Here is a 144179-nt window from a genome sequence, read left to right as displayed (position 1 = left end):
ATGCACCCTTCACCTACCTATAAATGATGAAGTTTATCTGAAAGCAGCCCTGTTCAGGAAAGTTCTTAATGTCTGATCTTTTATCGTGTTTTTAGTATTCTGTTGGGAGCCGCCCAGAGTAGCTGGGGAAACCAGCCAGATGGGCGGGGTATAAATAAATTATTATTATTATTATTTATTATTATTATTGCAGTGGTGAAGGTTAGAATTATTTTATAGATTATAGTAAATATCCACCCCTGTGGACTATCCAAAAGCTCCAAAGATGCATCAGGAATTTGACAACTACCTAAAAAGAGGGAGGGCTTCTGTTAGTCACAATAAATCTTCCAGTTATTCAGCATCAGCGTGTGAATGCCCACAGTCATCAAATGTTGGATCTTTACTGATACTTTTTTTCTTATTTGACATGTTCCAGAACACATTCCTGGTGCTAGAAATCCCTCTGGGGCTCTACCATGGATAAAGAGAGCTCAGTGTGGTGTAATAGTTAAAGTGTAGGACTAGGACCTGAGAGACCAGGGTTCGAATCCCCCCTCAGCCCTGAAGCTCACTAGGTGACCTTGGGCCAGTCATCGTCTCTCAGCCTGACCTACCTCACAGGGTTGTTGTGAGGATGAACTGGGGAGGCAGGCAGCCAAGTGCATCACGTTGAGCTTCTTGGGGGAATGGTTGATATAGAAATGTAATAAATAAGTATTGGACAAGCACATAACATGCAGACGTCCTCCTTCATTCAGTACACAAGAGTGTGTGAGTTGCGGAACAGGGGCAGCGTACATTTTCAGCAGAGTCAAAAATGCCTTTCCTGGCATTTTCTGGTGCTTGCAGAAATGTTTCCCTGATAATTAACATTGCTGTATTTTACTTTCTCTCAGTTCCTGTGCCCACAGCAACAACATTTGTAGTTTAATGGTGAATTTTGGATATAATAGAGATGTAAAAGATTTGGATTATTATAAAAGATGTAGGAAGAAATTACAGTCATACCTCGGGTTGCGAACGCTGTGGGTTGTGCGTTTTCAGGTTACGGACCACGCCAAACCTGGAAGAACCGGAATGGGTTACTTCTGGGTTTCGGCGCTCGCACATGCGCAGAAACACCAAATCGCATCACATGCATGTGCAGACGCAGGGCTGCGGGTTGTGAACACTGTGGGTTGCGAACGTGCCTCGTGCACAGATCACGTTCGCAACCCGAGGTTCCACTGTACTAACAATAGGACCCACAAAGGGGAGGGTGTAAGTCCAGGAAATTCTATGGAATCTTGTCTTCATGTTCATGTTGTATGTTGGATATGCAACTGTAAAACTGTAATTTGAAAAACATAATAATAATAATAATAATAATAATAATAATAATATGCCCACAGCAAGCGGCATCATTCTTTTCACTATGTGCTTCTTGATAGGCTGGGATTTCCAACATGATGAAGTCAGAAAGGAGAAAAAGGTGGTATCTTGCGGGGGAGATAGGTTTGTGCCACTCCTGCAGCAACATTCATGATAATAATAATAAATAATAAATTTTATTTATATCCCGCCCCCCCCGGCCGAAGCCGGGCTCAGGGCGGCTAACAACACTAAAACAGTGCAACATTATAAAAACATTATAAAAATTAATTAAAATCAAAATTGATGGCAACCATAAACTAAAGTTTTGTAAAGATTGCCAAAGGAGGGAGTCAGGCTGCGCCCTGACCAAAGGCCTGGTGGAACAGCTCTGTCTTGCAGGCCCTGCGGAAAGATGTCAAGTCCTGCAGGGCCCTTGTCTCTTGTGACAGAGCGTTCCACCAGGTTGGAGCCGCAGCTGAAAAAGCCCTGGCTCTATTTGAGGCCAGCCTAACCTCTCTGTGGCCTGGGACCTTCAAGATGTTTTTATTTGAAGTTCCTCTGTGGGGCATACCAGGAGAGGCGGTCCCATAGGTACGAGGGTCCTAGGCCGTATAGGGCTTTGAAGGTTAAAACCAGCACCTTAAACCTGATCCTGTACTCCACCGGGAGCCAGTGCAGCTGGTATAGCACCAGATGAATGTGATCTCGCAGCGAAGACCCCATAAGGAGTCTCGCTGCGGCATTCTGCACCTGCTGGAGTTTCTGGGTCAGTCTTAAGGGCAGCCCCACGTAGAGCGACTTACAATAATCCAGTCTGGAGGTGACCGTCGCATGAATCACAGTGGCTAGGTCATGGCGAGAGAGGTAAGGAGCCAACTGCTTAGCTTGGTGGAGATGAAAAAAATGCCGCCTTTGTTATAGCTGCAATCTGCGCCTCCATGGAGAGGGAGGTATCAGAGATTACACCCAAACTCTTAACGGACGGTGCTGGCACTAATTGCACCCCCGCAAGAGATGGGAGTTGCCCCCTCAATCCCATATCGTCCCGTCCCAGCCAGAGGACCTCTGTCTTCGAAGGATTTAACTTCAACCGGCTCCCACGTAACCATCCAGCCACAGCTTCCAAGCATCTGATCAGTGTGTCTGGGGCCGAGTCAGGATGGCCATCCATCAACAGATAGAGTTGGGTGTCATCAGCATACTGATGGCAGCTCAGCCCAAAACTCTGGACAAGCTGGGCAAGGGGGCACATAAAGATGTTAAAAAGCATCAGGGAGAGTATCGCACCCTGGGGCACTCCACACACCAAGGAGTGGCGGGATGACAATTCCCCCCCCCCAAGCGCCACCCTCTGTCCCCGACCAGAGAGAAATGAGCTCAGCCATTGAAGGACTGTGCCCTGGATCCCCACGTCAGCAAGGCGGTGGTCCAGGAGTTCGTGATCGACCATGTTGAAGGCTGCTGACAGGTCTAGAAGAATCAGCAGCCCTTTTGTCAAGAATGTATAACTTGCTGTTGAAATGGAATACTCAGGATAAAATGGTGAAATCTGATATGATTAAATGGGCACAAGATGTTGGACATAACATAATGATGGCTGACTGGGAACAGTTATGGACCACAGGTATGAAATTTACGGCATGTAATGCCCTAAGAGAAAACTTAATGAAAATGATTTATAGGTGGTACATGACACCAGTCAAGCTTGCAAAAATTTACCATTTGCCCGATAATAAATGTTGGAAATGTAATGAGATTGAAGGTACATTTTTTCACCTTTGGTGGACATGCCCAAGGGTTAAGACATTCTGGGAGATGATTTATAATGAAATGAAAAAGGTATTTAAATATACCTTCCTGAAGAAACCAGAGGCCTTTCTCCTGGGCATGGTCGGCCAATTGGTGCCAAAGAAGGATAGAACATTTTTCATGTATGCAACAACAGCAGCAAGAATACTTATCGCGAAGCATTGGAAGACACAAGATTTACCCACCCGGGAAGAATGGCAGATGAAGTTGATGGACTATATGGAACTGGCAGAAGTGACTGGCAGAATCCGAGACCAGGGAGAAGAGTCGGTGGAAGAAGACTGGAAAAAGTTTAAAGATTATTTACGGAAATATTGTAAAATTAATGAATGCTAAAAAAATGTTGGAATGAAGTTATATGGCTTTAGTAGAAATGTTAAATAGATTAATAGAGTATTAAAGGGAAAATAAGGTTAGAATGTGTTAAGATAATTATAGGATTGAAAACAGAGGAAGATGGAAAGGAATTGCTGAAAAAATTAACAGAAGTGGAATACAAAAAGGGAGGTGTGAGGAGGTCGCGGAAATAAGTGAATGAAAGATAAGGTATTGAAATTATTTGATGTGTTTTAAATTGTGTTTGTTTTGTTTTGTTAGTTTAATGTGTTAGTGTTATGTAGTGTTTTTGTATTGTATTGTATTGTATTGTATTTCTTTTTTGTAGTGTTTAAATTGTTGGAAAAAGTAATAAATATTATTTTAAAAAAAATAATAGAAGAATCAGCAGCCCCGACTCGCCTCAATCCAGCTGCCTGCGAAGATCATCTGTTAGGGCGACCAGAGCCGTCTCGGTCCCATGACCAGTGCGGAAGCTGGACTGGAATGGATCCAGAGCTGATGTTTCATCCAGAAACCTACCAAGCTGTTCAGCAACCGCTCTCTCAATCACCTTACCCAGGAATGGAAGATTCAAAACCGGGCGGTAATTGGATAGATCTAAGGGATCTAATGATGTTTTCTTTAAAAGCGGGCGCACCACTGCCTCCTTCCGTTCCCCTGGGAATGTCCCGGTGCCAAGGGACAAATTGATGATATCCCCCAGGGGGGCCCACACCTCGTCTGGACACGCTCTAATCAGCCAGGACGGGCATGGGTCGAGAGGACAAGTGGTGGGCTTTCCAGCTCAGAGGAGTCTGTCCACATCGGCTGGAGATATCCGGTTAAAGTGGTCCAATACTGGACCCGAGGACAGTCAAGGGGCCTCCAGTTCCTTTATTGTATCCAAATTGGCAGGGAGGTCATGGCGGAGCAACAGGACCCTCTCCGCAAAAAAGCTTGCAAATGCCTCACAGCTGTGTGTCAAATTGTTATTTAAATTTGGCTGTCCTTCAAGGGACATTAAAGACCGAATTATACTAAATAATTGCACCGGGCGAGAGCTAGCGGATGCAATGGAGGCCGAGAAGTAGGACTTCTTAGCGGCCTTCACTGCCATCTCGTAGGTTTTCATAAAAACCCTATAAGATGTTCTTGAAGCTCCGTCACGGGCACACCGCCATACTCGCTCTAGCCGTCTGAGGTCCCGCTTCATTTTCCGGAGCTCCTCGGTAAACCAGGGAGCCTGGTTTCTGCGGGGTCGCAGAGGGCGCTTAGGTGCGATCTCATTGATGGCTGCCAGGAGATGGGTATTCCAGCCTTCAACAAGCTCAGTCAATGAGTCACCATGGGGGAGAAAGGTCCCGCAAGGCTAGACGGAATCTATCAGGGTCCATCAGCCTCTGCGGGCGAGCCCAAATCGGCTCGCCACCTAAGCAGGGTGGGGGTGGAATGTCAATCCTGGCTTTCAGAGCGTGGTGATCAGACCATGGCACCTTCATCGAAGGAAACATGATCACATCTATACCGACGCCAAAGATTAAATCCAGCGTGTGGCCTGCTTGATGTGTGGGGCCTGAAACAAACTGGGAGAGCCCTAGTGTCGCCATGAAAGACACCAGGTCCAGAGCCTGTGAGGAGGGAGTGGCATCAGCATGGATGTTGAAGTCCCCCAATACCAATAGGTTAGGGAACTCCAAGGCCCAGCCGGCCACCGCATCCAGCAGGCATGACAGGGTGGCTGCTGGTGCGCTAGGTGGCCAGTACACCAGACAGACAGCCAAGCTCACCTCGGAGCCCCACACTAGGCCAACACATTCAATGCCGGGGATCGATGGCAATGGTAGAGCCCTGAAAGAACAATCTTCCCGGATTAATAATGCCACCCCTCCCCCCCGGCCCACAGTCCGCGACTGGTGGAGGATGGAGAAACCCAGGGGCGCCATCTCTCGTAAGGTAACAGTATCCCCTTCGCACACCCAGGTCTCCGTCACGCAAGCCAGGTCGACCCCCTGCGAGATGACGAAATCTCGCAGGGTGGCGGTTTTGTTGCCTATAGACCTGGCATTGCACAACACCAGTGACGGAGGTGAGTAATCCTTGCTCATCCTACCCTCGTCTCTTGGGATGGGGCGCAGAGTGGAAGGGGTACGAGCATATCCGTATCTCGATCCCCTTCGCCTATGACATCTGCCCCCACCGCCATTCCTCCCTCGCCCCTCCACAGTAGGAATCCCAAGCCTCATACTCGCCTCCATTTACAAAATATAAAAGCAAACAAACAAAAAACAATTACACCAAAACAAAACCAATCCCCACCCCACTCAACAACCATCCCACCCCAACCCAAAATAAAACAAAACAAAACAAAAATACATGGATAAAAACCACCGTTTATGGTGGTACAACAAAGTAAAAAGTAAAAACACTTTTAAAACACTTTAAAATATATAAAAACATTTTAAACATTTGCTGCAGCAGCACCAGTGTCCTTAAAGTTGTGAAATATTTAGGGGTTAATATGACTGCCAAAAATGTGAATTTATTTAAGGATAATTATGAAAAATGTTGGATTGAAGTGAAAAAGAATTTAGAAATATGGACAAATTTGAAGTTATCATTGTTAGGCCGAATTGCTGTGATAAAAATGAATGTGCTGCCAAGGATGTTGTTTTTGTTTCAAACATTGCAAATTTTGGATAAGATGGATTGTTTCAAGGTCTGGACAAAATATAAAGACTTATTGGAAAACAAAACTCCAAGGTGGCTATCACCTCTGGAAGCTAAGGCCCGAAAAAGACCCAATATGGAGGCCAAATGGCCAAAGTATTGGGAAATTTTAGAAAAAGATGGAGACAATTGGAAATTGCAGAGTTTGGAGAAAATGAAGGATAAAGTGCGAGACTGGTTACACTACGCTCAGATTAAAGAAGTTTTCAAAAATGACAAAAAGTTAGGGTTCCAGGTAGAGAAATCGAAATTGGAATCAGAACTGCTAGAACCTAAGACTAAGGTACTTTCAAGAATGTATAACTTGCTGTTAAAATGGAACACACAAGATGAAATGGTTAAATTGGCTATGATAAAGTGGGCACAGGACATTGGGTATAATATCATGTTCGAGGACTGGGAAAGGTTGTGGACCACTGGGTTGAACTTCACTGCATGTAATGCTTTGAAGGAAAATGTAATGAAAATGATATATAGATGGTACATGACCCCAGTTAAACTTGCCAAAATATACCATTTGTCTGATAACAAATGCTGGAAATGTAAATGGAATGAAGGAACATTCTTTCACCTCTGGTGGACATGCCCTAGAGTGAAGGCCTTCTGGGAAATGATATATAATGAGTTGAAAAAGGTATTTAAGTATACTTTCCCCAAGAAACCAGAGGCCTTTCTCCTGGGTATTGTCGGCCAGAGGGTGATAAAGAAGGACAGAACTTTTTTCCTGTATGCAACAACAGCAGCAAGGATACTCATTGCCAAGCACTGGAAAACTCGAGATCTACCCACACTGGAAGAATGGCAGATGCAACTGATAGACTATATGGAATTGGCTGAGATGACCGGCAGAATCCGAGACCTGGGAGAGGAGAGGGTTGAAGAAGACTGGAATAAATTTAGGATTTATTTACAAAAATACTGTAATTTGGTTGAATGTTAAGAAGGATGCCAGACCATAAATAATTGAGCACCACTAAATTAGACGTAATTTGGATGATAAGTGAGATTGAGGAAAATATAAACCTTTTGGAGAATTATTAGATTAAATTAAATGAATGAGATTTAAGAATGTAAACAAGATGATAAATTGCTGGAAAAAGTTTTACAATGATGTAAGTGGGAGCGGGAGACGTGAGGGAGTCCAAAGAAGCTTTGAAAATATGTTTTGATACATGTCATATCGTTTATTATTTTTGCATTTTGTATTTAAAAAACCTCAATAAATATTTATATATATATAAAAAGATGGATTGTTTCAAGAAGTGGCAGAAAGATATTTCCAGATTTGTTTGGCAGGGCAAGAAGCCTCGAATAAAATTTAAGATATTAACTGATGCTAAAGAAAGAGGTGGATTTGCCCTGCCAGACCATAAACTGTATTATGAATCAGCTGCTTTTTGCTGGCTGAGAGAATGGCTGCTTCTTGAAAACACTGACGTGTTGGATTTAGAAGGTTTTAATAATGTATTTGGTTGGCATGCATATTTGTGGTATGATAAGGTAAAAGCACACAAAGCGTTTAAAAATCATATTGTTAGAAAAGCATTGTTTAATGTTTGGATAAGATATAAGAATTTGTTAGAAAAGAAAACCCCAAGATGGTTGTCGCCAATGGAAGCAAAGGCACAGAAAAAACTCAATATGGAGGCCAAATGGCCGAAATATTGGGAAATTTTGGAACGAGATGGTGACAGAATAAAATTGCAGAGCTTTGAAAAATTGAAAAATAAAGTATGAGATTGGCTCCATTATTACCAAATAATGGAGGCATACAATTTGGACAAAAAAGCTGGCTTCCAGGTGGAAAAATCAAAATTGGAAACAGAATTGTTAGTATTTGTCAAGAATGTATAACTTGTTGCTGAAATGGAACACTCAGGATGAAATGGTGAAATCAGCTATGATTAAATCGGCACAAGATGTTGGACATAACATAATGATGGCTGACTGGGAACAGTTATGGACCACAGGTATGAAATTTACGGCATGTAATGCCTTAAGAGAAAACTTAATGAAAATGATCTATAGGTGGTACATGACACCAGTCAAGCTTGCAAAAATTTACCATCTGCCCGATAATAAATGTTGGAAATGTAATGAGATTGAAGGTACATTCTTTCACCTTTGTTAGTTTAATGTTAGTGTTTTGTTAGTGTAGTGTAGTGTTTTTTGTACTGTATTGTATGGTTTTTCTTTTTTGTAGTGTTTGTAGTGTTTAAATTGTAGAAAAAGGCAATAAATATATTTTTTTAAAAAAATAAAGTTGTGGCGGTGGTGAGTGTGGGCCCCGCCCCCTGGCCTGGTGGAGAATGGGCTTGCAGGCGGAAGAGCCCTCCCCACAAACTCACGGCAGAGCAGCAGCAGCAATGTCCCGAGGCCTCCTTGGAGCCTTATATGCTGAGGTGGAGTATGGGGCCCGCCCCCAGGCCCAAGGTGGAGAATGGGCTTGCAGGGGGAGCGGTCCTCCCCACAAACTCACGGCAGAAAAAAAAATGTTGGGGGGAAACATAATCATAATAGTTCTCAGGAAATATTTTCCCCTTTCCAACTCACCCCCCTCCTAAGATGATTATTATCAGCTGAACTTGAAGAGGGATATAATTTAGCACGGCTCCATGGTCTTTAGTGCGACGGAGCTGAGCACACAGTGATGCAATTGTACCTGACATCGCCTTCAAACTATGTCACCACCATGGATACATTTCTGCCCTGCAGCAATCCTGGTCTGTGATATACAGAAGCAGAATAGCGTGAGCTGGGATCATATGCGGAAAGGGTGGGACTTCAGGAATCTTTTGTGTTTGTGACATCTGACTTTAACAGCTGTTAATCCCCAGCATCTGGGGGTGGAAGTGACAATGGGTGAAGTCAAGGCAAGGGATGAGCCTGGGTGGAGGACAAGAAGCAGCAGAGTGTAGGAGGACATGGGGACAAAGGGGAAACAGAGTCACATGGGAGCATCCTCTTGGCAGCTTGGCGTGCAAAGAGATTGCCAGACAGACCCCCAGGATAACATTGATATCAGTATAAACTGTATGCTGGCACCCGTCTTTGCTTAAGAGTATTGTGCCCCTGTAGCAACCAGGAGGTAGAATCTATAGTGGTGGTTCCCAAACTTTTGTAGGGCAATTCCCCCAGTTGTGGTGGTGGTGGTGGTGGTTGTTGTTATTTTATTTCTATACTGCCCTATACCGGAAGGTCTCATTCTCAGTGCCCCCTACCCAACCATATAAAAAGCAATCTTCAGAACAGCGGTTTGTACAACCCACTAAAGAAGATAGTGACACAATACCTTGCACAACAGTAACAATCAGTTGCACATTTATCGAAAATCCAATTAAAATTATTTGGTTTAATTCATTCATTCATCAAAACTGATACCACTGGCCTATAGCATATGTCCTCCTGTTCTCCAGTTTCTATGCTGGAGTTCTGTGGCTGACACTTATTGACCAAACTACCAGGAAGGTCAGTTCAGTTTTATGTTAAATATCACTGATGGAAGATAAAAACCCAAGAATCTCACTGACAGTGGCTGAGAGCACAAGAGAACAGCTCACCACCTGAAAATGGGATGAGTATCATCACAGACTAACCTAATGTTATTGTAGTGTTAATATGTTGGCTCTGACATTGCGCTTCACATTCTGTTTTGCTCTCAGATTCTTGCATACTGCGTGCTGCTGATTTTTGGTCTATTGGCTGATTGGTTGGTTGGCTCCAGGCTCCACACCAGCTTTAGAACGTGCAAAATCCCCCCTTCTTTGACCCAGAAAGCACATACAGATGACAAGCAAGGCAAGTTGCATGTGAGGAAGCCTCCCAGCTGGCCATTGCAAGGAACAGGCTAGCAGGCCTGCCCAGGACTAAGGCCACAGGCCAGCAAACTGGGAAGCATCTTTGCAAGCTTTTGGGAGCAAGAAAAGGTTCAGTTGGGGTGACCAAAAAAGAAGACACCAAACTGCAGAAACTTTGTATATGTGATTTATATGATAAAGGCATTGCTATGATTTAAATAGAATTACAATACAACAGAAAACGTTTTTGTTATTTTTGACAACCATCTGTCTTGGGAGACAATGGAGGAACATGCTTTTGAAGTCAAACTGTTGGAGAGTTACAGCACTTGCTGTGGCTGTAGGCTGTAGGTGTCTATGGGAGAGACATGTTTTGTTGCAGCTGGGGCAAAGAAAGGTGTCCTGTTGTGTTGCTGCAGATGCACCATGGCGTTTCTACCCTCTGCACTCCTCCCAGTGGTCATTCCTCCTCTGGTCACTGCTGTGGATGCACAACTTGACTGTCTCCAGGCACTGCGGTCATCTGCAAGGGATAGCCACAGGGTGGGGTTGATGTTGCCATCCTCCATGTCTCCTTTACAAACATCTTTGCAATGTAGAGTTGGTCTGCCAACTGGCCTGGTGCCTGAAGCCAGCTCCCCATAGAGCACATCCTTGGGGATCCTGCCATCTTCCATTCTGTGTACATGACCAAGCCAACATACAACGTCGCTGAGACAGGAGTGCAAACATACTGGAATGTGGCTTGGTAGAGCACACCTTTGCTTGTGACTGTGTCCTGCCATGTGACACCCAAAATCCAAGTCCTGCTTAAGGAACCCTAAGAAGGGAGAGCAAGGGCCTTGAAGCCACACATCAACCATTAGCACCTGGGCCTGGCTGCTTATGCATCACAAATAAATAAACCCCAAAATCCATTGGCCACCATCTACCATAAGCATGTCTCAAACAAGCCGTGTTGAAAGGAAGGTGACAACATCCATGCACAGCACATGCCATGGGGGAAGTGAGGGCACTCTGGCTAAAGAGTGGCTGTTTTCCAAAGCTCAGCATTACATACAGCCATTTTGAAGGCCTTCAAGTCAATGTTGCAAGTCAACTGCAAAAGAGTTGCAGCACTCTTGTGTCATCCACTTTCATATATCATCAACAGTGTTCCCAAATGTCAGCATTCATTTTGCTGACAATACAGCAAAATGCTAAATATGGCTCTCTTGGGTGAGCGGGTTGCCATTCAGACTCAGTCAGGTTTTTGTCGCTCCTGCTGCCTTTCCTGCTATCGGTGAATAAGTTGGTGCTTTCACAAAGTCTAGGGAACATATTTCAATTCCCTAGCATCTTTCAATTCAGCCTCTTTCTGTAAGCAATGCTCAGGGTGCCCTTTGAGCTCCATTGCAGCCTTAACTGTAATGTGGGTGATCATGCAACAGAGGCTCAGTTGGAAACTGGTGGGCAGACCAGGGCAGAGCTGGTTTTACTGCTGTAGCAATTTCTGGGTGCCTGCCTTTGCTCATCTGTGGAGTGCAATCAAGAGCATTGAGAAAGAGTACTCTCCCTCATTCCAGATTAGCATCAAAAGGAAATTGCTCTATTAATAAAAGAGAAAGAAGAGGAGAATGAAAGAGCATAAATGGATGGATTCACCAGGGTCTGGCCCACTCATCAAGTGGGGGCAAGCTGCACCAGCACTGGCATCAATTTTGGGAGGAATCTCACGTGTGTGATCTTACTGGAAATCGCTCCTTATGCCAGCGCTGCTTCTGTGCCAGCAGAGAGACGGCACAGGCGGAGCTGTCACAGGTGAGTGGCATGGTGGCTTGTCCAACTGTGGGGGTAGGTGGTGCAGCATAGCATAGCAACATTTCCCTTTTTGCCTCAAGCGATGCCCCTGTGGTTCACATGCAAGGTATGATGGGAAGCATCTAGGACAGCATGCAGATCAGAACAATATGATAACATGTATTGGAGTCCTCAAGTGAGAGTAAAATAAGCCACACCTGAGCCAGTTATAGGGCATGTAGCAATATCACATGAATGGAATCCTGTAATGTATAGATAATTGTATATTACCACTTGTTTGAGTTTTATCCATCTGAGGCAACAGGTTGCATCTAGACCAGGGGTTGTCAACCTGGTCCTTACCGCCCACCAGTGGGTGTTTCAGGATTTTAGGTGGGCGGTTAGGGGGCTGTACAGCACAATCTGAATCCTCCTTCCATTGAGCACTGGGGGGCTCTAAGGAAATTTTACCATCAAGAAAGATGCATTAGTGGGCGGTAGGTATAAAAAGGTTGACTACCCCTGATCTAGACGAAAGCTTTATCAGGCTGTCTGCATAGCAAGTTCTGCAGGAAAAATCCTTTTCATAGGCAAGGCTTCTCTTTCAGTGAGCTGGAACAGGGCTTTTTCCATGGTGGCACCTTAGCTATGGAATCCCCTCCCTCCTGAGATACAATGATGTCATCACTGGCCAGCTTTGAACACTGATTAAAAACATTTTTACTCCCCCGGGCTTTTAGAAGGGACTGACTTGGTGCTGAGTTAACAGATTGTACACATCAGTTAATAATAGACGATGCCACAAGAGCACGGCAAACGTTGTCTTCCTGCCTGAATCCATTTCATGAGCTATTGTTGCTTGTAGGCGATGGGAACGCTCAGGGGAAGACTTTGGTAATCTTTGGTAACATGGTGCACTGAGTGAAGCCAAAATTTGGTGGCCCCAAATGGATCGTTTCCATTATGGATCTTGTTAATTTTGAGCCCCCACGGCTTGGTGGAGGGAAACACATCTTTTTAGTGTGGCAGCCCTGATTGTCTGCAGCGAATAGCAGGCAGGCACTTTCACTGTGTGGTTTTTGACACCTGCTAAAAACTTCAGGCAAGCCAACCCAGTCATATAATTTTGTGTGTGTATACATACACACACAGACACACACAGAGACACACACACACCCAAAGCGGTTTATTTTATCTATATTTTGAGCATTTTATTACGTCTATAATGTCTGTTTTTATTGCTATTTCTAATGAATATTTTACACCATTTTATGTAAACCGCTTGGCTATATTTTTCAAGTGGTACATAAATCTAGCTAAATAAATAGCACTCCCAGCATCCATAGCATGGCATGCTGTCATTCTTTGAAAGCACAGAAGCAGCACAGAATTGAACTTCTTGGAAATATCCACTGTTTCTTTCCTTTTCTTTTCTTTCGTTTCTTAAAGTAAGTTACTAGCTTTTGGTTGTGTGGGTGGCAGGTGCTGAAATCTCAGAAGCCAGGAAGGTGGGTGGAAGAGATTCCCGGAGTTTTCTAGCAACTATTGGCAGACTCCAGTGCCTTCTGCCTCTCTAGAAATAACAAAAATTATGCAAAGGAGTGAAAATGGTAAGACACATGAAGTAAACAATGCAGATGTGTTCAATTCGCATGATGAATATACACTGTGGAATCCAGCTTTTCTTGGCGCTGAATTTGGATTACCGTATCCAGGAACACTGCTTTTATTTAAATTTAATTAATACACAGTAAACACAGATGCCGCCGCCACATGGGCAGTTTTTTGGCCTTGCCGATGTCTTACCCTTCCAAATGTCCTTTCAAGAGCTTAGGTTAATTGGAAAGTGCCTAGTATCCTTATTAGATGTATGAATATGCTGATTTGTGCACCAAAATGAGTGGCCCTCAGTGAAAGGTCTAGTCATGGCCACTCAGATGCCCCCTAAATTGTCCCCTCATCTCTTACTGTTAAGTTGTGGGTGAACATATCAGACGACACAGCAATTCTTCAAACAGCTCTTGTTTATTCACAGGCCAGAACAGAACTGAACTGAAGGGTTCAGCCAGCCTGCTTATATAGAGCTCCACTACAACGCAACAGTAACCACTTTCTGTAACTATCCAATCACTGAACGTCACTTTCAATCCCTTATTTGCGTATGCGGACCTGAGTGAAAACTATTTACAGTATCCCCCTGCTGGCCCAGGTGAGAACTTCAGTACATAACACTTACCATTTTTGTGGGCTGAGCATTTTTTCTTGTTGCTTCCCCATCTTGCAAGCTCTGAATTTGGACACAACATGGAGAATTTGAGTTTTTGGTGGGTGAGGGGAGGAGAAGGGCATATTAGAGGGTCACTGACAACGGTGTAGCAATCCAGGGTTGTGGTGGAGGGTCAAAGACCCATTACTATTTTTACAGCACAGTCTCAGCATGATCTCTGTCTCCAGCATCCTGATTTGCCCAATCAGCATGAAATGAGAGGGGTGCCATATTGTATTTTACCTCAGGCCTGAGGTTCTGAGTAAGCAAGATTCATTTCTACCATTTTGTTTTTTGCCAGGCAAAAAGTACATCCATGTTCCTCCCAGATTCAGATAACATTTTGACCTCTATCTATTGACTGCTCAGAAGAGGCAAAAAGAGAGAGGAGGAGGGGCAGCATTTAAAGCACAACCTTTATTGTCTGGTGCAGTGCAGACAGTCTGAAAAGTCAACAAAAGAGGGTGTGTGAAGTGCACAAACGGTTTTGTCATCATAATTGCCCCATTATTTAAAATTATTGAATAATTATTGCACAGCCCTGCTGCAAACACCTCCTCTCTTGCTGAAGCCAAAGATTTTGACTCAGAGGACCGATCCTGTCAGTGCTCAGGACCAAATACAGAACTGGTTCTGTTTCAAAGTGCTACTTTGACAGCCTGCACAATTATGGGTGGGTTTTGTGTGTGTGTGTTTTTAAAAAAAGACATTTTAGGCCTTTGTCATGAAATTTTACTTCAAAGCAGGGTAGCAGAACCTTTTTTCTACTACAAACCCATATGGATAATCTGCTGCGGGGTCCACAGACTGGGGGTGGTGGGTGAAGTTAGGGGATAAATTCAACACAGTTTGCATTTAACGGCAAAGCTATCAAATTCAAAGTTTATTAAGCAAAATGAGAACTGCAATACAGCCACTCTTTCAAAATTTGCATTTATCTGGATTTTGCAATGCAGTTTATTATTAACTTATTTGGTGCATTTAAAATCCCCTGGAAATGTTGTTTTAGATTGAAACACATTAAAAAGTGCTTATCTCCTTCACTGGAGGTTTTTAAGCAGAGATTGGATGGCTATCTGACATGAATGCTTGAGATTCCCACATGCAGGGGGTTGGACTAAATGACCATTGGTGTCCCAACTCTAAGATTCTATGGTTATTTTATTTTATTTTATTTTATTTTATTTTATTTATTATTACTACTACTACTACTACTACTACTACTACTACATTTGTATACCACCCTTCATCTGTAGATCTCAGGTGGTTCACAACATAAAAAGGCAGTTCTCAACAAATCTATGAAAATGTTGTGCTCAATTGTTTGTTTTAAGGCATAGTGTATAGTTACAGAAGGTATCGGAAATCACATTACTGGAACATTTGCCTCACTACCACAGAGTTGTCTGAGGTTTGGCTAAACAAGATTGTTTTGACAAAGCATGGTTCCCATTCTTGTCTTTTGTAACCAAAAATAGTGTATTACGCAAGAGTCCAATTACTCTTACCTCACTATAGAGTGGGTACATGACTTCCCCTTGATGGATTCTCCTCTTGCCTGTTTCAAACAACCTCAGCCAATTAATTTTCTTGTTGATGGCTCCTGATCTGATTTCACTCTCACCCATCACTCCATATTTATTTCTTAATATTAAATACGTTACAAAAAACCTCTGTGCTTCACTCAGTCACAGAGTTATGGTTTCTTACTCTCTTTTTATTGATCTGTATATCTTATTTACTTTTTAGAGCTGTATGTTCAAAAATCAATAAACATATGTTAAAACAATAAATGCAGATTGATGTGGAATTGGGATGGGGCAGATTAATGAATTAGCACATGGAAGACTGGCATGGAGTGGAAATAGACCCACTACCTGCATCCCTTTTCCATAATACTTATACCTTATAAGGCACCATGGTGTTTCCGGGCAGGCTCGGGGCGACCTTTAATGCTCTATAAGTTTGGGTTTTCCACTTGTACCATCACTTTCCCTCTAAGAAGTTCAGCATGTTGTTGCGATGGGAGAGAAATTCTTTGGAATACACACACACACACACACACACACACACAGCTTATTTATTTACAATTAAGTGGTACAGAAATTCTGTGGGAAGGGGAAATGATTCAGTTTGCATTTAAAGATGACTCTATCTAATCTGCACTTTCTGAAACAATACATGAAACAAAATACCTTGCTGTCTTGAAATTCACACGTCACCCAATTTTTCAGTGCTATTCTCCAGCCTAGTAATGTGTACAAAAATGGACATACTGGAATAAAGTGTCCATAAAATGCATATATTGAAAATAACATACAAAAATGCATTATTTACCTTGTAAATAAATGCGCCTGTTAGGCAAAATACCCTACAAACAGTGGCAGAGCTTCATGCTCCAGCACCGGGGGATGGAGAGCAGACGGGGGCGGGACTGGCATGCATCCCGGGGGCGCCCAGCGTGGGCAGGGGAGTAGCCATGTTGGCACCCTAGGTATCGCTCTACCACTCCCCCCACACTCCTCTTCCTCCGCCAGTGCCTACAAGCATACGTTTTTTAGGAGCAATTTACGTTAAAATGCTGATGAATCATAATCCTGAGGACTTTTAAAGAAAAAAATGGCAAACTCTCATGAAAATGAGGACAACTGAACCTAAGAGTGGGAAAGTTAGACACTCAGAGAAGCACAAAATGGACAGCTCTGCCAATCCCTAACCCGGTGTAACCTTATACTCTCAGTGACCCTGTGAGCTAAGTTAGGGAGTTAGGGAGGGAGAAGTTGACCCAAGCTCACTGGGTGAGTTTTATGGCTGGGTGAGTATTTGAACCCACATCTCTTGTGTCCATTGCACCACACTCGCACACATAGTGCCTGTTGTGCACTCAGCTTTATAAAATCCTAATGCAACACTGTGACGCATTTTTAGTGGTTAGTAATTTTAGTGGTTAGTAAAGCCATCCTTGAATGGTAATCTCAAATGGATAATTTTATTTTTAAGGGTGTGGATTTTATGATGTCCCATAGCTTTTACTTGAGTACATAGCTCAGGTTTGAATTCAGAGCAGTGAGTCATCTGGTTAATGAGGAGGAGAAGCAGAAACAGCTTTGAGCACCCAGAGAAGCCTCTGAGGCCTTTTTCTCAGGCTTCAGATAAGTATCTGGAGAGCAGTGCTAGTGGAAATGGAGTGGGTTTGCTCAGAAGATTGGGCCACATGATAAAAAGTTTCTACAGGTGGTTTTATGAAGCTATTGCCTCCAAAGCTGGCTGAAAACATGTTGGCACCCAGGTTCCTTTGTGATGTTTTGGGTGAAGCTATCATGCAGAGTCAAAAAGCCTGGTCCATCAAGTCAAGCATAGAGTCTTATTTAGCAATCTGGCAGCAGCTTTCCAGGGTCTGAGGAAGATGGTGCTGTTCTCAAGGGCACCTGTAACACAAGAGACAAATATCTGCTTGGCCAACGCATTGCTAAACCTCCTGTGTACAATTACAGCACAGTTTGGGAAGGAGGAGAAATGCAACCTAGGTCACATTTAAGGGCAAACTTACCTAATTTGCAGTTTCCAAAGCAACACACAAACCAAACCACAACCATCCCTGGAAAGCAGCACTTCTCTGAATTTTGCAATGCAGCTCTCCAGGCAAGTAATGTTCCCAGAAATGCATGTCCTAGGGTACAGTGTACATAAAAATGCACAGATCAGTGGAAATAGCACCAAAATGTGTTATTATAGGGGCAACAGCTTTGAAGAAATGTGTATATCAAGCAAGACTGCCTACAAACATGTGTGCATGTTGAGAAATTTGCATTTCAATGCTGGTGGGTTTCCATGAGGACCTTTGAAGGGATAATTCACAAACTGGTGTGGAGAAGTGAACTTAAGATTGGGAAAATAATAATGGAAGATAGGCACATCCCTAGGCACAGTTCACTTCCTAATAAATAATCTTCTTCCTGTAGGTGGTCCTGGATGCCCCCCTGCCACCACTGCTTACCTGGAGGCACCAGAGACTGAGCCTGTGACATTTTTTTGCACCTAAAGCATGTGGTCTACTACTAAGCAGTGGCACCTTCACTTTCCTTGGAACACAAATGCATATCCAGACACAGGTGTTTTAAAGTGTACATTTCTTTGGCCCAGTGAAACTTGAGGACACGGGTTCTGGGAGAGGGGCTTGTGCTCTTTGACAAAATTATCTGCATTCTCCCCAGGTCAAGGGAGCAGAAAAGGCTGTAGCATCTTTGGTATCCTACTCCTGCAGCCTTACCTATACCACTGCTAGTTCACCCTCACTGGTCCTGCTCCACATCTGAGCGTTTCCACCTGCATGAAATGCATAATTGAACTCTGATCATGCCTTTTGCTTGCGTGGATAGAGGACAGAGAGGGTGTAGAAGCCTTTCCACTGTGGGAAGGTAACATTGACAGCCATTGCTCTGCCCACTGTTGCCTCTGACTTTGCTCACCACCCCAGGCAGGTGGCCCCCAGAAGAATGCTCAGAGGAGAATGTGGCCCTTGCAGTTGCTGCAGGATGCACAGGCTGAAGCACTCATGCAGCCCTGACCACCTCTGATTGGGGCCCTGAAGTTCCCCCTGTTCCTCCATCCCATCCAAGTTCTTTCCTTCCAGTTCGTTTCCTCCTTACTTTTCCTGTCTTTTAAATATGTTTCTTCCTCTTTTGATGTAGCTTTAAAAACATTTGGAAGGGGCAATATTTAAAACAAATTGAAGTCTGTTTGTTTTTTACTTCTTTTCCTGGGGGTAAGTAAGTCCCCCCTCCCAACCGCACCCTGCCAGCTGTCTGAAAACAAATTGCAGGCTTTCTGTCTTCTGTATGTGCATAGCACATAGAAGTCAGAATATAATTGATTTTGCTTGTTTTCCAAAACAGGAGCTGTGTTGGTCTTCTGTCCTAAAAACATTACTATGTACATAGTTGAGAACATTCCCATCAAACTCTGCGTAGGGCTGGCTTACAAAGTAGAGAGGTGTATATGAGAATTCTAATAAGTGGTAGCTATGCTGGATGTGGGTGGCGCTGTGGTCTAAACCACAGAGCCTAGGGCTTGCCAATCAGAAGGTCAGCGGTTTGAATCCTCACGATGGGGTGAGCTCCCGTTGATCAGTCCCTGCTACTGCCAACCTAGCAGTTCGAAAGCACATCAAGTGCAAGTAGATAAATAGGTACCGCTCCGGTGGGAAGGTAAATGGTGTTCTGTGCGCTGCTCTGGTTCGCCAGAAGTGACTTACTCATGCTGGCCACATGACCTGGAAGCTGTACGCTGGCTCCCTCGGCCAATAAAGCGAGATGAGCGCAGCAACCCCAAAGTTGTCCACAACTGGACCTAACAGTCAGGGGGCCCTTTACCTTTATGCTGGAAATGGAAGCAGAGCAGTCTTTATCCCAGGTTAGTTAATTCAAAAAAGAAATGATTGCCTCTGTCCATCAGCAACAGTGGACCACTCATTGCCAGCATATAACCCCTGGAGGAATGGAGCTCAGGTAAAGTGTCCAGATCCATGGAAGTAATAGTCCTGCTCTCTTTTGCCTTGGTCAGACCCCACCTGGAGCCCTGTGTCCAGTTCTGGGCACCACAGTTTAAGAAGGATATTGACAAGCTGGAAAATGTACAAAGGAGGGTGACCAAGATGATAAAGGGTCTGGAAACCAAGCCTTATGAGAAATGGCTGAGGGATTTGTGTATGTTTAGCCTGTAGAAGCAGAAACTGAGAGGTGATATGAAACCCATCTTCAAACATCTAAAGGCCTGTGACATGGAAGATGAAGGCAGCTTGTTTTCTGCTGCTCTGGAGGATAGAACCCAAGCCAATGACAAGAAAGGACAGTCTGACCATACATTAGGAATAACTTTCTGATGGAAAGAGTTGTTCGACAGAAGAAGAAGAAGAAGAAGAAGAAGCAGCAGCAGCAGCGGCGGCGGAGTTTGGATTTGATATCCTGCTTTATCACTACCCGAAGGAGTCTCAAAGCGGCTAACATTCTCCTTTCCCTTCCTCCCCTAAAACAAACACTCTGTGAGGTGAGTGGGGCTGAGAGACTTCAGAGAAGTGTGACTGGCCCAAGATCACCCAGCAGCTGCATGTGGAGAAGCAGAGACACGAACCCGGTTCACCAGATTAAGAGTCCACCGCTCTTAACCACTACACCACACTGGCTCTCAGTAGACTGGATTATCTCAATAGATGGGGGACTGTCCTTCCTTGGAGGTTTTTTAATAGTGGTTTAATGGCCACCTGTTTTTTAGCTGTGATTCCTGCACTGCAGGGGGTTGGACTAGATTACCCTCAGGATCCCTTCCAACTCTACAGTTCTATGAGTCTATGATTTTTTAAAATTCTAGGTTTCCCACCCCAGCACATAATGAATTACAGGGCTCTGATATACACACAGTTCTTTTTGTTGGTGTTGGGGTCAGGAAACCTTCCATGGGATCGCAGAAGCCTCACACACAGAAAAGCAACTGGCAGGGTTACTTGCAGGAACCATGTGTTGTGTGTATCGGATCCCTGCATCCTCCCTCTGCACAAGACACACACACGCTGCCAGGCCTTTGAGCTTCTTCCTAGCTCTTCAGCAATGCCCCTTGGCCCCAGTGCCATTGCAGATTCCAGCAGGGCCCCACTTCTGAAGACTTCTTGCCCTGGTATCAAGGAGAACATTTGCAACACTCGATCTGCATACAAGAAGATGTTGCTAAGAATTTGGATTTACATGGTAATGTAACAAGAACCTGTTTCGGAGGCTGTGTTCTAAGACATGCCGAGTAATTGATAGATGATATCAATCTCAGGCAAGGCACATCAGGGCTTCCAGCAATGTGGTCTAGGGTGGAGAAGGCAGATGATTAGGATTCTTCTAATCTGGAATCAGCCCTAATGAAAACAGCTCCCAGTTGCCTAAATGTCAGCCGTGTCCTGAGATACCCTCAGGATAGCCAACCCTTGCGGGTTCCTCCACTTACAAACTCACTTTGAATGATAAAATGGACAGAAAGTCAGATCTGGATTCACACTAGAGTCCCTTGAAAGGACATTAGGTGGAGAAGCCTTAGACCATTATTAACTTGCCTCTAGGGTGGAAACAGTGTTTCCGTGCGCTGCTCTGGTTCGCCAGAAGCGGTTTCGTCATGCTGGCCACATGACCCGGAAGCTGTACACCGGCTCCCTCAGCCAGTAAAGCGAAATGAGCGCCGCAACCCCAGAGTCGGCCACGACTGGACGCAATGGTCAGGGGTCCCTTTACCTTTACTATGGTGGCCAATTACACAGCAAATTCTCTCCACCCCCCAAAAAAAATTGTCAAAAGAGAATACCAGTTTGCATAAAATTTGGATATACTGTAGGTGCCAATTAACAAATGAGTTGTTGTTTAGTCGTTTAGTCGTGTCCGACTCTTCGTGACCCCATGGACCAGAGAACGCCAGGCACTCCTGTCCTCCACTGCCACCTGCAGCTTGGTCAGACTCATGCTGGTAACCTCGAAAACACTATCCAACCATCTCGTCCTCTGTCGCCCCCTTCTCCTTGTGCCCTCCATCTTTCCCAACATCAGGGTCTTCTCCAGGGAGTCTTCTCTTCTCATGAGGTGGCCAAAGTACTGGAGCCTCAGCTTCACGATCTGTCCTTCCAGTGAGCACTCAGGGCTGATTTCCTTCAGAATGGAGAGGTTTGATCTTCTTGCAGTCCATGGGACTCTCAAGAGTCTCCTCCAGCACCATAATTCAAAAGCATCAATTCTTCGGCGATCAGCCTTCTTTATGGTCCAGCTCTCACTTCCATACATCACTACTGGGAAAACCGTAGCTTTAACTATATGGACCTTTGTTGGCAAGGTGATGTCTCTGCTTTTTAAGATGCTGTCTAGGTTTGTCGTTGCTTTTATCCCAAGAAGCAGGCATCTTTAATTTCGTGACTGCTGTCACCATCTGCAGTGATCATCGAATAAGTATCATATATTAAAAAACATGAATACAATACATCTCCCCATAATTGGGAGGACTGCAACCATAGAATCATAGAATCGTAGAGTTGGAAGGGACACCAAGGGTCATCTAGTCCAACGCCCTGCAATGCAGGAATCTCAGCTGAAGCATCCATGACAGATGAACGTCCAATCTCTGCTTAAATAACCAAGTGACTTGTGTGCAGGGTCTAAACTTGTTTATGGGCCCTTCTGCTTGTGTGCTGCCTGCTCAGCGCATTGTGCAGGTGACACTGAAGGATGAGTCAAGGTCCCTGCATTTCTCCCTTGTGATGGCTCTTTATCTTTCAAATGGATCTTGGGCCTAACAGCCCTTCACTCAGAGGGCTGTTCTCTCACTGCCTTTGAGATGGAGGACTGTTCTCTGTCAAGAAGGGCACTTGGGCCCTGGGCAATGGATATAGGATATAACATTGAAATGGCAGCATGGGAAAGATTGTGGAATGTAGATTTGAAATTTACAGCATGTTATGTGATAAATGAAAAAGATTTTTAAATGATGTATCTGGCTCCTAGTAAACTTGCAAGAATATATGAGTCAGAATCAGATAGCTGCTGGAAATATAAAGAAAAAGAAGGTACTTTTCTCCATATATAGTGGTCATGTAAGACAGCAAAAGCTTTCTGGGAAATTATTTATAATGAGTTGGGGGAAAATTACTTTTGTGAAAAACCAGAAGCTTTTCTTTTATGTATAATTGGTGGGGAAGTACCTACTGACCACAAAAAATAATAATTGTTTATGTATGCTACCAGGGCTACTTGAATGATTTATGCCCAAGGATGGAAGGAAGAAACAGTTCCAACTAAGGAAGACTGGAAATTATAATTAATGGAATGTGCTGAAATGGCAAAACTCACCAGAAGAATAAGAAATCAAGAAGTGAGACTTTTTATTGAAAATTCATTGAATATTTGAGGACATATTGTAAACAAATTAAAACATTAGCAGGATTGATATAAACACGTGCAGTAAGAGATAATTAAGGTTGGGAAAGGGGAAAATCATAAATATATTTGAATTGGATATGCAGTAATAAAAATATATGAAATAAGTAACCACAGAAAGGAGGGGAGGGAAGTCGAGGGGAATGTAAATTGGATTTGTAAAGACTTTGGGGGGGGATTGGCTAAAATTATTGTAAAAGTTGAAAATGAAAAAGAAGATTATAAAAAAGAAGGGCACGTGGTCCATCTCCTTCCTTCAGAGCTACTGTCTTGCCCTTCGAGATCAGTGTTCAATGTTGTGTTAGAATTAGCAATAGATGAAGTTAATATTTTCTTTTTCAGTGTGTATGTATGGTGTATGGAGTGTTAATTACTGGATTGCCTTTTGTTGATTGATGCATATTGCTTTGTTTTGTTTTGTATTTGTTTTGTTATGTTTTTAAAATTAATAAAGCATTGAGAGAGAGAGAGAGAGAGAGAGAGAGAGAGAGAGAGAGAGAGAGAGAGAGGGATATCAGTGTTCAATAGAAGCCTGCTCTGGGCATAGTGCTGATCAGTTGAAGCACTCAGGTGCATCCATCTGCCAAAGGCAAGGGCTCTAGCACCATGCAAGGGCAGGAATGAAGAAAGAGAATCGCCCTGCATGCTGGAACTTGCCAGCCCTGCTCTCACTAAATCCTGCCTCTGGCTTTGGTGGGAAGCCAAACCCCATGGCAATTCACATGCACATCACATACAAATCACGTGCAAATCACGTGCAAACAATTGTAATAATTTGTCTCATTAATTTGTCTCAACAGAACGTGAGGGAAAGAACAAAAGCCACCTTCGCCAACCTGGTACGCTCCAAATGTTTTGGACTACAATTCCCATCAGCCCCAGCACCATACCTTCATGCTGGGGTCTGGAGGGCGCCAGCTTAGCCAAGGCTGAATAAAAGAAACTAAGCAAAATGGGGAGAGGAGGCACCCAAAGAAGAGTCTGCTAACTCCTTTGCAGCCAGATTTCATTCCTTCTGAGTGGTCAGTTACAAATGGAGGTGATCAGGGATGGGGGAGATGTTTGATTCTCTAGGTATTTACAGCCAAAGCCATCAATTTTGCTTTTTCTGAAACAATACAGTGGTACCTCGGGTTATATACGCTTCAAGTTACATATGCTTCAGGTTACAGACTCCACTAACCCAGAAATAGTGTGCCATAGTCAAAACAAAATAAAAAAATTCCTTCCAGTAGCACCTTAAAGACCAACTAAGTTAGTTCTAGGTATGAGCTTAGTTCTAGGTATGAGCTTAGGGTGTATCTGAAGAAGTGTGCATGCACACGAAAGCTCATACCTAGAACTAACTTAGTTGGTCTTTAAGGTGCTACTGGAAGGAATTTTTTTATTTTGTTTTCCAGAAATAGTGCTTCAGGTTAAGAACTTTGCTTCAGGATAAGAACAGAAATCAGGCTCTGGCGGCGCAGCGGCAGCAGGAGGCCCCATTAGCTAGAGTGGTGCTTCAGGTTAAGAACAGTTTCAGGTTAAGAATGGACCTCCGGAACAAATTAAGTACTTAACCCGAGGTACCACTGTATGCTGACTGAAACACCTCCTTCAAAATGCACACTTATCTGAATTTTCCACTGCAGTTCCCCAAACTATATTTGCAAAAATTCACATCTTAGAGGAAAGTGTGCATAAAAAATGAAGATATTTGTAAAAAAATAACACAGAGAAATGCATTGTATCAGAGGACACAGCTTGCAAAAAAAAAACAAAAAAAAACCTGTACGTTAGTCAACACTGCATACAGAAATGTGTTGATTAGGAGTAATTCACATGAAAATGCTGTTGAAATTTCATGAGGGAGAAAACCCCTCCAAATTGATCCAGAAATGAGAAACTGGGAAAACTGAAATGCACAGATCCTTGAAGTGCCTGGGAAGCTGTAGAGGCAGTGCTGAAATAGAGCACCTGACCCCTGGGCTGCTCTGCCTCTTTCCTCAAGCCTTGTTCTCACTGAAGGGGCCAAGCAATGTCTGTGCTGAACCTGCCCAGACTGTAGGTGGGGACCCCCGTAGGATTTCCCCCACTGGAATAACTAAAAGTTGGTCCTATACCTAGAGACTTAACATGTCAGGGGAAAGAAAGCTGGTCTGGAAGCAAAGCGAAGGGGGAGGAGGATTCAGAAGTGCGGCCCTGACACCTGAAACAGTCCTGTGCAAGTATCCACAGATTTCTCACATCTGTGAGACGGGACCACAGCACATTAGCTCAGAAAACAAGTGCGTGTAAGTTATGACTCATCTCTCCTGAGATCCTCAAGCACCAGACCCTGCTGTAAAGGAATCTTTATGAGAAATTCCTGTTCTATTAATGCTGCTAACAATATTGATTGTCAGCTCTACCCTGTTTCTGTTTGTGGTTTAGCGGCTTGTTCTAGGTGGACTATGTAATTAAAGCTGATATAATCTGTGTTTGCTGCTCAGTGTTATTAAGGCTGGGTATTCATGACAATGTACTGGCAGGATTCCACCAGGTTGTTCTTCCACAGCTGATTAATTGGCTCTCGCTAAGGAGGGTTTCATTTGAGCAATCGGCTGAGCTGTGTTGCACAGTCAATGCTAGCAGTCCAGTTACAGCCACCAGTGGGGAGCAACAGCTCAAGGCAAATTGCACAACCCTCCAGGTGTACAAGAACTGTTGTCTACCAGTTGTTGGAGTCATTATGCAATAGTTTCCCACAGGAAAAGCATCACAGACGTAAATTGGACGCAAGAAGACTGGGTCTGTGCCACTGCTGCCGTCCATGTTTGTTTAGAGCAACTGGCACAATGAGTCCTAACAAACCTCAGATGACCACAGCCTGTATTGTTTGGGATCATCCTGTTCACATAAGGAGAACCTGCTGAATCAGGCCAATGTGCTGCCTAGTCCAGCACTCTGTTCCCACAGTGGATTCCAGATGCCCTAAAGAAACCTCAAGCAGGATCCAAGTAAAAAGAACCCTCTCCCCTCTAGCAACTGGTATTCAGAAGCATTAATGCTTCCAACCTTGAGGGAAGCGGTTGGCGCTGTGGTCTAAACCACTGAGCCTCTTGGGCTTGCTGATCAGAAGGTTGGAGGTTCAAATCCCCATGATGGTGTGAGTTCCCGGCTCCTGCCACCCTAGCAGTTCAAAAGCATGCCAGTGCAAGTAGATAAATAGGTACCGCTGTGGCGGGAAGGTAAACAGCATTTCCATGCGCTCCAGCTTCCATCACGGTGTTCTGTTGCACCAGAGGTGGTTTCGTCATGCTGGCTACATGACCCGGAAAGCTGAAGTGAGGTCAACACAACCCCCCATAGTCGCTTTGACTGGACTTAGCTGTCCAGGAGCCTTTACCTTTACCTAATGTTTCCAGCTGTGGAGGCAGAGCACAGACCTCCTGGCTAGTAGCTCTCAATAACTTTCTCCTCTCTGAATTTGTCTCAACCTCTTCTAAAGCCATCCATATCAGTAACCATCCCTACTGTTCTCCATACAGAAGATCCAGCGGCCTCACCACACATCCAGACAGCAGCAAGGCATTTGTTGCAGCTGGTCAGGATGGTCTCTTCTTGACATTGTGCTTCTCTTGCAGGGCAACCATGTTTTTGCAGCACTCAGACTGCAGAATGTTGTGATTCAAAAGCGTAGAACAGCGAAAGCAGCCCGAGGGGAGGGGGGGCATTTTTAGGGGCCCAGTGGTACTCCGTGAGATATAAGAGATGCACACCAAAAGCCTCGCGAAGAGATGAGGGGTGGTTCTGTGTAGGTCAGCCTTCCCCAACATAGGGCCCTCTGGACGACTCCCATCCTTCCTAGCCAGCACAGTCATGCTAGCTGGGGCTGTAGGCTCCTTCGCTATGAGCTGCTGCCACTTTGGGTCATCATCAATAGTCTCAGGACAACTCCCCTTACTCCAGATTGACATCTTGACTGCCACATCACAACTGACATCTGGACTGCCATGCACGCTTACTGATTCCAATCCATCTACAACAGTAATGCCCAAACTTTGTGATATGACAGGAAAGAATATATGTTGTGGAAAATCAAATCATTAAATATAAATGATCAGCCCAAAAGGAGGAAGCTGCCCACAATGTCTCTGCATCTTTTCCTACTCCTTTCAGTCAGTTTTGAGGTGAGGAAGGTAATTCTGTTGCAGCTCTACATTAACTGTGATTGGGTTTTTCAGTTATTCCCAGTGCAGAGATACGCCAGAATCACCTGCGCCCAGAGGGAGCTGCCTGTTGCACCCCTGCATGCATCACCACTCTGGACTTGCCTCCCTCCAGGGATGGGCCAAACCCTGCACAAACATCCATATATAAACATGTATCTATTTTGTAACAAGATTTGTATTCATAAACATGTTTATCTAAAGGTATGCATTTCATCCTAAAATATGGCACTTTGTGAATCAAAATTCTCAAAGGGGTAGGTCATATGTCACGCCTATCTCTACTGACGCCATAGAATAATTCTAAAAAGAAATAAAAAGCAACTGTATTTCCCAGACAGACCACAGGATTAACTCCAAAATATAATCATGATAAGGAGAACATTCAATCCAAATCCAGTTCCCAATTCATAAAACCATAATTGCAGGCATAAATTCTCAAGAAGCATTAAAAAAAAAAATATCCATCTGGTTATGAATGTTCAGCTCTTATTCTTGATTCCCTTAGGCTAAGCCAATGAGGTTATCTGCTTTGTGGTTTCTTCCCCACTAGTAGTTTAATTTCAAATTGCCATCACTTTTTCACTCACTTTTTATGGAGAATCCAGGCAAAGTTGTCAGCAACCTGTGTTGCATCCTAATGTTTTCAGCATTGTTCTCATGTGTACTTTTCCCCTGAGATCTGATTTGTGGTGTTTTCTAACATTTAAAAGGTAATTGTGTCTGTCATGGAATTCTACTCAATATTGATCCAGAGCAGAACTCCAACGTATAGTTAGCGTAGTAAAAACTTAAACATGTTGCAGGATTCAAAAAAAATAGACCAGAAGCAATTACATTTCATGCAGCAGAGCTTTACTGATACTGAAGGCAAATGAGCATAATGGTCACAAGTCCAATACATTCAGGGTTGGTATTGTCCATAAGAAATCTAGTTGTAGCCGATGTAACTTTAACTTACAATAACTTAGGTAAAGGTAAAGGTACCCCTGCCCGTACGGGCCAGTCTTGACAGACTCTGGGGTTGTGCGCCCATCTCACTTAAGAGGCCAGGGGCCAGCGCTGTCCGGAGACACTTCCGGGTCACGTGGCCAGCGTGACATCGCTGCTCTGGCGAGCCAGAGCCGCACACGGAAATGCCGTTTACCTTCCCGCTGGTAAGCGGTCCCTATTTATCTACTTGCACCCGGAGGTGCTTTCGAACTGCTAGGTTGGCAGGCGCTGGGACCGAGCAGCGGGAGCGCACCCCGCCGCAGGGATTCGAACCGCCGACCTTTCGATCGGCAAGCCCTAGGCGCTGAGGCTTTAACCCACAGCGCCACCTGCGTCCCTTATTACAATAACTTACAATAAGACTAAACTTTAACCCTATATACAGAACACCACACCAGAAGGAAGAGAGATATAAAGAGAAAGAGAAACACAGGCTCCTTCTGGTCTTACTTTTATAGCCAGCATGAACTTGACAGAAGAGATAAGAGAACCAGTTGTACTCAGCTTTTCTGAAGGTATAACCCAAACATCATAAACCTTCTGCTTGTTTCTTTCACACAGAGAAGTTTCCAGAACCCTCTTGATTTAAGTAGAATAGGAAAGATCTCTACACAACAGATCAATACTTTCTGTACTAAGAAATGCAAACGGACAGTGTCAACCACTGTGTTCATGGGCAATGCACTATTGAGGCTTTTCAGAGCTCTTGTGCCTTTAATTAAAAGTCTACTGTTTGCTAATTCTGCCCCATTTATTGCTTCTGGTCAAATGTAGCAGAGAAATTACTGGAGGAAAGCCTGTTAATTGCCCCTTCTTATCACTTCCTGTTCCTGGTTTGTGCTCTCTCATTTCTTTTTATTTATTATTACATTAATATCCCTCCCACCTTCCCAAAGCAGTCCAGGGTGGCAAACAACAAAAAACATATGTAAAACATCTTATTTCCTTTCACTGGGTTTTCTGTTTTTCTTGTATAGCAAACTTTTAGTTTTCATTATAAAAAGAAAAAAGAAAAAAGAATGAATAAAAACACCCCAGTAATTAAAGGCTCCCACTGTGTGGGAAGAGGAACTGACAATAAGGGGCAATTAAGAGAGGCTACTGAGGGAGAACATGGCAAGCTATTCATCCCCTGCAATCCTGTCATGCTCATCATGAAGCAATAAAAAAGCAGAGCTGCTTAAGGGGAAGCATTTAATTAATGTTGGCAAGGGGCCTTGCATTCAACATCTTATGCCCCTTCTCAAATTTCTGTAGCTCTTCATATACTTTACACATCTCTTCAATCTTGTCTGATACACCATGGATACAATGAATGTTGGGTTGGCCACAGTTTTCCTAGAAACTCAGACACAGACCTGGCCCAGGAACTAACAGCAGCAGCAGAGAAAACATGTTCCCCTCTTTACTTTCAACTTTCTTGGGCACATGAAACTAATTATAATTATCTTGAATTTCTGCTTATCCCCCAAGAAAGAAGGGCATTTTAGCTGGCCAGATTTAATTCAAACCCATCAAACCACCTAGATCAACTCTGCATCCCTAAATAGAAACCAGAGTTGGAGGTCATACATTTTCTATTATTGGGGAATGATCAGGAGCTCACCAAGTTATTGGCTAAATATCTTTATTTGGTTTTTTGTCACAGAAACACATTGCAGACGTCTGCTCTCCCTGGAGACCTAGAGTTGTAATGTTAGACTTTTTTGCCTGCTTTCATTTGACAAATGTTCTGTGACATTGGGGAGGTGGTAACTCTGTATTGATTTACTATGGATGTTTGTATGTGATGCCAATAAAAGGTTTGATGATGATGATGATAGACCTGGCCTGGCTCTCCATCCTATTTTCTTTTTAAAAAATTAGTAGCACTTCCTTTCATAAATTATCTGCTTTGAGGCATTTATAATGGCAAAGTGTTTTAAGTGCTAGGGTTTCTGTTATGATTTAATCTTTGAACTGAGTATCTCTCCAAAGATTTAGCAAGATCTTAGATAGCCCTGAGAACTATTTCTGCTTTTGTAACTGCATGTTAAAAAAAAAAAAATTAGGGTCATAAAAATCATATCTATATAGAGCAGCTCTATGAGGGAAGCCAAATGTGTGGGATTGCTGACTTAGAAACTACCGAACATCTGCTAAACTTAAATGATCTTGTTCCTAATTCAGACATTTTAGACAAAAGAGCGAACTAAGCTCCACTTCCTGCTGTTTAATACACAATTGCTTTGAATTTTCCTCTTAAATTGAATTCCTCTTCTATAAAGTCTACCATATGGTGTGGGATTGATCAAAGGGCTTGGGTCCTTCCCAGTTCCTACTCTGCTACAGGGAGAAGTTCAGCTTAAAAGAAAATAAGCTTCCAGGTGAGAGGTCGCTGACTTGATCCACTTCCCCCGCCCATCGGCCCTGGCCAGCAGGACCAGGTGGTGAAAGCAAACTTCTGGGATTTGTCCTTCAAGATTCTTGGGTGAATGCCTCACAGACTGAAGACAAATTGAAAGAATTCAGGATGTCAGAACCCCTTTTAAATTTTATGAAGTGCTGTGAATGCTTGCAAAAGCAAAACATTTTGGATAGTCTGTCTGTCTATCTATCTTCTATCATCTATCTATCTATCATCTATTTGATTTTCTTGATTTACAAAAGAGTGTGCATTGTCTCTTTCTTCAAGTTGTAGGGTCTTTTTTTACTTTTAAAGTGAGACATTATTGCTGTATACAGAATAAGGTGATGTTCAGGCCACTAGAATCTGAGCAAGCGTCTGAAACAACGCCTAACATAAAATGCTGAGGAGTCTCCAAACTGCAGCGTTAGAGTGCCATCTGCTGAACTAGCAGAGAATGGCACTGGACTTCAGCATTAGACAGGCACTGCACATGAACCTACCAGGATGCTCTCAGAATGGAAATGTAATGCTGACACACACACCCCATCGCTTATAATAGGCAATAGATCATCTCGCTTTCAGGCCGAGGGAGCTGGTGTTTGTCCACAGACAGCTTTCCAGGTTATGTGGCCAGCATGACTAAACCACTTCTGGAGCAACGGAACACTGTGATGGAAACCAAAGTGCACGGAAGTGCTGTTTACCTTCCCACCACAGCAGTACCTATTTATCTACTTGCGCTGGTGTGGTTTCGAACTGCTAGGTTGGCAGAAGCTGGAACAGAGCAACGGGAGCTCACCCCATCATGCTGATTCAAACAGTCGACCTTCTGATCAGCAGGCCCAAGAGACTCAGTGGTTTAGACCACAGTGCCACCTGTGTCCCAGTGAGATGAGCGCTGCTCCCCATAGTCCAGGGGTCATTTATCTTTTACCAATAGACAATAGAACGAAAGAACAATATCCCCATCTCTCTCCCCTCCCGCAACTGCAAGATGTCTATGACAAAAGTGTCTCTCACCAAATGTAAACGCACTGTGAAAAAGACTATGAATTGAAAGTGGAGACAATAGATGTACCATTCCCTGTTTATCTGTTTGCTTTGTAGTACACAAAAAAACTTAATAAAAACTATTTTTAAAAAAATGGAGATAAGGATGGAGCAAGATTGCTTTCTGCTCTTCCAGAGGGTAAGACCCAAAGCAATGGATTCAAATTACAAGAAAGAAGCTCTCAACTAAACATTAGGAAGAACTTTCAACAGTGGGACAGACCCTTAGGATGGGTGACCATCTGTCAGGTATTCTTTAGCTGTGATGCCGGCATTGCAGGGAGTTGAACTAGATGGGCCTTTGGGGCCATCACTTCCAGCCTTACAATTCTATGATTCTGCGATTGGAGCCAGCAACTGTAGAACTGGGCAATGTAAACAGCTAATCAGAGGTTAGCAGCAGTTCCCGACCAGCCAGCCAGCCTTGGAAAGGCCTCTGAATGCTGCTGAGACATCACCTCTCCTTCATAAGTTCCAGCCAGCCCCTCCCACTGGGACCTGTCCAGGGTCCTGACTGACTGTGCTTTGCTTGGCCTGCTGTGATCCCATATACAATCAATCTTGACTCTGCCCTATCAGGCATAACTCGGCTCTCAGGGCATGACCCTGCTGCACACGCAGGCATACCCACCAATTCATTTTGGCTCTGTGGTATGTGTCGATCTCCAAGGAAATGACAAAAGAGTCACCATCTCTCTGGAGGTCACAGATGTGGAAGGGAAACTGGACCTTGGCTGGAACTTTCAGAGCAAGGTAGTTGTGGGAAGATCCACCAGCACCTTCATATGTCAAATGTTGAATTATCTAAGAAATAGATTCCTGCAAGGATCTGGACTGGCTTTTTAACCTGCTCTCTAAAAAAGAATGAGATGGCTAGGTGGTCTCTGGGGGCAGGAAGTTGCACAAGGAGAGTCCTGTCACCCAGAAGTTATCTTTTTCCTTTGGCTCCTTAGACTCTGGCATCCATGTCAGGGCCTTGGCTAATGGTTTCTAGGGGCAGGGGCAAGATCTCACAAGTCATCCTCTTAAGTACCCTGTATCATGAATTCCCCTAGGTGAGCATCAGAGGGCACAGCAAGAGTCATCTGGTGAACTTGCAGCCCAGGAACAGAGTTGAGGTTCCAGAACTCAGTAGGCAAGTTCCAAGATTCCCTGGGATGCTTTCCAGAAGGTCCCTGAACTCCTGAGTCAACATTGCCCTCAAGGGAGACACCACAAAACAGCCAGGTTCCCCAAAATCATTGAGCTCCGAGGGCCACTGAGTCGGTGGCTGACTTCTGCATTCTGCTCTGCCACCTTGCACTTGGCAGGAGCACTCATCCTCCTTGGGTTTTCCATGGAGAGAAGGAATTTCTGTGTTTCAGTACAAAAAGTCCAAGGATTGCATTCCAGTCTGGCTCTCCAGAGGCACAGCAGGGGGCAATGCCCAGATTGGCCTGATTTCCATGGAGGCTGCAGAGGCCAGAGCAGAAGTAAGGCACTCCCTGCAAGAGATACTTCAGGGTGAAAGCAGATGTAAAATTCAGAGAAGGGCTGCTCATTCGGAAGCACTGGATAAGTTTCTAATATTTAATGCTTCTGAACACTGGTATAATCCAGATTCACATCACTTCCAGACAACCCGTTTCTACAACACTGCATCAAGCAATTGTTACCCCACATATTCCAGTGCATTTCCCCATCATTTTCCTTACCCCCCTCCCCCCAAAAAGTCTGTTTGTTTTTATAAGTGGCTTTGTTGTCCAAGAGCGCCAAATCCACTTCAATTGAGTCAAGCAGGACAACTTGAGTCTTGCTTCTATGAGACTGTCACTAATTTGTGGGTGAGATTCAATCTGTTTTGACACACCCCAAATATCCCCGTCCTAAATCTTCTCCTTTGCCTTGAACAAATCCTGCAGCGTAATGACTGCCCTTTTTCATAGAAATGATATTTACACTTGCTGGGAAGCTGAATACGAGAGCTGTGAAAAGGGCTCTGGATGCTTTAGCCTGTGAACAAACACTGACCTTACTGTATTGCGGGCTCCCTTCAAAACGTTCGTTTATAGCATTTCTCCCCCAAGCTGCTGAAAATGTCTGTGCTGTGTCCCAGGATCTTGAAACTAGAATTTGGGTCATGCTTGCATTGGAGAATGTAGGGCTTTGCTTTTACATAACCCTGCTGGAGGCTGAAACTCTGAAAACAAATACAGGATGAAGATAAATATTGCATTCTTCACTGTGGTCACAGTGGATTCCTCAACCTCAGCATGAACCTGGCTTCCCAACTTTCCTTGCACATGTACAGGCCAGCAAGCTCAATACTGGATCAAGAATCAGGGTTCCCCTTCTCCTATCCGTTCAGGCTGGTTGACTGATATGTTGTTTTTAATTGGTATATATAAACATACATGCACATACATTTATCCCTCTCCTTACCCTAGCTACACTTATTTTTTTAAACAGTTGCACAGCTACTCTGGGATTGTGAGAAAAGGATATTGGTTGGTGATCCCACAGACCATAGTCAAAAAGATGCTCATCTGCTGTGGCACAATGGGTCATTGGGTCTGGCTGTTAACCAGAAGGTTGGTGGTTCGAGCCCACCCAGGGATGACTGTGGCCAGGATTCCTGCATTGAAGGGGGGGTGGACTGGATGACTCTTAGGGTGCCTTCCAACTCTACTGTTCTATCATTCTACCACAGCTGGCTCTGCCCCAGTATTCTGGAATCTTGCAGGCTCACATTTTTGCTTGTTTGAGGCTTTGTTCTTTCAGAATTTGCTCCAAAATGCTGAAATATTCTAGAACAGGGAAAGAAAGTACTTTTAACCTGATTCCTTCACACTTACATGTTTTCAACCACAGCCTTCTGCAGTTTTTTCTCCATTTCATTTACACAAAGAGGAAAAGAAATGGGCACTCTTAGCACAGAAAGAGAGATTTTCTTTAATGACATGAAGAGGCTCTTCTGTAAACAGACTGCTCATGTTGCAAGTGAAGTCAAGGCACAAACCTCACCTCTGACTTGGAAGAAACATCAAGTGCAGATGCCTCTCCCATAGTGGTCATCCGCAGCTGAAGCAAACTAGTAATGGGCAGGGATGGACTTGTGGAAGCCCCACTGTCTGCCAGCAGAGGACAGTGAGGAAGCCAGAGTGGAAACAGAGTGACCACAGCCACTGCTTCGGATGTAATGTGAACCCAATTTCTCTCTCTTTTTCCCACAGCAGACACACACCCTGTGCTGTGTAACATGCCAAAGTGTGCAGAAATTGGTGCAAGGGAAGAATCAGGAGGACACCTGCAAGATCTGACCTCCAGATCAAACTCTGGTTCATAAAATTATGCATGATGCAGGGTTTCTTTTCCCCATTGCAGCACTTGTCATGCTAAACGTCACTTTCAGCAAACCTCGGCCTTATTCAGAAGATCCAACATATCTATAGACCCAAAGTATGGTGCATCCTCCTCCAGCACATGGCCCAAGTGGACCTGGTATGTGAAGAGATTTAAGCTCTCCGCCTTGCTTGAGGGGGCAAGGCTTGCTCAGTGCGGCAGCTCTGGGACGCTTGTGTGTGATTTTGCAGAGCCATCCAAGTCCCCACTTTGGACACGGCAATTTTAAAAAGGATGCGTCTCCCGAGAGTAATTTAGGCTGGATCAAGACCATCATACACAGAGAACCAGCTTTGTTTTCAATAACCATTGTGGTTCATTCCCTTCCATCTCCACAGATATTAATGGTACCTCAGGTTACAGACGCTTCAGGTTACAGACACTTCAAGTTACAGACACTTCAGGTTACAGACTCCGCTAACCCAGAAATAGTACCTCAGGTTAAGAACTTTGCTTCAGGATGATAACAGAAATCATGCTCTTGTGGCACAGCAGCAGCGAGAGGCCCCATTAGCTAAAGTGGTACCTCAGGTTAAGAACAGATTCAGGTTAAGAACGGACCTCTAGAAAGAATTAAGTTCTTAACCTGAGGTACCACTCTATATCTATTTATTTAACAAGGTTTACATATTGCTTGTTACCCCACAGGGATCCCCTCCTTTCCCCCTATATTATGTAACCTTGCCTTGGAGGCCATGAGAGATAAATGGAATTCAAACTGGTAAACAAGGGATTACGCAGGCTCTGTCTGCATAGAATGCTCTGCTTGCTTGCTCTCTCCCCCAGAACGCCTGTACCTCATTTGATGGTGTTTGTTAAATGTTTCAGAAACCTCGCCATACTGGGAGTAGTGGTGTGGAAATTAAGCCATCTCTACGGGTGCTGTTCCTCTGGTTCTTTCCCCATTCAGCTGGCTGGCTCACAGGAACCCCTCTTCCTTCAGATATTTGAAGATTAGTTCCCTTCAGAATGCGCCAAGAAGATTAAATTCCTTATTGCCTCAAACTGAGACAGGGCAAATGCGGAGACAGAATACCACCCTCAAAATTGCACTCCATTAGAATGTTTTCCAGAAACTAAGATACTTTAGTTTGTGTGCATACATCAGTTTTTGAAAGACCTTTCGTGGTGGTTGTGAGTTAATCACAGACAATTTGTTTACATGCCTGGTTTTCCACATATACATTTCTGCTCAAAGCACTTCACAGAAAATACATTGTCTACAATAACAGTTCATATAATCGTAATGATATCACTGCACATTAATTCTAACAATTAACAATTTCATAGAATCAAAGAATTGTAGGGTTGGTGGGGACCCAAGCATCATCTAGTCCAACCCTGCAATGCAACGCAGGAATCAAACTAGAGAATCCTGGACAGATGGCAATCCAACTTCTGCTTTAAAACCTCCAATGAAGGACAGTCCACCATCTTCCAAGGGATTCCATTCCACTATCAAATGGCTGCTAACCTCAGAAGGTTCATCCTAATGTTTAGTCGGAATCTCCTTTCGTGTAATTTGAATGCTTTCTTGTAATTTGTCCTCCCCTCTGGAGCAAGAGAAAACAAGCCTGCTCCATCTTCCATGTGACAGCTCTTTATATATTTGAAGGTGGGCTTACTCTGACTATGACCAACACCAGATACAACTCTCTGGGTTTATCTGCATTATTGGTGCAAAACTTGTTTAGCATCCTGTTTTGTCTCCTCAGGGAACTTTGCAAATTGGTATTTTGAGGTGATGGTGGGGAGCTGGGTTCTTCTTAGGGCCCCTACCGAATTCCAAATTGTGGGAATGTTTAGGTCAGGCCATGACAGCTGACCCAGAATAAACCTGGCATGACTTCCTCATGGTCTTTCCCTCAGGAATCAAGGCACCAGTGTAGCCGGTTGCAGAGGGAGGACAATTCCTTCCACGCCTGGGCTCCATAGTTTCATTGTCCATATCAATAGTTGGGTGATGTGGTTTGGGCAGAGGGGTGTGTGTGTGTGTGTGTGTCCCAAAAAAGTGTGAAGACCAGACAGCAAATCCACATAGGACCTACAAGTCCAGTGGTACCTCGGGTTAAGTACTTAATTCGCTCCGGAGGTCCATACTTAACCTGAAACTGTTCTTAACCTGAAGCACCACTTTAGCTAATGGGGCCTCCTGCTGCTGCCCCGTCACCAGAGCGCGATTTCTGTTCTCATCCTGAAGCAAAGTTCTTAACCTGAAGCACTATTTCTGGGTTAGCAGAGTCTGTAACCTGAAGCATCTGTAACCTGAAGCGTATGTAACCCGAGGTACCACTGTATATACTCTTATACTTGTATCTTTGCAGAAATGGGCTGCCCCAACAGAACAGCGGCTTGCCTGTCCCACCCCTGAAGGCCCCCTGCCTCCCCGCTTTATGCATATTAATGCAGAGTGTCAGCAAACAATCCAACTGCACCCCACATTTCTTGAGGTTCCCATCTTGGTTTTGCTGCATCTTGGGTTCTAAGCAAGCCCCCACAGAGCTTGTCTGGGGCCCAGGGAAGGAGTCTTGTTCTTGGCATGAAAGCGCAAGTCCAACAGGCCGCTGGTGCCCCCCCCCCAGTAGTTTGGCCCTCTGGAGCCGGGGACAATTGTTCCCGGCTGTCCTCTGCTCTGCATGGGCCTGATTCTAGCTGTGTAAGTGGCAGAGGAGAGAAACTCTCAAAGAATGCCATGCCCAAAAGGTATACTCTGACTTCAGCATTCTGGGACTAATTTTAGCAAGCTTATAATTTTGTTCTCTGTGCCTGGCGTTTTATAGCACAATGCAGCCACTAGTAATTTGATTACTTGGGTTCTTCTCTTTGTTGTTTCGTTTCGTATTTGATGTATTTGTGCAAAGTTTCTTTTATTCAATACCAGCCACTGACAGTGATAAAGCAATGGCTTGATTAGATGGAGCAATCTGATCACAGATCTCCCTCTCTTAGAGGCTGGGCTCTGCTCTTTCAGCATATAGACCTGCCTGTGTGTGTGCATGCATTTCTGGCATAACCACCTCTCAAGCAGATATAGATCTTTCCTGCTGGTCTTGGAAGCTCCCTACTTGCACTGCAGCCCCCTGTAATTTCCGAGTATATTTCTGGGAACTTGTTCCTGAGGAAACAGTGCCGCTTTCTAGCTGTGGTTTCTCCCGACCCAGCCTGGCGGAAAGGGTGGGCAAAGAGGCTCCGCTTTCCTCGCACCAGCCTGCATTCCATGGGGCTCCTTTGCTTTTGCAGCTGGCTTGCTCCAGCCCCTACTGGCCCTTTCCTTGCTTTCCAGGATGTTCCACTGATTCGATCAGTTGCAAACCTGAGCCAAGCTGATCGTTTCTTTGCTTCTCAGCCCATGCTCCAAGGCTGCAAAGGTTCATTTAGAACTAAAATTCTATTAAAAAAAAGCAGGTAGCAATTGTCTACAGTAAATTGGCAGCTGTTCTCCAGGGTATCAGGGGTCTCTCCCAGTCCCAGCCCTACCTGGAGGTGCTGCTGGGGATTATTATTATTATATTTATCATAAGATGCATCCAAGGGAACAAGGGAGCCTAGGTATGACTCTGTCCAGGTGTCTCTCTCAGCCCTGCATGAAGACACTGGGGATTGAATCTGGGACATTCTGCATGGCTTATCCCTTCAACAATCTTATTTCTTCCTGCTCACCACTGCAGCATGTTTATCAAACTCCAACACATTCAAAGGCTTTCCTGCAAAGCCTGGTTGTCAGGAAGCCTTGGCTGTCTGCACTTCCCAGGGGAAGGTACATAAGCACAGGGGCTCCTTGAGGTTTCATGCTTGATCCCTGCCCAAAGCCCCAGCAGATCGAGAGCATCTGAGTTTGCTTCAAAATTGCCTCATGCACAGACTTTTCACCTAGTTGTCAGAGTGCCTTTATCAGCTGCAGTTCCTGGAGAAGCAGGAGAAACAGCCCTGGGTACCACTTTTTATTTCTACACAAGAGCCTCAACTTAGTTTCTGTGCCCAATTCAAAGTGCCATCTTTGCCCTAAAAGCCTTATGTGGCTCAGGAACCCAGTGCCTCAAAGGCCACCTCTCCCCACATGAACCGAATCATCTGAAGCCCTTCTCCAAAGGAAGTGTGGAGAAGGGCAGCACAAGACCAGGCCTTTTCAGTGGTGGCTCCCCATTTGTGGAATGCTATCCTGGACCCCTGGACTACCTGGCAGCAAGTCAGTATGCCAAGTCCCCAGTCCAGGGTCACTCCACATGTCCAAGGTCCAAAATTGAAGCACAGTCCTGCAGAGATCTTGCTGCATCCAAGCTGAGGTCCATCGACATGGGCAGTTGAGCAGACACATCCCCTCAGCTCTGCTGCCCTTTAATACTTTTCATGCTGATTGCAGCATCTGGGCTTGATCTGGCCTCACCTGTCCTGTGCCTACTCCAGCTAAGTAATCACACACCTGCTTCCAGAGCTAGTAAGCCCCACCTGGCCTAGTGAGCAGGGCTGTGGGCCCTTGCCTGACTCAGCCTCCTGGAGTGTCCTCTACTCCTCAAAGCCTGGTGTGTTCTTGGAGACAGGGGCCCCTCTTGCTCTGGGGTTGGGTCCTGCTGTTCTGGTTCCTATGCACTGACCCCAGCCCCTTGTCCTCCTCTGTCACCCCGTGAGTATTTCCTACACCAACATCTCCTTCCCCACCCCCAGCTTGCCCTGGTGTGTCCCAGTTCCGGCTCAATGGGATCCTCTTCCTCCTCCCTGTTGCCCTGCCAGTTCATGGCATCTGCTTTCCCTGGGGAGGCACACCTGGCAACATCACCATCTGTTTTTATGCAGCAGGCAAAAATGGTTTTATTAACCCAGGACGTAGGACTTTCTACATATTTTAGAGCGGAGTTTATTATTGTTGTTTACTTATTTCATTTACACCCCACCTTTTCCTCCAAGGAGCTCAAAGTGGCACATAACTCTGTGAAGAGGGTTAGTCCCAGAGGCAGTGATCAGCCCCAGTGAGCTTCATGGTCCATCAAGGACCATCTCCCAAAGCCTTAACCACTACACGGCACTAGCTCTCACACAGGGTGGATCTGTGCATGTTGTGGTGAGAATTTTAGGTTGTGTTGCTTCTTGGTTTTCTATCTGCTTTTAAGGTTTGGTTTTGTAAGGCACTTTGCGTTTTGGGGAAAGCAACCAAAAAATATTTATTGTAATAACAGCAACACCCCGTGTGGAGTCCACCTAGACCATGGGTAGGCAAACTAAGGCTTGGGGCCAAATCCAGCCCAATCCCTTTCTAAACCTGGCCCGTGGACGGTCCAGGAATCAGCGTGTTTCTACATGAGTAGAATGTGTGATTTTACTTAAAATGCATCTCTGGGTTATTTGCGTGGCATAGGAATTCGTTCATTTTTATTTTATTTTTCAAAATATAGTCTGGCCCCCCACAAGATCTGAGGGACAGTGGGCCGGCCCCCTGCTGAAAAAGTTTGCTGACCCCTGACCTAGACGCTCTGGGAGAGAAAGGAGCGCCCCAGCTGAGGTCACTCACTCAATCCGCTTCCCATAGGTGCCAACTCCCTGGGGCCCTGGGTGCCCGAGCACCCACAAAATCCCCCATGAATTTCGGTGCCAGGACCATGCACGCTGCATGGCACCCACGGCCCCGAGCACCCACAGTCGCGGGGCCTAGTTGGCACTCCTGCCGCTTTCTCCCGCCGAGGGGGAAGGGGAGGCGGCCGCGGGCATCTTCTGGGCACGCGGCTGACCCGCTCAGGCTCCCCTCGCCAGCCCTCTACCGCCGCCGCCGCCGCCCAATCCGGGCCGCGCGGGGCCTCCGGCGTGCCCGTTGAGCTGGTGCCAACGAGGCCAACCTCTCGCCCCGCCTCGGCCAGGGCGGGCAAGAGAGACCCGCTCCCAGTCTGCAAGGCGCCGAGGGGCTGCTCTCTTGCGCGCACCCGGGGAGGCTCCATCTGCTGCTGCTGCTGCTGCTGCTGCTCCGACGGCCGCGCCTTCCAGGGAAGCCGCCCCGCAGGTCGGCGCAACTTTTTCTCGAGGTGCCTTTAGGGAGAGAGACGCGTGGGGAGGCAGGCTTGGAGGGGGGGGGGTCTCGGTTCCTGGGGAGGGTCTGCCTGGTCCCACGTGCTGCAAGCAAAGGCGGCAGCGGCCTCTCCACCTCCCCCCCCCCCGAAGCGGGCTGGCTCGGCTGCTGCTTTTCGCGGGACTCCGGGCGCCCAGAGGGCCGGGCGAGGGGCGCGCGTCTGTGCCAGCAAAGCGGCTCGGCGCCGAGACTTCCAGCCTCCCTGAAGTGGGGGTGGGGAAAAGCGCCTTCCTCCCTACCTTTCAGCTTGGAGAAAGGCTGGGGCGCAGTGGAGGGATATCTGCTTTGCACGCAGAACGTCCCTGGTCCAGCGGCATCGTCTCCAGGGAAGGCTGGGTATACCGCTGCCGATCAGTGTAGGCAATACTGAGCTGCTAGGTGGACCAGTTGCCTCACTTAGTAGAAGGCATGGGCGTCCCGGATGCGCTTTGGGGTTAGGATTGTAGCCAAGGGATGGAGCAGAAGGTCCCGGGTTCTATCCGTGGGCTGGGAATGTCTGAAGAGCTGCTGCCGGTCAGTGTTGGCAATACTGAGTTAGGCGGTCCGTTGGTCTGCCTCAGTGCAAAGCAGTTTCCTAGTGCCTAGCTAGGCTTTTGTGAGCGTTGCAGGCTTGAAAAGAGATTCACGAGTTATGCTGTCCCCTCAAGGAAGTCTGAACACTGTATCCCTGAAGGGGTTAACTCGCAAGGATTCTAGCAGAGCAGCCTTCCCCAACCTGGTGCCCTCCAGAGGTGTCGGCTGACATGGTCCTATGTTGCTGGGGCTGAAGGGGGTTACAGTCTGAAACGTCTGCTGGGCACCAGGATGGCTAAGCCTTTTCTCACCATCCACTTCCTCGGGGTGCTGGTGGGGCCGAGTCAATGGCTTTCCGCTCTAGGGTTGCTACCTTTAAGGATGTTTGATCTTCCTTGTTTCGTTCAAAGTGTTTTCTTACCCCTCTCTTCAGCGAGAAGGGGGACAAGAAAAGGGCTCCCAGCGCAGCTTATCAAGGCAAACCAAACAAAAGAGCCCCTGTCCTTCGGCTTACCGTCTCAGAGACACAAGAAACAAAATAGATTTGGGGGGGGGTAGGGAAACAAACCAAAGCACCCATTCTTAAAGCTAGATAATTCAGATAAGGACCAGCTGAGATGGGAACAGTTCAATCAGAAGAGGAGACAAAAGAGTTGGTCTCATGTTAGAGCCGATGGAGTATCCTGCTTCCTGCCTCTCCCTCTGCTGAAGCCGGATGGAACGGCTCCTGCGGGGAGACAGATGAAGGAAAGAGCCAAGGGCATACACACCTTGCATTTAAAGCACCTTTGACAGACTACAGTTCCCAGTTTTCTCCGGGGAAAGCCTTGTCTTTTAAATGTCTGTTGCCCTGCATCCCTTCTCTCCCTTGGCTTTCTCACCTGATGGAATGGCTGCTGTCTGTTGACATCAGCCCTGCTTTCCTCTTCTTCCTTCTCTCTGCAGCCTGATGGAATGACTGCTGTTGGTGATAGTTTTTAGATAGCAGCAGGTGACTCTGCTTTTTTTGCTGTGCCAATTAAGGTACAGGAGCAGACCAGGCTCTTAAATCTTGGTCAGTTGGCAATCTCCGTTTGCACTGCTGCCAGAATGTCTTTGTGGAGTGGAGCCGGGTGGCTCACAGTTTGGGAATGGGAATACTGAGGTTTGCGGTGATCTGAGAATACCTCTCACCTCCTTCCTTGCAAAGATACCTGGAAGGCCTGCCTTATGCGGGTGGAACACTAGCTGCCCTCTCACAGACTCCCCTTCCTTCTTTTTTCTGATCAAGGACAACTGTGGAAGCTTTGCAGAGAATCCACTGAACCTGCTCCAACACTGGAAAGATGCTGCTGCCCCAGATAATGGCTGTGGTGGTCCTGGGTATCCTACAGTTGCCTCATAGCAACTCCCAGGTAAGATAAATGATGCTGAATCCTGAACCTGGGAGGGCTGGTGGTATGGAACCAGTAGGAGGCAGGGGATGGTGCCTGTAGGTTTGGGTGCAGAGCCCAGGTGTGCTTGGTCCATAGGAGTGGACCCTGATAAACAAAAGAGTGGAGTTCAAAGCTAAAGCTCTTGTCTAGCCAGGCAACCACTTGTTGTGATGACAAAATGGATAAGAGAAGTATGTAGGCTACCTCAAGCTTCCTGGAGGGATATAAAGGTGGGATATAAATGTAATGGATGGGTAGATGGATGGGTGGGTGAAATCCCTCCCTGATTTCCCAGCCTGGTGCCCACCAGATGTTTGGGGCTCTAATTCCCATCACCCCCATCCAGCATGGCTTAAGCTTGTAAGCAGAACATTTTCTCACCACCCTCAACTTAGACAGGCTGGTGTATGAAACTTCAGCAATGGGCAGTGTGGGGACTTAGAACAGGAATGTCATAGAAGTGTTTTTCTGGGCCAAATTGAATGCCTTGGATGCAGAGGCCTGATCTTGCCTATAGTGTGCATTGTGGGCCTGGAGGCACCATCTAGACCTGTGGTGGCCAAACTTGCCCCTCTAGCTGTTTTTGGACTACAACTCCCATCATCCCTAGTTAACAGGACCAATGGTCAGGAATGATGGGAATTGTAGTCCCAAAACAGCTGGAGGGGCAAGTTTGGCCACCACAGATCTAAACATTCTATACTCACCTCCAAAAGGACATTGTGGAAGTGAAAAGGGTTCAGAAAAGGGCAGCCAAAATGAACAAGGGATGGAGCCTCTGCAGCGGTGGTGGGTGGGTGTTTGTGGGTGTGCGCGCAGCATCAGTTACAATTTGCCACGAGCCTTTGTGGGTGATACCTGTGGGCTGTTCCTTCCACTTCCCTGCCAAAGCTACTTTGTACCTTCTCACCCCCTGCAGGGCTGCCTAAGTGACCAGCAAGTTTCCAGTGCCATCCGGCAGATGCAGAAGCTGCTGTCTTCGCATGAGGCTGCCCAGCTGCAGAGCCTGCGCAACTTCAAGAAGCAGCTGGCCGTTTTGCAAGGCAGTCTCCACCAGCAGGCAGCCAAGCACAATGGTAAAAGGAGAGAGAAGCACAGAGTGCAGAAGCAGAAAGGTGTCTGTGTGTGCACATGATGTGTGCAGGACACAGGGCAACCCTGAGGCTGTTTTGTTTTGTTTTTTAAATGTCTAGGGAATGGCTTTTCGCTGCATCTAATCAACTCTTTAAAAATGAGGACTGGAAAGGGGGAATTGTTTCCAGTGGTAGCTCTACTCATAGTAGACCCATTGAATTTAATAGACATGATTAATTTGGGTTCATTAACTTCAGTGGGTGCACTGTAAGTAGAATCAAGTTGATACTTTGTTGTGTTTTTATATATGTTGTAAGAGGCCCAGAGTGGCTGGGGAAACCTATCAGGATGGGTGGGATATAAATTTCAAAATTATTATTATTATTAAGTTGCATACAACTCAGGGTTTTTAAAAACTCATCTATTACTATTATTTTTATATTTATTTATATCCCATCCTGGACCAGACTCAGCTTACACAAAGTAAAGCAACCCAGATAAAAAGCAAAAAGCTAAAAACATATAAAGATAATGTTGTAATGCCACACCCAGTGCTGATGCCAGACTATTTTGCACCCTGGGCAAAGCTAACTACTTGCACACAACCCCCTCCCCCCTGCCAATTTCAGTTTTCAAAAACAGATGTTTTGAAGAAAAAAATGAAAAGCACAAAACTTGAAACTGCTGAATTTATTTTTAATTGAAAGAATAAGTAATGCAACGATCTTTGATGATCTTTTTCAAATACTAAAGTTGGAATTTATTGTGAATTGTGATGTTAAGTCTCTTAAAAGTTTCAATTTCAGGCACATCAAAATCTCACTTTTCACTGTGTGTGTGACCTCCACTCAACTGTGGTCTATTTCATATCTACATGAAAAACAATTCTAATGTATGACTTACTTCAGAAACGATAAAACTCTTCACAATATAAAATAAAAGCAAAATATTATCAGAAATGTATAAGATATAATAAAAACAGATCTGTATAAAACTGTGCCCCTCAGAGGTCAGTACTGAGCTCCTCTGAGGTCTGTGCCCTGGGCAGCTGCCTGGTTTGCCTCATGAGAGCCCCAGCCTTGGCTATAACACTATTTCATTTAAGCAGTATTTTGCTACTTAATGTATACAAGAAAGCAACAGCCACAGGCTAGGATAGGAAAAGAGCCTGGGGAAAGGAGCCATGGGGAGACTCACTTTCCCGTCTTTTCTGATCCCCCAACAGAGAGCTGCACCCCCCTGCCAGCACCCTTGAATGGCCGGAGGCTGGGAAAGAGGACGTCCGTGGGTCACGAGGTGCATTTTGTCTGTGATGCTGGTTTCCTCCTGGTGGGTGCTGAGACACGGGTGTGTCAGGAGAACCACAAGTGGAGCGGACAGCAGCCTGTCTGCAAAGGTGAGTGTGTCTGGCTGGTAGAAGGAATAGCTTGAGGTTGCCGGGTATCATAAAAATGGGGACCTCCTAACAGCCCCCACTCCTGCTGATAGACCTACAGGTTGATCTCTGGCCAATTTTCCCAACTGGGCCTGCAATTTTGTTGTAACCATAACATGGCTTTCCAAGTGAAGGAACCAACAAGGAATTGGTGTTTACATGGAAAGACTGTGAGCTCTGCTCCATTCTTGTACTGAAAACCAATTCCAATGAGCAGCATGGACTCAGAGGTTCTGCATTTCCCCTCCGCTGGTCCAAAATGACGGCTGTTTGAGTGTAATTCAGTTTTCCCCTTCCCTCAACTCAGGCATCAACGAGTGTGCCAGCAACCCCTGTGCCAATGGCGGGACCTGCGTGGATGGTATCCACCGCTACAGCTGCTTGTGCCCCAGTGGTTGGTCAGGCAGCACCTGCCAAGCCCCACTGTACTCCTGTAAGTAGCAGGGGGCTGCGGTACCCCTGTCCTCATGACAGAAAAGACCCTGGGGACTGGGAAAGGGAGAGGTGGGTGTCTGGAGATGTTTCCACATTGGCTTGGTTAGGCTGAGCACGGGGGGTTCATAAGAGGCCTGCGCTGTGTGACTCGGCTGGGGGTCTCTGTCCCCTGCTCCTTTACTCTGTTGGGCATTGGTGCAAAGAACTGACAGCTGCCTCTTGACCACAGATTGGGCGACACTCAGCAACTCGTCCTTTAGCCGACAGCCCCGTTGTGCTGAGAATTACCTGGGCTCACGCCAGTGCAGTTGCGACCCTGGCTTCCAGATGCAGGCAGGAGGCCTCTGCCAAGGTAAGGGGGAAGCGGGCTTGGCAGGTCGACAGAGCTGGTGTCTCATGCTTCCCAGAAACAGAGGGATTTCCTCCCCTCGCCATCTTCCCACACGCAAGCCAGGGATCTTCCGACTTTCTTACTTCAGGGAATCTTTTGTATATATACCTGTCCTGGGCTGAATGCCACATAGTACTGGGGACAAACCCACCTGTTGCCTGCATGCCTGGCTCCTTGTGGACTTCCTGGAGACTATCCCAGGGAAGATAGGAAGCCTTATACCAAGTTAGACCCTTGGTCCATCTAGCTCAGTGACCAGCCACTGCTCTCCAAGATTTCAGGCACCGCTGCCTGGAGACGCTGCTGGAAATTGAACCTGGGAAGGCAGATGCTCTGCCAGTGAGCTATAGGCTGGTCTAGATCAGGATGCTGCTCTAAATGGATCTCTTCCCCAGCCTGATGCCCTCCAGATGTTTGCTGGGCTGGGCTGGGTTGGTGGGAACTGAAGTCCAAAGCTTCTGGAAGGCAGCAGCTTGGGGGGAAGGCAGAACAAGATGGAGCCCCTTAATCTGATCCAGTGGGGGCTCCTTTTTACCTTTTACATTCTCACCTTGGGAGTTTTCTGCCTGGATTGCACCATCCTCATGATTCAGGCACTAGCCCAATTACTCTGCATTACCAAAATGCCCATTGTTATGACCAGCAGGCAGTACTCTGGGCAAGGGCAGCTATGGCCAAGTTATTTTGTAGCTTTTTAGTGCCTGAACACTTTCCCTTACTGTAGCTATAGAGCATAGGCCAAAAACTTGACTTAAAAATGGGGTGGAGGGGGCTGTCATCTCCCGGTAATGCAATCAGACCCTTTTTTGCCTCCCCTGATGGGAAGCAAATAATGTGGCAGGAGAGCAGAAAAGGAGGAGGCTAATAGCCTCCAAGCCTTGCTGGTGGGTTTCCTGAAAGCATCTAACATGGCCACTGTGGATGCAGGATGCTGGCCTAGCAGGCCTTTGGCCTGATCCAGCTTCAGGGCTCTGCTTAGATTCCAAGCACTGTATCAGATTCCCAGGAAGCAACAGTCACAAGATCATGCCTCAATTTAGCTCTGCCCCAATAGAGTGTCTTTTCTCCAGTTCAGTGGACCTCAGTGGACATCCCACATTGCAGCTTGTGCTGGTGTGCAGAGGGGCAATTTGTGCTCATGGGGTCTGATCCTTGAAGCAAACAACTCCAGGTACCTCTCAGCCAAACTGCCCCCCCCCCCCAGTCATCATTGGTTGTAGCCCTTCCTTGCTGGTGAGTTTGCCTTGCCTGGGCATTGATCTCTAGAAGTGCTGAGCAGGGGCTGGAAGTCCCATTTTGCTCTACCCTTGGAGGGGGTAGGGTCACTCAGCAGACTTCTTGCTGCCTCCCCTCCAGATATTGATGAGTGCCAGCTCTTCCAGACCAGCCGCCACACCCGCATCTGCCTCCACAAATGTGTGAACCTGCCCGGAGCCTATCGGTGCACTTGTCCCCATGGCTACCAGCTCCAGGGTGACACCAATTCATGCAACGGTGAGTGCCTTTGCGGGGGATGGGGTGAGAGAGAATAATTGGGGGTCAGCCGGGAGAGGAACCGCCCTGAGCTGTGTGTTCTAGGAGGCTGAAGGAGGGCATGGCAGCAAACAAACTCTCCCTGTTGTGTTTGCAAGATGTGGACGAGTGCGCAGAGAACCAGCACAACTGCAGCCAGCGACAGACCTGCATCAACGTCTTTGGGGGCTTCCGCTGTGTGCGGCCCGAATGCCCCACGGCCCAACTCAATATCAGCTACGTCAAGACTTCAGCCATGTAAGTACAAGCGCTAAAGTTCACTCAGGATGGAAGCAGCAGCCTTTGCCAGCAACTGCTCCACTCCTTGTCTGCAGCGCTGGGCAGAAGCACTTCGTAGCCTCCCAGAGCCTTCACCCCAATGCCCCCTAGAGCTTCCCTTTGCTCTTCTACCCCTTGAGCCAGAACAGAGATGGTGGCCATCCCACTTTGCATGCTGTATGGATTGAGATGCTGTGGGAATCGGCTGACGAGGGACTGTTTTCAGCTGATGTGAGCACATTGTTGTATCGTACATAGTTAAACTGTGGAACTCACTCCCACAGGAGGCAGTGATGGCCAACAACCTAGACATCTTTAAGAGAGGGTTAGACAAATTAATGGGGAATAAGGCTATCAGCCAGGGTGGCTATAAAGCTTCTGAATACCAGTTGCTGGAAGCTCTGGTGTGGAGGAGTGTTTTTGTGCTGGGGCCCCTGTGTTGGGCCCCTGAGAGCAGGGGCCATTGGACTGGTCCTGCAGGCTTGCCTTATGCTCTTATACAGTCTCCCAACAATCTCCCAACGCTTTCTTCCCTTCTCTCTCTCTCTCTCTCTCTCTCTCTCCTGCCCAAACGAAAAACAAGAGTCTGGAATAGCTCAGTCGGCAGAGCACGAGACGCTTAATCTCAGAGTCATGGGGTTGTGCCCCATGCTGGTCAAAGGATTCTTGCATTGCCCAGGGTTGGACTAGATGACCCTCGTGGTCCCTTCCAACTCTATAGTTCTACAATTCTACGAGCCCCGGCATAGCATTGAGCCTTATGGAGGAAGGGGGGGACTTGCACTGGCACCGCTGGAAGTTCCCTCCTCCCCCGCAAGCCTCATTGCCACATTTGAAAGGATGAGGAATATATTCCGGAGGCACAGTGTAGCGGATGGGGGCTGGAGTCTAAAGATGCCCCCTCCTATTTTCTATTTACAGAACCACTTATTAAGCCAATCAGAGTCTCCACAAAGCCAGCAGGACTCGGCTATTTCCATCTCACTGTGTGCAAGCACCCCAATTTGTTATTTAGACTGGCATCCGTTAAAGATAGGATTGTAGAGTTGGGAGGTGCACCCAGTCCAACCCGCTACAATGCAGGGATCACAGCTGAAGAATCCCTGACAGATGGCCATCCAACCTCTGCTTAAAATGTTAGATTGGCTTAAACCAGAGCCAGGGCCTTTTCAACTCTGGCTCCGGCCTGGTGGAACGCTCTGCCTCATGAGACCAGGGCCCTGCAGGATCTGATTTCTTTCCGCAGGGCCTGTAAAACAGAGTTGTTCCGCCTGGCCTTTGGCTTGCAGCCAATTTGATTCCCTCCCTCCCTCCCTCCCTCTCTCTCTCTCTCTCTTTTCCTTCTCCTGCGATTTCTTTTTTCTTTTCCTTCTCCTCCTGCGATGAGGCTACATTTTAATATTTTAATGTTCCATTATTTTAATGTTGTATTTTAATTTTGTTTTTAAGTTTGTAATCATTCATCTTGTTTTTATTATTGCTTGTAAGCTGCTCTGAGCCCGGCCTTGGCTGGGGAGGGCGGGGTATAAATAAAAAAATATTATTATTATTATTATTATTATTATTATTATTATTATTATTATTATTATTAAAAGCCTCCAGGGAAGGAGAGTTTACCATTTCCCACAACAGTCCATTCCACTGTCAACAGCTCTTGCATCAAAGTTATTCCCAATGTTTGGTCCACTCATCCCTGTAGCTTAGTGGGTCAGGCTATGACTTTGCACGCAGAAGGTCCCAGGTTTAGTCCTTAGCATCTCCTGTAGCAGAGCAGGTCAGGATGGGCTGCCACCAGTCTCAGGACACAGTACCAGGCTAGATGAATCAAAGGTCTGGCTCTGTGCAATAAAGCTGTTTCTGGGTATAGGGAATGTTGGGGACCCCCTCCAGGCCTGCTTGGATGGGGCACAATGTCTCCAACTGGCCCTGCCTGAGTGCCTCTTCTATGTCCTCTCCTAGGCAATGCGAGCGCAGCCCTTGTCCCATGGAGAACAACGCCTGTCGGAGGGCGGCCAACTCCATCTCGTTCCATTACTTGCCTCTCCCGTCCAACCGCACTGTGCCCAGGATCCTCTTCAAGATGTCCACCAGCCGCTTTGTGGGAGACAGCCTGCGCTTCAGCATCTTAGGGGGCAACAGCCAGGGGAAGCTGGTTGTGCAGCGCTTGGACCAGCACACAGGGGAGCTGGTGCTCACCCGGCCAGTTGTGGGGCCGACGACACTGGAGGTGGAGCTGGAGATGAGCGAGTTTGCCCGGAAGACCCTCCTGGGGAAACACATCTTCAAGATCACAGTCTTCGTTTCCCAGTACGAATTCTGAGCCCCATCCTCACCAGCCCCATAGAAGAGCATCAGCAGCTGTGGAGGATGCAAGTTGGCCTCCTCCAAAATGCACTAGTCTGCTGCAAAAGGGGCCGAAAAGCCACCCTGCTGGGTGTATCCTCCCCTCTGTGCCCCTTGGAGGAAGACTCCATGCTGGACTGGTCCCCTCTCCCACCTCTGTCACTATATGGGCAGTGCCCCCATCTTGGGGGGACAGAGCAAGGAAGGCACAACACAGTTCCCAGATACAGCTGGCAGAAGCTGGGCATCTGTGCTTGAAAGTGCAGCCCTGTTGTTCAGTCCTGACTGGGCAAAGGGATCAAACCCACCAATATTAACGGGGTGCCCCATGGCCGCAACAAGAACGCCTTCCCACCATTGCAGGAGCCAGTTATGGAAAAAACAGAGGGGGTTCCTCCAGTTTTACCAAAAAGAGTCGCGGAAGAGGCTCTGTCCCTAGAAATCAAAAGGCAAATAACCAAAGTCTGAAGAATGGCACCAGCACAGAAGCATCCTTTGCAATGCTAGGGAAGAACTGTAGGCAAGAGATGCCTGGACTCGAGAGACGGACCTGGGTGCTTTGCAAGATGTAGTTCTTAGCCTGTGCCTTCCAGCATTACAAAGCATTTCTAGTTCTTTGCGGTTGTCTCTTTCTTACGTTTTAAAACACAAGTAAGTACAAGCCAGACTAAGCCCAGAAGAGTTGGGAGGGGGACAGTGACCAGGCAAAAACATTCAAGGAGGGTACCGTGGGTGGGGGGGTTTCCAAGGGACAGATAAATAGGCATGGTCCCATGTTGGGAGTTACCTGTTGATGGAAGCTTTTGGAAGTTTTTTTGCTTGTTTGACTAGTAAGTCACCTGGTTTTTAAGAAATCAGGTTGGAAATCTAAAAATTACACAAAAGCAAAGGTCAGCATTAACCCCAGGATGGTTGGGGGGAAGGGGCAGGATGCCTAGAGCCCCTGCTGCCCAATTTCTAAACAAAGACCAAATCCCCCTCTTCTCCAGTCCTGTCCCTGTAGGGGAAAGAGAGGTTCACAGAATGAGAGTATTGCCTTTCTTAAATAACCATTAAATGGCCCTCCAAGTGGCTTGCATTGTGCACTGCAGATGTATTGGGACACCACTGGTTTACAAGGCACACCCAGTGCCAACCCTCTGAAGTCTCTCTGCCCTCACACACCCACCGCAAATGGCTGTGACCTGAAGATGTTTCATGAACTGAAATGCTTCCAAGTACCAGTTGCTGGAAACCACAGGAGGTGAGAGGGCTCTTGTGCTTGGATCCTGCTTGCAGCTTTCCCACAGGCATCTGGTTGGTCATTGTGAAAACAGGGTGCTGGGCAAGATGAGCCACTGGCCTCATCCAGTAGGCTCTTCTTGTGCTCTTGTTTTCAGTTACAAGCGTCAATATAGAGTTCACTGAAGGAGCACCTACTTTAAACATCAGTTCCGGATGCCACACATGCAATCTGAGTCACATGCAGACAAAGCTGCTGTGAAGTGCAGATTCCTCGAGTGGTTTGGCAACCCCTTGCTACATCATGTGTGGCTGGAGCAAAAGTTAAAACAAAGGGTGGCCCATGTGAGGGTGTAAGGATGGGCACCAATGTTACTAAAGGGATATTAAGTCCCTCTGGGCTGAGGTCAAGAGGGACTGGCTTGCTAAAGGTCTGGTGAAGTTATAGCCCAGGCAAGAGTCAAAGTGGAGGCCCCCTAAACTCCACTTCTCATTGTCCCACACGCTAGTTAGCCAGTAATCCCCAATAAAAGCTGCTGAACTGTGGTTGGGGGCATCAGAACAGCCTTCCCATCACTGGGGTTGATGGGAGCCATAGTCCAAAAAGCCTGGAGGGTACTAGGTTGGGGTTGCTGCATTAGACCAGGCTCAGAAATCTCTCAGACACAGACAGCAAACTGAGAAAGGCTGGGGAGTTCAAGTTCAGAACTCAGCCAGCCTCCTGGATGGGCCTGGGTAACAAGTCACAGACTCTGCAGCAACAGTAGTTAAAACAACTCTTTATTGATATACAAACCAGGTAGCATCGAAAACCAAAGTGGGTCAGGAAATATATCTGCAGAAATGCTGCATGATGAAGATGCAGGCTTCCCGGTTGGACAGGAAAGGAAGCTGCTCCCCGGCCTTTGTGCGCTTTGGACCAGGAGTCCTTGGGAACTTCCACTGGAAGAGGAGCAGGGCATCTCCCAACGTCCTGGTTTTCCAGTCCAGACAGATATACACTCTCTGCAGAGGTGCAGGCGCAGCAACAGCAGTCGATGCCAGCGACACTCAGAGAGGGTCAGAAGGCTCCAGAGCATCCCAAGAATCCTGCCATGGTGGCCTGCTGCAGCCAAGCAGCAGAGTTTTTGATACAGGATGGAGCTGAGGCATGACTCTGCTCCCTCCGTTAGGTAACATTCATGAGGCGTAAGGCACTCCAGAGTGAAGGGGAAGGTTCGCTCAGCTTCCAGATCTCCGGTGCCTGTTCCACAGAAGAGATGCTGGCAAGTGCTCTTAATTTAATAATGATGCTTAAAAAAAACAAAAAAACACCTCTGCTAGTTTTGGAGTTGATTCCATGAAGGAATGATCACAGAGGGCTGGCAATCAAGGTCAAAATGAACAAATGTGTTTAAAGTGCATCTGAGAATGAAAAGGGAGTATTGAAGGAGTGATTCTAGGAGCAGGGAGGGAAGAACCAGGAGTGTGTGCGAGAGAGAGACTGTTAGATAAGGAATCCCTCAAAACATTATTTTAGAAAAGGCAGAAGACCCAAACTCTGCAGGATTGTGGAGGCTTCTCTGGGTAGGACCTTGCAGGTATCACAAGGATGGCCTTCATGCACAGGATCAAATGCTCAAGGACCTCTGCTCTGCCTTCCTGCCTTGCCTGCCTGCTATGAATTCCACCCACAAAACTTTTGTCTTTGGTGCAAAGGTAGCTGGAGGTAAGGAGGCCCCTGTACCATTTACTTGCATCTGGCCAGAAATTTAGCAACAAAACCAACCCTGCTGTTTACGAGAGTTGACAGTGATGTGGGAGGGACTTTAAAACTTATGCATGTTTGGGAAACAGCATGGGGAGGGGAGCCTTGAGAAGCTCCCAGAAGCCCAAGTGGGATGGTCATACATACAGCAAGCAGCAAGTCCTTTTAAGCTCACTGTAAAAGCCCCCCATCCATTTATGGAAAATAAATGGGAAGCAACACAATTAGAAGGGGGAGAGCAAAGGGACCGTCTGGTCTTTGGTCCAGCTGGCTTCAGCTGCATCTCACACACTTCCTGGGGCAGATGCTGAGGAAGCCTCGCTATCTGTTCTGCTGTTTTGGGGGGTCTTGCCTGAGAGTCTTGGTAATACAGTCTCTCAGTCTCCTCTCCCAGCAGCTGAGGCCTGCTGTGGGAAATGTTCAGTTCTGCCTCTCCTGGTGTGAGGAGCTATTTCTGATGGGCCTAAGGCCTCAGGATCAGTGCTACAAGGAACTCTATTCAAGAGATATCTACACAGAAGACCCTATCTAGATTTTTTTTTGCTGACTGGCAACCTTGGAGTATGGGAGCAGGGACCTCAGGCATTTGCCCTCGGAAAGGGCAGCAGAACTGAAAAATATTGCATGGGTAATGGTCAGCAACATTACGATACGTCAAGCAACTCAGACAGGAGGAGAGAAGAGTTGCCTGGCGTGTAGAAAAAAGGGAGGAAGGGAAAGACACAAAGCGGCCACAGGGAGCCAGTCTAAAGGATTTTTCAAAGGGAACTGTGGCAGCATGAAATCCCACCGATCTGTATTGCTGGGAGAATTTGCAAGGCACAGATGCTCCGCCACTTTCCTCAAGATCAGTTTCCTTTTTCTTGTTTGCAGTGACAGCTAACTGGACTGCTGCAAGTGGCCAGAGGTCACACTCTTCGGCATGGCATGCCTGCCTTTCAGGGCATATTCCCCTGGCTTAAAGAAACCCCAGCCTCAAATCATTTCCATGACAGTGCGAAGGCTGAGGCTCTTCCCTCCACCCAACACAAACACTCCCTAAAGCCTGAAATGGGACAGCCCTCCTTGTGAAAGATGGAATGCAAGATTCTGTTCTCAGCAGCTGCAGAGGAGGCGAGTGCTGGGAAGGAGGAGAGCCATTCTGCGGCCAAGCAAAGGTGACCAACCACTTACCCACAGGACTTGGATGGGGGGGAGGTGCCAACACAAAGCCAAGACACAACCCATGGCTCAGCCATTGTTAAGATGGTGCAGCTTACACCCACAGCCCTCAGCCCCAACCTCTAAGCAACTAGAGGCCTGTTGACTAAAGGCTTGTCAGCCCCTAAGTGGCACAGGTGAGGGTTTTGAACATCATATATTGCACAACCATCCAACCAATCCAAGACTGAACACAAAAAACAACAAAGCAGAAGGGAAGGAGGATTCTGTAACACAGCAAACCCAGAAGCAAGCACCCTCAGCCACACAATCCATAGACACTGAGGAGTCACCCAGGCAGCTCCATTCCAGGGATGCCAAATTTTCTGTAGGATGCTGACCCTGTGTGGTGCAGCTCATGGATTGCTCACACCCATTCCTAACATGGAGAAAAACTCACTGTTTCCTTACACTGCCTGCTGACCTCTCCGACAGGCAGCACAAGGAAGAAAACTGCAAAGGACAAGGGCTGGCCACTGGGTGTTGGTGCACAGGTGCCTGGTGGGCCCTGGGGTGATGTGGCACGTTGCAAGAGAGGAGAGATCCCAAGGGCCCGAGGCTGCTTCCAAGTGCAAGAGGTCCCACCAGGCCCATGTTCTCAGGGCACAGGAGTCCTTTCTGATTGGACAAGCGGAGGCTGGAGCCCAGGACACAACAGAGCCCTTTTGGCCTCAGGGGCTTCAGCCAATGTTGGAAAACAACCAGGATGCGCAGAAAATAAGAGATATGTATGGAAGGAGAGGAGAGGAAAAGGGAAAAAAAGTGTTATGATATACAAAATGTAACAGACCAGAGGGGCTATACAAAGTCCCAACGAGCAGCAGCGTTAAAAAGTCTGAAAGATGAAGCACTGAGTTATTTCCCTTGGAAGCCACTGAACTCCATCTCATCCTTGCGCCGGCGGGTCGTGAAGAGGGAGCTGAAGGGATAAAGCTTGGCCTTGGCCTGGAAGCGCTGCCCTGCGATATCAATCTCGTATTCGCCCTGGTTGACGAAGTCGGGTGTCACCGGCTGCTCCTCACCAGTCTCTGGGTCCACGTTCAGGACAAAACCCAGGCAGACGTGCCGCTCCAGTGTGTAGCTATAGGCACTGCTGGTGGTCTTGCCGGCGTACTGGCCATTCCGGTAGATGGGCTCCCCCCACCAGGGCCACAGGTCCAAATCTGTATCGTGGTCTTCAAGGACGAACATGATGAAGCGCTTGTAGACCCCTTCCTGCTTCTGCTGCATCAGCGCCTCCCGCCCTATGAAGTCAGTGCCCTGCAGAGAGAGAGCGGGGGGGGGGGGGCATCAGTCAGGGCTGGACAAAAGGGCAGCTCCTGCTTTATATTCTATGGGGAACTTATCTACAAGGGACCAAGAGATTCCTGCATTGCACGGGCTTGGACTAGATGACCCTTGGGGTACCTTCCACCTCTTACGTTGCTGTTGCAGCTTAACAGAAGAGAAGCTGAAGCCCACAAATTAGTGACTTGCCCTGTGCCACCCAGGAAACTGATGGCTAGGATGGGGTCTGAATCCACTTCCCCCAGCCCCAAGGCAAACATGATGCCCACACTGCAGGGAGGTTGTGTTGCACTCGTTTCAAGGCAGCTTGCCTTTTCTGTGCCACACACAAACACACACACCCCATGGCCCAGCTCTCTTTCACACCTTCTCCAGTTTAACCCGGAACTCGCGCCCACATTCCAGCGGCGTGGTGAAAGCATCCAGATCTTGGCCCCAGAAGGCAAAGAACTTCTCAATGCGCAAGCTGCGGAGGGCGTAGTAGCCAGAATTCCGGATCCCGTACTTCTGCCCCACACTCATCACCTCGTTGTACACGTGCAAAGCATACTGCAAGGGGAGGGTTTGGAAAAATAGTACAGAGGCATTTGAATGCAACATTTGGCATCTGCAACTCTAGAGAGTGAAAAACGGCAGCAGTCCTTGGACAGCTGCAGAAAGCTGCGGATGACAACATCCCACCAACCAAGCCCAGCAAACTGCATTGAATAGCCTGGTTTGCACATAACGCTTGACCGTGGTTTATTAAACTATGGCTTATCAAACCATGATTTGTTTGCTCATCCAAACTTTGCCCAGCAGCTTCAGCTTCCACATTTTGCTGTCACCAAACTACAAACTGAAGCCATGTTGCCTTACAAAAAGCGGCTTGTTGTAACTATGTCCTAGGAGAAAGAGACTGCTCAGCACTCTAGGTCAGGCATAGGCAAACTCCAGCCCTGCAGATGTTTTGGAACTACAATTCCCATCATTCCTAGCAAAGAGGACCAGTGGTCAGGGATGATGGAAATTGTGGTCTCAAAACATCTGGCGGGCCAGAGTTTGCCTATGCCTGCTCTAGGTAGTTGTTTAGTGTAAGAATCTGATTGCATTTTCCCTGTGGCCAATTCCAAAAGCTGCCTGTAGTGGCTTTTGCAGGCAGAATTTAATGCCAAGTTATGCCCCTTTTGGGGATTTTTTAAAAAAGGGTTTCTTCCTTACAAAATAAGTGGTAGCAATGCCTCCCCCAACCTGGTGCCTTCCAGATGCTTTGATTTAGATCTTCCAGCAGACCCAGCCAGCTCACAGTTGCCTTGGTCTGATAGTGCAAGGCACACTTCACAGATTATTCGCTATTAGCTACTCTCTGTTAATTTGTCTATCAATGGATAAAAACAACAATTTGACAAACTGAATGGAGCCTTTCTAATTAAGAGGCAGAGTACTCTGACACTGTTTGATGCTGAAGGCAAACATTTCCTACCTATAAGCTGAGTATATTTAGGTGGCTTGGTTTAGTTGGACCTTTTGCCCGTTCTAGCAAAGTGCAACTCATATGGGCCTATTTTGACTGGATTCTTTCCTGCTCACAATGTGGTCTGAAAGCGAGGAAAGTTAGGCCCCAACAGGTAGATCTCCTTTTTGAGACACACAGTAGGACAAACTGGTGAGCTTGAGAAGACAGAATGGACATTTTTATCTTGTACTTCTAAGCCAAGTCTTTTACTCTGGATCTTTATATACCATCCCGTGGAAAAAGGGAGAAGAGGTTCTCCTCAGTCCTGCAAATCAAAGTTTTGAAGACAACAAAGCACCTCTCACCTCAATGGGGATGTAGAGCATGAATCCCGGTTCTCCGGTGTGCGTCATGCTCATGACACGGATGCCGTTGGCGTAGCCCACGCTCATCTCCTGTAGGAAACAGGAAGCAAAGGAAGAAAATGAAAGATGGCAAAAGCACATGGGCAGCCCTGGACAAGAAGAGAGGGAGCAGTCGTTCGCTCTCTCCACTGAGAGGAAGGAGACAATCAAGAAGCTTAAGCACCAGAGAAGCAAGCAGAGATGACACGGTAGAATAAACATTATACACTCTTTAAAAAAAAACACTTCTGCAATGAGCACAAGCAGCTGGGAGCTTGCAAGAAAAGACTCCTCAAGTGCCTGGCTTCTGGTTCCTGGGTGACTTATATTTATTTTGTTGCATTTATATCCCACCTTTTTCTGCAAGGAGCTGAAGGTAGTTTAAATGGTTCTCGTTCCGTCCCCCCGGTTCTCGTTCCGTCCCCCCTCGTTTAATCATCACTGCCCACAATCAGATTGATCATTTGATGAGCAGAAAGGAGGTGATGACTGCCCCCTACAGCTGATTAGCATGGATCAGTCCAGAAGTGGGGGCTGTATGTGTGCATGCAACCCCTCAAATGGCAAATGTGACCCTCATGCTAAAAAAAACGGTTAGCTACCCCTGCATTTGGAGATTCATTTTTGAGGGTGGGGTTCAGAGGTCAGGCCCATTTCCACGATAACATTCTCCATTCACAAGGATTGGACACAAGATTCTCTGTCTGGGGACAGAAGGTTCGTGTATATGCTGGAGAGAGGAGAGGAATACTTAAAAAAAATAAAACTTGAAAAAATAAATTCCCAAGCTTTACATGCTGGACAGAACGACTCGGGGCATTCCAAACCACTCCCTGTTTCTGCAGTGTACAAAAGCGTCTCTTACAATTTGTTTGTGGGCAGCCAGTTTGTGATCACCAGGGTGTAATTAGAAGGATATATCCTCACTGGCTCATTGATATTGAGAGCATCAGAGGTCCCACTGTAGGTTTTCCAACCAGCCTTACAGAATGAACATTCCTTCTGGTGCTGGAAGGAGGGTCGTGTTTTGAAGCATGAAACGAGCCACTGTAGCAAGTAAGACTGTTCATGTAGCACGGCGGATAAAAGAAAAGAGAGCTACATATCAGGGAAGGCCTAGTTGAAATCTCACCTTGGCTATAAAAACTGAGTTGGCCTTATGCCAGCTGCTCTCTCTCAGCTTCAACTGCCCTCTCCCTGCCTTATTTGCAATAACAAAGAGTTTCCTATAGGCCTGTTGTATTACCAAGAATGTAAAGCACTTTGAATGATGTAGGAGAAAGGTAGCTAGGATGTCCTCCAGATGTTATTGCACCAGCACAGAGAATAACTGAGGCACCCTTCATAAATGCATCCACTCCTGTCCTCAACCCACAGATATTCTCTGATCTGAGAACTGCTACAGAACAGGCAAGAAACACCCTGCAATGTAATCATTGCAATATTCAGCAAGACGAAGACATGGCAGGACACTTTGCCTGGTAAACGCACAACCTGTGCCCTGCAAACTGGCCAAAAATTGAACTCTGTATGAGCCCTGCCACAAAGGCATCAGTCTACAAAGTGTCCTATCTTTAAGGAGCCTTCTTCCAACTTTGAGTGAAGCCCTGCCCCCATGTTTGCACCACAGATTGTATGCTGAATTCAATGACATAGTCTCAGCTTGCACAAGGCACTGTCTAGAACTGCTTGGACTCACCACCACCCCACACAAACCAAGGGTATGCCCAGCAGCAATCTTATTATTGTATTTTAATGTTGTAACCCGACCTGGGACCTTAGGGAGAAGGGCAGGCAATGAACAACAACAAAAAACTTGGCTACACATCACAAATCCATAAAAAGCTGGAAGAAAGCCAGGCTTCTCCAGGACAGTTTGAAAACCAGAGCATCACATAAAGCCACTTTGAGACACAACATTAACATGACCCCAGCCATTCTGCCTTATGCGTGGTCTTAGGTGACAAACCTGAGGATAGAGGCATTCAGTGTGTGAATGATGCCCAGCAGCTAGAGTCATTGTTTGTTGTTGGCTTGTGAACCTTGGTTTGTTTTAACTACAGCTTGGTATTAACATGCTAATCCAGCACCTTTCCTCTACTGTAGTTTGAATGGCCACTCTGACCCAAACTAACAAAGGCACAATGCAGGAGAAGTCTGAAAACAAACAAAGCTTTAACAAGCCATGGTTTTGTTGGATTGTGGGACAACTCCTGGCTAACTCATGTTAAACAAACCACACCTTAGTACAGTGTGTGAACCAGGCCATTGTGTGAACCGGTTCCTTTGCATGAGGAGTAAGCAGATTTCTAAAACAAACTGAAAAACATGTGACATACCTTGCAAAAGAGGGATGGAAAGTGCTCTGGGGTCATTGGAGCATAGGACAGCTCTGACAGGACGTCCACAGCACGTGGGCCAATCAGATTCAATGCTAGGTAGAGAAAAGCACAAGGGTTTCTACCTCTGAGCAATCTGCAGAATGAAAGGGAAGGTCCCACCCAAGTCAACTCCACCCCTCAGTTTTCCTTGGCGCAGCTCAGGGCCATAATTGCCAGAGGAGGCATATGGTTTGGAAATAACAGTAGGCATGAAATCAAATTCTGCTGCAGAAAGAAGAGCCCATCATCCAAGTCCAATGGTCAGGGATGATGGGAGCTGGGCTCCAACAACATCTGTGGATCCGAGGAACAAGCAAGGATTTACGTTTGACTCATTTAAAGCAGGGAGGCTCATTAACACTAGCACTAAAGCACGCCCATCTGGTGACCACAAACCTAGCTTTGCTACCAGAGGAATTGCATGCTAATCTTGACATGGCACTGCAACTGAAGATGGAAACCCCATACCAAGTTCAACCACAGCCACCCTCCCCTCTCTTCAGGCACCCTTGCCATGACATAACTGTGGTGTGCCCGGGCAGCCAATGATAGGAGAAACATGGGGCTGCCTTTTTTTGATGGTGGCATCATGCGAGAGCATAGTTCCACCCTCAGTAGTGAAAGCAAGGGGTAAATCATCTTCTAAGAGGTAAAGGATTCTAAGAAAAGATGTGAAATGGGAGCCTATATTCAAAATGAACTTCGCATATAAGTCCAGGGAGAGTTTCCCACACTACATAGCACCAAGCTTGGATCTGTCACTGATCAGATGCCTATAGGGAGCCACAACCAAACCTGCATTGCCTGTGAGAATACCTGGATAATACATTTGCAAAAACCTATTTGCCACATTCATATTTTTACAGCAACTTTCCCCAACCAGCTGCCCTCCCTTTGTTTTGGATTGCAGCCAGCATGGGGCTCCAGAGCAACTGAAAACACGACTTCTTGCTGAAGCAGCATCTGCAGCCACTCCAGCTGTTCCAGCACCTGCAGGCACAATGTTCCCTCCTGCCTCACCTGTGTACTTCCAGGTTACGTCTTCCAAGAACAGGTTGCTGTCAACAGGCATGTGCTTCTTCAACCAGGACCAGCAATGGACTTGCTGGTCTGTGGGGGAAATCATGAAGAAGCTGGAATGCAAAGTACAATGGAGAAGGTTAAGCACAAGGCAGGAGCCAGGTAGTGGGGAGGTATCGTGGCATGGGGGACCCGTCCACATCCACAGAGGGCTTGAAGCAAAGCCTGTTGGGATTTGCGACTTTCCTGAGGTGGATAATCACTGAGTCCAGGCTCTCAGGTTCTTGCAATTGCATTCACCCTGGGAGGCATTCCATCCTCCAACATGGCCCTGAAAGGTGCCCCTTGAAGCGTACAAAGCTGTACCTGAGCTGCAGAGGCACTGGAGCACAAAGTATTCCCATAACTAATGTGAAACAACAATTCACATCCTATAATCCAAATGGTTTTCCTGCAACTTTGAGGGCCCTGTCTTGTACTCTCTTGGCGTGAAGAATGAGACCACCGGCCTCCCAGGCAGTGAAATTTGGCATCAGAAGCTTCCCTGAATGCAGGCCAAGTATTTACCAAACTCAAAGGCAAGCCTGTAGCACTTTGCTCAATTCAGCCCTTCATTTGAGAAGCAAATTAAAGCCTAGAACCAAGTACACCACTTTGAGCTTCTTGAAGGTGGGATATAGAAACATTAAAAATAATAATCTGTGGAATATAGACTCTAGAGTAGGGACGGGCAGCCTTTGGGCTTCCACCTGTTACTGGACTACAATTTCAATTATCCCTGACCAATGGCCAGGCTGGTTGGGGGCCAATGGGACTTCCACAAAAATAGATATTGAAAATAAACAAAGGCTCTAGGTGGTGAACGTAACACTTCAAGAAGGGGGGGGGAAGCATATAAAGGAGCAATTTCTTTTGTCTGTCATGAAACTGATTCACTGTATATTCAGGACAGAATAAAGGAAGCCCTCCTTCACAAAACACAATGTATCCCCCCTCCAAATCAAATCTGGGAAGATCTGCTCTTCTTGTATCCTCTTCTTTGAGGCACAGCACTAACAGAGGCATTGCGCAATGTGGAAGGTGAGTCTTCAAAGCAGAAGCAAGAGTAGGCAAAAGAATGAGTCCGAATAAGCTTACCTGCGCTTGTTTAGGCGGACGATGCTGCAGTCGTTCTCGTATCCTCCGTTGTGATTGAGCATCCCGGTGTGCACTATGTGCCCCACAGGCACATCCAGGTCATTGGAGAAGAGATACTGCAAGACGTCCAGGGCCTGGTCCCCTGTGGACTGCAGCATGGAGAGGAGGGAAAGGAGAAAGAAATCAGAGACAGCAGCAGAAGCAGGATTTGTCCATCCCTTTTTGAAATGGCTTTCAGCTCCTGACACAAGTAAGCCCGCATTCCTCAGTGTATGCATTTCTTACTGTATTTACCCTAAATTACACATTTTCTTAGCCACTTTGCTACTTTAGTTAATGCCTTGCCACAAAACTCACCTTCCTAAAAACACACAAAAAGGCAAGTTTCCAGGCCTTAATAGCTGTGAACATTACACGGGCAACCCTTTGCTTCCTTACAGCCCGGGCCCTCTCCAAACCAAGGTGCATTTCTCTCCGTAAGATTCATTCCAGCTGCCTGGAGAGATACAGCTTGAATCATAAAGGCTTAGAAGCTCAGAAGACTTGAGGAAAGGCTCAGTGCCAAAGTTCACAAAATGTCCATCTTGCAAGTTTTGGCTGATACATGGAGGAAGACCTTTCTCCATGGCAGCACCCAACCTCTGGAATGGTCCTATCAGGGGTCTCTCTTAGTGCCTCTACACAATACTTTTATTTATTCCCGTGAGCCTTTTAAGGCAGGGCTGGGTTAACTGTGGTCCTCCAGATGTGGCTGGACTCCAACTCCCATCTGCATTGCCAGTGGTCAGAAAGATGATTATGGGAGTTATAGGCCATAAATATCTGGAGGGCCACAGCTGCCCCATTCTTGCCTTAAAGGCTTTGGTCTGCCCAAGAGTGTTTAATTGCTGTTGCCATTTTCATCTGTATGGTTCAGCCAAAAGTCGCTTTTTATAAAGTAACGACAGCTCTGTATCAACTGAACAAACTTAGAGGGTTTCTAGACACCCAAGCAAGCTACAGAAGCAGATGCCAGGCCCACAGTGCTGGTCCACATCTCTCTCACAACTACACTTACACTTATTTCAAACTTGGTGAACGAGGACATGTCAATGACGCAGACAGCCTCCTTGCAGCACTTGACCTCTGCCCCCACAATGTCAAACCAGTCTGGCTTGTAGAAGGTCTTGCTCTGATCCAGGGCCAGCAAGTCTGAAGATGAGGAAGCACAGGACTTGGGTCAAAACAACAAGATGCTGGCACCCCGTGCTCCAAGTGCTGCGTACGGAAGGACAGCGCTCTCACCTTTCCCAGGCGGCACAAAGTACTTGGCCCTCTCAAAGCCGTGCTTCTCCATCCACCTGGCTCCTTGTGCGTCCAGCCGGTCATAGAGGGGTGACGTGCGCAGCTGTCTGCCGGTCTGGAAATCCCAGCGGGGAACTTTCAGGTCATAAATCAGGGCTGGAGGGGCCACAGAATCACAGAATCAAAGCGCTGGAAGGGACACAAATCCATCACCTTCCTAGTCCAGAAAGAACACCCTACACAGCCCTGATTTAACGTGGGGCACGAGCAAGTCCAGCCGCAGGCTACTTACGCATCACTTCCATGACGCGGTGGCGGAGGAAGGTGCGGCTGCTCTGCAGAGCCCCAAAGCGCTTCAGGTCCAGGGGCCACACGTTGTCAGAGGGGTAGCCGTTCACCATCCATTCAGCCATGTACCTGGCCAAGGAGGGAAACAAGCAGGCCCAGAAGGTTAAATAGTGCAGGAGATCAGACAGTTAACAGACTGTGCTTTGGCAGGGGGCGGGGCGGTAATTACACCCAGAGATAATACAGTAGGAGACAGAGCTACAGTGGGGACACATTATTGCTTGCAATCCCTCCTTGCTCAAGTGAGAGCAAAACATAAAATCCCTCTGCCCAAACCAGAAAGGTCACAGCAACTCTGGATGTCGCAAGGAACATCCATTAGCTCAAGGATTGGGAACCTCAAGCCTGGGAGCCAAATGCAGCCCTCAAAATCTCCCTATCTGGCCCCCAAGTCTCCTCCCCGACCATATCCCATTACCAGCTACAGCCCTTACTGCACCTGCTTTGCACCTCCTTGAATCTTTTTGCCTGGTTTGAGATGTGCCCTTGAACTCTGATAATGCCTTGCAGTTGCCCAGATGGAGGACAGAGAGGGATGTGCCAGCATGTGCAGAAACTAGCAGCAGACAAGGAGAAGCTGAGCAGCCCCTTCTGCTAGAAACTGCAGGGCCCTGGCATAGCTTTGCCTTAGAGAAGCAGCACACAGACTTTAAATGCACCTACAGGAAGCTGGTGCATATAGAGTTCTACAAGCGGCGCTCTCATCCCTGGCCCTCTGCCTCTCCCATGCAGAGAGGGGTGAGCCACTTACTTGCCTGCTCCTCCACCAAAAGACGTGCCAGCTGAGTTCATCCCTGCCAGGACAAAGTAGCCCTGCACATTGGGCGACTCTCCCATGATGCACCGCATGTCTGGAGTGAAGGATTCTGGGCAATTCACCAGCTGCACAATCTCCAGAGCCTCCAGATCTGGCATCCTCCGCAGAAGGGCACTCAGAAGTGGCTCTACTCCCCAAGATGAGACAGAACAATCACTATTTGGAGGGATGGGCAAGCATACCCAAACCCTCATTGCCCCCACCCCATCACCATCAAGAAAGTTCCAAGTTTACAAACACAGTAGCCCACAGATGTTGACTCTGTTGCTTGTAGCACTTGTTGAGAGCCCAGAATAAAGCTTTCTGCTCACAGCACCAATCAACAATGTGCCCAGAGTGGGCCAGCCAAGGCAGGGAAAGGGAGGAGAACTTTATAAACTAACTCTAAAAGCAAAGAGGAAGTGCAGGTGTCACTCACCAAGCCATGCACTCACTCACTCACACAATGCTTTGCTCAAGCCAACATGTCTCATACTAGGAAAGGTGCATCTGGAGGACTTGGGGACACCCCCCCTTTCCTGGTCCACCCAACGTACCAAAGTGATCCCAGTCCTCTTGCAGGTTCTGTATCTCCAGCTGATTCCGGCCCTCCGTGAAGATTGGCTTGGGGTTCTTCTCAAAGCCGCCGGAAAGAATGCCCCCCTGCCAGCTGCGGATGTAGATCCTCCCATCAGGGTCCACAATAGCTATGGGGAGTGGGGGTAACAGGAAGGGAAAGAAGTGATTGTTTGCATGTGGGCAGAAGGCTCCCTGCAAGCTCAGTCAGGGAAGAAAGCTAGAGACCCTACCTGCTTTGGGGAGGCACAGTCGACCTTGCACTGATTCTTGGGCTTTTATAAATACAGTGGTACCTCGGGTTACACACACTTCAGGTTACATATGCTTCAGGTTACAGACTCCGCTAACCCAGAAATAGTACCTCAGGTTAAGAACTTTCCTTCAGGATGAGAATAGAAATCGTGCTCTGGTGGTGCAGCGGCAGCGGGATGCCCCATTAGCTAAAGCGGTGCTTCAGGTTAAGAACAGTTTCAGGTTAAGAACGGACCTCCAGAATGAATTAAGTATTTAACCCGAGGTACCACTGTATGACCAAAAGTCTTTCCTCTGGTGTAGCAGCTGAACAAGGCAGGCTGTTTGCAAGGGGCTATCAAAACCGATGCTTTAGCTGAATGTGGCATCCCAACCAGCCCCGAAAACTTCCTCCCCTTTCTTCTGTAGCTACCGAGCTGTGTGCTATCCTGGCCAACATGCGCCCTTTAACTACCACAGCATCTCTGATTTGCCTGGATGGTGTGTGTCTGGCCACGCCCACTCTTGCCACACCCACCACTCTGTATGCAGCTCCCAGAAGGTCGTCCAGAAGGAAAGTGGCTCTCAGGCTAAAAATGTTCCCCACCCCTGATTTACAAAAGCTGCTTAAGAGCCACTGGGCAAGCAAAGGCAACCCCACATGCCACAGCTGCCCAGAGAGAAGTACAAAGCACAACTTTTGAACCCAATGCCTCCTTGTTCATTTCCTCCCCAATTCCTTAAAAGCAGCCATGGGTCTTCCAGACCCAATACAGCCCACTGGCTGGCTGACGTGGGCTGTCTTCTGTCTCAGCCAAAGGCCTTTCCCAGACCACCACCCCCACCCCCCGTCCTGAGTCCAGAATTTGTGCACTGCAACTGAGCAATGACCATGAGTGCCTGCGTGAAAGGCAAAAGGGTCTATGAGAGGGTGCAGAGGGAGGGTCCTTACTTGGCGTGCTGCTCTCTAGCGGCGTCTTCAAGGGCCGGGTCAGAAGGTAGAAGTGCTCACAGGCGTGCAGAGGGATGCTGACTGGTTCCTCGTTGGAAAGGCCCAGCTCGTAAGCCCACTGAAACGAAGGCAGGGAAGTTAGCGCTCAAGCAGAAGGCAGGTTGCACGACCGTGTAGCTTAATGGGATCACATGCCAGGTAACACTGCAGGGAAGGGGGTAGGGAAGCGAGACAGAAAAAGTGCCAGATGAGAGCGGGCAAGGAGATCCTGCGCAAACATCTGGAGGGCACCCACTTGGCAAAGGCTGGCACTAGTGCCTTAGAGCTTCTTGCCCTTCTCTACGACTAGAGGCAAAATAAATTATTCACCATTAACTAAACTAGCTGATTCTGCAGCTCACAATTCCAATGGTAAGCACTGACTACGTATAGCCCAGACTAAAATACCCAACTTGGAAGTGCAGGATCCTTCCCTCCCACCAATCCCACAGCCATGCAGTCAGCATAGGAAGCCAGGTTTGCCCTGACTCAGTTCACACCAGACATGTGGTGCAGCATGGAAGGAAAAACCCAACAAGAACCATTTTCTAGGTTGAACACAAAGCCCTGCAAGCCCTGAGGGTGTCTGGGTGTGGGTGTGGGTGTGGGTGTGTGTGCGCCAGCACAAAAGGCTTGCCTTTTTGAGAGAACAACCTTTTGCTAATTTGGAAAATATTCCCTAGAACCTCTTGAAAAAGAAGCATCAGAAGAAATCTGAGTTCATTCACAGCAGTTGTTGAGTCAATGCACACACATGCCGGCAACAGCAGCCACACAATACAATTGGCACCTGACCTGCCCAGCACAGTTAACAAAATACTGGCACTCGATCATCCCTCTGTCAGTCTCCACTCCAGCCACACAACCCTTTTGGCACAAGACGTGGATAACACTCGTCCGCTCATGGATCTGGGCACCTGGGTGGAGAAAGCGGAAAAGGGAGCCAGAAATTAGAATCGTAGAACTGTAGAGTTGGAAGAGACTTAAAGTCCAACCCCCTCCAATTGCTCCCCACTCCAAAGAAAAGCTGCTTGCAGAGTAGATCCATTGGACCTGTCACCTCTCTTGCCCCTTGCCTGGCCCTGGCCAAAGTGGAATCGCTACAGGAAGCACAAATCAAGAGTGTCAATTAAGCCAGCATGCTCACAGATGAGCTGAGAGATTAAGCAGCAGACTGCTGTAGCCCAGAAGCAATCAGCGTAACATAGACGGCACTAAAGCAGGGGGTGGGCAGAAGGCAGAGCAGGGTGCCAACACTGGACCACTGGTCAATTTCTGGGAGGATTCCTATAAAAAACACTGGATTTGGTTGACGTTGCTCTGACTCAAAAAAAGCCAACTTCATATGTCCTTAGAGGAGGAGGGTTTTTAAACTTGCCCCTAGCTCAAGCACTTGCTTTGTTTGCACATTCAATCTCTGGCATGTTCAAAAGGACCCCAGTTGGCTAGGGAGCTGCTATAGGTCAGAGCAGACATGGGGCAGGCAACCTGGTGCAATGCAGAGGTGCTGGGAGTACAGCTCCCAGCAGTCCCAGACAGCATGGCCAACTACTTCAAGGGGAAGGCCAAGGGAAGCTTCTGGCCTTTTGGACTTGTGGTATAAAGGACTGGGAGATGGGGGTTGCTAGGTACTAACCAGCAACTTTGGGGCAACTTTTGGATGTGAAATTATTGGTTATTTCTACTTGACCTACTGGTGAGATTTATGTTCACTTAAATGTTGAAATATGTTAAATGAACTGGTAATTGATGGGAGGGTTGTGCTACATTTGTAGTGGTAATATATTTTTTATAAGGTATCATTATTGTACTACTATACTTAGATTTTTTAAAAAAAATGTGAACCACACGCATTTGTGGAAAACACACTGTATAAATTGTAGTCCAACACTTTAAGAGGGCACGAGGTTGTGCCTTCCTATGGCAAGAAATGATCCTATGTGGCACAGAGCAATGGCCCAAATTGACATAAGGCAGCTTCGTGGGTATGTTCCAAGGTTAACAGACAGCGGGTTAATCACGCCTCCACTGTGGAAGAGCTCCGAAGGATACAACTTTGCTTTGCACATTTAACATGTTCCAGTGGACCATGAGGATTCTAGCGGGACGGAAGAGTAGACCATGCAAGAGCATTCACACAAGCTGAAAGTAAATGTAGCATAGTGGGTGGGAAAGAGGACTCTGCCACACTCTCGCTGTGTGGCTAGTGGCAAGTCACTCTTTCTTGCAAACAATTCCTATGTGTTTACACAGCAGCCCTGTTGAATTCAGTGAGACTTGCACACCAGGCAAGGGTTGTGTAGGATGGCAGTCGTAAAGCTGAGATACGTGCTACAAAGAGCAGAGTGATATGACCCAAAGGACCAGTCCCATGTTGAGCTCTCCCCTCGGCCTCTGCACTGTGTAGCTCAACTTGAGCTGATGTCGTTATGAAGGCCCGTTTTCCAGGAACACAAGAAGCTTCCTTTACACTGGCAGGCAGCGGCTTTCCAGGATTTCCCAGTCCTCCTGAAAATGTCAGGGATTGAACCTGGACCTTCTGCATGCAAAACATGGGCTCTGCTTCTGAACTGCAGCCCCTCCTCTTGAGATGTGAGAGGGAGGACCCTGACGTGAAGCTGCAGCAGCCGAAGTTCTTGGTTACATGTAGTTCGGCCCTCAGTCTCAATTCTCCCTTCAGAAAAATGGGAGCAGAGACCTACTTCACACAGCACTTTCCCCCAAACCTGCTGCCCTCCAGTGGTTTTGGACTACAACTCATATCCGTTATAGCCAGCATGGCTGCTCCAAAACATGTGAGGAGCACCAGGTCGGGGAAGGCTTCCATACAGGATGCCTGCAAGGGAATACACACTAAAGCTCCAGTCACTAGCCAATTGCCCTCCAAATATTTTGTACTACAACTCCCATCAGCTGTAGTCCAAAATATCTGGAGTTGGGGAAGGATGCGCTAAAGGCTGTAATCTACTTTGCAGATTAGAAATGTAAGCAGCAGACAATTCAGCAATGTCTCTCCCAATGAGGTTCGTACTCAAGTGGTATTGCCGACAAAAGGTCATGGCCGGGCCGTACCATTCAAAGAGGCAGCGCTGGCCAAGGCGAGGCTCACATCGGCTGATGAAACGACAGCATCCTCTGGGAGGTACATGGCCCCCACCAAGTCGTGGATGTTGAGAAGCGGGTGGAGCTGTGTCACTCTCTTGGGCGGGATGAGCTCACATGGGATCCCCATGACCCTGTTGGAGAAAACACACAGCAAAGGCCAGTTACTATTATTTATATTTATTGAATTTACATCCCACTCTTCCTCCCCCAAGGAGCCCAGGGTGGCAAAGAAAGCAAATATTTTAAAGACAATTACCATTAAAAACACTGAAAATCAGTTACAGTTAAAAAAAAAAAACATTCTAAAAGCAGTTAAAAACATTCCTTCATCCAATGATATGAGGTGCCTGAACAGCGTTCTTCAGCTACCAGAAGCCTTGGGAAACAGGAATGTTTTCAAATTCCTCCTTAAAGTTAATAATGACAGAGGAGGAGCACCTTTGCTAGGGGAAGGCATTCCACAACCAGGGAACCACCACTGAAAAGGCCCTGTCACACAGACCAGCACCAACTGGCCAGGCCCTGATTACAAGTTACTCCAGAAAGGCTGGCACATGCCTGGTGCTCCTCCTCCTCCTCCTCGTTCCTCTTACACTTACTTGAGCCGTGAGGCTATGCGCTTCAGGGAGATCAGCCGGTCTTGCGTCTGAGCTAGAGAGATAGAGCCAGTCCTCACGTAACCTGGAACAAGTACAGGAACGCCCCAGAAAGGGTTCATTTCAGATGGGTGCAAATGGTGGCTAATATCTGCAACCCTTCTGGAGAATGCCAGGATGGCGAATTGCTTAATGTTTGACTCCCCCACCCCCTGCTCAGCCACAAAGCTCAGTGAGGTGACCCCTCCTTACCCGTTTTTACCCCAGTCTCTTGCTCGAGTTGCTGATACAGCTTGTTGGAGTAGTCAGCCATCTTCAGCTCGATGGACAGGTGCCGCGCTGTGCTTACGATGCCCGCACAAAATCTCGTGGAACCAGCAGCTAGCCTGAAAGAGGGAAACCCAGGAGGGTCTGTGGGGACTCTGGAAGCTTGTTTGGCCCAAGAGGAGAGGTCATGAGTCAGTGGCAGAGGGCTCCCTAAGAAAGTATGGAGCTGCCATACCCAGAGTCAGGCCAATTGGCTCACCAGCTAAGTGTGGTTGGCCCAGGGAGTCATTTCCTATGGAATCAGGCAGGGAAGAGGAGGAGCAGGCAAGGCTTTCCACCAATTAAAGAGTGGGGCCTTTTGCACCTTTGCCTGTACTTCCTAAGACTCTGTGGGTACACCCAGAAGGCAGTTTCTTGAGCCCACAGTCAGGAAACTTGTAGCACTTAGTGGGGATTATGGGCAGTATCCTGGAGAAAGGAAAAATATTTCCCCCCAAGGAGACCTCCCCACTTTGCAACCAGCAAGTGTTACAAAGGTGGCATGGCCTGTACACTGGGATCACAGACCACCGAGGCCAGTAGAAGCTACTTCCTGCCTGGAACCAGATAGATTACATAACCATACCAGCGACTATGAGCCTGATATTTCTACTCCTCTTCTTTTGGGGACCTGGACTGGATGAAATCACTGCCAGGGGCTAGAAGAAAGGCAACTGAAAGGCTCTGTTTCTTTGGGCTGGTTTCTATTGGAAAACCTGTCACAATTATTCACTTTTAGGAAGGCACCATGCTTTACAAGCTCTGCATTTGGATGGATCCTCAAGCCCCATCCTCTTTATTTAGTTATTATTTTTACATCCCACCCTTCCTCCAAAAGGGGCCCAGTGTGGCAAATACATCAGTGATAAAACAATACAATACAATTTTAAAAATGTATGTAAGACGTTTAAAAAACAATTAGAAGTATCAAAAAACAATCACATACTCTCACAGCACACAGTTTCAAGATTGCCAGGAACACCTCATCTTTACTTAGATGGTCAGTCATAAAACAGGAGCTTCTTTTTAAATTCCATATGAAGTGCTAAGTTTGTATGAAGTGAAATAAAGTGTCATTAAGTAGATCCCAATCTCATTTTCCTTGCTTTCCTCCATGCTCTTCCCAGCACACAACAAAATCAAAATGCGCTCCTCTGAAGAAGTGAGGCACAGTCAGCAAATGTGTGTTGGTTTTACAAAGGATGGAGTTTGTGAAACCCAATTTGGGTGCTGAGCATGCAAAGCCCAAGTGTGCCACTAAGATATGGCAGGGGATATTTTTAGCTGTGTGTTGACAAGAGGCACGCTTTGCCTTCCATTCCAGATTTCACAAGGAGAGCCCAAGTGCAAGGAGGCAATTTCTGCCACCAGAGCCAAAGGAAGGGCAAACATTTGCTCTTGCATGCCACTGACAGGGCAATACCAGCACACAGGGTCAGGACAGCATTCCTTGGCAAAGGAAACGTAAAGGAACCGGATGGTTTCTGGCAGGGCTTCTTTCAGTCTTAAAGACTAACTCAGACAACATACACAATGCTGATCTCTAATGCCAAACTAGCAGCTAACACTACTGATGATACTTTAAAGACATGGGACATTCATAGAAGAAAGGGTTATTGAAGGCTACTAGTCATGATGGCTATGCTCTGCCTCCATGGTCGGGGACAGTAATGCTCCTGAATACCAGTTGCTGGAAACCACCAGAGAGGAGAGTACTGTTATGCTCCAGCCCTGCTTGCAGGCATCTCAATGGCATCTGGATCGCCACTGTGAAAACAGGATGCTGGACTAGATGGGTCATTGGCCTGATCAAGCAGGCTCTTTTTATGTTCTTATGACAAGCATTTCATTCCGATCACCCTTGTGTACCCTGTTGTCACACAGGTGAGATCACACCAATGTACTAAAAGTTAATTAATCTGGAATAACAACCATGCCAGGAATCCATACACCAAATCAGCAGAAATCAGAGCTTCAAAGGCAATCTTAAGTATGCACTGAAATAATGGGGGGGAATTCACTCCTTTAGAATATTTTTACTACCCTGATTACAAGTGTAAGAAGACAGCTTGATAACCATGAGTCTACACCCTATGATTTTAATAAGCATGCAGAAATTCTACAGAAACTTTGACTCTGTGCTGGTAGCAATGAAGCCTGTTATACCAGTATTAGCAGGTGCAACTGTATTTAATTTTATAAGCATTCCAACTGCTCAGGAACAAAACCCCCAGACTGTCAGCATTCCTGTAGCCTCCCCCCGCCCCATCCCAACACATGGGTAGGTTTATGTGAGAACTGGTGCTGTCTCAGGTACACAGGTCCCAAGCCACGACAGGCTTTTAAAGAAAGCTCCAAGCCACCAGCTGAAAACATTCCCAACTTTTGGTCCCAGTTAGTAGCCCAGCAGCTGTATTTTCAACCAGCCAGACAGTCTTTAAAGATACCCCCATTGCAGGGAGAAGCACAAGTAAAGGAAACGAAACAAGGTATGAGATGCTGAGTCAAACAGAAGCAAGGAAAACAGAAAAGGTAGGTTTTAACCCTCCAGATGTTGCTGGGACTGCAGCTCCCATCACCCTAACTATTGGCCATGCTTCCTAGGACTGATGCAAGTTGGAGTCCAACAACAACTGAAGGAACACCAATTCCTCATCCCCATGAAAGACAGAGACAAATCAATTTGAAACAAATTCCAAAGATAAGATGCTGCATAAGAAAGCTATCAGATGTAGGGAAGATATTACTGAACAAGGACCGCTACCTGTGGAAAAGAAGAATGTCAGAGAAGGGTTCTAGCTGAGTCCAGTCATCTCCCCACCATGCTGGGTTTCTACATGCAAGGAGAGGTTCTGTTCCTGTTTTGTTTTTTAAGTGAGGAGAACATCTGAATATTGGTCCTAACCTGAAGCAGTACAGTTCCAGAAAATACAAATGCTTTTTCTGAAGATGTAGATAAACTCTCAGCTTGAATCTTACAGTTAGCTAACAGGTGTGTGTACACTTTACTTTTGCTACAAGACCTTCCCAGTTCCACCACACAGCATTACTTGCTGCTTCAAACACCTATTTTCTTTTGCAAAGGGGGAAAAAAACTACTTACCTGCCCTGCTCCAGTAAGACGATGTCCTTCCACCCGAGTTTGGAGAGGTGATATGCCACTGATGTGCCCATGATTCCACCCCCACAAATAACCACCTGTGCATGTGATGGCAAAGGGGTCAGGTGAGGTTCTGCTCCAGTTGTGCTACTGTGCCGGGAGCTGGTCATGCTTCTCCATCCTGGGCTAGCTCTTTGCCACCGGACATCAGACAAGAGCCGGAGGAACATCTTGATGAGGGTCCTTTAGCCCTTTCTGAGCCCCACAGATAAATCCCGAGAGTTGCTATTTCTGGAAAACATAACATTATTATGCAAAATCAATCTGCAAAACTGTATCATGGCTTAAAACGACATCAGCCAGCATCACAATCTCCTTGACTTATACAGAGGTAACTGACATGGAGCAAAAGTTCCCTCAGCCAGGTTCTGTAAACCCAGGCAGACAATAGCCACCCATAGCCTTAGGCAGAGGTGATTTCAGGTCCTGCTGCAAAAGATGATCATTGCAAAGGACACACTGTCACAAACTGAACATCACTGAAAAATATGTGAGAGAAAGCCAATGATGCATGGATTTTTTATTTTATTTTGCGTAACAACACTTGCAGAATTATAGCAATTCCCTAATTAATTAATAAATAAAAACCAGGCAGGAAGTCCAACTCTGTTCAAATGCTGAATTGCTTGACATAAAATACTGAATTTGTATTTAGCATCAACAGACTGCAAACAAAAGGTCTTTTTTTGGCTGGGTGGGGAACTGTGTTGCCATGGTCCATTAATTAAATTGGTTACAGCACATACAGAACAAATGCTTTTTAATACTGAACATACCGAACCACTGTTACCTAGTACTCCAATAGTAGAGCATAACAAGGAAATGATAAAAAATAAAGTTATGTTTTTAATTTTTACATTCTTGCTTTTGTTCAGTTAAAATTTAAGCAGGCTATCAGGAAATCATACACTGAGATTTGAAAGGCAAAAATGCTGTTTTTAAAAAGGCAATGGGGAAGAACTAGTTACAGAAAAGCTGTATCTGCCAAAGTCAAGAACACAAAGACAGGAGACTGCAGCCCGTTAAATGCCGCCCCACAAGCAACATCTAGAAAACCCAGTACTATCTTTCTCAACCCAACCCTTTCCGCCCCACGTGAGATATTATACACTTCACATACCACATCAAAGGCACAGGCAAAGGAGAACCATTGTGCTCCGACACAATTTCATGTCAAGTTATGTCACTGAGAAAAGAATATTCCAGGGCTTGGGTGAAATAAATAAACATACCCCACTTTTCAGCACTGATACGACCACATCTGGAGCACGAAGAAGATTGCTGACCACCTGGAAAAGATACAGAGCAGCCGGAAATAATAAAAGACTATCAACAAGCTAGAACATTGGGGAGGGGCATGGAACAAAAATGTTCAGAGCCCTATGAAGAAGGCTGCAAGAGTTGTGTATTTTTTTTAGCACTGAGACTACTAAGGGGCAATATGATAGCAATCTTCAAATGTTTGAACAGCTGCTACAGAGGTGAAGGAGCAAATTTATTCTAATTTGTTCTAGAGGGAAAGATCTGACTCACAAGTTCAAATTGCAGGAATGGCAATTTCACCTAAACATGAGGAAGTATTTCCTGGCTGTACAAGCTGTCCAACAGTGGAACAGATTGTCTCAGAAATTGGTGGCCTTTTCCACAAGAGATTTTTTAACAGAGGCTGGGTGGCCACCAAACAGGGATGCTGAAATAACGGGTTCCCTGCAACAGCGGGATTTTTGATCCTTCCATCTCCAGGATCCTATAACTGGAGGACAAACACTCCAAGCCAGCTACTGATTATTACACTCACGTTCCACCTTTCCTCAGAAGAGCTCAAGGCGGCAATGTGTGGCTCTCCTCCTCTTTTGTCCTCACAACAAACCCTGCGAGGTAGGTGAGGCTGGGAGTTTGTGAGTGCTCCAAGGTCACCCAGGGAGCTTCGTGGCAGGAGGGATTCAAACCAGGGTCGTCTTCATCAGTCTCAGTCCAACACTCTCCTCACCCTGAAGTATCTAACAATCAAAACAACAACAACTTAACATTCGAAGAGGAATTTATCAATCATTCAAGAACTCCAGAGTTATGGCCAGCAACAACCACCTTGCAAAGTAGGCCTAGATTTCTGTAGGTGGGGAGAGGGCAAGACTGCTCTGCCCCAGCAGCAAAGGGCACACCTGCCGCAACCCACCAGCCCACCCTGGGGCCACATTTGCATGCAACGGCCCCGCCTCCACAGCCTTCGTTTGCATGCGCCGGCCCCGCCCACGCAGGGCTTATTAGCATGCCACGCCCAACATGGCTCAGGGGAAAGGGAGGCAGGCGAGGCCTGGGCCGACTCAAGGGCCGCCTCACTTACGCCGGCTTCCCCTCCGGAGCGCGACCTTCTCCCTTCCCTTCCTTGATTTCCCGCCTGCGCTTTACGGCCGGACCGCGCGACAGCAGCGCACCTGGTGCCGTACATCAGCCGCGCGGCGGCCAATCAGAATCGGGGGGCGGGGTTACGGAGTCCGCGCAAGCGCACTCCGCTATCTTTGAGTGCTAGTCCGAGACAGAGAGGCGGGGATGCGGGGGGGGAAGAAAAGCTTCTGCGACGCGCAGGCGCAGTGTGCAGTTCCTAAGCTGCGGCGGCGTTAATGCTGCTCTGCACATCCTGGACGCAGTTTTTTGGATAGTGGGAGTTTTGTGCGCGCTGCTCGCCAAGGAACTGCCAGTGCTACGGGGGGCGGGGCGCATATTCTCGAGGCAGCTTCCCGCTACTTTATTAAAAATAATACTTTAAGCTTGCATTAATTTTTGCATACCTGAAAGTGCAAAATAAATCTTAAAAACCTTTTGGGAAGCAACGAGGGACCGATCGAGTCGCTGTTGTTGGCGGGATCGTTCGTAAGGCTTCTGCCGAAGTGGTGGAACCGTTGCACATGGTGAACTCCGCTGACCTATGAAGCTGCTCCGTGGTGGGTCTCTCACCCCAGCCTATTACGGAGAAGAAAATGGGGAGGAGTGCCGGCACCGTGCCCCCTAGCAACTTGCAGGAAAGGAAATATGTTAATGTAATAAATGAACGAAAGCTCGACTTCGGTTGTCACTGACTGTTCACATTTTTTAAAAAAGTAAGTAATGTGATTGTTGTCCGCTGTAATGTTGCCATCCGTTTTTGTAAACTCGTAGGCTCCAAAAATGGCGTAAAGTTGCGGGCAATCTGTAAAGCACAGCAGGGTCGCCATCCTCAGCTGGATAAGAGGCTCCTGGTTCCTCCAGAGCGGAGAAAGCCCCCCCCCCCCGTCCCTAAAGTTGCCTGCATCTTGGGACAGTATTCAGATGAAATGTCGGGGGGGGGTGGAGAACAAAGGAGACTCCAGTCTATTGTGCGCTGAAGCAAGTTTTAGGCTGCACCTCCTACTGCTGGGACAAAGAAGCATGCAATGGTTGACCACTGCTCCATCCCCATTTTAAAAAATGCATCCATCTGTACGCCGTTGTATCTTTTTAGGTGAAACACAGAGAGTCCTTAGGTGCAAGACCAAGAGAAGCTCAGCAGTTTTCATATGAAGAAAGTTGAAGATTAATTTTTAGTGGTGCACTAGGTTAAAAACCAAAAAGCCAAATTGGGAAGCTTTGCATGATTAAGTTGGAGGGAATGTATTTTCATAAAGCCCCAACTTCACATAGAACAAGATCCTCTTCCTCCAGTTTAGGAACTCACCATTGAACAGCTAAGCCCTATATTTTCCCAACTGCACAAAAAACAAAGAAGAAAAATACATCTTCTCCATCCTGGGCTAGCTCTTTGCCACAGACAGGCATCCCAGTTTTGAAGCACTCTGCTTTTATTGGGTTACCACTGTTCCAGTGTCCCCTCCCCCTTCCCCAACACTTGAGCCTACTGTTGATACAGATCCAATCCAAATGTATCTTCCCCTCATCATGTAATATTTCAACAAAGCCAAGTATGCCTACCCCACACTGCATCAGTGAGACACAGTGGCTTGTGGCATCATTCTTAGAGATACCATCACTTTGGGAAACAGGGAATTCCCATCTGGGTCAGGGCTGGTTCATGAAAACTGACATAAGGCAGACCAAGAAGTGTGGTGGCTGACAGGCATCATGAACTTTGCTCCAAAGTAAGATTTGTTTGCACCTACAGAAGAAGTGGGGAACCTTTTTCAGCCTGAACTACACCATCTTCTGGGCAACCTTTTGAGGGCCACATGTCAGTGGTGGGTAGGGCCAGATCCCCACCCTGGGTCAGCCACTATATCCCAGTCTCACCTACCTCATATAGTTATTATGAAGATAAAATAGGGGAAGGAGCAACCATGTCTGCTGCCTTGAGCTCCTTGGTGGAAAGGGAGGCTAAAAATGCAAGATGGTAAATGTAATTTAAATGTGACACCCAGAACTGAAACAGTACTCCAGATGTGGCTTGACCAGCAATCAGAGCAGAACTTTTACTCCCCATGTTGTGGACACCATGCTTGTGTTAATTTAAGCTGAAGATTGTGTTTGCTTATATATCAGCAAAACGGCACTGTAGGTCCATGTTTAGCTTGTGATTGACTAAGAAACCTAAATTCTCACATGCCCAACTGCCAAGCTAGGTCCCCACCCCAACCTAAATCTGGCTCTTTTTTGGTACCTAAATGCAGGATTTGATGTTTATCTCAGTTGAATTTCACTTATTTGTAACCTAGTGTTCCAGCCTCTCAAGATCATTTTGAATTTTGATTCTATCTTTTAAAGTGAGAGCTATAATTAGTCTCAGTCTCATGCCATCTGCAAATCTTGATAAACACCCCCTGAATCAAAGTAGTTTATAAAGGTGTTTAACAGCCCAGGAACACAGCCCTGACAATTGAGACCTCTTTCTTGGTAGATAGAGCCATCAATGAACACCCGTTGGATATGGTTGCTCAACCAGCGGTGGATCCATTCAACAATTATAATCCAGCCCACATTTTACCATCTTGTCAACAAAGGTACCACATGAGTTTCTGTCAAAAGTTTTTCTGGATTAAAAAGAAAAGGAGATAGTTTGTCTGGCATGACTTGGGGAGGGAGATTCCCTTTTTATTCACAGTTGATGGAGACACAAGCAAAACAAGTAAAAACCTGCAGACTCTTTTTTATTAAATTCTCCCATTTCATCTGTACAGAAAAAAATGCACATTATGTTCAGAATCTCCGTTAACAATTCAAAATTACACAGCATGAACATGTAAAAAGAAAGAACAGCCAAGATTTTGTACATAGAAAGGAAAAACAATTTACAAAAAAAACCTTTGTTAATGTTACATTTTTTAAAAGGACTAAGGGTCAGCCAACATTAGCTGTATCATCTACCAATTTACTGTCTCTCCAAAGGGCTGGTTTTGCAAGCTGCAGGAGGGGCACTGAATACGAACCCTTTTATGCCACCCTGAGTTGTTCTGTGCACCTGCGTTTTGCTTCTCTCAAACACCTATTCTTCAATCAAACACCACTTATATTGAGTTCCAAAGCATACCTGAAGGGAAATTGCAGCCTGCCTCTGATGCATTTCCAAGAACCTTGAGATAAGTCATTTAATTCTCTGCGCCAGCTAGGGAGCCTCTGGATGGAGGAGTCTGCAAGTGTCGGATGGAGAAGCGGCGCACCTGATGCTCAGAATCTACACAGAAATGGAACCAATTATCATGCTGGTCACAGCTGTCCAGAAGGACTAGCAATATGAGAACAGGTGTCAGCACAAGCCGGGGGCCAGGACAAACTATGAAGCGGAAAAGGATGTGTGATCCTTCAGTTTTCCAATTCAACAAGTTCCTTAGCTTACTTTGGGACAAGAGAATACCCTAGGCTACATCTAAGAGCCACCACTAAAAGCCTAGAAATCCCTGCTCCTTAGGCTCTACCAGGGCTTTTCTGCAGGTACTCTAATCCTGTTATGCATAGAGCAGTGCCCAACCCGCGTACTTCCATCTCCAATGCATCAAAACAGGGGACCTTCCTTGAGATGAGAGCCAAGAGAACAGCATCAGCACAGCTTTAGATGAGACACAAGGAAGGAGAAGCAGCAGCAGCACAGGGTCCAGAAGCTGGAGGAGCTCGTGTTACAAGACAGTCGAGGCCACAGTGGTGAAGACAGCAAGTACTACAAGTTCAAACAGGGAACCTTATAGGGAAGAAGCAGAAAAACAAGCTCCCAATTCCTAAGTACTTTTCAAACATTCAAACTGCAGCACAGCCCCTTCCATCTTCCTCAAGCAGTTGCACGTATTCTGAGAAGGAAATGACAAGCACAACACTTGCAATACAATGCCACTTTAGATGAAGGATCATTTTTGTAAACAGTTGTCCCTCAAATAAGCCTCAAAGCAGGAATACTTAGCTGTCAGACTGAAACTGACAGGGTCTGAGGAGACTGCATGGAGGCTTAGGTGATGCTGAGACATAGACCTGCAGAGCTTGGAACTCAAGAGGCAGCTTCTCGTCTCTTTAAAACAATGGCTCATTCAAGGTCACTGAGAGAGTGGAGTGAGTGACTGGCTGGCTGTAATGGCTTCGGCATTCTGTCTCTTCCCAGGCAACTAGCCCCCTTACGTGCTTCTCGCACAAGCTCCTCCTCTTCGGTAGCATCACTATATGCCTGCAAAAACCACTGCTGCTGATTATGGGAAGAGCATTTTTCTTTCATTAACCAATGGGGCACTCCCACTAGGATCGAGGGAAGGCAATTGTAGTTGGCTGAAGGGAAGCAATGTAAGAATAATACGTTGTGCATCTTATCTGAATGCATGTGCTAGCCAGGATGGTGGGGGCATCCTCTCCTTTCACAGCATTTGCTGCAGGGTCACCATATGCAAGTACCAGTTTCTTCCCAACATTGTGTAGGATTCGGAAGATGATATGACCAAGGTTATTCCTTGCCTCCTACAGTATGAATAGCAGCTCTAAGCGCCCTGCAATTAATCTGCTGGCTGCCTCTCTTGCAAGTGACTTGAGTTGCCCTGAGAGCATCCTCCACCATTGCCAACCCATTTCAGAGTCAAGGTGGATTCCTTAGGATAAAGAAGTCTATGCCTTGCCTCAGAGTTAAAACACAGAACAACACAATACTGAAGGGCATCCAGGTGTGGGTGAAAGGGAGGGGGGAGGGAATAGAGGCTTTGGAATGCACTGAGCACACACTAGTTGGGGAACTATGGCACACACCCCTTTCCAATGTCACCATTCATAGATTCAGTAATATCAGAAGCAGGGGAAGGAAATCCAATCTAGTGGCCACAGTCCAAAAAAACCCTTCAGTACACACAGGCTCGCCCACTGATCTCTGATTTCCCTAATCATCTCTCCTTAATTTTGGAGGCCTGAAACAGTCAGTGGGCCTCAGGGGTGGGGTGGGGTGAGATTCTTGCACAAGCTTTTCCAGTTTGCCATCCTCGGGAATACAAAGCCACACTCTGCACGACTTGCTTTCCAGTAGGATGAAAAATAAAGGTTTCCTAAAGCTAAAAACTTTTGTGCCTTTTACCAACACTTCAAGAGCAGCAGAAAATATTCACAGTAGTGGTATGGCTGAGTGTCCACATCATTAAGATCAGCTGGTCCCATTGCCAAAAGCCCCTCGCTTTTGTGACGTTAATGCAGAATGCTGAGAAGTTGACATCTGACTGAGCAGTTGCAGCAAAGCAGGAAAAGGGGCAGGGAGGGGAAGAAGATGTTGCATTCAAGCCTTGTGTCGGGCAGACTCATGATTTAGCCCTCTAAAGCATACAGGCAACCATGTCTAACAGGCTGATAGATATCCTACTATACACAAGGAGCCTGCACATGCGTATTTCCTCTTCTTCGAGTTCCTCCCTGTGCTCTCCAATCAACAGACAAGGAGCACACTCCTGCTCATTGCAAACAGGTACTGTGGTACTGTTACTAAAAGCATCACTTCAGCAAAGATACCTCTCCCATCCAACTCTCAGAAAGCTATCCCCCCCTCCCCTCCCCCATCCTTGCTTAGTGTAGGGAGCCCTGCCAGCTTCCCTACTTCCCAAATGGCTGATGATCTCTTGAGATGGATTCTTGACAGCAAAAGAAGTCTTACACCCTCCCTGACAGTTCAGGGAGGAAACTTCAGTAACTTGTAAATAAGAACCCTATGGGTCCAGCCCCTTTGGGGAGGACCCAAATCCTCGTTTTCTTCCAAAACCCACCGCCTTACTACCCAAGACCACAGCTCCACCATAGCTTGTCCTACGGCTTCCCTTGAGATACAGTATGGTTTTGCAGGGGGTACCTGTAAGACCACTGAAGTTTCTTTAATCTGGTCAATATTTTATTAACCCCAAAGATTGGAGTGGGGGTGGAGAAGTATGGAAGGCATTGCCTGTTGGCAAAAACGGAGGAACAAGCCACAAAAAGAAAAAAAGAAGTACAACAGAATACAGTAACAAAAGCACAAAAACAGTAGAGATGATGACGGGTCTCTGGAGGCAACTCTTGCTGACTGATTATGTGCTGGAGATGCTTGTTCCAGGGTGAGCCAGATGTCCAAAGCAAGGCCAGCTGTGAATGGTGGGTGATGTCCCTTCCCCTCGGTCCTCCTGCCTAAGCCAAGGAGCACAAACACTTCCACACCAAGACCTACTGTCCAACACTATGTCTGGAACAGATCTTTAAAAATTTGCTTTAAAAACCTCTTGAGCTGCAGGTTGTCAGTCTGTCTGGGGAGTGAAGGCAGTTCCGACAGTATGAGAAAGAGAGAAAGAGAAAGAGAAAAAACTTGTCTACAGGCAGGCAAACAACAGTCGCTAACGACAGGGTAACGAAGCTGCTGGCTGGACCGCCAAGGCTGCACGTGCCAACTCGTTCCGAGGGTGGAGAAGCCATGGACGAGATGGGACACTCAGCTGGCACGGGCTGCTGTTCTAATCTGTTTGTACTCTCCGGAGAGGTGGGAGGGGAGACTATACAGAGGAGGGCTGTACAAACTGGGCAACGGGCAGGCAGGCAGGCCTTCTTTCCTTCCTTCTTCCCTTTGACTACCAAGGCAGGCTCTACCTGTCCTTCAGCTCTCGTGTCACTCGCTTCGTGATACGCCCACACATCAGGCCAATCAGGAACAGGATGCAGATGCCCACACTGATCACTGAGAGGATGTAGTTCTTGGATGGAGAGGTCATCACTTGCATGGCAAGATCAGAAAAGCCTTCCGCTGGGGCAACCTGACAGGCAAGGAGGAAGAAGAGTCAGCTCCCAAACCAATCGTAACAGATATCTACAATGTACAGATGAAATTTAGGGGTCAGTGCTTCAAAAAAATCTTCTCTAAAACCACCCGATTTGTTACAACCCTGTATAAACCAGAATAGGGTTGCAGGATCATAAACTGGGCTAGGCCGTTTGTCCATGTTATGCTGGTGTTCTGCCAGCTCCTTCTCTCATAGGTGCTTACCTGAACCTTCTTTTTTTCTTCACAGGCTTAAGAAATTTAAAATATATATTAAACAGCTTGTAAATTCTTTCAAATAAAAATAAACAAACAAAGTAGGGCAGGGAGATGGCATTTTCAGTAGTGGCACCTGGGTGAAGAAACACACCTCCTAAAGAAAATCACCTGGCACCAGCTTTGTGATCTTTTCAGAACCAGGTGAAGACCTTTCTATTCACCTAGGGGCCTTTGAAATAACTTGTTTTATGGACTAGTCTTCTTGGCTGTAAAAACTGTGTTTTGTGTTTTTAGTTTAAGTTTTAGTTTATCACTTTATATTGTACTTTAATTGTGCTTGTTTTGGGCATCAATCAAAGATTTTGTGTAATAGGTTAACTTTATAAATTCCATTAATAAATGATTTTTTAAAGTATCTGATCCTATCCCTCCCTCACATGGTATTGAACAAAAAAGATCAACAGCTGTGAAGTAACAAGAGGAGTCCTACGCTCCTTATATCCTTTCAACTGCAAGCTTTCCCCTTGAGATTCAGGATGTTCTTTCTGTAACCAATCTCTCCTCAGCAGAGTGTGCAAACACAAGCCAGGGTATGTGCAGCAAGGTGTCTGGAGAGGAGTGGGGATTCCCCACTAGGGTGCTACATGCTTGTCCAACAGCAGTATAGTATTGCCTTCCAAATTTCTCTCTCTCTCTCTCTCTCTCTCTCTCTCTCTCTCTCTCTCTCTCCCCCCCCCCCCCCCATTTCAGAGTCCAGGAGCTCAGATATCAAGTGATGGGGCCCTGCTCTGTAACAGCAACTGTTACATTTTGTGCTGCACTTGCCCTGGCAAGGATAGCTTTCAACAGATGGAATTTAGAATTGCACAGAAGTGATGAGGAGCCATGCTCGACATGCATATTAAGGCTGTCCATGTCGGTAACTCAGACTCGCTTCCAAGACCAATCTAGCATATTGTGTCAAGGATTGTCATTACAGTAGCGGCATTCCATCATGTGTTCACGGCCTTCAGCATCAGCACATGCATCATGCTGGAACCTTCCATCTGTTCCAATTCCCTCATAACTCCAACAATCCCTAGGCACCCAGAAGAGGTCTTCCTGGAGGAATAAAGCGAGCAGCTTTGCTCACCTTGGCAGCATAGCTCCACATTTCAATCCGGTCATTAAGGCGCTTCTTACACTCAGGCTGCAACCTCACACGCTTGTCCTCCAGGGCCTCCATCAGACAAGACATCTCTGCAGAACAGTGGGAAGAGTGTTACAAATGATTGAAGGCACAGTTTTTCTCAGATCATCATGATCTTGATCTTCCCACCCTCTTGCTATTATGTGTTTCTCAAGGTGACAAAACAGGTAACGACCATCACACCACTTCATTGGGAGGGGGAGCAATGGGGGGCTCAGAGATTTCATGGGCACCAGGCAAAATCATCAGGGGTGCCTGTGGGCACCACATTGGTGACCCCAGTGTTTAACATATTTTATATATATTTTTAGAAAATACGTATTGCTTAGAAAAGATTTTACTCATTAATCTAAACAATGATGATGAAAGTTGTATGGAAGTTCCTCTGTTTCCCCCCAAGTATATTGTTTTTTACCACTGGCGGGGGGATTCTATCCACTAGTCCTTCACACCTCTAGGAAGTGTACAAATCTATCCTAAGCAAGTTGTTTAGAGTGCAATTGTGCCTAGACTTGTTCAATACCAAGGGCAGGAACATAAGACTAAAAACAATTGACTCTGTGGAAGTAGCACCACTGGTGGCAGAGATGCTTCCTGGGCTTCTTAGCAAGCTATAAGACTTACGTCGCCCTCTTCCTGGTGGGATGGCAGCACAGTGGTGCTTGATGTCAAGGGCACAGGCCGTATGAAGGACGGGGTCCACAAAGATATCAGCTTTACTCTCCTTCAACATGTTGAGCACCTCCTAGAAGGGCAGAAAATTGCAATGCACCCTCAATATAATGATTTGCATATTTCATCTTAACTTGCTCATCCTCCTGCTGCTTCATTATACTTAGAATACTTAAACCCTGCTTTATAGCCCTGAGCAGTTCTCAAACAAAGTAAGCTTTTTTTGCAGTGTGGAAGACTCCAGTTGCTTTCAAATGGAGCACATCTATAGTAGTCTACTCAAAGTTATGAAGGCATTGATGACTGTTGCCAGGTCAGAATTTGAAAGGGATGTGCTGAAGTGTGGCAACAGAAAAATGCAAAGGGGAAGGAATAGATGCCTTCCTTTGGCTGACTGAAGTGGACTGAGGAGCAGTGACAGAGGGGAAATCAAATCACAACTAGCCCTAGGAATCCTTGGAACATCCAAGCTAGGGAACAAAGCTGCAGCGCCGAAGAAGTTCCGAAGTGAGGAGAATGCCATCAGATTGAGCTGTACACAATCTAGCATTCTCCCCCTTGCCATTAGCACAGAAGCACACCTAGTTCTTTACCTTCTTGCACATGTCTGCTTTGATCTTTAGCAGATTCACTTTCAGGCATTCTTCCACTTGTCCTGTCTGCTCCTGGGCTGCTGCTTCCTCGGCGCACAAGCTAGATATCTTTCAAAACATAAAATACATTAGGTTATAGTACCACAGGCCAACAAATTAGCCTCCTTTTGGAGGGAGATAGAACAAATTTATGTGAAAAAAGGTCCAAAACATGGAATCTAGCAAGGCAAACAAATGCAACCTTACTTTCTGGTTCAGTACATGTTATCCCTTTATTACTGAGGAAAGGCTTACAGTGTAACATAGCCCAGAGGATTAGCAACATTATCCAGAGGTCCTCTATTGTGGATGTTGCCTAAGGCCAAGGCTGGAAGCTATTCCCTGACTTAAGCTAAATTCCACCTGGCAGAGCCTGGAACAATTTCTGGAAATGAGCAGAGGTGACAAGCAGCACCTACTCTCCACCCCGCTTCTATCATATAGTTTTTGCTCGGCAAGGCAATACTATTAGGGACCATCTACTCCTGCTTTTAAGCTTCCTGTTCCTTTCCAAATTCATGGGAGGCTTGTTCTCAAAGAGGTCCTTAAATATCAGTTACGATGAAACAAGGAACTATTCCTCATAGCATGAAAAGGACCAAGGGGAGGAACTTAACATATCACTTTAACTCTGGACAGGATGATTCCATATGAAACATGAACAATTTTTGTGTAAAATGCCAAGCTGGATTCCCGTAACGCTTTGCTCTACAAGCAGCTCTTGGAGCAAATCCATTCTCTGCAAATTGCAAATGCCACAAAAGGTGACAACCACAAGGTGATTTTAAACTACTGGGGGATTCAATCAAGATCGCCATAGTTCAAACTGTACTACCAGGAGCTCATGAGAACTTGCCAACATATATAGTGTGAAGGAGGATTGAATTTGAAAGCTCCTACCTCTTCTGAGCAATGCATCTGCAACTGAGGATCTAACCGGTAATCAAGAGCGGATTCCTCGATAATCACTCGAATCTGATCTTCACAGTCGGGAGAGAGACGCTGTTTAAGGGTGAGAACAAGAACAGTCATGCCATAGAATCATTAATGCACATTCAGCACAAATCTTAACTACTAACCATTAACCACTAATCTTAACTAACTTGAGCAATCATGTATTTTTGGTGCATTTTTTAGCACTAAAAATCTCTTAAAGACAATCTTTGACAGCAAAAGGCAGCTTTGTATATGGCTTTTTTCTATAGGGAGAATTCTTCATATGGGAAAACATTAGAATGAGGCAGCACTTAGACAAAATCTGCAATTCAATTCAAGATGCAAGAATACAGCAAGCCAAAGCAATCTGATCAAAGAGGGTAATTATGTGTTACATTCACCACACCAGAAGAAGCCCCATGCAAGTGAGCCTCTGACAGCTGGGAATTCTGAATGCTTCCAGGGAGATAAGGCAGAGATGAGTCCTCCTTCATTGTTTACCTATGCTCATATTCTGTCTCCTAATATCCCTTGATATATTCATGAGGGAAAAGAGCAGGGCCATTTAGTTGATAAAGAGATAAGATAAGCAGAGGAAGGCTACCAGCAGCTCAATGATCACCTCTGCTTTCTGTCTGCAGGTCCAAGAAGAAGCCTTCTCAACTCTCAGGGGCTGCTTTACACATCACTCCTTTTAACATAATGATCGCACCACTTAGGCTGATCAGTGACACCAGATGGATTACAAAAAACTCACTGTTCCATAAAATTAGCTAATAACATAATGAATTGTGCAATTTCAATATAGTTACAGCTTTTTCCAAATATAAGTGGTTAACTTTTAGGACTTGATAAAATTAATGTTAAACACTCTATTACTTACAAACATTAAACCATGTATGGAACTGTATGTTTTCAACTGTCCCATCTTAAAATGTTTTATTAAGTGGGTTTTATTCATTTTTCTCTCCTAATCAACATTCATTTCAAATGCTTGGTTGCTGGAAAAATTCTTTAGATAGTTATTCAGCATGTAAAATTTACACAGCACACTTTTTAAATTTTAAGTTAAATAAACGTAACTTTTAAGTTTCGGTTGACTAAATCAGATCACTGGAACAAAATCCCAGAGAACCTGTATAACTGGGCCTAAGCTTCTGAGACCTGCCTGTATTTTAAACATGCTTGTTGACTGGCACATGTCACATAGCAGAACAAGTCCCTTTGGGGACCTTCTGGCCCTAGGTCCTTGTGAAACACATGCCCCTTAGTCACCTGGTCTGCGTATTTCAGCTTCAAGCAGGATATGACCTGTCCTTCAAGCTCAGAATCATCCTTGGCCTTGGTCAGAATGCTCTGGCAGAATTTGGGGATGTCAGCTTTGCAGGCCTTCCTGAGCACTGGATTCAGGCGGTAATCTATGAAGGAAGAAAGGAGCAAAATTAGTGATGAAAACTGGCTGCTGGAATGAGGCGCCAGCTGCAGAACTGAGCCACTTTTACTAAGCAGCCTAGCACTGGAGTTCTTTCTGTCTGAGTTGCCCATAATGTAGCCAAGTTGCAAGGCCTTGGCTCTCAGGAAACCAGCTACATACACACAAGGCTCGGCAGATGCCCACAATCCTGTGGGAGCATAGAAAAAAGGAACAAGCTGTGGAATTCAAATTACTTGGTTCCCAGCTCTCATGGTCATGGTTGACCATTAATATGGAGATTCCTCCTGCTTCCCTCATCCCCTAGTGCAAGCAACAAACCCTGGCTTAGCATCATATCCACATCAGCAATGTTGTTTGTTCTGCTCAAAGGATGCAAAAGAACAAGGAAGCCAAGAACAAGCTTTAGCTTTACACTGTGGTTTGTTAGGGTCACAACCAACTACTATCTCTGATTCATACGTAACATTTAGGTGTGGTTTGTAGGTCCTGCTTGTGATAGGGAGGGCATGCCAATGCTAAATCATTGCCAAGTGTCATGGATGAGGTGATATGAAAGCCTTCCGTGGTGGCTATCAACTGATGATGCACACAGGGTTAGGAATATGAAAATTTAAAGACAATTATCCAAACCACGCTGGTTTCCAACTTTTTTTTGTTCTGCCCAGTACTGCATATAAATAGAGCAGTACAGGTGCTGCTTCCAGGCTGTTCTCATAATGTCTGTAGAAATTATCGAAGGGTGGGTGACTGATATGGTTAACCCGATGCCATGGGAAAATAACCCAGGGGAGGGGGGAAAGGGGTGTTCTTAAAACTTTTTTCTTTATTCAGCAAAAGCTGAGGAACATACAATCACACCTGAAAACACACATAGTTATAGCATAGCTAAATCTCTGCATTTTTAAAAAATTCAGGTTTATATCAAGCTCTTTCAGAGATCCTTTTAACTGGAGATGAACTGAACCTGACACTTTTTGTATGCACAGTATGAACTTTAGTATTGGGCTAGGGAATCTCCTCTTACGTTTCAAGTATAGGTAATAACTTAAAATCAGATGTTTTTATAAGACAAATAAAAAAAAAATCCTACCAGTTTTCAAATAGGCAATGCTGAATGGTGAAGGCATGGGGTTGTGCAAGGAGAGGACAAATTATTTTAACACTCAAGAAAAGTTTGCCTTGGAGGCGATTATACCTACAGCAGACCTGAATAGACAAAACATTTATGCCACACAAACAAAGCAAACAAGACAGTCTAGTCTGGCAGGCTGAACTTGGGACGCTGCCAGAGCCCTCCCACAGCCTTCCCAGAGCAGGATAAGCATGTGATCACAACTATGCACAAGTGTGGGGAGGAAATAAATAAATGGAGAGTGGGTTTCCTTGGCTCTCCATTTATTTATTTACCACCCGCCCACAAAGCTACAATCGTGTAAGTAAAATAAGCATAAGATGTGAGTTACCTGTATAAATAACAACTATAAAATATCATAGCACCAGCCCTTTCCTTAAAAAAGGTCAGTTCCTAAAAGCCTGTTGGAATACAAAAGTATTCTCCTGCCAGCAGAAGGGCAACCAGGAAGGAGCCAGTCTAACGTCTCTGGGAAGAGAATTCCAATGTCTGGGAGCAGTTACCAAGAAGGTCCTATCTTATGTGCCCGGCAAACATGCCGTGAGGGTGGTGTGACTGAGTGAAGGGCCTCCCCCAAAGATCTCAGGGCCAAGTAGGTTTGTATGAGGGAATATGGTCTTTCAGATAGCTTGGATCTAAGCTGTATAGGGCTTTATAAGTAAGGTCATAACCAGCACTTTGAATTGTTCCTGGAAACAGACCAGTAGCCATTGGAAATGTTTTAAAAAGAAATCATTTGCTCCCTATATCTAGCCCTGGTCAACAGTCTGGCTGCAGCTCTTTGGGCCAACTGAAATTTCTGAGCACATTTTAAAGGCAGCTCCACCTAGAGCACATTAAAGTAGTCCAGATGGGATATCAGACATTTCAGGTAATAAAGATTACAGCCCTTAAGTGCAGAGCCCAGGCCCAATTCCAAGAAAACCCCCACCATTACCTGTGTTCTGTGTAATCTGGCGCTTGGTAATCATTTGCTTGCATTTGGGATCCATCATTTCGCTGTTCTTGTTCTGTTTCAAACATTGCAGCATGTTCTTTGCATCTGCTTCTGGACAGAATCTCTGACAGAGGGAGAGAAAGCACCAACAAGTAAGCAAGGGGAGAGCAACAGCACTTCCCATCTTAAGCCAGGACTCTTGTTGCCTGAATGCAAAGTGCTGAAGAGGCACAAGTCAGGCCTCACTGCACTTCCAGGCCAACCCAGAGGTTGCTTGGCATGGAATGAATTCTTAAAAGGTGTTGTGTTAATACCCATGCCCATTAATGTCAGGAGAGGTGGTGGGAACGGCACCTCTGAATCAATGTATTTTTGCAGAGAAAGTTTAGAAACACACTGAACCAAGAACAGGACAGGAAGATGGGAAAAGTGGGGCTTCGCTCAGCTATAATTCTATATGATCCTCTTGCTGGTCTGAGTACTTTGAAGAGAAATCAAAGAGCCGCTGCACTTCCAAGAGCCTTTTTGCTGTATCTCCTTTAGTATCAGGCCTTTAGGGCATGCACCTGCCTAAAGTTCTGAGAAAGCCTGAAGTTCTACAGAAGTTACAGCAGAGGAGAGAGAAAAAGCTTGCCCCTCAACCAGGGTTTGACACTTTGCCATTTCAGTTTTACTTCTCTGATCTTTCACCAGATATGTTTGAGTATCTGGTAGAAGATTAGAATATGGTTGAGTATCAACTGCATATTCATAGCTAGATATTTAAAAATACATACTTGAGGTCAGGAGATGTTTTAAGATTAGAACCGTTTGACTCTTTCCAGAATGAAGAGTCAAGCTTGTACACTAAAAATGGTCAGATTTGGTTTGCACCATAGAATATTGTGAATATTAACAAATCATCCCATGCCATGCAGAAATGGCCTCTGGGTTTGTGTACAAGATGGGCCAATTCCCAATGAAAGATTTTGCCTTTGCAGACAAATAAATATGGAAATCAACAAAACTGATAAGTCTTCATGAGGAGCAGCAGGCAGAAACCCAGTTTAAACGTCCAAAAATCTTCCTACAAAAATCCATGTGGATTCCTATTTCAAGGCAATGTCAGCTACATGTACTCTTGCATGGAGAGAAAATGTTACACTGAAAGCAACATGATGTGGCCTAATTCTAAACCTCTCCTCATCAACCAGCCACCCTTACCTTGATCATTTGCTTGCAAACACGCATGAGAGTATAATCCAGTTCTGGATCCATCATCTCCGTCTCCTGGAGTTTGAAGACTTTCTGATGGCAGCGAGTGCTGAGTTGCTTCTTGTTTTCCTTAAGACACTCAATAATCTGCAGTTAAATAAATAGAACATCTCAAGGGTAACTGGACGCTAGATGGCAGCATTGCTAATCTGGGAGTAAGGAAATGACTCAATGGCTTTAAAATAACAAAGCAAAGGCTATGGAACAAAATAGCCAAACCCCTGCATTATTTTAAGCAGCACCTCATCTAAAACAGGAGCAATAGTGGCACTGAGGAGGTCTTGCCCACAGCACATTTTGGGTGAAGTATTCTAAGGAGGATGCTAAATTGAGGAGGGTTTAGAAGTACCAAAATAAATTATATTAAAAGCCAACTCATAAGATGGAAGTCACTGTGTTCACTTAGCCTGGGGGGGGGGGAAGGTTTAGTGGCTGAAAGTTCAACTCAGCGAGTAAAAGCTCTTTCTTCAACAGTCAACCTGGTAGTTTCAATGTAAACTGGCCTCCTTTGGAAGGGTGGGATATTTTGTAGCCACTGACTAAGGAAGAGCTAGAGGAAAATTGAGCCCATGGAGAAGTGCTCTGTCGTGCTGGAGAAACACTTGCCAGTGGTGCTTAGGAACCTGATCAGCCCATCCAGTGGACTTGGCTGTGAGTCAGAGTACAAGCAAAAGGTTTGTAAATCAAAGCAGACTGAAATGGGCTTTGATGCAGAATGTATTCCGGTCAAAGCCTTTCTTGCTAGGCAGAAACATCGAAAGAGAGAGAAAGAGAGAGAGCGCGCACTGAAAAGGCAGATCACCTGAGCATTGCCATAGGGGACGTTCTGGCAGTAGTCCCTGATGTCCGATTTGCAGGCCTCATGAAGGTCTGGTTCCAGGCGGATATCCTCAGTCTGCAAGATGAATCACATTGAAAAAGGATTCAGACTCAAAGGGAAGGTGGAAAGCTTGAACATCCAAAGCAAACAAAACCAATTACAAAAAGTAAAAAGCCCATGAGAGAACCAAGTGTTTATCTTCTAACTAGGAAGCTTTCTGCAGGCAACCATCAGCACTCTTGAGGTTATATATTTATTTAATAGGATCTCTTTACTCATTCTTCTTCACCCTCATGCTGCACAGTGGATTACAACAATAATATAAATTTATAAAGCTGTTATAATTATAAAACAAGCAAAACCTTTCCAAGTGGAACAGAACGCTTTAAATTCAGCAAAAGAGGCCCCACAAAACAAAGGCCAGGATGAAAGAGATATGTCTTCAGCTATGCGATGAAGATGCTAGAGATACTTCTGTAGGGAGGGACTTCCGCAATGTAGGGGCTGTCACAGAGAAAACCCTCTCCCAGGCTGCCATTCCCTCAACTTCTGAGGGTGACGGAACTACCCTCTACAGGTCTGAACACCCTTGAACAGCTTTTCTCAACCTTGGGTCCCTAGATTTTGTTGGACTACAACTCCCATCACTCCTAGCCAGCATGGCCAGTGGTCAGGGATGATGAGAATTGTAGTTCAAGAACATCTGAAGATACTGGGTTGAGAAAAGCTGCCCTAGAAGGTCAACTGGGAAGAGGCAGTCTTTCAGCTATTTGAGGCCAAAGCTATGAATCAAAACATAACACACTTGTGCAATGCAGTCTTCAGTTTGGCTGCCCAGGAGAGCTCTGGAAAAAATCCCTTAAAACACACGCACACACACACACATTGAGAGAGAGAGAGAGAGAGAGAGAGAGAGAGAGAGAGAGAGAGAAGGTGCTTGCAGTTCTATTGGTCCAAGGGAGCTGGTTGAACAAGACTCTTAAACCCCAACAGCTGGGGCTGGCTTTGGCTCAGCAAAAACTGCCTTCTTGTGGCAAGGTGCCAGGAAAAGCCAACGTTTGCAAAGAAGCCTGCTATAAGCCCAATTTAGAATATAAGAAATGGTAATTAGAGAGAAGGAAACTAGCACTGAGGGGCAGCCAAATATTTTCAGGGTAGCGCAAGCTGATGCAACCCTCCACAGAAGCCTTTGCAAAGCCTCAGAGTAACAAGAGGGCAACTTTTACCATTTCCAGCTCCTCAACACGTAGCTGCTTGCGGCACTTCATGGAGACCTGGTGCTCCTTTGCATCTCTCAGCGTGTCGTTGCGTACAATGGTGCTCAGGCAGATCACCACATCCACCCTGAAGAGGACAGAAGTGTTATAACACCAGGCTATCTTAGTGTAAAACTCTTGGGTATCAGTTACCAGTTTCTGATTAAGAGACAAATTTTTCTCTAGCATTCAAAAGCCATGAGGCCAAATTTCTGACACACACACACATACTTTTTCTTGATGTTGGGGCACAGCTTCAGGACATCCTCTTTGCAGGCCATTTTAAATTTGTAGGAGAATCTGAAATCTTTCATCTGAACCTAAAGAAAGAAAAGCAAACAGGCTCCTCTCAAGGTCAGGCACAGGAAGTCTTTCAAAGAATATCTGCTACTGCAGCCCTAGTCAATGGCATCTCTCTGCCCTGCTTCTTCCCTTGCCACCTTTGAGCTTCAGTTCAAGTTATCCCTTCTAGTGAGGCTAAGGTAGAATGCAATGCCCATCCAAATCACTATGGGTCCAACCACATGCACTGCCTGCCTCCAATTACAAAATGAGAATGGCAGATTTGGAAGGAACGTGGCTAAAGGCACAAAGTAGTCAACATCCGGAAGCTTATTTGTGGCAAATAAGCCAAGGCAGCACTGAAAAGGGGACTATGCCATAACAGTTCAAATTCCAGCAGACAGGAAAATGCCTTTGGCCTTCCAGAGTGAAAAGGGATAATGGATGTCTGGCTCCCAGACTCAGTCAAACTAGGGGATGCTGGAGAACCAGCCACACTCACCAGCTGGAAGTGTGTGACTCCAATTGCACACTTTTCATTCATCTCCTTCTGGTGTTTGTTCTGAATGAGGCACTCCATGAGGTCTCCTGAGTCAATCTGGTTGTCTGCCACTTCCTGAATGGGATATTGGGGGGGGGGGGGATGGGACAGACAGACTAATGACAACCTGTCGGGAACTAACTCCCTTCCTGGAAGTCTCTGTACCTCAGCTGAGGAAGCAACGGGACCCATGATTTAAAGCTGGAGAAGGTAATTGCACCTCTCTGGCTTACATTTGAAACCTGATTGTTAAAATGACTAGTCAGGGCCTGTTAGCCCCAGAGCTCTCAAGTTGCTTTACAGCTGCACATGCCCCCACTGGACCCAAAAATGCAACACAATCTATTAAATGCCATAAACACATTTTGCAATTTAACTACGTCTGGTATGCCAGAGATATACAAAGACTATGCAACAATAGCTGAATTCTACATACTCGCTCCTACTCTGTATAATTTATTCTGGTTTTGTGCACGATGAGCATCAATAAACTAACAATGAAAAGTCCTGCACATGACTACTGGAAATTGTTTCACCCACCCTTTATATTCAGATATTTCAGCAAACCAGATATTTGCTTTTAGAAAATGGAAGAAGAAAAAGGCCAGAAAACTGAATTACCACTGTCCCATTCTGTGCACCAATGGAATCACAGCACACATGCAGTCTTGCACCTGCTTGCTATAACTTTTGGATGTCGAAACCAGCACTGTAATTAAGGCTAAGTTCTGAGCAGGGAACTGGGGATGCAAGAAGGCTGGTTGTGCCCTTGAGAATTATGGACATTCCAGTAAGGTATGCTTAACATGAAGGGGGAACTACAAGGCATGCACATGGCTATGGTCTTCCTCCCCTCAACTGATACTAATGGAGGAACTCCACACTCAATCCTTATCCAAATTAGAACAAGTATGAGTAAGAGTTACTTACATGGCAGAAGGTCTGGATAATTGGCTCACATGCTCGCATCATCAAGGCTTCTATCTGAATATCCTACAAGAGGGAGAGAGAAAGCAATAAGTCCACCCAAGGCCACACCCAGTTTTTCTGACAGTTCACACTGTTGCTCATGTTATGTTTGTACATCAGAGTGCGAAAGTCTCCTGGGATGTGAGCATCCCTAGAGACAAGCTAGGAAGACTTCTGTTGACAAGAACAGCTACTGTAAGAAGTCATTGAGAGCAGGAACAGGTTGCAAAAAATATTGCTTAAAGCAGCTTTTCCAGCTGTGCTGGCTGAGGGTGATGAGAGGTGAAGCCCAAAGCATCTGGGGGGGGGGGCAGGGTGGGGAAGGCTGCCTTAAAGTTTGCTGCCCCAAATAAAAGCTAACTAGAGTTGACCAAAACACAGCCATTTTAAGGAAATGATACCTGCCATAGAAAGGCACAACTTTTACACATACAGCTGAAAGAAAGAAAGAAAGAAAGAAAGAAAGAAAGAAAGAAAGAAAGAAAGAAAGTTACTTTATCTGGACAACCAATTAAGATCTGATACTTTACCTTCTTTCTTCGATGACTCAAATACATGAAAATGGCACCCTTTTGAAGTTACTTGGGAGGGCAACCCACAAATCAGCATGCTATTCACATGGTGCAAGTCTAACAACTACAATACTGGAGCTTTCCCTTCCAGACAAAGCTTACTTACTTCAGACTCCAGCTCTGTAAGGTTTCCAACAATGTCTCTGCATTCAGCCGCCAAGTCATCCAGATGGTCCTGGAGACATTCAAGTTCCTAAAGGGGACACAAAGAATCTTAACACAGAACAAATGGGTTCATCTCATTAATCCCTTGAAAGCCACCCAAATGCACCTTGCTATGTCTCTGGGACATCTTTCGTTTCACCCCAAGGTATTTGAAAGTTGCTACCTGGTCAATAGGTTGACCATTAATTCTCCATTTGTGTTTCCTTCTTTTTTTTGAGAACACCATAATTTTAGATTTGCTGTAATTTATTGATAGTTGTTCCGCTTGACAATAGTCAGCAAGTGATCTCAAAAGCTTCCTCAAGCCAACACAGGAAAAGGAGAGTAGGACTGCGTCGTCCGCATACAGAAGCACCGGGAGGGGCACACCTGCCAATTTGGGAGGGTGGGCATTTTCTTTCGCCATATTTACTGCTAGAGAGTTGATATAAAAATTAAATAGCGTTGGCGCGAGGACACATCCTTGTTTAACCCCATAGTGCGTTTGAATTTCTTTAGTTAGATGGCCTGACCGATCGCATCTTACCCTCACCCTGGTGTTTTCGTATAGACCACGGATAAGGCGTAATAAGCGTTTATCTATGTTTGTAGCGCCAAGCTTTTCCCAGAGTCTGTCCCTTGGTATTAGATCAAAAGCCGATTTAAAATCGACAAAAGCTGCATATAAAGACCCCCCTTTTCTAGAGTATTTGTCTGCCAGGTGTTGAAGGACAAGGGCCTGGTCTATAGTTGAACGCTTTGCTCTAAAACCAGCTTGAGCTTCTGATAGAATATGCTCTCTTTCCATCCACTCCACCAATTTATCACATAAATGAGCAGCGTACAGTTTGCTAATAACGCTTAATAGACTGATTGGTCTATAGTTAGCTGGCTCAGTTCTGTTTCCTTTCTTAAATATTGGAATGATGATGGCTAAACCCCAGTCCTCGGGGATAATAGCCGCTTGATTTATACTAGTGAACAAGGCGGCTAGCACAGGGGCCCACCATTCAACATTTGCCTTAAGAATTTCTGGTGGGATATTGTCAGCACCCGGGGCTTTCCCTGATTTAAGAGATTGAATAAGGCCAGTAATTTCTTCTGTGGTTACAGGGGGCCATTCCTTGCCAAATTCACTTGAAGCAGGAAGCAGAACTGGGGCCAGTTGATTTGATGAATATAATGAGTGGAAATAGGCCTCCCATGCTCCAGCGGGTATAGAGTATTCGATTTCAATCGGGGAGTCTCTCCAGCTTTTTGCAATTGTTTTCCAAAACGTGGCAGAATCTTTCTTTTGGGAGGCCTCCACTAGGCACTGCCATTCCTTCCTTTGTGCCTGGAGCTTTTTCTTGTTAATCAAAGCTTTATAACTGCGTTTTAACTCAAACCAGTCTAATGGTAGCGAAGGTAGGTTGGCTGATCTATAGTTCCTGTACTTATCCAGTACAGGATTCTACCTGGAAAGCTTCCCTGTTTGAAAAGATAAGAAGCTTGGGATTCTCCCCGCAGATCTTAATAGCGGCAGGATATGAGAGTGCCAGAAGTCAAGTGCTCCAACGCATTAGGGACATAGAGCTGCAATGTCATATGGGCAAAATGGATAAACATGCCACAATTAGAGACTTTGGGAGAGGGTTCTCACCCGCAAATTATCTGGCTGATTTACAAATACCTAAGTACAGACACTCCTTTACCCTGGCCAGATTCAACGTTCTGCCCTCTGCCCTGTTGTTAGGCAGATATGAGGGCAAACCATATGAGTCACGTGTTTGCCCATGTGGCTCATCGGAAGTGGAAACAAGTCTGCATGTATTGCTGCACTGTAGTTATTACGAGGACTTACGTCTGACCTTTATTGCCCCAGTTCTACAAAAGCTTAAAAATAAACCAGAACTCCTATGTATGAGAGCCTTGGTAGAAGATAAGGTCCCTGAAATTACGATCAATGTTGCCAAATTCTGTGTAGCTGCTATTAGGCGCAGGAAACAAGAGCTTTCCAATGTCAATATGCAGGTGAAGGCAAATATTTAATTTTATTTATGCTGTCTAATTTTAAATTGTTGTTATGACCTAATCTGTATTGAAATTGTCCTTTGTTCTTCTGGTGTTATCTTTTGCTGACTAGCTGTACGAGTTAATCTGGTCTGTGACCGTTTAATAAACTTTGATTTGAATGTTTCACCCCAACCAACACCACACTTCTGCTATGGACTTTAAAAGTGGTGTTTAGAGACACTGCAATGCAACATAACCCCTGGGATCAGCAAGTCACCACTCCAGGTTGCTCTAGGTTGGATAAATTGGGACAAACAATGCTTTGCTTTCTCCTGATGCACACATGGGTTTAGTGCCTTCCCTTCACTAATTAAGCTAAATCAAAGCACAAAACGCAATACAGAAACTTTTGATCATTAAAATTTAGTAAAATTCAAAAATGTTTATGAAGAAATAGCAGAACCAGGGCATTTAAAGTGAATGTGTTTTGCTTTCTAATTTATACAACAATTTCAACATGAGATTATTGGTTTAAATTTTTGAGATACCTGTCCAGTCTCTGTTTTCTCACTGCACCACTTCCCCAGATCTATCATGCACTTGTCCTGGAGAGCTGGATCCAGTTTTACATCCAAGGCACGCTGGTGTAGAATTCGTTGTACTTCTGCCCTGCATTCCCGGGATAGCTGCCAAGAACAAGTGTACAAATTTGTTCCAGATGAACAACCCCAACTGCTCAAATCTGGGAAGGAAGGTGCTCTTTCCAGCATTAGTAAAAGTAAAGTTCTCTTTATGCTATGCTTGGTCACCTCCCACACAGGCCCAGAGCAGGCCTCCCATGCGGCCCCTCCCCTCATTTTTTTAACCTTCCCTGCAGCTTAGATGGACAAGTCCCCACATCCAGACAGAAGGTGTTTAATTGAAGGACAAGTCTAAACAAGTTGTCAAAAAGTGAATGAGATACTGTGGCATCACGTGTGTGGAGGGGCTGGCTTGCTGTTTAAGAGAAGAAGCCAATAAAATACAGACAAACAAGCCTAGTGCTAGATTGGTAGGGATAACCTCAAATCTCCAGGCTAGCAGAAGTCAGAAGGATCTGCTAGAGCATGGCAAGGACTCTTTGGGGATTTAAAATTCTTGGTACTCTGAAAACGGTGCCAGGGACAGGCAGTTGTGCATGGCATCCTGCACAGATTTTACTACTGAAACCTAAAAACTAATTAGACATAGCAAGTGGAGACCCACCATAATTCATGTTGGCAGAAAAAGAAGGCAGAAAAAAAGGAGAAAGGCACTACTCCATTTTTCTCCCCCACAGGGAGAATGACTTGCAGAGCAACTGAGCAGCTGCCAAGTCTGCTCAACAGTTCTTTCCTAAGCAGGCACAAAGCAGCAACCAGCCACCTTCTTACTTCAGAAGGTGGGAAGGGGAAAAGGTATGTGGGTATCACTTAGGCTGCAGAAGAAGAGGCAGCAGACTGTCCTCTCCTCCCCAGCTTAAGTTTATACACTGGAATACAAGGCCAGGAAGTCATGCAGTGCACCTTTTTCAAGGTTTCACTATTTCAGGCTGTGGTGGGAGGTGATGTTTCAGAACTCACTTCTCCCCAACATGCTAGTTCTGCCTGTGGAGAAAGTTTACATGAGGGAAGCATTCACACATGGACTCCCTTTTTCTTCCCACAGCCCCCAAGTCTGAAATGACTCAACCCAGCAAAAACTGCACTCACATGGATTCCTGATTATGCAGCTCAGCTCATCACCAACCACATTCTAATTACCACCTACAGGATGCTGATTATTTGTCTGGTGGTCACAACTTCACCAGCCATTCATGCAACAAGCCACCTATTTTGTTTCTCCACCCTTCACATGAAGAGATTTCCCACTATATTCAGCACTGACCTCAGCTACAAAAAACAGAGGCAAGACCACATACCTTAGCTACAAAAGTGTTTTCTGAGGCTTCTTCCTAAAGGGTTTTAGGGGAATTCCTGCACTCCTGTCTCCAGAGGCTCAAACATTAAACCCCAATCTCAAAGGGTTAAAACAGAAGCACAGGGGTCTCCATTTGTTATACCTACTTAGTTGTCACAAAGCATCCAGGTGACCTGTAGAGTGGACTATAGTTGGCTTGCCTCCATGCTTTCCCCCAGTATAACCTGTTCAGTTTCTCTGCTGCCTTAAAGAGATATTCAAAGCTTACATTTGAAGCCACAGATAAACTAGCACACACCCCCAAATCACATTCATTTTCCAATAAAGGAGGACTGCTAAAGCAACTGACTGGTGCCTACCCTCCTCCCCTGTTCCTCTGTACGATAGGCATGTCTGTACAGGCAGGAGAAGATGGCCCCAGGAGGAATCATCTCACTCGTCTCATTCCAGCCGCGTGTATGGCAAAGTCGGGATGCATCTCCCTGGCACTTGCGGTAGAGCACAAGATCCAGTCTGTCAAAGTAGAAGAATCAGTGAAGCCACCATGAGGTTCTAAAATGCCCTTTCTTCACACACCTAAGATTAACAGCATTTCACTTCAACACAACATTTCACCTCTAGAATGTAGTAAATCAGAAATGAAAACCTTAATAGGCACAGGTCACTCGCAACTTGCACAGGGGTTATGTTCCAGGGACAGTGCATATACTCAAAAACACGTATAGTCAAATCTCTCCCACATGACTATCCTTACCTTCTGGAGCTGTTGTGCTGAATGAGTCTTATAACACCCACGCCCCCAGGCAAGGCAAAGAGTTTTCCACAAGATCTCATGGGACTGTCTGAGATTATTCAAGATCCTCCCAGAGCCCAGTAAGCAAGTCTGAGAGCTTAAAAGCTCTTTTTGTGCTGGGAAAACAATGTGCAAAAAGAGTGTTTAAGTTCTCAGACGTCCATGCATTTAATTTGTGCAATTTCAACTGGTCAGCCATCAACTGCACAAGTTAAATGCACACAAGTTGCGAGTCACCTGAGTAATAAAACTGAGACATATTTAAAGTCTCGCCAATAAAATATCTGTGTTTTTTTACTGCAACCAATTCCAACTGTGTAACAGTTTTGCAGTTTGAGATTTTAATATAATTATGAAGATTTTCTGTAAGCCACTTGGGGCTATAAAATTTTACGCAAATGTTAAAGTGTATTGGTACACATAAGAATGTGAACGTACATAAGAATTTTGCTCTTAAGGAGCAAAAACAATTTAAACCCTACACTAGAAAGAAATATGTCCTCATGAGAAACAGGCCCTATGCTCTTATACCAGCCAGCTAACTGTGGTCAGCTGGAGAAGCCCTCCTAACTATCCAACAGTTATCATACTTTCATTTGGTTTCTATGCAAACTAAAGTTTTTAAAAAGCATAGTGGCACCAGTACTTTAGAACACTGTTCCTACTGTAATCACAAAGGCCTTAAGTGTGTTTAGAGAATGTCAGTTAGCATTAAGCCATTTGTTCTGTATTTCATGTTTTTATAATCGTATAATGTTTAAACATAATTATAACTTGATGGTGTTGTACATCACTACAATTTTTTCTTAATGAGCTGCCAGTTCATAAAACACTATTAATAATACATAAGTACAGGAAACTTTACTTTTGACACAATGCTTACACTGAGACACCCTCCATAGTTAGGCGGAGGCTGAAATTTGGGGTGAGAGGGCATTATCCTGTGGTGCACATTCAATATGAGGCAGCTCTTGAAGGTAATGCCCAGGCCAGAACCTCTACCTTAATTTGTCTCCCCCTCCTGTAGCAGGCATTGACAGAAATTTGGGGAATAACGGTTGTGTATAAACATCAAGTACTCCAAGTTGTGAATGAAAATAACTCTTTCTGAACCTTTAGCTAGTGACTAGAGAATTAAAGCCACCCATGACCCCACAGTACAAGACCTTTTTGACCCAACTGCTGCTGCTAGAAAGTCCTGCAACAGAACTGCAGGGCCCCTGAGGGTCCCCATGCCCAGCACTCACTTCCAGTCCCGTGAGATGAAGTACTGGAGCTCCAGGAGCCTGTGCTCACAATCTTCCACCATCTTCTCTGTATACAAATGCTCCATAAGGCAAGAGAGAATCCTATGGAAAGAAAGTCATGTTATATTGATATATGCAATCTTCAGGAGCCTTCATACCAGACATTGCAACAAGGAGCATCTCACTGGTAGGAGGGGAAGGAGGTATTTGTAGAAAGGGGGAGCTGAGTAACTGCATGCTTTAAAGCACATGTGCTTCTCCATAGTGGTCTACCTTTGGCCTGTACTTTCCCACAGCTTGCATTTGTAAGGGTGATGAGAAGCTGTTGCATAATAAAAGTCTGCCTGTATGCCCACAAGAAACCCTTTCACCCCAAGTCAACATCTCTCTTTATGTAAGAGACCATCTGAGTCCATCTCTTCCCCCAGGTTTAACAGGCTTCTTTCAGCCCAAGCTAAAACAGCAGTAAACTATAGCAAAAGCAGGGGATCTCCATCACCTACATGGGGTCTCCAGCACGGATGTGCTTGCAGGCTGTTTGTATCACTGATTCGCAGGCTTCGTTCAATGCTCTGTCAATGCGGTAATCAGCACCAGGGTCTGCCTCCTGGATTAGAGTTTGAAGCTGGAGGAGGAAAGAGAAGTGGGGGGAAGAGTTTAACAACAATGGCAGAGTAGTTCAGGAAGTTGGTTTCCTGGCTTCTGTTGCTGGCAGAACTGCAAAGCTAACCTCAAGGGATTCTGCCCCCTTCCCATCTCATTTCAGTACCAGCTCCTGAAGTGGAGAACATCTTTCAAACATTCCCATGGATGTGAACTGCTCCCTCCCACACAAAAAGGGCTAACCATTTGCCAAGGAAAAGCAGCCTTTGAACAAATGATTTATCTTCCAAGACCAAGACCAGTTAATGGCAAACAGCTAAGATGTGCCAAATGGAAGAGCATTCTCCCTTGTGTATGACTCAGCCAGAACCAGAGTTTTTATGTTGCTGTCACCTCATCTGCATCCAGAAACTGCAGGCATGACTGAGAAAGCCAAGGTGTCAGGTCATCCCTGCAGCATGGGGCAATCCAGACATTTTGCAACTCTGGGGACTTCCCTGTTCTATTTTCAGTATCCAAATGACAGTATACAGAGCTGAATTGTGCAGCCAGCCACATCACCAGGCCTTCTTGCCACTGAAACTGAAGGGGAGGAGAGCCAAGAGAACAGCAGGAGCAGGAGGATCTAATCTCCCAAACCCAGAACCTCTGTCATGTACATGAGCAATAGGGGCCTTCCCGAGAAAATGGCACAGGGGCCTGATGTAACGAAGGACAGCCTGGGACTAGGAACATGTGCCTAGTGCTTTTATTTGTGGTGGGTGGGCGGTGAAGAGGCAACTGTTGAGACTGAGTTGAGCATCATGCTCATAAAGGTATACTAGCAGAGAAGTGGTCTTTCAAGGATTCAGACTCCACTGAAGCATGACTTGAGCAGCGCAGGGAGACTTATGCAACCCAGGTTGTTTTGTTTTTTTGCTAAAGCAGCAGCAGCATAAAGCAGCAGAACTAAATGGCATCTCACCACAAAGGCCTGAGAAAAAGCCAATGGAGCTTAAGAATTCCTTCAACATGTAACACTCACTCTTGGAAATTAAGCTCTACAAAGTTGGAGGAGCAGAGAATGGGCAGATTTCTGCACTGATTGTTTCCTAGTGGAACCCGTAGCCTGGGAATTAAGCCAATTTCAAATTTAGGAATCCGTTTACATCACTGATCTTAACCTCAACTGAGATGAATCTAGTGAAATGCTGGGGGTGGGGGGCATGGGGCAAAGCCATTTATTCATGTGGCCATGGAGCCATCACAGACCACAGAGCCTTTTTGCTCCCCTTGACAGAACCACAGGGCAGCATTTGCAGATATCGGGGCACTTCCCATTTCTTTGCAAGCAAAACTCTTTCCAAGAAGCCAAACTGCCAGGTTGCATCACACAACAGTACAACTGTACTTTAGCCTTTCCCCACCAGCACATGTTGCAATGCCCCCCTCAAAGCCTATCAAGTAAAGTGGTGTCAAGTCTAGAGGAGTGTTTAGTAGCATCAAAGCCCCAACTTCACTGTGTAAGTATACACATCAAAGCAGTCATAATGCTGAATTGAGGCTAAGCTGCCTGGGGGAAATAGCCATGTTCTAACAATCTGTTCCTGCCTGGGAAACAATTATCCTGCTCTCATCATTTGAGGTGGAAGATCCCTGGAATCTAGCCTGACAATCACACCAAGCCATCTCCAATATAAAAGAACAAGCAAGCACATGGCCTGATGGGCTTTCTGATTTTGTCTCAGGCAATCGTCAGTGAGCTATGCTGGGATCAGCATTGAGAAAAAGGGAAGGGTTTTTTTTTTGGGGGGGGGTGAGAGTGCCAATGTCATTAATCATGTGCTTGGGCTCCCCCAGCCTCCAAACTATAAGACTGTCAAGCTTTTTAGTGCATTTGCTATTGGCAGCAGTCAAGATTAACACAACCAATTACATAAAAACAAGGATGTGGTAGGAGGGTGAACATAGCTCCTGCACAATACTACTCCAAAAATGCTACCCAACAGTGAAGCCTGAATAAATCATTCAGAGGAAAAATGAGATTTTGAGGAGAAAGATCGGCAGCATTGGCAAGTAAGGCATGGGGTGGATTATCAGAAGCCATGAAGTGAAGGAGAGAACAGGGCCAAGTAAAAAAGTCCTATGTCTATACAAAGGTCCCAATGTTTATGGGCCCAGAGGCACCTTTTAAAGTATTGTCATAGGCAACAAAAGTACCCATTATATCAAAGAAAAGCTAGCAATACTCAGAAACATCCCCACCCAAAAAACCCAACAAGCAAATCACCTATACCCCACCGAATAAGACAAAAAAGTAGGCCCCCTACACACACCAGCCAGAAACATCATAAAAAAAATTAAAAGTTGGTGTCCACAGGTGCTGCATTGGGGAGCCCAGGCTAAACTAGTGGAATCGGCCACTTTGTCCCAATCTCCTTCTGGTTTCTTAGTTTTAAGTACACACTGACTCTGCATCTTCAGTTTTTCATCTACAACAATAAGGGCTAGAATCTTACTATTCAACACACAAGTTTTGCCTCTATGCAGTGACTGGTGCCCGTGGAAGGGAAGGCATGAATCTGTTTTTATGCAATGGGATAGAGACTGAGCAGCCACCATACATTCTTGTCTGCCTCAGTATATTTTCAGAAGAATGCAAATATGTTCTGACCATCACATGTTACAAGATAAAGGCTTTTCTTCTTTTACGCTTAGATTTGTTTTAGGGAAAGTAATTAATATGAAGCTACTCCAAATTCCTCCCAAATGCATACAACAATTCCAATGCATGCAAAATGAATTGTGCATATATTATGAGAAGCCTAAGAGCTGGAGAGAAATAGTCACTGGTCTCCTAGTTCAATCCAATTTTCTTCTATCACCATGCGTATCCAACTCCTTACACTAAGTTGTTCCAGTTCACGTTTCCCCCCGAAGAACTTAAGAAGTCACATGGGATTAGGTCAAAAGCTTTGCTTGAATTAATATGTTATGCCCATTACATTCCTCTTGGCTACTTTACAAAGAAGGTGGGTTAGCCTGGAATAACATAACAGCTTCTGAGTTTAATAGCCTGAAGCTACCCGAAAAGCCTTTTTACAAGTAGTTGATAGAGCTTTTTAATCAGCTCTAGCCAACTGTTTCATTGGGATTCCCCTAAATGGATGTTGGGGCTTTGAGGGCTAAGCCTCCCTGCAGCTCCCACCTGCATCCCAACTCAGGTCTTACTTCAGCATCAGCCCACAGAAGCTAAAAAAGTGGGCAGGACACACAAGAAAATTCTTCTGCTCCCAGTAACGTAGAGTCCATTGCCACACATTCTGTTCTCCCAGGGAAATGATTCAGGTATTCAAAAGAGAAGTATTACTTTGCTGGGTCAGACCAAGGACCATCTAGAAGAGACCTCTCCAACCTGGTGCATTCTAGATATTTTGGACTACAGGTGCCATCTACATGGCCATAATGGCTAAGGCTGATGTGAATTCTAGCCCAGAACACCCAAAAGCCACAACGTTGAAGACTGCTGATGTAGTCATGCACTCTGTTTCCAACAGTCACAACCCATAGGCTTCTGAAAGCTGTTGACTATAGCCTGCACATGTTTATTCCTAGCATCTGGTATTCAAGAGGTAGGGCTACTTTTAACACCAAAGTTCCTTGTGGCTGTTATGGCCACTGGCCACTGAAAGACTCCTCCATGAAACCTTGAGAAGCATCGCTTTGGATGGGGAACACATATATGGCAGCCGAGTGCTCTGAGAAGCATTTATTTAGGAGACCCAAGCTGAATCTTTGGATTCTCTGAATGATGCCTGAGATTCTTCCTTTGGCTCAAGGTGCCAATAAGTCAGGCTCTGGTTCAAAATATTAAAACCAGCTGGGCAAAAATGAACAAGATTTCAGATATGGGGGTTGAGACTGTCATGAAAAGGCTCCCCATGACAACCTTACCGACTGCTGGCAGCTGACTCCCAAGTTCCCCTTCTCTCCTCGCACAACTTTCATCAGGCAATGCAGGGTGCGGCCCTTCCGATGCAGTCCTGAGCAGTGGTGCTCAATCTCACTGCGGCAACCAAGGATGATCTCTGGGCTCAGTGAAAAATCTTCCATCAACATGCGCCGGTAGTCCAACATTTCTCCCTGGCATTCACTGCTCACTTGCCGACCTAAGGCACACCGTAGTAGATACAGGTTATAAGACATCAGCCCAAGGGACACTGAACATAACCAAGGTACATGCAGCCCCATCAGTGTGACCAGTGCCATTCTGCTTTTAAAGATTACATCAAATGACACACCGAGAAAACAAATTCTATGCAGAAATCCAGAGCTAACTGGGAAGGAAGATAGTGCCAGGCAGCTGGAATCCCTAAAGAGCCACAAGCACTACTGCCATTAGCTCTACCATTTCAGAGCTATTTTGCAGCCTCTCCTTATCACAGGGTTGCATTCTATTTCTTCACAGGCAATCAGAGAAAACACCAGGTTGCACTGGAGTGTGCATTGCAATCAGAACTGTGCCTCCTCTGTGCACATGTGCACAATATCCTTTACAAGAACACCAGTTTTAATCTATTGGATACACTGTGCTTGAAGCATGTGAGCAGCAATGGAATAAATTGCCAAAGCAGTGAAGGGGAAGGCCAGGGAGAGAAAAGGAGCTGAACAAGACTTCCAGGGATCAATGATAGGTCTTCAGTGATGTGTGCAGCTTGTCATCCTTCCTTTAGTCAGTAGCAAAAGATACAAGGAGAAAATATTCTCATTTCTGAGTACTGTAACTTGATTATATTGATTTTGACTTTCTTCAGCAGAGAAGTCAGAAAAAATTGACACTCAACACAAATATTTTCTATCTCAGGACTAGCAGGGTGCTGGTGGTGGCGCCCACTGCCTTTTAAGCCTGCCCTGCGTATATAAAAGAATGCTGCCACACATTTCTAGACTACTTCATAAAGGGATAATAACTGTTTTAATTTAGAGAAAGATGCCTTAGCAGTAGGTTTAACAAACCACAGCAGGTAGAAAAAACAGGTCCTTCTGGACCACTAGTTGCCTATCCATCTATTCACTGGTGAGCAACCATCTGTCTGAGGGCCATTTTATGCAGCCCCCAATTTCTCCTGAAGCTGTCCTACCCTTTCATTTGATCAGAGTTGTTGCCTTCCTTCTGGTTCATTTCCTCCTTCCTTTCCCTGGCTCTTAAAAAGGTGTTTCCTTTTCTTTTTATGTAGTTTCAATACAAATGAAAGGTGCAGGATTCTGCTTGATAAACTGATATTGTGTGTGTGTGCGTGCGCACGCACACACACACACACACACACACACTGCTTTTTTCCTGGCTGCATGGTTTAAGGGGGAAAGCTGTATAAATGAGTATCTCCATCAAACTTAGTGGGGTTTATTTCTGAAAAGACCTGCATAGGATTCTAATCTGCAGTAGCTATGATAAAATTGAAGCAAGGGCAGCCTTTTCTCTGGATTAGCAGTCCAGAACATGTTGTCTTTGCCTCTGCTGATCATCAACTCCACCAACCACCAGCATGCGGCTTCCAACATATTATTTATGAGGAAATGCAGGACTTGATTATTTTTTTAAAAAAAGGTTGCCCACCCCTGTGTTTAATAATGCTTTTAGAGCTCTGCAGGTGGGGGGAAAGAACACCATAACCTGAAAACAGAGACTATCAAGATCACACACTGCCAAATGCAACATGCTGAGTTTGCAGAAAGTGAACCACAGCTAGAGAAAAACACCCAGCTTTACTGGATATTCCCCCAAGGCCACCTGACCGGTTTGAATGGAATCTCAATGCCAAACCATCAAGCCAGGGGGGAACTCAAGGGGAGTCCCACACTTCTCCTCAGCTATGTCAAGCAGAAAGATACTAACATTTACTTTTCCTTTGAAAGAATAAAAACTATGAACATTAACTTTAACATCTTTAGTGAATTGCTCAAAAGCTCCCTGGTGTAAAGACTTGAGTGTGGTCCGTCACAGCAGAGAAGTAACTAAGCAAATAGATTGTCCACAATATTACCCATTCAGAAAATGCCCAAAGGCATGAGATGGCTTCTCCCTTGGCTAAGGGCTATTCAGCGCAGAACAGCTTGCAGACATGGCCTTGTGCTTTGGAAAAGGAGCCTGTTCTGCCATTCTCACACTCAGATCTGCCTGACCTATCAGGCTTCTAGAGGACAACAGTGGAATGCACTAAGCTACGCTTGACACTACAGACAGAAACAGTCTTCAAAGCACATGTCAGCAAACCCGGAGCCCTCAGAGTTTTCCATACAGCCACATTCCATTTCACTCCCTTCCTCAAATTGCTGCCTCCCCAAATTCATGCTCCCGCAAGCCCATACAATGCCTTCTCCATGTAAATCACACTCCCTCTGCCCCTTATTACCAACACAATTGCTTGGCAAGCTGGGAAAAGCATGATTGTGATGAAGATGATGGCACATGGAAGGAGGGTAAACTCTTCCTGTGTTTGTCTTTCCCATGGAGTGTGTCTATGTTTGTGTGAATGGCCCCAACCATCACTGGCTCCAGCCACACCTACTGGAATGGAGCACCTGCCACTACACTTGGCCCTCAACAATAAAAAGGATATCCACCTCTGCACCAAAGGGAGTCAGTCTGTTACAGCCTAAATAATGTATATGTGTAAATCAATTAGATTCAAATGTAACTTTGAAAATATGAAGTTGGTGTTATATAATAGCTATAGCTTTTATAGTTTAGAGGTCTGTCCATCTGCAAATACTAACAAGTTACATTTAATAGACTGATGTCACTGAGAACCCTGGGGAGCCAGCTGTTGTGCAGATAATAGTGAACTAGCTGGATCAATGGTCTGGTATTATGGACACGTGTTTTTTTGTCAGTGAATTCTGCAGCATGTTCTTGGCACCATAAAGATGCTTTAGTGGTGGATTTATTCTGATTTATTAGTTGTTCTGCAATGCCACATTATTGCTGTCTGGAGGAGCTATAGCACAACAAACCCAGTACAAAAACAAACCCCACCACCAACATTTATGGTATGAAAAGTTCTGGGATTCAGCAGAAGTTCCAGGACATGCACTGACTGGAAAGTAAGCATTTGAATACCCCAAAACTTTTGCAGGTGCCAAAAGTATTGAAGTGGAATCGTTTAAGACTGGCCTGATAGTGTAAGCGCTAAGCATGCCCTCAGTGGCTACTGTTGTTTTCTTCTAACCTAGAAGAAATGCATGCTAGGAACACATCAAAGAAAGCTGACTTGCTCTGTTGCTCTCCAGAGAGATGGGATTAATCATGCAAGTGTAGCATTCTGATTAGAATCTGGGTAAGGCCTAATAGTTCTGATGGCTGTGGTAAATCTGTGCTTGGGCCGTGCCACTTCAGACTGCAGATGGGGCTCAAATGATGAATGATCCCCCATATGAAACGTTCTCTGCAGAAAGGAAAACTAACACATCTGAAAGAAGAATTTTAACCGTGGCACACTCATTTTCTAGGTATAGGAATTTATTTTCACAGGGGAGCATGCCATCAAGTGAGCCGCCACCTGCAACAGCAGTCACAGCTGTCGTCGCTCTCCATGAGAACTAAGCCCATGTTGTATTATGGAACGGCAAGATAGAGAATACAACAGAACAGCTAGACCTTCTTTCTCCTGGGCAACTGTGAATGGTCTGCTGACATAAGACAGGCAAGCCCCTTAACTGCTTCACTTAACTGTCTGACCTAGAACCAGCCTCATGCAAAGAAGCAAAGGTGGCAAGCTGAAACATCAAGTGTCAAGGCTCAGGGAGAGGAGAGGGAAGCAAGGACAGACAGAGAAGGTGTTGCACAAGGGAGACAGGGATGCAGAACTATGGAGTAATGGATAACTAGCAGAATCCTAATGCCCAAAGACATTCTCCAAAAACATTCTTTTGCCATGTCCATTTTCTTTCAATAAAGCCCTGAAAATCTCACATTACACAACTTTTCATTTCACAAATTATTTATCAGATATAAGCAATTGGAGGAATAAGGGAAAAATATATCTTACCTCTATGCACAGCAGATTCTAAACACATTAGCAGGTAGGATAGTCGGGCCTCTCGGGAACGAGGAAGGTTCTCTACATTACAGTGGTACTTCTTTAAATCACTTTTGCAGGACTTTGCCAATGAGTAACTGACTTTGTAATCTTGTGCAATCAGCTTTTGCCTGGTAGTCAATGCATCACGACACTGAGGAAAACAATCAAATATCTTGTGCTACTGATCAAGGGAACATCAAGGGAGCATTCTTTTGTCACCCAGAGGTAATTTGGCTCACACTGGACAAAAGGAGTAGAACAGAAAATCCGCTGGCCTTGAATTTTCAGAACAAGCCACTGCTAGAAATAGAATACATCGCTGCTAGTTTCAAATGCATCACTATTTCTAGAAAATCCAAGGCAACCTACAGCAGGAGGAAGGGAAATAATCGTGGGGAGCAAAAGTGCAGAGTTCTTAAAACATTTCAACCACAAGCATAGCTTGTCATTTCAATTTGCTATTTATTGCTCATATACTGCTCAAAGCGTTGAGGAAGCAATGGGGCATTACACCTGGAATAATGATCAATAAAATGCTTTGTCTGCACTTTACTCAGAACGCCGTCTCTCAGGAATGTAACAACATATCTCAAAGAAAAACGCACATGCCTTTAGAGAAGGTAACAAAGCAGCTCTCCCTCCTCAGAGATGCTAATTCTTATTGATGCAATTTAACTGCTACCACACAAGGCAACTCTGTAACTCAGAGATGGGAAGTTCATCAGCAGGTCACAGACAGAGTTACGGCTACCTTTAAAAACACAGCTCTGAGCCTATGCACAGGATTCCATGAACTCTTCCACCCACCACACCCTGATGAGGCAGGAGCAGACCAACCTCAGATAATACACCATATTGTGTATTAAATTGTTTCTTATCCATCGCATGCTGTAAATAAATGAGGCGACCAAGAAGCAGAAGCTTTGGGGTCAAGAAAGATAGTGGAATGGCCAGGTGAAAGAGGCACATACCTTTTCACTCATAGAGTCTTCAAACTTGTGGTTAAAGAGACACTTGTACACCCTGCCTTCCCCAGCCTGAGTCTGTGAAACAGAGCAACAATATTGGTCATGAATGTCATATGGAAACATATTAGGAGGATCCTAGTATCCATAAGGACCTCAAACCAAAGGTACATGCAATTATCCCCATTTTACCCTAACAAAACCATGAAATAGGTTAGGCAACATTATTTGTTTAAGGCCACTCAATGAGAGTGATAGCTAAGTGGCTATTAAAACCCAGGTTTTGTATCCCACCAAGTTTTATTCAGAGCAGACCAGCTGAAAGTAATGGACCCATTAATTTCCATGGGTCTTCTCCACATATGCACATCTCTTCAGTCCAACTTCAGCATTCCATTCTCTACATCACACTGGCTACATTTTACCATAGGCCAACATTTTGTGATTTACAAGTCCTCTATCATTTATATATGTTGTGCATGCTCATGACTAACACTTCCATGCATATTTCTGAAATGAGTTCAATATATTGCCTATATTATCTGTAGTGCACCTTTGAGAGATCTGTTCTTGTATTCCTTAATTTGTTACATGTAGGAGCATTAACTGAATGACAAGGCGAGAGGGGAAAGGGTGGGGAGATGGATGCTAGTCCAACGGGAAGGACGATGTCAAGCAACAACTTACGTTCTCACAGAAGCGTTCCCGGTCATCCCGGCAGGCAAAATATAAGTGCCGATCCAAGTGGAAATCATCCGAGGAGAGCTCAGCTACTCGGAGAATAGCCTTTTTGCACAAGTCTGAGACCTTTATTCGTGGCTCAATCTCTTCTGCCTCCTTTACCAATCCTTTCTCCAGGCAGGCCACCACCTCTCCTTGAGAATGGACATCCTGAAAGAAGAGAAAGAAGCTAAGCAGCAGCAAGACACACTTCCATCTAGCTCTTTTCTGCATGTTGCATTAGGAGCCTACAGAAGCATGTCTTACGTTGAAAGAACATGGTTCAGTTCAGTACACCTGTGGTCCTGAATTTCTGTCCTCCACCCACCCCAAGAAAGTCTGCAGCTGAAAACACCACTGTATCTCAATAAAATACCTGAGCCTGAAAGAGCATGCAGTTGACCTAAATTTGAAGGTACCCTCAATCTACCAAAGGCTAAAAGCACTTTCCCAGGGTGTGCCCCTTCCAGAAGACAGCCCAGATTCACTCACACAAGAAACATTCCTTCTGCCTAGCACTGGTATAAAATCACAAGGAGATAGGATAGTAATTTAAAACGCTGACCATAGAACGTGGTCATACTTCAACTGGCTTCAACATTGATTCTAATGAGACAATATCCTCTTCCCTCCCACCTCCAATTTAATGGACATGAAATCACTTTGTAACAGAATTACCTTTTCTCCAAGACGAATGCTGCCACACTTCAGGATGTTAATATCACTTCTGCAGTCATCCATGAAGCCACAGATCAGGCGGTAATCACTGAAAATTATGGCTGTCATTTTGGTGATGTACTGGTGACACTGGTATTCAGTGATGTTTCCTCTGTGATCTACCAAGCAGGACACCAAGTAACCTTTCCCAACAGGCTCATCAGCACACTCTTTGATCTGTCCAGAAAGACCCATGATGAAAAGAAGCCTGTATTTCATTTGGCATTTGCAGATCATTTTATTTACTGCCTACTCAGGGTGTTTCTCAATATAGATTTTATAAAAACAATGACACCAATTTTAAGAAAAGGGGATGGAAAAGGAGAGCCAACTGTTTATTCCCTAAAGGTCCCTGGAGAATGGAAAATGTGGGGTGTCAACCCTCACACCTCACCCTAAAAGCAAAAATGAACATAATTTTTGCAAGCTCCACACTAAAAGGACCATGAAAGCAAGCTGTAATCACTCAATAACTTAAGATGTCATTGTTAGACTCTACATACAAAATACGGTGCTCAAGGGCAGTCAGGAGTCAGTCTCAAATGTAGCCAGGGCCTGTATCATTCAGTTACTTGAAAGCTGTTTTGGATTTAATCTTCTGGTAGCCACTGTAACCACATGGCTGTAGTAGCTTAATCCAATAATAAAGGTCAATCTTCCACATTCAGAAATAGCTGCAAGTGACATAGCAGTATTCCTGCAATCTCTCATGTATGAGGTGTAATTACAAATGGCTTTTTAAATCAGAAAATAAAGTGCAGTCTGCAGTTTTCTCCTTTGAAATATCAGCATGATAAAGACAACTAGATATGAAATGGAGAAAAGCTGCTCAGGGCTGGTATTGGAAACCAATATTCTGAGCATGGTCTTAAATAGAGCAGGGACTGAGGCACTGTGTGCTTTTTCAGAGGATCAAGCTTTAAGTCAAGTTTACACAATCCATCAAATTTATTACATTCTTTCCTCCAAGAAGCTTAAGACAGTTCTCTCTTTTCATCTTCACAGCAACTTTATGAGGTAGCTCAGAACTAGACCATGTGACTGGCCAAGGTAATTCAGTAAGCTTCTGGCTGAATGACAATCTGGGTTGGGATTTCCCCATCCTACTGTGACAATCTACCGACAGTTCCCACCCATCCCAAAATTTTGGAGAAAATCCTTAAAAGCCATTGCACATGTGAGTAGAAAAAACCACACACGACAAAAAGAACTTTGGGTAATTATTCATTTGTTGCTGGCTCAGCTCAATGTTACTCTTATGCTGCTTGAACTAGTTAAACAGGCTGAATATTGTTAACATTAATTTGAGTGGATAATGAGATTACGTTTGAGTTTCTTTGGAGAAATAGGCAATATAGGATTTTTTTTAAAAAGCAAATAAATTTCAAGACCATCCCCACTGGTCACCTGTTTACAGAATGCAACTAGGTCTGAAAAAAGCTAGGTCACTATGCTTGGAATCTGAGCACTGATACATTGCTCCCTCTCCCTCTCTTTCTCTTTTTTAAATACTTTATGTACACTTATGTGTCATACTAATAAACAATAAATAAAACAAACAAACATGTAATACCAAACCAGAAACATACAAAGCAAAAAAACCCCACATAAATACAGCCATAATAACAAAAACTACAGACAAGAATATAGATGCTATATTCTCCTAAGAAAAAGAAAATATTCACTTCAAGAAAGAAGCTAAAAAGAAATGGGGTTAGGAAAAAAGATGACTTCCAGCTAACTCCATGTGGTTCATTCTTCTCATATCACTGGTTATCTGTAATGATTAAATTTTGGAGAAACATTTTTATTACCTATGAGATTTTTATTCTAAGCTAAGCCAAGTATAATTCTGGGAATCAGTTCTCTTCATATAATTTGTAAAGACTTCCCACTCTCTCCTTATTCTCTTATTTGAATAGTTTCTTATTAGACCTGTAAGTTTAGCCAGTTTGAGGTATTCTGATAATTTCAAAATCCATTCTTCTTTCATTGGTACTATAGTACTTTTCCAATGTTTAGCAATTACTATTATGGCTCAGTAACCGCATATAAAAATATTCCTTTATTATCTTTTGGGATGTCTGTTGTTATTAGGCTCAATAAAAACATTCCTGGTTTCTTTGGGAAAGTAAATCTTAGCATTTTCTTTAGTTCATCGTAAATACTGTGCCAATTTTTTTTTTTATTTTAGGGCACGTCCACCACATATGGAGAAAGTTCCCTTCATTGTGATTGCACATCCAACAGTTTCCACTGGTATTTTTTATATATTTTAGCCAATTTCAAGGGTGTGAGATACCATCTGTACATCATTTTTAAAAAAAACATTCCTTTATTGTGTAATATGCTGTAAACTTTATGTTCTTTTCCATAAATTTCCCCATTTTTCTCATTCAATTGAATTCAATTTAACCATAACCTCTTTAACTTCTTCGTCCTTTGTGCCCATTTAATAATAATTCATACATTTTGGACAGATTTTTTTCATCATTTGTGATCAATTCTTTATCTAATTCTGAGATTTAATATCATATCCATTGGTTTTTTTATATTTTTCAAAGATTGCATTCAGTTGGTGGTACTGTCTCGCCAGAGTGGTGCATGCTCTAGTTATCTCCCGCTGCAATATCCTACTGCAATGCGCTCTATGTGGGGCTACCTTTGAAGGTGACCTGGAAACTACAACTAATCCAGAATGCGGCAGCTAGAATGGTGACTGGGAGCGGCCACCGAGACCATACAACACCAGTCCTGAAAGACCTACATTGCCACCCAGTACGTTTCCAAGCACAATTAAAGTGTTCGTGCTAACCTTTAAAGTCCTAAACAGCTTCGGCCCAGTATACCTGAAGGAGCATCTCCACACCCATTGGTCTGCCGGGACACTGAAGTCCAGCGCAGAGGGCCTTCTAGCAGTTCCCTCACTGCGAGAAGCAAAGCTATAGGGAACCAGGCAGAGGGCCTTCTCGGTAGTGGGCCCCTGCCCTGTGGAATGCCCTCCCATCAGATGTCAAAGAGATAAACAACTACTTGACATTCAGAAGACATCTGAAGGCAGCCCTGTTTAGGGAAGTTTTTAATGTGTGACATTTTAATGTACTTTCAATCTTTGTTGGAAGCCACATAGAGTGGCTGGGGAAACCCAGCCAAATGGGAAGGGTACAAATAAATAATAAATAATAATAATAATAATAATAATAATAATAATAATAATAATTGCAACCAGCTTATTCCTGTGCCTTTGTTTCATACTTCATATAAAGCTTTCCTAATAATGTGATTTAAAAATGCCTTATGAATTTTAATTTTATTGTAGCCCAAATAACCATGCCAATCTACTATGTTATCTCAGCCCTCAATGTCCAATAATTTGGTATTCTTTAATATCATTCAATCTTTGAGCCAAACCAGGCAAGCAGTTTCATAATAAATCCTAAGATCTGGCATTCTAAACCCTGTTCTATCTTTGACTTCTGTTAGTAATTTAAACTTAATTCTGGGTTTTTTTGCCCTGCCATATGTATTTAGCCAAGAATCTGTGCCCTTCTTTAAAGCAGTTGAGGCCATTGGGGATCGGAATGGATCCTCATTTTTGGTAAGACGACCATTTTGATTGAAGATATTCTTCCCCACAGCAAAAGTTAAATTTACTCCAGATCTCTAAATCTTTTTTAATTTCTTTTCATACCTTTTACATAATTATCTTCTATATAAATTAATATTTTTCATAGTAATCCAAATTCCTAAATATTTTGCTCTATTTGTTACTTTAAATCCTGTCTCTGCTTCTAAATCTGCTTTCTTGTATATGTAGATTTTTCACCGTGAGTTTTGTTTTCTCATTATAGTGGTACTTTGGTTTACAACCATAATCCATTCTGGAGGTCCGTTTGTAAACCCAAACAGGTTGTAACCCAAGGCGCGCTTTCGCCAATGGGGCCTCTAAAAAAAATTGGTTTGTAATCCAAAAAAAAAGGATTTTAATCCAAAAAGAGGTTGCTAACTGGGACACGCACTTCTGGGTTTGACGTGTTTGTAATCCAAAACGAATGAAATCAAGACGTATGCAAACCAATGTATCACTGCATTAATTTTGAATACTAATAGTTGTCCAAATTCCTTCGTTTTTTCCAGTGTTGCTCAAATACTCGCTAGTGGGTTTTCCATTGTGATTATTAGGTTGTCTGCAAAGGCCCTAACCTTATAAGCTTTTGCACAAGAAGATCTATCCTAGGATACTGCTTTTAAATATACTTCTAGGACTGTGATAAATAGGAGGGATGATAAAGGGCAGCCCGGTCTTGTTCCCTTAGAGATACTAAAGGCTTCTGATGTTTCACCATTTATAATCAATCTTGCTTTTATTTTTGGCACTCTGTTGTTTATGAGAAATTTTTCTATTTTAGTTTCCTCAATCTTTTCTGCTTTGTATAAATTTTTATAGTAATTTACAAAACTTTTTTTTATTTTTTCAGGGTCATTTGTAATTTCTCCTTTATCTATTATTCTGCTTATTGTTTTGTCTTTTTGTTTCTTTTTAAGTAACCACGCTAGCATTTTGCCTGCTTTATTTGCTGATTCTGAAGTTTTTTGTTTGAGCCATTTAATTTTATTTACCACTTCATTATTTAATAGCAACAGAACTCATGTGTATTTGGTCCTATTCAAGGTGCGTAAGTTCAAGGGGTATGATTTTGGGAGAGGGAAAGGGCTGCTTCTGTACTTTACAACCATGGAGACATCTCTCTCAAGATAGCTAAAAAGGGAGAAGCAAAGCCAATACGGAGCATAGCCACTTTTTAGTGCTTGCCCAGGTGGCGCTGTGGGTTAAAGCCTCAGCGCCTAGGACTTGCCGATCGAAAGGTCGGTGGTTCGAATCCCTGCGGCGGGGTGCGCTCCCGCTGCTCGGTCCCAGCGCCTGCCAACCTAGCAGTTCGAAAGCACCTCCGGGTGCAAGTAGATAAATAGGGACCGCTTACCAGCGGGAAGGTAAACGGCGTTTCCGTGTGCGGCTCTGGCTCTGGCCAGAGCAGCGATGTCACGCTGGCCACGTGACCCGGAAGTGTCTCCGGACAGCGCTGGCCCCTGGCCTCTTAAGTGAGATGGGCGCACAACCCCAGAGTCTGTCAAGACTGGCCCGTACGGGCAGGGGTACCTTTACCTTTACCTTTAATATTTAAGAAATCTAACTGCATTTGCCGTCAACACAATGCTGCCTGTTGTTGTTTTTTGTTTTTAAAGTACTGTCGACCTAAAGCTGAATTTATGGTATGGCACACAAAAGGAAAGAGTATAAGGGGAGGCAGCACTAGGATGAACTGCTTGTCAAACAGAACAACCTTCTCAACTTAACCTTGAAATAACTAGAGCAAATCACAAATACCTGCAGAAACACTTGTTTTATTTGTCATTTATGCAGGGTCCCAACCACTACACAGCCAGAATATCCCAATTATATCTAGTCCATTTGTTTCAACCCTTGACTTTGGAAATGAACCCTTCACAGATTTATGCTACATTCTAAATTCCATTCCTCTCAACCTAGCCAAAAGGTCCTACACTAGGTACAGGTGACAAAGCCTCACTGGTAAGCAATATCCCTCCAGATTTATTTTTTCCTTTAAATATGGCTATGTATGAAGATTTCCAAGTCTTGCCATCACTACCTTGAATCAGGAGAGAAGGAAAGCTATGAGTAGCCCTCAGAAAAATAGTGCTCGGAAAACTGCCTCAATGGAGCAATATTCAGAAAAGTGTTTTACTGGAAAATGCATCAGTGCGCTAATGACCTGAAGGCAAACACTTCCAGCAATTATACAAACAATTATGAAACTGTGAATGACTGAAGCTCTTCAAGTAAACATAGTATTACTTTTTTTAACTTTAGAATTTATGAGCACAGTAACAGTGTTACAATGCCACCTTAGAGACTACATTTTATAGAGTTTTCAGAGGATGAATGAACAATTCTAGGCATTTTCCTGAATCCTGAAACTCCCAGGAGAGGATGCAGTTGGCATACCAGTTGGTACTTTGATCCACAGACATCACCTGTTACTCTTCCAGAATAGATTTCTCTAGTGTACCTTTCTTGCTAGCAAGTACAGGATGGTCTAGATCTACAGTAAAAGTTGGTGGTCCACCCATTCCATCAATTCAAATAGCCTTAGAAAAGTACAGAACGAAAGATCTCACGGCTTGCTGCTGTTCTGTTATGCGCTATATAAACCATATTAATAATTCTCTATTAAAAACCCTTTTGATATATTCATTTCAACAAGATTTCAATTCTTTCTTATTTAGAAATAAAATGAAGATTACTGCCCACCACCTAATCTTCCTCAGCCTTACCTCTGATATGGTAGACTTGCAAACCTCTCTAGCCACTGATTCAAATTTTGGATCTGTAGTCAGGTTCAACTTGTAGTTCCACAACAGCTGGGAGGGAAGAAACACAATACTGTTATTTTTCAACTGCAGGAATCTTTTATGAGCCAGACTTAAAACAAACTAATGATATCTTTATTGTGGTTTTGAGGCTGCTTTGTGCAGGTTAAAATTTAAATCTATGTGAACACAAGCCAACCAACGCATTTCCTGCACAGCACTTTTCATGTGATTTTCAGAAACACATTAATATACTGATGCTCTGACATATGGAGAATACAGAACTTAGGGAAGCATGTGGTGTGTAAATCTCATTTTTTAAAAAAATCAAACGAGAGCTTACTTCTATGGCTCATAATCATGAAGAATCTCAAAACAAACAGAGCCATAATTAGTGGAACTTGAGATTCTGTGCTTATGACAGCACCCATGGCCAATCAGTCTTCTCCATGCCATGCCATGAGAGCATTCCACTGCAGAGAAAGTTAAATAACCTATCTGTACCCCTCAGTTTGTGTGTGTATGCGTATTTTGATTGTTATAGGCTAGAATGTTAGAATTCAACCAATATTTGAAGAATTAACAGAAGGTGCCTGACACTGAATTTAGCAGTGTAAAAATACATGCTAAACTTGATTTTATCCTGATCAAGGAATCATCTTTAAGAAACAAAGACAGTCGTGACCCATCAAGATTGGCCATCAGCAAAGCAAAAGCTGTGCCAGCCACAAACAGGAGGGGATCATTAGTAAGACAAAAGACCAATAGTTTTGGTTTAGGATTACAGTTTGCCTGTTAGAAGTGAACAGGAAAAAGATGTCTGTTTTACAAGCTTGGGGGAGGGGGAGCGCAAAAAAAAAAAGGATGACAGTCTGTTTTATAATGAAGGAAGGGTCAGACACAATGTTTGGGAGCTCTTTGAACTCAAGGCTGCAGTAATGGAATGAACAGGACTGTCTTGGGATGTGAATGCTCTGAACTCCCTCCATCTAGGCTAAGATTGTATATATGTGTAAATAAACCATGTATCATAAAGCTGCCACCATCTCTGATGTGCCTCATTGTCCAAAACGAAAAACAGACCCTGGTAAGCATGCCTGGTACCCCAGGGATATAGATATAGGTAGAGATATGTGTCGGTGAATAGCTGTTTCGGGTAGATGAGTGGAACAGGAGGGAAGAGACTTAAAATGCCCTGTCTACCCAATTCATTGAAAGAGTCATCCTATTAACCGAATGTCCTCCAGTCCACTTTTTACTTTACTTTATTTATTTTTTAAGTTAACCATTCTTCATCTAAAGGGTGATGTATAACAATATTAAAATATAACAACAGGGAAATATAATCCACTCTAAAGTAAAAACTAAAAGGGCAGCAGCTAAAATGCAAAAATGAGACCTAAGACAGATGAAGTCACTTTAAAATGCCTGGGCAAAAAAGGAAATCTTAACTTTGCACCAAAAAGATTGTAATATCAGCACCAGTTTAACAAGCTGGGGTGCCACTGAATAGTATCATTTTAATTAAGGCATTCTTCTGCACATAAATAAGCCCAAACATCATACTATCCTACTTGACTGGATTTAGTACTTATGTTCCTATCAAGATGGTCACAAAAAAATCTAAATTGTCTATATAGATCACAGAGAAATAAACAAACAGGAGCCTTTACTACTTAAAAGGAGTTGGCCTAGGATCCCTGAAAGAAGCCAATTTGCCAGAAGCAAATGTTTCAAAGTAATAATAAATGCCACTTACAGCTCCCTCCCTGTTTTCTTTAAAAGGGCTTTAAATATCTGGTTTTATTAGGATTTTAAACTGTATTTTTCTCTTTGGCATATGGCTTCTATAATTGTCTAATTATAAGTTGTGAGGTGCTGCTCTTTTAAGGTTTTTTTAAAGATATTGGTTTTAAATGTTATATTTATTCTAAGCCACCTTGAAAAAGTCAGAATATAAATCACTGAATCAATAAAGAAGCAAGTGCCAGCCCTACAGAAAAAAAGCACACTTACGTGGTTGCAGTCTGATGAGATTTCATTGTCCGGCTGGAAAAAGAAAGAAAGGGACATTAATTCTGAGCAGGTCATGTTGCACTGTATTCCTTCCACACGAACAGGCACAAACTATTGTTTCAGAATAATGTGCATTATTAAATAAATGATGAAATCAGACCACAAGAGATTGTCAACTCACAGATTAAAGGCAAATTTATCTAATCTAATCAATCTCTGCTGCCCAGGGAAATGGCCTCAACTGAAAGGCAGCAGTCATAGGATGTTTTGCTTTTTTGGAACAGTGGTCTTGTATTGCTTTTGCAATAGTGTTATTTCATAAAGCAATGAAGTGTAGACAAGCCAGAGATTTATAAGGCACCCTAGAGGTTCCATCAAACTAAAGCAAGTAGAATTTAATTCATGAAATATTTCTCATGACCTCTTCAGATCATAGGCCATCCAGAATTTTTTTATCCTGTCCATGGGTCACAGTTCACAATTAGGAATTACAATTTTGAAGAAAAGTGCTAACAAAACCCTCATGAATTTTATTTTGCTCCCTTTGGAGCAAAAGTCCAGAAGTTATCAAGTCTCCGCCCAGACAGAGTGGAACGGAATAAAAAGAGGCTGTATTAATTGCCCTCCACCCAGGCCTGCCTGAAAACTACCACTCACAGCCATAAAAGTCTCTGCTCAACCAGAACTTCCATCAGAACTCCTCTGGCTGCTACTTTTCCACTTAACACCCTGCTTGCACATCACAAAGTGCCATATTTACACCATTACCCCTTCAAATCCTTCTGCAAAACCAATCTTTTTTGTACAGTGATACCTCTTGTGACATTTGCTTCATGATGTTTTTTCAGGTTGCATCCTGCGGCAACCCGGAAGTACCAGAAAAGGATTACTTCCGGGTTTCGCCACTCGCACATGCACAGACGCACAAAATGACGTCACGCGTATGCACAGAAGCTGCAAATAGCGACCCGCGCATATGCAGATGCACAGACGTGGGTTGCGTTCCTTTCAGGTTGCGAACGGGGCTCCGGAATGGATCCCATTCACAACCAGAGGTACCACTGTAATATGTTTAGATTAACTATGCTCATCTGTTCACATTCACTAGCTTTTGGTGGGTAGGGACTTCTTTGTTTATAACACTATGAAGCATCATGTGCACAAATGACTCCATATATTTATGAAATGTTGATAGTTGTACCCATCCCTAATCAAAAGGCCAGAAAAACTACTCAGTTCCTCCAGCCTCATAGCTCCCCGTGCCCCAAGTCACCTTGCTGCTAGCTCCGGTGGAACTCATTCTGGCTCCTAGTCAGAAAGCTGACTGCTATTCCACAACAGCCTTGATTCTGCAAAACTGTAGATGCACAGGCGTCAGCTTCACAATGGGAGCAGCACAGGCTTCAGTGAGCCTCTCTCTGCATTTCCCCTCAACCTGAACTGGGTTGCTTGTTCTCTGAGCTTCCTTGGCAAAGGTCCTTCAGGTTGAGTTCAACCACTGTGCCTTCACAGCTGCTTGTTACTTCTTGCAAAGCAGCCATGTGATATCAGTATTTGCCTCAGTGGGCGAGACCCAGCAGCAATATCTTGGAACACCCTGACCCTTGTGTAATTTTCACCAAGAGACTCAGGTCACATCCTGGATTGTAAGAATTCTTCTCTAGCCCTCCAGGATATTTATGCACTGTAGCTGCAGAGGTGAATGGAAGCACACTCATGCCTCTGCTACCAGCCACAGGACCGAGGGCCACTCAGAGACTGTACCCCCAGTTCCCAGAAAGGATCTTGACAAGGGGAAGAGGAACCTGGCCCTAAATGTCAGCCAGAGAAAGAGCAGCTCCAACAGCTTCTTGCCCTGGGACTGGAGAAGTTAGCAAAGGGCAAAGGACACTCTCATGGCCCCATCCAACAGCCAAAGGGTCAGGAGCCACCGGCTGCTTTCAAGCCAGGGAAGACCTGCCCCACCCAAGCTGGATAAAAGTGCCTGCTTTGTAATTAATTTGTTCTCCTTTCTCTACCTTTTCTCTCCACTACCTTCTTTGTGTGTCTTTTATCTTTTTAGTTTCTAAGCCAGATGGCAAGGCCTGATTTTTTTAAAAAATGTTATCTTTGGCCGACAGTAATTGTGGGTCTGAAAAGTGAGCCCAAAATAACAGTAATAACATGATTTTTAAATAAAATAAGCAAACAATCACACAAGTAGTGATGTTTTATGTTTGGTGCCTCAATGCACAATATTTTTGTCTCATTGCTTATCCTCCTAGTACCCTCACCAGGAAACAGGCTCCAATCCCTTTCTGTATCAACAAAAAACAAATGAAGATATATATGACACATTTGCAGGCAGAGGTCATCCATAACAACTTACAAACAGTAAAAGCTTAAGTATAAATATCAGTATCACTATTGAGCAATATCACTATAGCTAAAAGTAATACACTATTTTATTACACTGGCTAAGGCTCTGTGGGGGAAGAAAAAAGGAGAAGACCATTTCATTTTCTACAGTCTACACAGTGGGTGGAAAGAGACAAGCTTTATATAGTCTTTCAATGAGATCCATATCCCAGCAAACAGGATGTGGTATTTTTAAATGACAAAGGAGTCCACTTCTCTGAAAACAGTTTGCCATAAGCCTATTTAGCACAAAGAGTGTACAAAAAGAGGGCTGCTCTAATCCACAGTGGTCCTACTGAATTGTTTTTTGCTTCTTCCAAGCAAGGCAGCAACAAAGCATTTTAGCCATGTGCCTTCTCATCTGCTAGCAGTGTTCGAAATTACCCAGCCTTTTGCAACTGAATGAAGATGTCCAGGAGCCACCTTTGGCGCCTAACATCTCCACCTGCCTAGGTGCAGTCAGCTGATCTGCTGGGCACAGCGGCAGCAAAAGATGCACGTCTTTTTCTGCACAGCGTACCCCCACCAAACACCAGATTTGCCCATCAGTGCAACAGCAAAGGATGTGTCTTTATTTTGCTGTCACGCAGCCAGGTGAATCAGGTGTTTAGCGGAGTAGAGCGATAGCAAAAAATGCATCTTTTGCTGCCATGCTACCCTGCAACCCCGATTCTCCCTGCATTTTTTGGGTTTTTTTGCAGGGCTGCCTGGATTGGTAGCAGGGCAACAACATCAAAAAATGGCACCTAGACATTTTGTTTTGGCGCCCACAACCTAGGTCCCAGTAGCCACATGACTCCTAGCATTCCTATCTCAGTATCTAACACTGTCTACTAGTCTACTAGGATACACGGCCAAGCTAAGCTTTTTCTTTTTTAAAATATCAGCATAATTTTGTTCATACATCTCGACTGGCCATATACCCCAAACCAGCAATAAATTTTAACAATGGAACAGATACCTATATATAGCCCTAAGATCTTGTTCAGTGGTCTAGGAGCAAATTTAAAATTTATAGTCATCCGCATCAGCAGTGGAAGGGCATGAGCAACCAAGGACCCAGAATGTTTCCAGCCCTGCCAAGTTAAGGTGAGTTAGTCTAAACACCAGCTCATGTTTTCTTCACAAGGGACATGTAAATGAAGCTGCTAAAATGCCCGCTTAATTTCTGTTTCTGATTGAACATGACAATTAAGCTGGCAAACATTACTGGCATTGAAATTTGGATTGCGTTGAAGACAATGTCATTTTCTTTTTTTCTTTTTTAAAATAATTTTTATTGAATGATTCTATGCCACAAAAAAACAATACAACCACACTACCACCAAATACAATCAAGATATAAAAACCACATACATCAATATTTAGTTTGTTATTTGTTATTTACCGTCTTATTTCTTCCCAAACATTCCATACAAAAACACACGTATGTGCAGACACCCACACCCAAAATGATAATAATGAAAGTAAATATTTTTCCCCTTTTATCTTCCAAAATCTTTTCTTCAACTTTGACTTCCTGTGACAATATCATTTTCTTGGTCAAATAAAAACTTCTTCTGGCAAAGCATTAAACATCAGCATACTTTAAGATTACGAACTGCCTTTATTCTAACTGATTTAGTTAGTTCTTATACTTTTTGGGAATGTAAATGTGCTTCCAGTTTTAATTCTAATAAAAGATTTATGCTCCAGGTATGCAAAGTTTGAGCAATGCTGATCTAGTGAGTGGGACCTGCTCCTGTAGCCTTGAACTGCAATAAAGATTGCCCTATATTCATAATGAGAGCAAGCCACAATGGATTTTTCCTGGATCCCAATAAAAGATGCCGTCAAATTTGCTTCCTAAAATGTCCATCACCATCATGGTATGCACAGCTGGGGATTTAGGTTATTTGAACTGTAACACTCAAGGAAAAGGGGGACAAGAAGACAAAGCAGAGGCCATAAACAAATTTTAGTGCCCCCTCCCGAATTTTGTTAAAAAATGTTGGGATTTCCCTCAAGAAAAGCAAGGGCAAGGAAGAATGAAGCCAAATGTCCTCTACTGATTTTACACTGACTGAGATGCAACTTGGATGAATCTTCAAGCCCCTAAGCAATGCATGCTTACTGATCCTAGTAACTTTGCTGAAGTCACATAGCAATAGTCTCAAGAAGGAATCATGAACTCACATTGTTTCTCTAAAACAGTGGTGGCCAAGTCCCCAGAGACTGCTATCTACTCACAGAATTAAAAACTGGCAGTGGTCAAATCCCTTTTTGGGGGGTTCAGGTCTTCCATTCTGTGCAACAATGGAGGGCAGGGCGAGGGGCCAGGACCGGATTCACGATTGACCAAAACCTCCTGGGGATCTACAAGTAGATCGTGATCAACCTGTTGGGACTTCCCTGTTCTAAAGCATTATGGCTCACCAATGAGTTTTGCTGAGAAATGCAAGAGTGGGTGGCTTTTGTGCTGTTCCCTATGATACAAAAACCCATTGATATGCCCACTTTTGCCTCTGATTCTACCCACCACTGGCATATATCCCCTAGGGAATGTGTCTCTCTGGATGAAAAAGGTTCGTCACCCCTGAACTTGAGCTTCAGTCTTCCTAACATTCCTCCACGTAATTTTTTTTTTCTAGCACCAGACCTTTTAGACTGTAAATGTGTCTTTTTTACAGATCTATAAGCAGCTCTAGAAACCTTTTTGGCTGAACAGCAGGATAAAAATGTTTCACATAACCCAGGATAGCTCAGCTGGTAGAGCATGGATATCTCAGGATAATGGGTTCAAGCTCCACATTGGGCAAAAGATTCCTGCATTGCAGGTGGTTGGATTAGAAAACCCTTGTGGTCCCTTCCAACCCTATGATTCTATGACCTACACATTCAAAATTAGAAACTGTCTTCTTTCCTTCTGATAAATAAAAATAACAGAAGTTGGCAGCGTTCAACTGGAATCATAGTTCATCTTCCTTAATACAGATGGCTGAATTATTTTATTTGAAATTTAGAATGTCTCATGCATTAGGTAAAGGTAAAGAGACCCCTGACCATTAGGCCCAGTCGTGACCGACTCTGGGGTTGTGGCGCTCATCTCACTTTATTGGCCAAGGGAGCCAGCGTACAGCTTCAGGGTCATGTGGCCAGCATGACTAAGCCACTTCTGGCGAACCAGAGCAGCGCATGGAAACGCTGTTTACCTTCCTGCCGGAGCGGTTCTTATTTATATACTTGCAGCTGGATGTGCTTTCTAACTGCTAGGTTGGCAGGAGCAGGGACCGAGCAACGGGAGCTCAACCCATCGTGGGGATTCGAACCACCGACCTTCTGATCGGCAAGTCCTAGGCTCTGTGGTTTAACCCACAGCGCTACCCGCGTCCCTGTCCAAACAAACCCCCAACTAGAATAAACAGGCATATTAATTTACACAAGATGCAGTGGTACCTCCGGTTGCGGACAGGATCCATTCCGGAGGTCCAGTCGAATCCTGATGTTCCGCAACCTGAGGGTTGCTTCTGCGCATGCGGCAAAACCCGGTAAAATACTTCCGGGTTTGCCGCGCATGCATCCCGAAGTTTACGTAACCAGGGTGTTATGTAAACGGAGGTATGACTGTATTTTGGCATACTTTTATGGGTTAGGGCACTTCTGGGGACAGGCTGTCAACCTTTATGCCCTATTACGAATAGGTAACGTTTTGGTAAATTTGTTGAAAAGGAAGAATACTTATCCCTTCCAGCAACAAGTAGCAGCTTGCTTGCTTGCTTGCTTGCTACTAAGTTCTCGTGGTCCGCTTCCTTCAAGATCACCCAAAAGATGCAGTCATTGAGCTGTTGCATTCATTAAGCCTACGTTAAATTAATCATAGTGACAGATTATCAAAAGGCAGATGTGTTTGTCTATTGTGGCATTGCAAAGACCAACAGAATCTATGTGGCAGAAGCTTTTGCGGGCCATGGCCCGCTCCAGCACATGTGTGAAATGTTATCCTCAGTTGGTAGATTGTTCATGAAAGCTTTTATTATTCCATTAGCCTTTAAGATGCCACCAGACTTTATTTTTAAAATTAATTAGTTTAAAAGCCAGCCTAAATCAAATATTTTAAAAAAGCAAAGTTTAATTAGAAAAGAGACTTTGACGCAAGCTACCCACGTCCAAGTGACTGACAAGGCACTTCCAACAAAAAGTCATTGTCCAAATTGCCCCCCAAAATTCAGCCAAGGCCACAAAGGAAGCAGAGCACAAGGTAATGCAATAACAGCTTGGCAACCTTCTGGTGGAAGTCCCAGAAGGACCCTCAGCTGAGACTTCATGTGGCCAGAAGCCACAGGATTCTAGAAAATCTCACAATGATGAAGCAACACTTGCCTTGCCTATGTCTAAAAGGGTTCACATTTCATTAAATGCCAAGAACAACCCAACTAATTTGTTTGTGAGCACCTTACACTACTGGAACACTAATGAAGTAGTGGGTAGAGGCATGGTTGTCCCTTAGATGGCACAACAATAATCATCCCTTGTAAAAGCAGATGGTGGAAGTAGATTGCCCATACTTTTAAAACTTTGACGCTTACTCTCATCTCAGTACCTTCTCAACACCCATTAACTACTATTAAGGCCGATTTCAGACTTGAATGGGCTATTTAAAAAATAACTAGAATTTGGTTTTTAAACCTTACAAAATAATATTCAGGGTAAACACATTGAAATTAATGGACCGTTGTATTGGTGGTCTGCATGCAAAGAAAATACATTGTATGTGGGACTGCTTTTGAAAGTGTCCAGCAGCTGTAGCTTGTTCAAAACATGGCAGCCAAGTAGCTGATTAACCTCACTGTTGAAACTGCTGCACCAGCTCTCTTATTTGTTTCGAGGCTAACTGAAAATGCTGGTTATGTGTGACCTTTAAAGTCTTCTGATTTATGAGCAAGATATCTGAAGGACCTCCTCTCCATATGTGAGCCTGCCTGGCTCATTAAGATCATCAACAGAGGGACCCTCTTGTCTGCTCCAAGTCCACATTTCTTTGTTGTTGTGCCTAGACTCAGAACTCCCTGCCTAGGGAGCTCTCATCAGCCTTCTGCTGCTGTGTCAATACCTTTTCCCAAGGATGGGTCGTACAGCTTAGCCTTATTATACTCGTACAAATCTATTCCATTATTATTGCTGCCATTTTTTAGAATCATAGAGTTGGAGGAGACCCCGAAGTTCATCTAGCCCAACCCCCTGCAATGCAGGAATATGCAGCTGCCCTTTCAGGGATCAAACCTGCAACCGCAGCATAATTAGCGCCACACTCCCAATTGAGCTATTCTAAGTGGTTCATTGTTAATGGTGTTTTTTGTTTGTGGCATTTTATTATTGTGTTAACTGCCTTAGACTGCACAAGGAAAGACAGACTATAACATATACTTATATCCCACTGATTGCTCCCTACCATCTATTTACAGCAATAACTACTGTTTTAGAGACCTTAGAACTAGCTACTCTTCAAATATCCGCAAATACTGGAAATTCCAACTGAAGTTCCTGTTCACCTTTTACTGGTCTCAAAGCCCTACCAGATCATTTCATTTAAGCATAGACCGGTCTTTGTCTGCTTGGTACCCTCAGATATTTGGACTACAACTCCCATCAGCCCCAGCATTAGCACTGACACTCCTTTAGTAGGAGGAACAGAGTAGACTCATGCAAGCAAGAAGACTGAAGTTGAAAAGTGTCCCCAGCACAGTTTTCACGGCTGTTACACTGAGCATAACTAATTATGCTTTAGCTTTTAGTAATGTCTTGCTCTGGCTTTCCTTTGCAAAGTCTTGCTATGAAACGAGATTTTTCATACATTTGAGCTAGAGGGAGGAATTTTTTTTCCTCGGTCAGCATTTTCATTGTACAAGTCCACCTGGAATGGCTCCCTCCTACTAAGAACTGCAACATCTGTATCTGCTTTGAGATAAGCCATTTGCTTCATTTTTAAAAAAGTGAACAGAACTTTTAAAAAGAGCTCACTCAGCAGGAATCCCAAAGGACTATGCTATGATAGTTCAGTTGGTAGAGCATGAGACAGGGTTAAAGCACCATGTTGGGCAAAAGATCCCTGCATTGCAAGCAGCTGGATTACATGAGCCCCATGAGCCCTTCCAAATCTACAATTCTATATTCTATTCTGGTTAGAATATCAGGAGATACAACAACATGGATGCCAAGCAGCTCCCTCCCTCTTGCCCCCTAATACTACCCCCTAACCAGTAAGATATACTTCTTGGCTTGACATTAGTTACATACATTTACTCTTACTGTGTTTTAAATATGAACCCCATGGGTTCAGCACACAGCAGTTGTCAGTCAGTGGAACTGAAAGCATGCAAGTATACTATCTGGACTCCTTCCTTCAATCAACCCAGAGTCTTTGGCCAATGAGCAGCAGTCCTGATCAACATCATAGTGCAGATCCAAGACAACCCCAGCACGCTGAACTACAAAGAATAATCATGCAGGAACCAACAGGCAGCTGAAGTCTATTAAACTCTATTGGCAACCCACAGCATAATTGGAGAGCATGAATTGTGCAGAAAGAGACATACAAAGCAAACTATTCTAGATGGCCCAATCAAGCTAAACCAGCCACAGTGCTACAGGGAAAGAGAGAAAACCCAAAGCCATTAGCATCTACCGTAATTCTGCTAAAAAGATAGAAGAGCTGGCCAGTACCAGAGCTGCTTTTTCAAAATGATTTAGAAACATTAGCTAGTGGCAGCCTGCATGTTAGCAGGTACAGACAGATATTCACATGTAGATCCAGGTGCACATATATAACCTGTTTTGAAACATTAGCACTAGCTGTCAATTGGATTTAATCTGATTTTGTCAGAGAACATCTTCTCCCATACAAATCCACCAATACATAAGATATTCTAATGAATTCCACTGCACGAGGCTAACATCCACTAGAAGTAGGACCTCCCCTGTTGCAGACCCAATTTTGTGGATCCTCTGCCAAGAAAACACCACACAATATCTTCCCTGCTAACTAGCACTTTTGCTTCTACTGGCCTTTGATCATTATATGACTTTGCTCCTGTGCTGCCTTCATCTTGCTAATAGATTGCATGTTATGAGTTTCACTGTTATCCTAGTTTGTGAACTGCTTTTCAAAATACAAATATTATTTAACTGTGTATAAATGTTTAATAAATTTAAGCCAACACAAGGGGGAAGCCTCTTGCTGAGTTCTGCTGAGCACAGTAACCACAAATTTGTCAAGTAAGTAGCAGCTATGTCTTAACAAGTGCTTGCATATCACGCCTGTCAGCTGCCATCTTACTGGAGAAACTGTCAATATATCTAACTAACTCAGAAATGACCGATCTTGTCCTGTTCAACACCTCTGCACAGCACACTTTGTACAGAAGTCAGTGGATCCATCAATCACTCAATAGTGCCCAAATAGTCATGACAACCTGCACCACACACTCAACAAAAGGTCCTTCAGCAAAAAAGGAGAGACATTAGTAGTCAATACTTTCACTTTGGAAGATACTTGGATTCTCAACTCATTCATTAGCTGGAATTGTGAGGATACATGATCATATCACTTATATTCCTCAAACAAAAACTCTCAAATCCAAACAACCACATATATCATTAAGATTAGCTGTGAGTTATAAAATCCCTGTACATAGACCAACTCAGTATTGCACTGTTCTGCCTGCTCAACCTTTGCAGGTTTCCTAATTGACTGCATTTTGCATTCCTTCTTCAAGAGCATGTGAAATTATTGTGGTCAGAATATCAATGTCATTAGTAAGCCAAAGGCAACGGTAACATTAACATTTGACAGGTTTGTTGTTCTGACCACAATGGCAGTAATGTTGAAAGTTATGGCAGTAATGTTGAAAGCATCTATGCACTTGTTCAGTTTGCAACATGTATTACTTTTGCATCAGTTTGAAGTAATCCATGATGCACTCCCCCCTCCCCCCCGGTTGTCATTTATATAATCAAAGTTTGAGGATCACTGTTTGAGGTTTACTGTTGGTGGCTGCATGTTTATACATGAGAGCAATCTGTCTACAGTCAAGTATGCTCTCCACTGTGCATCAAAGGTGAAAACATTTTTTCCCCATTATTATATGGTAGGTCTGGGAAAACTCCTGGTCTGAAATATTGCTGCTGCCAGTCAGTATGGACAAGACTGAGATCAAGGAGCTTCCTATGAGACTTAACCTTCACATTTCCCAAAGGTACTCTCATTTGGAAACTTACTTAGATGGACACCAAAGTGCTTCTACAAATACAATACAGATGCTGGCATTTAATTTATTCTCATTTGCCTTTTTTAAAAAAGATGTCTTTAGAAAGTCTTTAAGAGCAAAATAATAGTGAAAAGGCCACAATGTCCATTTTGCATCTGGAGGCAACAGCACAACACACGACAGCATATTGGGTTAGACATATTAATAGATCAAACAGTTCAAGAATTGCAATCCAACACTCAAAGGTTTTTGACTGTGCACAGGCACACAAGGAATCACCAAAAAAATAAATAAATCCCACCTATAGTTTGTACCCATTTTCCAGGTCCTGCATTCCACACCCTAATTCTAGCTGCCATTTGCACCTACACTCTGAATTCGTTCTTCATGTATATGGGCAAACAGCATTATTCCACACATCATCATACTAGGGACTATCCAAAGTCACAATGGGGCTTTGACATGATTTTCTTACTGCACCAGCTGCAGGAAAAATGCTGAAAATAGAGATGCCCTTGCATATAGTCTTCATATACCTGACAAAGGTCTTTGACCTCGTCAGCCAAAAAGGACTCTTCACACTGCTCAACAAGATAGGATGCCCACCTAAGCTTCAGAAGAAGATTGTGTCCTTCCACAAGAACATGAGCAGCACCATCCAATATGACTGCTCACTCTCAGACGCCTTCCCTATAATAAGGCCTATATTTTGATATTTTTCTTCCAACCAATGTTTACAGCAGATGAGCCCCCAAAACACACATTTGTCTGTAAATGCATGGGCTTATACCTGTACTATTAGAAATCTGTCATTTGATTGAGCATCACAGTATGGTTCAGATCATTGGTTTGGTTACACAGCTGCTAAACAGGGCCAGTGCAGGCTTAGAGATATGGAGATAATCCAAACTAGCCCAGTAGTTGCCACATTCAAGCTTCTCGGTGAATATTCATTCCTTAATGGAAGGTTCAGCTGTGTCAATATTGGTTAATTGAAGACACAGATCAGTGAACAATAAATTATAGCTCTGATGATGAGAAGCTAATGCAAAAGGGTAGAACAGTTTACATCCTGGTTCCATTTATTCTCCCTAAGGCGTAAGGGCGCCAATATGCAATGCCACCCTGCAGAGTCACACACATACCCAAATAAATATATTATATCTCTTAACTTTATGAGAGAATCTCTCTTCCTCTCTTTGGTGGAACTAAAGCTTAACACACATACAGTACACAAATACAACATTTCATGCCATCTTTAAGCTGGACTCCTTGCTCCCCTCATCCTACCTTCCAGAAATAGCTGGTACAATTTTCTGCCTCCTGCCTCAGTGCTAACATAAAACTATGAACTGACTCACAGAACAAAAGCAGCAGGACCTTTGCTCTCACACATATGAGGATTTCTCCACAAAGGACATTAACACAGCACAGGGCAGAATCAGGAAACCCAGATCAGAACACCCAGCAGTTATCCTACATGTAAATTAGGTGAGAATCTCCTCCCCATTCATCTCAGATAGCCCTTTCCTCCCTCTTTACATAATCAATACAAAATGAGTTATTTCCATATCATATGGACACTTTTCAGCATTGCTTGTTTCCATTAAAATGTTTTCTATAAAACAATATGTATTTAATTCTGAAAAGATCAGAAACTTTGGGTTTCACAAAAGTTGATCCATAGACTTTAGGGACATCAAATAGCAGGGAGATTTTTCTTTAAACTAAAATGGAAACTTGCAAAGTATGCTCAACACCAGATCTGAGATAGGAGATATATATTTACTTGACACAAGACAGGCTAAGCATCTGCCAGCAAAAGCCTACCCACTTAAGATCACCATGTGCCCAAAATTGCTTGCTTCTTTGTTCTGGTTCAAATACAGTGGCACCTTGGGTTACTGACACTTCAGGTTACAGAACCCAGAAATAGCACCTCGGGTTAAGAACTTTGCTTCAGGATGAGAACAGAAATCGTGCGGCGGCAGTGTGGCGGCAGCAGGAAGCCCCATTAGCTAAAGTGGTACTTCAGGTTAAGAACAGTTTCAGGTTGAGAACGGACCTCCAGAACAAATTAAGTTCTTAACCCGAGGTACCGCTGTAAATGTTTTCGTACCAGATCTAACCTAAGAAAGAGAATAAAGCTTTGGGTCAAAGAGAAAACAGAGATCTACAAGAAATCCCTCAAGGAAGGTCTAGGCCTCTGCTCCACCTGCAACGTCACAAAACAGATCTAATAGGCAAAACAAACAATTTGAAACCAAGTTCCCCCCTAGCCTTAACTCTGCAACTGTTGGAGTAGAAAAGTACAGAAGGCAATGGTGAGAAAGGGAGGGAGGAAGAATAGGGGAACGAGAAGGAAGCAGCAGAGAGGGTCACGGGGTTGGGTAGAGTCATGGGGCACCATGAAGGACATTAACTCCAATGTGAACCGGATGCCCAAGTGCAGGAGCTGGAGAAGCAGCTGGAGAAGCAGAATAAGCAGCTCCACATCCACAGTGCCAGTGGAGCTCCAGGCGACAGCCCTAAAAGGTTTCTTGGCTGCCTTTGCTGCCATCCCCTGCCACCACCAGGAGCAACTGTCTGCTGCAGGGCTTGCCCAAACAATGCCAGGCCCAAGCAGCCTCTGTTGAGCAAGAACAGCACAACAGGAAGCAGCCTAGTGCCAGCAGACAATTCAGCAGTAGAGGGAGTCAAGGAGAATACAAGCCTCCTAGATGAAGTGGAGCCACTGGAGGCTAAGGAGCTGGAGCAGCTGCCCAGCTGAGGAGATTCACCTGGCTCACAGTACCAAAAGGTATGCCTCTTTTATGCTGTGTGAGCCAGGTGATCTATGGGGCACTGCTACCCCACAGATCAGCTGATTTGTGCAGCAGGCTTGCTGCTCTGCAGACCAACTGATTGCTCATGCCAGCCAGCCAGATGGAGATGTTAGGCACCAAACCTGGCACCCGGACATCTTCATTGCCTCACAAAAGGCCAGCAGCCTGTCTTAAAATGCAACTAGCACCTAGCTAATTTTGAACACTGCTTATACCTTCAACATTGTCACTGTAGTTCTCTTGTGCTGTTGCTAAAACCGCAAATATCCTACTCACCAACTCCAAGCCACAATGTCAGGCAGGTGACAGCTACCATTTTTTAAACAGATACCCCATAGCATTTGCACATACAAAAATAGTGGCAATGTTGGCAGCTTAAGAGTTTTCTTATTAAGCCATATAAATTCTTCTAAGGAAATCTATAAAAATTTCTAAAGAAATGAATAAAGACATTCTGGGGACCCCTGCCATAACAAATCCTACTTTGCCAGAGTTACGATTGGGAAGAACATAGAGATCACTTCCAACCACAACCACCTATCCCAAGAAAGTGAATCAGCTTCACTCAGCTTCACCACCAACACACTGAAGGCCATGAAGACCAAGGACACAGAATGTTGAGAAACAACCTTTCTTATCCCACTTGTTCTCAGCCTGCATATGAGTAATTTCTAACAGGCACAACTGTTCTAAAAACCATATGCACCTAATAAAAGTTTGGTTAAGGAAGAACACTATTTCTCTGTACAATTCCTGCACAAAGGTGGAATCCAAATCCGTTACTTTTACTGCGTTTCCCTGAAGTATCTGTTCAGCTCAGATTCCATGGAACCTGCAACATACTGAGGGGAAAAACAAGTACAATGAGTTTTCTAGAAGATTCGTTCAGAGCATGAAAGCAAACACAGTTTTAACACAGTTGAAACTAGATAAGTGAAAAGAAATAGAACTGCCAGAGCATTCAAGTAAGAGCAGTTAAAACACAAGCATGACTCATCACCACAGCAATCTATTACCCTGTGGTTAGAGAGATGAAGGAGTGGGGATTATCTACCTTAACTAATCAAACTGCAGTGCAGGGGCCTAGGGAAGAAGACCACTCTAATCAGCTTCCCTTCCTCCAAAGGCTTAAGACACATCCTCAGAGTACATCAATCCCTATTTGCTTCAGTTCATGCTTCTTACTCAAGCTATACAAGTGTGAACATGAGAATCTTGTCCAGACTCTGCTGGAAATAGGTAAACTACCTGCTTACTACATTTTTATTGGCAACTACCCATTAATGAGCCTTAACTAATGAGTTAAACAGCTATACTAACTGCTTAATGACTGAAACTCTTCTAGTGACACTGCTGCAAATCTCCAGGCACCATCTGCTCACTTAAATTTTCATACTGACAGGAAGTTATCATGCCTGTCTTATTGCAAAAGGCACAGGCAAAAGAATAAAGGCATTCAAAACATTTTACAATGACACAACAGTTAAACATGATATCAATTCAAGAACAGTTAAACACGATATCAATTCAAGAACACCAGGCACACGTGCAAACACTTGCTGGAATCCCCTATTAAACATATACATACATAAAGTTTTCCATGTAGCTTTTTTTAGACATGCCATCTTGGCACAACAGCCAGGCTGGGATCAGCAGCCATTTGGCTCTACCTCCCACACCCCTGAACTGTCTCCTACATACCACCTCTCTGCATGAAACTTCATTATGTACCATTATGAAAGCTCTGGTGCTTGAATTTGCTTATTTTCTTCTTTCTTCCTCATTATTTTTCTTTTTGTATCATATTGTATCATATTTGTATCATATCATTTTTGTATCATTTGTATCATATTTCTTTTTGTATCATAAGCCATTTTTTAAAACTGTCAACTACTTTGCGTGGTTGGTTTAGCCATCCAACCCCAAACACTCACCAAGCTACAAAAGCAACAGTGGCAGGAAAATAAACCAAGCTCTGGAAAAGCAAGTTATGACTTGTTTGCTCATCTATGAGACAACTCTTAAACAAACTGTAGCTTAGTGTTATGTAGGAAGGCAGTAACAACAGTCTTTGTTTTTTGTAATTAGCATAAGTATCCACTCATTGATGATTTTCTTTGTTATTTTTACAATGTTAATGCTTTAAAAGTCTTGATCAACACTTAATTGGTTAGTTCATTAAAGCAGTCACATTCCAATTTGTAATAACAACATATGTAGGTTTACTTTTAAACCCAGAAAAGTTATTGCAATATGCAAGAGGCATAATAGCACATTTTAGCCCAGAGAAGAGTGGCAGGGGACAGAAGACAAAACCAAAGCTAATTTATCATGAATGCAATGCTCCGCTCCTAATCTACCCAAGGACAGGAACCCTGTTGAGCACTGATGTTTTGTTACTCCATCCCCTTCTGGGATAAAGGTGGTATTTACAAGTCATCCACTCTACCCATAACTTCATGGACACAAATGAGGTCAAGGGTTTCAGGCTCAGCAGTTTCATTAAACTAAGATCAAATAGTGACCTACAAATTGTTGTCATCAACAACTTTGTTACTGCAAATTACTTTAAGCTAAACTACCGTAACTGAGAATCACTGCAAAATATTCACCTCTTTTCTTGAAGTTATGTGACACTTGCAAATTTTACTAACATTCTATTTTCACATTCACCTTTCATCAGTTCATTGTCCATCTAGTAACAACACTTACACATATATAATATGTCTATTCAGAAGTTAAGTCTCACTGAGGACTTACTCTGGGGCAGCAGTCCCCACACTTACCTGAATGCAGTGGGACCTAAAAGAAGGACCTGCCTTCTTTTAAGGGCAAGTGTATTATAATGGTTAGAGTGTTGAACTATGACGTGGGAGACCAGAGTTCAAATCCCTACTCGGCCATGAATTTCTTTGGGTGACCTTGGGCCAGTCACTGTATCTCAGTCTAACCTACCTCACAAATTTATTGTGTGGATAAGTTGGGGAGGGAAAACTATGTGTACCACGAACTTCTTGGGGGGAAAGGTGGGCTATAAAGTGTAATCAATAAAAAATAAAAAAATGATTTGAGCTTGTTGTTTTATCTTTCTCTTTGGACAATTGTTTCTCAGTGCAAATAAATATGTACAACTCCTTTAAGACAAAACATGCCAGACTCACTGTTCAAGATGCTTTGCAGTCCAGAGGTACATGCCAATAGCATGGGTAATGTTTCTAATGGACTAATAAATTTTCTGGGCACCTTTCTGAAAGGTTCTGTTACTTATTGGCAGAAGTGGGCAAAAAAAGCACTCTGTTCCACAAGAAGGTACAAGACAGCATCCAAGCAAAAGGCACACTGACCCAGCTCACACTTAACACTTTTTGGTCCATGTTCTTGGAACAAGCAATGAGCAAGAGCATTCCTTCCCCCATCTCCTCCTCTCTCATTCCCAGCTGCAAAACAGAGTTTTTCTGGTTTGTTAAAACCAGTCTTCCTGTTGCAATGTAATGGAGAAACTGTGATTTAACAAAACAGTCTCCACTGGAGGTTGTGATAAGGAAGCACTTATTTAAGTTTGTTGCTCTTTTCCACTCCAGCAAGCTATACTTTGTTGGACCAGGAACATTACACCCAAACCCAGAGAACACTCTTTGATTAAGTGGCTTATACATTTTCTAAATAAACTAGGTCAGTATGTGACAATCCAAATACTTCAAATTCCAGACAAAGCATGATCCTGCACACCACAGAATGGCGGCTCTATGAAGATAACAGATGTTGTCAAAACCAGTCTACACCCATCACAAATATTACACATATTAGGTTATCTGCTGAATTTAAAGCAACTTGACAGCTCTTAACACACACAAATCAGATAGCAGCATGAGAAACGCTTAGGCTAAAAAACTGAACCCTCTGGGTGACATTCCAATTCAACAGAATTTGATGATGCGAACAGCGTTCGAAACTCCCATTGTTCTAGATACGTTTTGCAAAATGGAATTTCATTAGCATGAGCAATTTTTGAGCTCTGGGTGCAGTACTGCTCCTAAGATTTCAGATTAAAACTGCAGAGTAGAAGGAAAGGAGGACCTTTTTCTGCCTCCCCACTTCCAGCCACTCTCTAAAGACTGGAGAAGAGACCCTCTTAAGAATATTAGGGGGACAGGCAGGGGAAGCATGGCTGTTTTTTGCAGTCTTCAGATGAGGACTCGACCATGTGAAAAATGAATATAAGATTTTAGCTGCAGTTCATTCATTTTCAGCTTTGTACTGTTATTAAAAAAGTGTGCCTAGACATTCCATTGTTGCGCCAAAAACCTAGGTTTAAGGTGCCATTTAGCTCCTAGCTTTCATATCTCAGTTTCTAACAGTGGATGCAAATGCATCTATACCTCCAGGCTCTAAATGGAATAGGCAAAAGGGAAGGACAGCCCTCCAAGGAATCCAAGCAGAAGTGTCACCTCTTGTCAAACAAGCAGTATCTTTATTCGCTCTAAAAGCTCTTGTAAACCATAGAAGAGGCAGTATCATCCAACAGAAATCAGAGCTATATCTCAATGTCCTGAATGAACTAATAGGTTTCTGCCATACCACTACATCTCCAACTCAAGTCTGCTTACATTAATTTCTCACTGCTACACTACCTATTGGATTTTTAACTGATGATACAAGACAAGAAAGTGAGAAAGGAATGTAACATTTTAAATGTTTTTTATGTCATAGAAAAAGGGTTCCTAGTCCCCACCCCTTAAATTAAGGGTATGAAATTAAAATGATTACAGCACAACCCAGTTGGGAGTCCCAGTTAGTTCAATGGGCCTTAGACACAGTCATGTATATACAGCATAGGATTGCTGTACAAATGATAAAACAATTTTGTACAATGTAGCACAGAGTGGGAACAATATAAACTGCAAAAATATGTTACTAAACTGAAGCTGCAATGTTTTACAAACTATAAACACCAATCTGGAGTAAGCATTACTGATTCAGTAGAATATACAGGTAAATCAGAAAATTGTAAATTTAAAAGAAAGGCAATTACTCAGATGTAGGAATCTGAAATCCCCAGTGTGATCATGTGGATGTAGTAACTCCATGTGTCTAACAATATTCAAAACTTTTCAAGTACATTTTAGTAACCCATGCAACCATTCTTTAAGAAAGGTGAGTATATCTCTATATTGCAGGTGGCTGCTGGTGAGTGTGTGAACATCCCTATAATATAATCAACAAATCACAGTATTAATTTAGCAACAAAATTGTCTATTTAGCTAAATTATGTACCCATTATCAGTACATAACATATTGTGACATACACGAGCAAGCACTTTGACTCTGCACACCCCTCCAATGAAGGCTGCAGCACCCTCTAGGAGTTTTGACTGTGGAGAACTAGTGTTATGTCTGTGGCTTATGAAACCTTACTTCTCTGATACTGCTACATCTTAAAGCACATTCATACAGAGAACTAAAGGGCACACCTGTACAATAAATACTCGACAAGTGTCAGCTACAATTAGTTAGGCATAATGACTAAGAGACTGAGCTATCAGTAATCAAATATCCCTAGTTCAATTCTCTCCTCTGGAATAACCTCACTAGGTGGCCTTAAACAAGCCAGTCTCTCAGCCTTAGTCACCTACTTCACACCCCCACCACACTCTATCTGCTTTACAGAGAACATTAATACTGTAATATTACAAGGTTGTTGTAAGGATTACAAGTTAATAAATGTGAAGTGCTTTAAATACCTGAAAGCTCTACAAACATTGTAAGAAATAGGCCACAATCCAGAGAGGCATACACACCACATTCTGCATTATGCTTGTTCATGCTGAAGATATACTGACAATGAATGTCAACTCACAAAGTTCAGTTTGTGAACTGCACTCCAAGCAATGACACCAAGAGATAGGAAACCATCCAGACATAATTCATACTTGTTCAGGCACAGCACCTGCACACAGAGGGACAAATATGGGACCCTGTTTCCACTCCTCACCATCAAAACAGTATGCTGGGCCATTAGATCAGTGGTTGTGCATGCTTCCTGTGTCTCAATCCAACCCTGCAATGCAGTCTAATTGCTTAAGTTCAAGCCAGGAACGATGTTGGAGGGATACATAAATGTGACACAGAACTCCTGACCCCTGCAATACTGCATATCACAAACCAAGGAAAGAGGGAATGAGTGGGAATGGTGATTCGTTCACATTGCCTTCACTTAGTTTGGCTCAGCCAGAAAGTGAAACACTTTCTGAATGCAGGAACTTACCCATCTATAAATGCAATGCTAAACAATGAATTCAAAAATTCAAATCCAATGTTAATGTCACAGCATCAGATGACTGTTAGGGCTCTTTATCTTTTAATTTAAATAAGTAAACAATCTCACTTTAAAGAACAAACTATGTTTCAGTCATTTATTTAGAAAAGTTTATAAACAGTTTAATCACAAAATAAGTGTTTTACATACTTTCATTAAAATATTGGTGGAGGGTTCACTTTTAAAATATATCCCCCCAAAATCTCACAACCAGCAACCTTTTCTGCTTGCAGCAAATTTCTATGCACATTTTCTCACCAAGGTTGGAAGGTTCAACTGATATGCTCTTCCTTGGACTTCTCCCAGAATCAGTTGCATTGCCAGAAGTGCCCAATGTAGCTCTAATGTGATGGGACAGTGTATCTGAGTACAGTGGTACCTCTGGTTAAGAACTTAATTTGTTCTGGAGGTCCGTTCTTAACTTTAGGTACCACTTATCTAATGGGGCCTCTCGCTGTTTATGCGCCACCACCACATGATTTCTGTTCTCATCCTGAGGTAAAGTTCTTAACCAGAGATACTACTTCCGGGTTAGCAGAGTCTGTAATCCGAAGTATTTGTAACCTGAGGTACCACTGTACAAGATTGTGGGAAACACTCCTGTACTGACTTAGGTTGCACTGGGATCTAGGGTTCTCAGGATGTCCAACTTAGAGCTTCCTAAAAATTACCCCACTTCTTATGAAAACACACAGAAATAGCCAGACAGAGACCTAAAATAAACTTGGTTAATTTCTATTCAGAGAAGGTATCTCAAAGAATGACAATGAGCAGTTAAGTTATTTCTGAGACTTGTACATCCTATATTGAACCATAGAAACACAGATAACCATCCTATATTGAACCATAGAAACACAGGACAGGCCATAAGGCAATGGTAAAGCATCTGTTTTGTGTGCTACAGTTTGCAAGGTCAGTCCTCAGCAACTCCAGGTAGGTCTGGAAATGTCCTCTATATGAAAACCTGCAAGACCCCACTGCCAGTCAATGTAGACACTACTGAGCTAGACAGAGCAATGATCTGACTCAATATAAGGCAGCTTCCTCAGTTCCAATTTTTCTGTTTACAAGCAATAACTTGTGTAACAATCTAGTAACTCCAGCTAAACTTACAACAATTTCTATCAGCAGTAACTCTGAATTCATGCATTCCTGCCAAGCTAGCTAGTCTGAAGCTGGAAACAGATTGTCAACCTAAAGTTGCTTCAAGAATAGGCATATTACATGCTGATATTGAAAACAGACCCACAAATGACCCAACACAAAATGCCATACTCCCTATGGCAAGAGATCAATTACTTTTCCCATACGCATCTCAAATTGCAAACTATTATTTGCTCTACAGCTGCTAAAGTGAACCTGTAGTTGACTTATGATTAAAAGCCACAAGTGTTACTAGCCTGACCGCACACACACCTACCTATATTAGTCATTTGTGGCACAGTGTGTGAAAGAAAAAGAAGGCTCTTGTATTTACAAAAGCCTCCCTCCATGGACAGAGGAGATTCTTGTCGCAAGCAGCCAGGTAAGGAGGCAGCCAGGTAAGGAGTTTTGCCAATCCTGAATTATAGGATCAAGCTGTCTACCTCTGTTGGAATAGAAATAGCAGGATTGATTCACTTTAACACAACTCAACCAGCCACGAGGGTGTGACCGAAAGACAATCCCTACTCAAAAAGTACCCAGCATAAGCTTTATCTTCAAGAACATCACAATGGGGGGGGGGGGACTATCATGATAAGTATATTCATCTGGGCCAATTCCCTGAAACAGCAACGTTTTTCTCTCTCTGCTCCTTTCCCCGTTTTCTTTTAAACTATGAATGCCAGAAATTGGCAACACCGCTGTCGGCAGGCCTGCCTGAGCCAGAAAACGGGCTCTGCCCACAGAAGTGTCCTCGCTTTCCCGTGTAGCCCTTCGGCCTTTTCCCTTGAAAACAAGGATTTGCTCCTGCGCCAGAAGGGAAAGAGAGCTACTGGCCAAGGGGCTGCACTTGCTCCCTAACTCTTGGCAACCGAGGCCAGGAGGAGCTATGCATGCGCGCATGGTCCTGGCCGCAGACCTCCATCCTGGACGCCACTTCTTGGTTACACCGGAGAGTGACGGAGGACAGAGGTAAACCTGGGTCAGATGCAGGTTTCCTAAAATTGCCAGGAGAGGCTATGTGCATTGCTCCGCACCTGGGCTGGCCTCTCCCTGCAGCCGCCCGCCGCAAAAAAGTTGCTCCATGGGGGTCCACTGCCCCGAAGCCCTCCCCCTCCCCCGACCTCAGTTTCCCCACCAGCTAGGAGGGGCTCCCCGCCCCGCTCACCTCCCGCACGTCCTGCAGGCACTCGAGGACGGCCAGGTTGTTGGCCCAGCTGTGCTTGGGGCAGACGCGGGTCACGTCTTCGCGGCACACCGGCTCGTCCGCCAGCTTCCAGCCGCCTCCCGCCGAGGAGCCCCCGCGGGGCAGACGGCCACCCCCAGCTCCGCCTCCGCCGCCCCCCGGGAGTGCTCCCAGCCCCAACTGAGGCAGCGGCTGGCCCCCCAATCCCCCTACGGCCGCCGGCTGCTGCCCCGGGAACCCCTGGGCGGCCCCGACCGCCGCTGCCCCGCCTTGCTGCTGTGCCCGGGCTGACCCGAGAGCCACGAGCAGCCAGAGGAAAGGGGCGGCGAGGAGAGGGCCCGGCCCGCGTCTCCGGGCCGGGACACGTCCGCACGGCGCCATCTTGGATGCGACTCCTCTCCTCAGCTCCGCTCGGCCCGGCCCGGCCTCGCTGCCTTAGGCCCCGCCCGCCGCAGCCTGCGCGCGCAACGCCAACGGCACTGGCAGTCACGCCCACCGCCTCTCGGAGTGCGTAAGGACGGCGGCGACGTCGCCGCGGCGAGCAGAGCGAGGCAGGTGACGTCACCACATAGCCAGAGGAAAGGGTTGGTTGTCGGAGAGCGGCGCGACACCTACTGGCAGGTCTTTCAGGGAAAAGAACCGGAATGGCGCTTTCCTCTGTCGCCTCTCTCTCTCGTCATACACCCCGACCCTCTAACTTTCCCCTAAAGTTATTCTAATTTTTAGGAAATTCTTTCTTGCCCATAACAGCAAGACCACTTATTTTTATCAAGTTAAGAT

The 144179-nt window shown here is 44.8% G+C and overlaps 3 protein-coding genes and 1 long non-coding RNA gene across 9 annotated transcripts; 2 read left to right on the top strand and 2 right to left on the bottom strand.

Annotated features, from left to right (window-relative positions):
- The first annotated feature begins 42859 nt into the window (after positions 1-42859).
- LOC307223245 (fibulin-7-like) lies at positions 42860-51051 on the top strand. The gene is made up of 8 exons (XM_079989126.1): positions 42860-42947; positions 43888-44044; positions 45268-45438; positions 45785-45910; positions 46142-46264; positions 47660-47797; positions 47935-48073; positions 50054-51051. Exons 1-8 carry the CDS (start codon positions 42879-42881, stop codon positions 50412-50414), a joined length of 1284 nt encoding a protein of 427 aa, XP_079845252.1. The 5' UTR covers positions 42860-42878; the 3' UTR covers positions 50415-51051.
- Positions 51052-52420: 1369 nt separating this feature from the next.
- On the bottom strand, positions 52421-76141 carry PDPR (pyruvate dehydrogenase phosphatase regulatory subunit). 5 transcript variants are annotated; one of them, XM_079989121.1, is made up of 20 exons: positions 76006-76141; positions 75458-75665; positions 74898-74954; positions 73609-73896; positions 70452-70585; positions 70203-70284; positions 69571-69734; positions 67294-67415; positions 66460-66577; positions 65255-65404; positions 64653-64845; positions 63846-63970; positions 63554-63709; positions 63327-63460; positions 62270-62418; positions 61133-61245; positions 60071-60165; positions 57693-57782; positions 56259-56441; positions 52421-55865 (listed from the first exon to the last, which is right to left on the bottom strand). In XM_079989121.1, the coding sequence occupies exons 4-20, from the start codon at positions 73833-73835 to the stop codon at positions 55461-55463; spliced, it is 2640 nt and encodes an 879-aa protein (XP_079845247.1). In that variant the 5' UTR covers positions 73836-73896; positions 74898-74954; positions 75458-75665; positions 76006-76141; the 3' UTR covers positions 52421-55460. The 5 variants fall into 5 exon arrangements, with proteins under 5 accessions (XP_079845247.1, XP_079845249.1, XP_079845248.1 ...); XM_079989123.1 differs by having other exon boundaries at positions 73609-73890; XM_079989122.1 differs by having other exon boundaries at positions 75464-75665.
- Positions 76142-76246: 105 nt separating this feature from the next.
- Positions 76247-79114, top strand: LOC307222933. The gene is made up of 2 exons (XR_013841917.1): positions 76247-76763; positions 78530-79114. It is a non-coding gene; the product is annotated as an uncharacterized lncRNA (long non-coding RNA).
- On the bottom strand, positions 78763-143832 carry GLG1 (golgi glycoprotein 1). Of its 2 annotated transcripts, XM_079988367.1 has the most exons (27): positions 143382-143832; positions 121290-121322; positions 119238-119324; positions 112845-113060; positions 112134-112337; positions 111453-111524; positions 110449-110632; positions 106355-106569; positions 102322-102443; positions 101819-101920; positions 100138-100291; positions 98389-98526; positions 95808-95894; positions 95091-95153; positions 94122-94235; positions 93569-93657; positions 93308-93425; positions 92064-92156; positions 91211-91348; positions 90008-90131; positions 87779-87921; positions 86468-86569; positions 85529-85636; positions 84888-85008; positions 84207-84313; positions 82687-82850; positions 78763-79303 (listed from the first exon to the last, which is right to left on the bottom strand). In XM_079988367.1, exons 1-27 carry the CDS (start codon positions 143778-143780, stop codon positions 79297-79299), a joined length of 3504 nt encoding a protein of 1167 aa, XP_079844493.1. In that variant the 5' UTR covers positions 143781-143832; the 3' UTR covers positions 78763-79296. The 2 variants fall into 2 exon arrangements, with proteins under 2 accessions (XP_079844493.1, XP_079844494.1); XM_079988368.1 differs by having other exon boundaries at positions 78763-82850; positions 143382-143831.
- Positions 143833-144179: the final 347 nt, after the last annotated feature.

This window comes from Podarcis cretensis (genome assembly GCF_951804945.1).
Source record: "Podarcis cretensis genome assembly, chromosome: 8".
Taxonomy (NCBI): domain Eukaryota; kingdom Metazoa; phylum Chordata; class Lepidosauria; order Squamata; family Lacertidae; genus Podarcis; species Podarcis cretensis.
Note: the sequence above shows the minus strand (reverse complement) of the source record. Positions and strands in the feature narration are given on the sequence as shown.

Excerpts from the sequence above, each read along its gene's own strand:
- LOC307223245 (XM_079989126.1), top strand. The coding sequence starts at position 42,879 with ATGCTGCTGCCCCAGATAATGGCTGTGGTGGTCCTGGGTATCCTACAG. Across the intron at positions 45,439-45,784 it reads ACAGCAGCCTGTCTGCAAAG|GCATCAACGAGTGTGCCAGC; the intron begins GTGAGTGTGTCT and ends CCCTCAACTCAG. Across the intron at positions 48,074-50,053 it reads TACGTCAAGACTTCAGCCAT|GCAATGCGAGCGCAGCCCTT; the intron begins GTAAGTACAAGC and ends GTCCTCTCCTAG.
- PDPR (XM_079989121.1), bottom strand. The coding sequence starts at position 73,835 with ATGTTCCTCCGGCTCTTGTCTGATGTCCGGTGGCAAAGAGCTAGCCCA. Across the intron at positions 69,735-70,202 it reads CGCATAGCCTCACGGCTCAA|GGTCATGGGGATCCCATGTG; the intron begins GTAAGTGTAAGA and ends TTTCTCCAACAG. Across the intron at positions 67,416-69,570 it reads CAGCGCTGCCTCTTTGAATG|GTGCCCAGATCCATGAGCGG; the intron begins GTACGGCCCGGC and ends TTCTCCACCCAG.
- GLG1 (XM_079988367.1), bottom strand. The coding sequence starts at position 143,780 with ATGGCGCCGTGCGGACGTGTCCCGGCCCGGAGACGCGGGCCGGGCCCT. Across the intron at positions 106,570-110,448 it reads AGAATCTGCTGTGCATAGAG|GTCGGCAAGTGAGCAGTGAA; the intron begins GTAAGATATATT and ends GGTGTGCCTTAG. Across the intron at positions 85,637-86,467 it reads AGATGCATTGCTCAGAAGAG|ATATCTAGCTTGTGCGCCGA; the intron begins GTAGGAGCTTTC and ends ATGTTTTGAAAG.